Genomic DNA, 144,179 nt, shown 5'->3' with positions numbered 1-144,179 from the left:
GTTTCTTCAACCAGCGGTGGGGCGGGGAAGCCCGAAATTGCAGGGCCCCGTGTACCTTTTCGGGAAATGCCTCGGCCGATCAAACATAGAGGCAGTCTCGATCGGCCGCAATCGCCGTCTCTACATCACGGATCGAGGTACCGGCACCGTGTTCCTGGTCGATACGGGAGCGGTCGTTAGCATCGTGCCTCCCTACGGCTGCGAAGTTCGAGCAGGTAGGAAAGGTCCGCCCCTCATCGCGGTCAACGGCAGTCCCATCTGCACCTATGGCAAGAGGGCCATGTCCCTGTCCTTCGGGCCCGCGACCTACCATTGGGAGTTCATCGTTGCCGACGTGGGCCAGGCCATCCTGGGCGCGGATTTCCTCTGGGCTTTTTCGTTGGTCGCAGACGTCCGCGGGAAGGGCCTGCAACCCTCGGCTAACAGCATGGAGCCTGCTACTCCTCCACCTGCCACCCTACCCTGCCCGTCGATCCGGGCCGTCACCGCGGCCCCCGATCAGTTCGCTGCGGTCCTAGCCGATTTCCCGGAGCACCTCGTACAGCGGTTCGATGCCCTTCCGCCAAACGCAGGGTCGTCCATTTCATCCCTACCGAGGGGTCGCCTGTATTCGCCCGGGCTCGGCGTCTGCCCCCCGACAAGCTGGCCATGGCTCGGGAGGAGTTCCTGAATTTGGAACGGCTGGGGATTGTTCGGCCTTCAGACAGCCCGTGGTCCTCCCCCTTGCATATGGTCTCCAAAGCATCTGGGGGGTGGAGACCATGCGGGGACTACCGGCGTCTTAACGCTGCCACCCGGCCTGACCGCTATCCGGTCCCTCACATACAGGACTTCTCAGCCAGCCTCGAGGGCGCTACGGTGTTTTCGAAGATCGATTTGGTGCGGGGATATCATCAGATCCCCGTCCACCCACCGGACATTCCCAAGACGGCTACGATTACTCCGTTTGGTTTATTTGAGTGGTTGCGCATGCCGTTCGGTCTCAAAAACGCGGCTCAGGCATTCCAACGTCTCATGGATCATGTGGGTCGCGGGTTGTCTTTTGTGTTTATTTATCTCGACGACATCCTGGTCGCTAGTCGTTCGGTCCCAGAGCACCTGGTCCACCTTCGCACTGTGTTCCAAAGGCTGCAGGTCCACGGCCTGATCCTCCACCCGTCCAAATGCCAGTTCGGCCTGTCCTCGGTGGATTTCCTGGGCCACCGGGTCACACCGGCCGGTGCCACTCCATTGCCCGCCAAGGTGGACGCCGTCCGCGCTTTTCCCCGCCCTACCACCATCAAGGGCTTGCAGGAATTCGTGGGCATGGTGAATTTTTATCACCGGATCGTGCCTGCGGCAGCTCGGATCATGCACCCCCTTTTTCAATGCCTCGCGGGTAATCCCGCTGAGTTGGTCTGGACCACAGCTGCCGAGGCGGCCTTTGACGCGGTCAAGCTGGCCCTCGCCAACGCCTCCATGCTCGTGCACCCCCACTCCTCGGCCCCCACGGCCCTGACGGTGGACGCCTCGGCCGTGGCGGTGGGTGGGGTCTTAGAGCAGCAGGTCGATGGTCACTGGCAGCCTCTGGCATTTTTCAGCCGGCAGCTTACTCGGCCTGAGCTGAACTACAGTGCTTTCGAGAGGGAGCTCCTAGCCCTCTATTTAGCTGTCCGTCATTTTCGCTATTTTTTGGGGGGCCGAGTTTTTGTTGCCTATACGGATCACAAGCCCCTCACGTTTGCTTTTTCTAAGGTCTCGGATCCGTGGTCGGCCCGGCAGCAACGGCACCTCACCCTCATTTCGGAGTTCACCACGGATGTTCGCCACATCGCGGGTAGGCTTAACGCCGTTGCTGACGCCCTGTCCCGCCCGGCCATTTCCTCTGTTGCTGCGGTGGGAGCTGAGGTGGATTTTCGGGAGGTAGCGGAGGCTCAGCGCCTGGAAGACATTGCCTCAGCGTACGCCTCCACCACCTCAGGGTTGCGGTTGGCCCAGGTGGCATGCGGCCCCACAGGTACCACACTTTGGTGTGACGTTTCCCTTCCCCGCCCCCACCCGGTTGTGCTGACCACCCTACGGCGTAAGGGTTTTGAGGCCATTCACGACCTGGCACACCCGTCCATTCAGGCGACCTCGGCTATGGTGGCCGCCCGATTTCTCTGGCACGGCCTGCGGAAGCAGGTGGCCGCCTGGGCCCGCGCCTGTGTCCTGTGCCAGACCTCCAAGGTCCACCGCCACGTCCAGCCTCCGTGCCAGAATTTTGTGATTCCGCCCGTCCGTTTTTTCCACATTCATGTAGATTTGGTTGGTCCATTGCCTTACTCTAGGGGCTACACTCATCTCCTGACAGTGGTAGACCGTTTTACTCGTTGGCCGGAGGCTTTTCTGTTGTCGGACACCTCGGCGGCCTCCTGCGCACGAGCCCTGGCGTTACATTGGGTTGCCCGTTTCGGCGTCCCGGCCATCATCACTACCGACCGGGGCACCCAGTTCACCTCGTCCCTGTGGGTCGCGCTTGTGCAGCTGTATGGGTCCCGCTTGCAGCAGACTACCGCCTATCATCCCCAGGCTAACGGGATGGTAGAGCGCTTCCACCGACAGCTGAAGGCGTCCCTCTGTGCCCGCCTGACCGGCCCTGACTGGGCTGACCAGCTGCCTTGGGTCCTCCTCGGTATTCGCACGGCCCCTAAGTCCGATCTGGGTACTTCCTCGGCGGAACTCGTCTATGGTTCGCCCCTGCGGGTGCCGGGTGACATTTTTCCTCCATCCTCCGCCCTGCCGTCTTCCGTCCCGTCAGTTTTGGCTTCTCTCTGGGCACGGGTAGGTTCCCTGGCCCCGGTCCCGTCACGGCAGTACCGCAGCGCACGTACCTGCGGACTTGCACGACTGCGAGTTCGTTTTCCTCCGGCGGGATTCCCACCGGCCCCCTCTGCAGCCGGTCTACCAAGGCCCGTTCCAGGTGCTCAAAAGAGGGGCGGTCACCTTCACTCTGCAAGTGGGCACCCGACAGGAGCTTGTCTCTGTTTCCCGGCTTAAACCGGCCCACTTAGACCAGGACCGTCCCGTTCTGGTGGGTCAACCTCCTCGCCGGGGCCGCCCTCTGGCCGGCCCACCTGGTTTCCCAGCTGCGTCTTCTCTCCCGCCGCTCGGGCCTCCGCTGCCCCCGGTCGTGTTTCCTCTGCCCCCTCCAGCTACGCCGCCTCCACCTGAAGGGCCCTCCCTACCTCCCCCTCCAGCTTCGCTCCCATCGCCTCCACCTGCAGGGCCCTCCCCGCCTCCCTCGTCGCCGGGGGTACCGGCCTCCCCTCCCCGTACCCGTTCAGGTCGGGCGGTCCGGCTGCCCATTAGGTACTGTACCGAGGGTTCTGGGGGGGGTCATGTAGGGACATAGGGATTGGCTGGGAGTTCGAACCCTCGGATTGGCTAACGATGTCACGAGGTGTGCCAGCGCGGGAGAGACAAGTAGTCTAGTGTTGAACTCCGTCCGGTGAGGACGTATTCGTTGGTTGTCTATAGTTGTGAGTATTGCGTTTGTTACGGGGTTTTTGTCCATGCAAATAAACTCCGTCTTCAACACTCACCCGCTTCTGGACTCGCCACAAAACTCCACATAGACAGCACCCGAGATCAGAATTGAATCCGGGACTCTGGTGCTATGAGAAAGAATGGATCGACTGGGCTTATATACACTGGAATTTAGATGAGAGGGGATCTTATGGAAACATATAAAACTCTTAAGGGATTGGACAGGTTAGATGCAGGAGAAATGGTCCCCATGTTGGGGGAGTCCAGAACCAGGGGTGACAGTTTAAAAATATCGGGTAGGCCATTTAGGACTGAGATGAGGAAAAACGTTTTCACCCAGAGAGTGCCACAGAAGGCAGTGGTGGCCAATTCACAGGATGTTTTCAATTAGATTCCTTCAATAAAGGATATCCTGTTTTTAGCTCTGACTAGTCTGAATGGTAGCATTTACAGCAAAAGCAAAAAAAAACGCAAACAGTACTCAACCTGATCCCAGTTGTTAGTTTTTCCTCTGTATCCATGCACATTAAGATGTTTTGCTTCTACCACTTTAATATGTCTGCATTTAGCCCTGATTTGCAAAGGCAGATGCAAAACAGCCATTGTGAACTATCACCTCCAGAATGGTAGAAAATAACTGCAGATGCTGGTACAAATAGTCTGAAGAAGGGTGTCGACCCAAAACATCACCAATTCCTTCTCTCCTGAGATGCTGCCTGACCCGCTGAGTTACTCCAGCATTTTGTATATACCTCCAGAATGGGATTATGTCAGAGAGTTTAGAAAAAATTAACTAGTTATGCCTGCCCACTGCATATAAGTACAGTCGTGGAGTGCAAAGCCTGCAGTCCCAGTGGATTTTCTTGGTTTCCTTGATCCACAGCTCTGCTTCCTCGTGTGTGATAATGCAAATGCACCATTACAACTTGGGTAGCAGTTCCGATTACATATTCTCACCAATGGGATTTCTGATGGCAATGTTTTCTATTCCTCCTTTATAGCTGAAATCTTGTCAGGGGCATGCTGGCCTACTGAAATATGCCACCTGTCTGAAAATTGGTTGGGACTGGTTGGATACAGAGCAAGAAGCGTGGATGTACCACACTGCCAAAACAATAAATGGTTCAAATCATTGAAAGAAATTAGGTATTGTTGTTCCAGCGGTTCCCATATCAAAAAATAGAATAGTCTTTTGAAAATTCTTCTCATGAACTAAATGCCATTTCAGGCCTAAACATTTATTTTATTTCCTCTTGAAAAAGCTCTCAACCACATGTTTCTGATTAAACTTCTATTTGGCTCTTCCTAAATCTAATCTTAATGCACTATGGGTTTTCTCAAAGGAAATATTAAACACCCCCTCCCATGCAAGGTTCAGAAAGGGCAAGTTGGGAAAGAAATGAATTAGGAGGTCAGAGAAATAACCATTTTAACTGCTGTGCATTGGGTCATCTGAGAATTAGTCTTGGTAGAGATGAGTTCTTGATTATCATTTGTAAATATGGCTCTATTCCTGATATTTTGATAGACAGTTAAATTTAATACCGGGCTTGGAAAAGTATTAAGGGAAAGTATAGAAAGCAACAGGGTTCATGTGGTGCTAACAGATACCATGTAAAGTTATAGCATCCTTTTATATTACAGCATGTGGACCAGGATGCATAGGGGTGTTTCCCCCATCCCCTCAAACCATTTGCTGCAATGAAATTAGATGTCTTCAGCTTGTGCTCTTTCCTGCCTCCATATTACTACTGACACAGCCTCCTGTGGCTCACTGGCTGCCCCGCTCTCAATTAGACTGGGTGCTTACTGAGAAACAGAATCAAAGAATAATATTTTGTCATTAAGTTGGACATGGCCCCCATGACTAGCACATCTAGTTGTCTTCACTTCACTTTCCCATCCTTGAGCTTTAACTGCCATAATCACGAGGATGTTGCCAGGACCAGAGGGTCTCAACTATATGGAGAAATTGAGTAGGCTGGGACACCCTGGAATGCAGGAGGATGAGGGGTGATCAAGTCAAATCAAGTCAAGTTTATTTGTCACATACACATACAAGATGTGCAGTGAAATGAAAGTGGCAATGCCTGCAGATTGTGCAAAAAAAAATTACATTTACAGCATATAAATTAAAGTTAATACAGAAAAGACAAAATTTAGTCCCTGGAGTTATAATAGTTAACAGTCCTGGTGGCCTGTGGGAAGAAACTCCATCTCATCCTCTCCGTTTCCACAGCATAACAGCGGAGGCGTTTGCCTGACCGTAGCATCTGGAACAGTCCGTTGCTGGGGTGGCAGGGATCCCTCATAATCTTGCTTGCTCTTGATCTGCATCTCCTGATGTATAGGTCCTGCAGGGGGGCGAGTGTAGTTCCCATGGTGCGTTCTGCCGAACGCACTACTCTCTGCAGGGCCTTCCTGTCCTGGGCAGAGCTGTTCCCAAACCAGACTGTGATGTTGCCGGACAGGATGCTCTCTACAGCCCCAGAGTAGAAGCATTTAAGGATCGTCAGAGACACTCTGAATTTCCTCAGCTGTCTAAGGTGGTAAAGGCGCTGCTTTGCCTTACCCACCAGTGCGACAATGTGTGTTGTCCATGTCAGATCTTCTTTGATGTGGACTCCCAGGTATTTAAAACTGCTCACCCTATCCACAGTAGACCCATTTATTTCCAGTGGCGTGTACGTCCTTGGATGTTGAGCCCTTCTAAAGCCCACAATCAGCTCCTTAGTTTATTTGACATTCAAGAGGAGGCTATTGCCATGACACCAGAGTGCCAGATCAGCCACCTCCTCCCGGTAGGCCTTCTCATAGTTGTCGGAGATCCGGCCCCCCACCACAGTGTCATCAGCAAACTTGATGATGGAGTTTGAGCTGAACCTGGCCACACAGTCATGTGTGTACAGGGAGTACAGTAGGGGGCTAACAGTAGGGGATCTTATAGAGGTGTATAAAATCATGAGCGGAATAGATCAGATGGATGCACAGAATCTCTTGCCCAGAGTAGGTGAATCGGGGACAATTCAGAGGACATAGGTTTAAGGTGAAGGGGAAAGGATTTAATAGGAATCTGAGGGGTAACTTTTTCACACAAAGGGTGTTGGGTATATGGAACAAGCTACCAGGAGGTAGTTGAGGCTGGGACTATCACAATGTTTAAGAAACAGTTAGACAGGTACATGGATAGGACAGGTTTGGAAGGACATGGACCAAACGCAGGCAGGTGGGACTAGTGCAGCTGGGCCATGTTGGCCGGTGTGGGCAAGTTGGGCCGAAGGGCCTGTTTCCACACTGTATCACTCTATGACTCTATCACAAGTTCCTGTTCCCATAAACCTTGCACATTCTTATCTGGGTCAAAGAGTCAAAATGCGAATAACTCTGCTATACACTGCCACTGTTCACTCCTGCTGCATAAGTCTTATGTCCCTCCTCCACATCCTTGGAAATGTCTGTTGACTGTGAAGGTTCCAAGGTGTAAATAAGTGGACAATTCATTGTTGCCAAACCAGGATCATGTACTTAGAATGAATTTCTGGCTGTATAATCTCAGAGAACACAATAGCAAGTTTGGCAGGGAGTTTAATGCAGAAATTCCATCAAACAGCTCAGCTGATATCATTAGTCATGAGACCAAAGCTTAAGAGGTTTATCAACCTCAGCAGAACTGCACAATTAAATTATCGCCTTTAACCCTCTCCTAATGTTTGTTACTTTATGTAATATATAAAGTTTACAAAATACTTTATACGGTTGCGTGCCAGGTGTGCAAAATGCAGTTGTGGCAGGATCTTATTTTTTATATCACATTAGTATTACTTCTTTTGTTTTGGCAGCAGATTAGCAAGAAATCTGCTAAACAATGAGACATATATGCGTTCATTGGTACATTCTCATGTCAGCTGAGCAATGGCCATGCTCAATTGGAGCCAAATTCTACCAAGCAGTATTTGTGTACAATGCCCTTTGACTTCATTTATACTAAATCATCCCATATGGAGTCACTTCAGCTTTCTCTCATCTCTAAATCAGAATATAATCGCATCAGGTCTCTGCAGTATGAGCATGTAGGGGGCGATTTACATCTGCTAGTTACATGCTGCTCATCTCAGAAATGGACACTGGGCAGCTGAAAACTGGCAGAGGGGATCTTTGGACACCTCTGTAATGGGCGGGCATGGATGTGGCTTTGTCATGCTGCATGTTGCTTAAAGGCCCATCAGGCACAATACGAGCAAAGTATCTCACTTCGCATAGGGGTAAGTGTTCTTCACGAACACTCAGCCTGCTTTTACTGGGTGTTAAGTTGCCTCTTCGGCTGACTTAAAGGATGTAGAGAAGGACTTCTGCTCTCTCTGGCTCCACAAGAATACAGATCTTCAATTCCTTGTTGTGCTCAAAACAAACTTTTCTCCCCCCAGAAGTAGACTGCTGGCCATCACACTATAGATAACAGACAATATCTTATCCTCCTGCTGACAACTATTTCCAAAGCGGTGCCCAAAATAGATGCCAGTCACTTGGTTAGACTCCAAGACAGGTTCAGTTTTATCAGTGGTGTCAAATTGTCTCTGATCGCCTCATGGACTGGACTCTCCAAGTCCCAATGGGAAATGATCAAAGTCCCTCTTCTGTCCTTCTCCCTCTAACGTAGGTAGTTTTTAGGATGAAGTTCCAGCAGACCCTGCCGAAGCTGATGGCAAAGGCCAGCCATCAAGCATAAAGATATGCTGGACTAATTATCACTTTGAAGCCCACTGCTAGAATGCAGGGGAATGACATTGGATTATAGACCATAATTTCATCCACTCAAAGAGTTAAATTGAAGAAAGTTGCAGCTGTGCTCAGTTAGTGGTAGTCTTTCGACTAAATAAGTTGAATTTTGGGTTCAACACATGTGCTGTTCGATGAGATGTGGAACAACTAGTTTGCAGTGGGAGCAAAATATCCCATGAAAATACTTTGAAGAAAACCATGGGAGTTATCCCTGGTGATCTACCCAATAGTTATTCCACAACTAACATCATAACACAAAAAAAACCCCAGATTATTTCTATTTATGGGAGCCTACTGAGGAGAATCTGGCTTCCATGCTGCCTACATTGTAATGACAAGGTACTTCATTAACTTTGGGTGTGCTGAAGTGTGAAAGTTCAAGTGTATACTAAATTATGATTATTTTCCTGCTAACATATCACAAGATTTTGTTGATGATTGAAATAATTGTTCATTTTTTTGTAAAATCAATGCATTTAGTCTGTAGTCTCTTTTTCGCTCTGGTTTATTTTCACCCACATGTTTAGACCATAATGTTGTATCCTTATTGTTTTGATGTGGTTATGCTTTATTTTTAATTGTTAACTATGTTTGTGTTGTTATTTGTGAGCGGAGCACCAAGGCACATTCCTTGTATATGCATACTTGGCCGATAAACTTATTCATTCATTCATTTGATATTTTTAAATGAAAATTAAACCTGAAATTCTTCTTTACTGCTTCTGAAGAGGAGAAAAAAGATCTACTGAAAACAAAATGAAAAGCTATAAGCAGCAAGGGTTTGTTATTAATTTCCTGCACCACATTTCACATTGGGGTTAGGTATTCTTCAAGGTTTGGGGAGTTGGAGGTTACCCAAGTGAGTGGTTAAAAATATAAAAGCCAAAGTAATCTGGGAAAGATTAGAAATGACCCAAAATATCATTACAGTATTGAGAGAAAATGAAAGAAAATATGAAATAGTTTCCTCCAGATAATTTAGTAGTAATGAGAGAAAATCAAGGTCATGAACAAAGTAATGGGATGTTGGAGATACTAATTAAATTCTGATTTTGTTTTCATTGTAACGAAAGATACTGAAATCATTTAATCAACAGACTCTTATCGTCAAAAGTATGATATCTCAAAATAATTTAAAAGAGACCAACCACTAACAAATCAAGGCCAGGCTGCAGCTAATAAGGGCAAGCAGAGGAACAAATATTTTTTAGCTCAAAGGCAAGAGGTTCATTCGGAAATTCATTGTAAGAGCTGAGCGTCATCCCATTACCCAAAGTGGAAACCCACTGTCTTTGTGCCTGCAGAGATTGGGCATTGCAGAAACTACCAGACTGGCACTCGCATAGATATGGGGTGCTCAGAAGGATCCTGCATGAAGGAACTAAGGGCAGTGCAGGCTGACAGAGCACAAGCATTTTCTGTGAATCTCAAAAATATGTTCCTTCACCCTGTTCTGCAAAAAAGGATGTTCACTTAGTTAGTTCCTCACCGAGATAGGGCCTATAAAGAACATTTCTCTCAATAGACAATGGGACAATGTGAAAGAGCTAATAACCCATTTAGTATAAGGTAGCCAAAGGATGGCAAATGTTACATCATTCTTCAGAATAGGAGACCATAAACTAGGAAATTATAGACCAGTGAACCTAACTTTACTGGTCAACTAACAAAAGGGGAGCTTTTGCTGCTGTCCAATGAATCTTTCAGAATAAGAACCATTAAGTTATTTTCAGCAGTCTCCCTGTAGGATTCCTGCTTGTGATTAAGAGTTTGTCACTGGGATAATCACGGAATCGCCGTTGGTGAAGTGGTTTGATTCCTGAAACATTCTCAAATGCACAGAGCTTCTTTTTAACTTGAATGTCATAGTCAATCTAAAAAGTACCATCCATTATCTTGCCTTCCTTTATTGATCCTGTCATTAAGTTATGAACCCACTGACTCCCACAGCTATCTTGAGTACACTTCTTCACACCCTGACTCCTGCAAAAAGTCTATCCCCTACTCCCAATTCCTCCGTCTACACCGCATCTGCGCCGGGGATGAGGTGTTTCACACTAGGGTATCAGAGATGTCCTCATTCTTTAGGAAACGGGGCTTCCCCTCTTCCATTGTAGATGAGGCTCTCACTAGGGCCTCCTATATATCTCGCAGCTCCACTTTTGCTCCCCCTCCCCCCATTCATAACAAGGATAGAGTCCCCCTTGTCCTCACCTTCCACCCCATCAGCCAGCGTATACAACAAATTATCCTCCAACATTTCTGTCATCTCCAACGGGATCCCACTACTGGCCACATCTTCCCATCTCCTCCCCTTTCTGCTTTCCGCAGAGACCATTCCCTCCGTAACTCCCTGGTCCACTCGTTCCTTCCTACCCAAACCACCCCCACCCCAGGCACTTTCCCCAGCAACCGCAGGAGATGCAACACCTGTCCCTTTACCTCCCCCCTCGACTCCATCCAAGGACCCAAACAGTCTTTCCAGGTAAGGCAGAGGTTCACCTGCACCTCCTCCAATCTCATCTATTGTATCCGCTGTTCCAGATGTCAACTTCTCTACATCGGCGAGACCAAAAGCAGGCTCGGCGATCGTTTCTCTCAACACCTTCACTCAGTCCGCCTTAACCAACCTGATCTCCCGGTGGCTGAGCATTTCAACTCCCCCTCCCACTCCCAGTCTGACCTTTCTGTCATGGGCCTCCTCCAGTGTCATAGTGAGGCCCACAAATTGGAGGAACAGCACCTCATATTTTGCTTGGGCAGCTTACAGCCCAGCGGTATGAACATTGACTTCTCTAACTTTAGATGGCTCCTCTGTCCCTCTCTTCCCCTTCCCAGTTCTCCCACTGTCTTCCTGTCTCCACCTATATCCTTTCTTTGTTTCGCCCCCTCGACATCAGTCTGAAAAAGGGTCTCGACCCAAAACGTCACCCATTCCTTCTCTCCAGAGATGCTGCCTGAGTTACTCCAGCATTTTGTGATACTGTAGCGAGTCTGATAGCGGATGGGTGTTGCAGACGAAGTTTATTGCATGGCTCAAAAACTCCGTGACAATCGCAACACTCAAACTGTAGACAACTACCTAACGTCTTACCTAAACGGAGTTCAACGCTAGACTGACTATCTCTCCCACGCTGGCACACCTGGTGACCTCGCTAGCCAATCCGAGGGTTCGAACTCTCCCAGCCAATCCCTATGTCCCTACATGACCCCCCCCCAGAACCCTCTGTACCGTACCTCACGGGCGCCCGGACAGCCCGACCTGAACGCGTATGGAGAGGGAAAGCCGGTACCGCCAGCGACGAAGGAGGCGGGGAGGGCCACGCCGGTGGAGACGATGGGGGCGCCGCTGGAGGGGGAGGGAGGGGGGACCCTGCAGGTGTAGGCGATGGGGGCGCGGCTGGAGGGGGCAGAGTAAACACAGCCGTGGGCAGCGGAGGCCCGAGCGGTGGGGGAAGAGACGCAGCTGGGGAACCAGGTGGGCCGGCCAGAGGTCGGCCCCGGCGAGGAGGTTGGGCCACCAGCCGGTTTCAGCCTGGAGACAGAGACGAGCTCCTGTCGGGTGCCCACGTAAAGTGAAGGTGACCGTTCCCCTTTTCAGCACCAGAAACGGGCCCTGGTAGACTGGCTGCAGAGGGGGGCGGTGGGAATCCCGTCGGAGGAAAACGAACTCGCAGTCCTGCAAGTCCGCCTGTACGTGCACTGCGGTACTCCCGTGACTGGAGGCCGGGACTGGTGCCAGGGAACCTACCCGAGCCTGGAGAGAAGCCAAAACTGACGGGACGGACGACGGCAGGGGGGAAGATAAGGGAAGAATGTCACCCGGCACCCGCAGGGGGGAGCCGTAGACGAGTTCCGCCGAGGAAGTACCCAGATCAGACTTAGGGGCCGAGCGAATGCCGAGGAGGACCCAATGCAGCTGGTCGGCCCAGTCAGGGCCGGTCAGGTGGGCACAGAGGGACGCCTTCAGCTGTCGGTGGAAGCGCTCTACCATCCCGTTAGCTTGGGCATGATAGGCGGTGGTCTGCTGCAAGCGGGACCCATACAGCTGCGCAAGCGCGACCCACAGGGACGAGGTGAAATGGGCGCCCCGGTCGGTAGTGATGATGGCCGGGACGCGGAAACGGGCAACCCAATGTAACGCCAGGGCCCGTGCACAGGATGCCGCCGAGGTGTCTGACAACAGAAAAGCCTCCGGCCAATGAGTAAACCGGTCGAACACCGTCAGGAGATGAGTGTAGCCCCTAGAGTAGGGCAATGGACCAACCAAATCCACGTGAATGTGGAAAAAACGGACGGGCAGAACCACGAAATTCTGGTACGGGGGCCAGAGAAATCGGGCGGCCACCATAGCCGAGGTCGCCCGAATGGACGGGTGTGCCAGGTCGTGAATGGCCTCAAAAACCTTACGCCGTAGGGTGGTCGGCACAACCGGGCGGGGGCGGGGAAGGGAAACGTCACACCAAAGTGTGGTACCTGTGGGGCCGCATGCCACCTGGGCCAACCGCAACCCTGAGGCGGTGGAGGCGTACGCTGAGGCGATTCCTTCCAGGCGCTGAGCCTCCGCTAGCTCCTGGAAATCCACCTCGCCCCCCACCGCAGCAACAGAGGAATTGGCCGGCCGGGACAGGGTGTCAGCAACGGCGTTGAGCCTACCCGCGATGTGGCGAACATCTGTGGTGAACTCCGAAATGAGGGTGAGGTGCCGTTGCTGGCGGGCCGACCATGGATCAGAAACCTTAGAAAAAGCAAACGTGAGGGGTTTGTGATCCGTGTAGGCAACAAAAGAGCGGCCCTCCAAAAAATACCGGAAATGGCAAACAGCTAAATAGAGGGCCAGGAGCTTTCTGTCGAAGGCACTGTATTTCAGCTCAGGTTGAGTGAGCTGCCGGCTGAAAAATGCCAGAGGCTGCCAGTGGCCATTGACCTGTTGCTCTAAGACCCCACCCACCGCCACGTCTGAGGCATCCACCGTCAGGGCCGTGGGGGCGGAGGAGCGGGGGTGCACGAGCATGGTGGCGTTGGCGAGGGCCAGATTAACCGCGTCAAAAGCCGCCTCGGCAGCTGTGGACCAGACCAACTCAGCGGGGTTACCCGCGAGGCATTGAAAAAGGGGGCGCATGATCCGAGCTGCCGCAGGCACGAACCGGTGATAAAAATTCACCATGCCCATGAATTCCTGCAAGCCCTTGATGGTGGTAGGGCGGGGAAAAGAGCGGACGGTATCCACCTTAGCGGGCAAGGGAGTGGCACCGGCCGGTGTGACCCGGTGACCCAGGAAATCCACCGCGGACAGGCCGAACTGGCATTTGGACGGGTGGAGGATCAGGCCGTGGTCCTGCAGCCTCTGGAACACAGTGCGAAGGTGGACCAGGTGCACTGGGACCGAACGACTAGCAACCAGAAGGTCATCGAGATAAATAATCACAAAAGACAATCTGCGACCCACATGATCCATGAGACGCTGGAATGCCTGAGCCGCGTTTTTGAGACCGAACGGCATGCGCAACCACTCAAATAACCCGAATGGAGTAATCGTAGCCGTCTTGGGAATGTCCGGTGGGTGGACAGGGATCTGATGATATCCCCGCACCAAATCGATGTTTGAGAAAACCGTAGCACCCTCGAGGCTGGCTGAGAAGTCCTGTATGTGAGGGATCGGATAGCGGTCAGGCCGGGTGGCAGTGTTAAGACGCCGGTAATCCCCACATGGTCTCCACTCCCGCTTTAGAGACCATATGCAAGGGGGAGGCCCACGGACTGTCTGAAGGCCGAACAATCCCCAGTCGTTCCAAATTCAGGAACTCCTCCCGAGCCATGGCCAGCTTGTCGGGAGGTAGGCGCCGTGCCCGGGCGAATACAGGCGGCCCCTCGGTAGGGATGAAGTGGACGACACCGTGCTTAGCGGAAGGGGCATCGAACTGCTGTACGAGGAGCTGCGGGAAGTCGGCGAGGACCGCAGCGAACTGACCGGGAGCCGTGGTGATGGCCTGGATCGACGGGCAGGGTGGGGTGGCAGGTGGAGGAGCAGCAGGCTCCATACTGCTGGCCGAGGGTTGTAGGCCCTTCCCGCGGACGTCTGCGACCAACGAAAAAGCCCAGAGGAAATCCGCGCCCAGAATGGCCTGGCCCACATCGGCAACGATGGAATCCCAATGGTAGGTCTCAGACCCGAAGGACAGGGACATGGCCCTCTTGCCGTAGGTGCGGATGGGACTGCCGTTGACCGCAATGAGGGACGGACCCTTCCTACCTGCTCGAACTTTGCAGCCGTAGGGAGGCACGATGCTAACGACCGCTCCCGTATCGACCAGAAAAACGGTGTCGGCCGGCCGAGGCAATTCCCGTAAAGGAACACGGAGCCCTGCAATTTCGGGCTTCACTGCCCCACCGCTTGTGGAAGAAACACCAGCCGTGCCTGTGCGGCTCTGTTGCTTGGGCCCGCTGCAAAATGGCGGGCGCTGCAGCCCCGTCTTGGCGGGCTGTCTGTAAAATGGCGGCCGATGCGCCGCCATCTTGACCGCGCGGCCGGTTGCGGCTAGGCCTCGAAACCCGATTTACCGAGTCATCTCGTGTGGAGCCCTCCGTAACGAGCGCGTCGGCTTTCTCTGCGAACGCTACCGGGTCTTCGAAAGAGACGTCCGCCAACATTAACCTGACGTCCCGGGGCAATTTCTCCCGGAATGCCGCTTCAAACATCATGCATGGCTGGTGGTCGCCGATTAAGGTTAGCATTTCTGTCATCTGGACAGACGGTAGCCGATCCCCTAGCTCCGGTAAATGTAGGGGCTTCAGGGCCCGCTGGTTTTGGCTGAAGCCAAAAGTCCTCAGCAGGAGCTTCTTGAGCCCCTCGTATTTCTCGGTTTGGGGAGGGTTGGTCAGGTACCGTCCCACCCGGGCGGCCACCTCGGGCTGTAGACAGCTTACCAGATGGTGGAACTTCTCTTGGTCCTCCGCAACTTTCTTGAGGTGGTACTGGGACTCTGCCTGCACGAACCACAGGTGCGGTTGATGGGCCGAGAACGGGGGTAGGTGAACGCCGCCCGCGTTCGGCTGCCCACTGTTCGCCCCTACCTGCGACATGCTCTTGTGATGTTCGATCACGTCGGGGTCACCAATGTAGCGAGTCTGATAGCGGATGGGTGTTGCAGACGAAGTTTATTGCATGGCTCAAAAACTCCGTGACAATCGCAACACTCAAACTGTAGACAACTACCTAACGTCTTACCTAAACGGAGTTCAATGCTAGACTATCTCTCCCGCGCTGGCACACCTGGTGACCTCGCTAGCCAATCCGAGGGTTCGAATTCTCCCAGCCAATCCCTATGTCCCTACAATACCTTCGATTTGTACCAGCATCTGCAGTTATTTTCCTAATTAACTTATGATGGTAATTGATACTCATTGAAAGCTAGTATTGCTAGCGTAATGAGGGAAAATGTGCTGCGTAATATAAATCCATCATCACTATGTTATTCAGATCAACCAACCCATCTTTGCAAAGCTACATCTTAATTAACTGATCTTCTGCTGGAAAATTCATTCACCCTTAAAAGGATAGGAATCTGGCAGTGCTCCACTTTCAACCATTATACCACATGAATGCTTACACAAAACAGAAGAGAAAGACTGTGTTCGCAACCTACAATACAAGATGAAACACCCAATGACATGTAGAAACCTATGTTTATTAAGGCTAGTAGGTTGGATTTGCAAAAATTAGTTAATGCTTTACCAACCTTAAGGTAATAACAAAATTACAACTTAACGATAATGCAGTTAACACAAAGATAATTGAACTTACAGTACTGGCAATGTTGTTAAATTGATCATGAGGTTTTTTAATTCAGAGGTATGCTGTTAATTTATGGATAGATTAAATATGAAAACTTGTAGTTTTTAGAGGTATGAAAATGTTGTGGTTTGGAAGAATCCTGGAAATGTAAGTATTTTTAAATGTCAGGAAATGAATAACCAACTGAAATGATTGTGGAATACTTTGCAATTGGAAGAATTTTTCTTACGTGCATGATTCAGAAACATCAAGGCTCAGAACTAGTACTGTTACCAATTTTGGCATTTTTCAGTGGATTCAGTATTTTCATTCACATCTGTGTTACTCACAATCAGAATTTGCAGAAACTAGACTTCAGTGGATACTTAAATGCCAACTTGCCTTTAGATAGGTTTTGTTTCTGAATGTCAGGATCTCGCATTGCTTACCTCAGGAATCTATTAATGGTAATAGAGGTCACTTTGGTTGTCACCTGATTCCATCACGTTCAGAGGTTAATGATGATGATCATGCAGTCAATCGGGTCATGGTGTTTATGAATTATAGACTTCCCTACATTAATGCCTGCTTCAGTTCCAATTATCTCCATTTAATGTCATTTTTCAGTACCTCTTAATTTTCAAAAGTAAAAATTTCTCGGATGGTGGATACTCGGAGACCAAAGATCTATATGAAAATGAAATCCTTGGAAAATAACTGATGACAAAATTCATGTTTTGTTCAGATGCTCAAGTATACTGGTTTAATCCCCTTGGTGGATTAGTTTGTTGCTATGGGTGCAGTGAGTGGTATAGGGTGCTAGCTGGCTGTGTGGGAAACTGCCACTGGTTCTTGGGGGCCCCCTAAAGAAGCAGAATAGGAAGGTATGTCAGACTCCTAGCTCCAATACACTCCTTCGAGTGTATTAAAAACATCGCCAGATAAAATGTGCCTCATTGCTGTGCTCAACTATAGTGACAGACTGAGTGAGCAAGTGAGTGAGTGAGTGAAGAAGCAAAATCTTTTTCTCACTTTCTCTTATAAAACTAATTACTGAGACCACTGACCATGCTTGTCCTCTCCTTTCAAGTGTTGCCAGGTCCTCGAAGAGATGATGGAAGTTCCACAAGGACCTATGCTGGCATGTGTAGTAACTTATGCTGGCATGTGTGGGGCGGCACGGTGGCGCAGCACGGTGGCGCAGCGGTAGAGTTGCTGCCTTACAGCGAATGCAACGCCGGAGACTCAGGTTCGATCCTGACTACGGGCGCCGTCTGTACGGAGTTTGCACGTTCTCCCCGTGACCTGCGTGGGTTTTCTCCGAGATCTTCGGTTTCCTCCCACACTCCAAAGACGTACAGGTATGTAGGTTAATTGGCTGGGCAAATGTAAAAATTGTCCCTAGTGGGTGTAGGATAGTGTTAGTGTGCGGTGATCGCTGGGCAGCGCGGACCCGGTGGGCCGAAGGGACTGTTTCTGCGCTGTATCTCTAAATCTAAATCCAAATCTAAAATAAGCAGAATTTTGGAATAACATTGATGCCTTACAATCGAAGCACTGGTGTAGATTCAAACCATTAATATATATATGAGTTATTATCATCTGAGTATAAAATTAATTAACTGAGAAACTCGGCAAGGAATATGCATTTATTCAGCGGCAGATTAATCCGAAAATAACTCAACCAAATTCATTTGATTTTACTGGACTTTATCTTGCACTAAACGTTATACTTTTTATCCTCTATCTTTACACTGTGGACAGTTCGATTGTAATCATGTATAGTCTTTTCGCTGACTGGTTAGCATGCAACAAAAAAGCTTTTCACTGTACACGTGACAATAAACTAAACTAAACTAAAAGTAGACCATATGCTAAAACTTGCCGACTTGGATCTCGGTGGTCACAGCAAGAGGCTGGTGTACCGAGTGAGGCAGCATTGGTGGGTCAATGATTAGAGACTGGGTCCAGGCTAGGATTACCTGGATTTTTAAAGTTGTGAACTCTCTCCTTCAGAGGAGACCACGTGAAATATGCATGAAGTCTTAGAACGTAGGCCTGAGTGTGATATCTAGTGCTAGTCGACCAATGGTCACTGTACTCATAGGATGTATGCGTGGGTAGGTGTTAGAAATGTAGCCATAGTGCTGCCAGGAGCTGTGTTCTCCATGCTCATTAGTGCAGCCAGTACCAGAAGAAATGGACATTTGCAAACCTGGCATAATAAACTAATTTCTGTTTGTCTGCTGTCAGCTTGTAATCTCACTCTCCTGAACTTAAAAGCACATAACCATTCATTTTACATCTACATCTGAATTATGGAAAATAATTGCAGAATCCATGTCATTTAAATAGCATTACAATTCAAAGTGTTTCACAGTAGAATGACTCAACTACAAATGGTAGGGATCATTGGTAATGGCAGCAGTGCTGGATTATTCTGCAGGGCAGTGCAGGTAGAGCAGAGAGTCTGGCTAACTGAGAAAAGGGCAATGGAATCACAGCTTCCAAACCCCTGTACCAACAGAATGCAGAAACAAGAAACTGCAGATGCTTGTTAAACTAAAATGGAGTAACTCAGCAGGACAGCACCTCATATTCCACTGGGAGAAGCTTACAACCCAACAGTATGAACATTAAATTCTCCAATTTTAGGCAACCTCTAACAACACCTCCCTTCCCCTCCACTCCCTCCCCTTTCTCCACACCCCCTCCCCTCCCCTATGCCCCACCTGGACTCCCTCTGATTTTGCTCCTTCCCCTCCCCCATCCCCTACATTCCTTCCTCTGGCTTAACAATTCACAACTCTGCAATCCTGTCTCAAAACCTCCTGCTTTTATCTCCGGCCTTTGTTCCATTCGTCTGCCGATCAAAAGAAAACCCCCATTACTTGCCACACTTTGTCCTGCCTCTCCTCTCTTCCAGCGTTCTCTCTCCTCCCCCTACAATCAGTCTGAAGAAGGGTCCCAACCCAAAATCTCACCTCTTCTCCAGAGATGTTGCCTGACTCATTATGTTACTCCAACATGTGTGGGGTTTTTTGCAACAAAGGAACATGTTTTTAATAAATTTGCAATACTGTCTGAGATACTGAAAACTAATTTGTCAAGAACTTTGTAAGTAATTTGTAACATCTTGCATTATGAGCTTATCCATTCATAAGATATCCTTTCTGACTTATCTAGGGCATGGATACAGAGTGTTGCTATTAGTCACTTGCTATTTTAAGATATGGGCATTACAATACTCGTTTATGCTTTATTATTTTCACCAGCAAACTTTTTTATGTAAACATCTGTTGCTTTTGTAGGCAGTCTTATTCATGCCCATTACCATCACTGGCAGCTAGTGTGTTGGGCCAGGCTCTCCACACATGCTACTGGTGCACTTATCTCAGCATGTGAGCCCTGGAGCTGCAACCTAGGGAGAGGCAAAGGCTGCACTTTCAGCCACTGCAGCATCTTAAGAGGCCAGTCTGCATCAGGTGCCTCAGCTGGATAAGGAAACATTAACAATACACAAAATGAAATGGTGTGTTGCTCCATTCTTTCAAGTTCCCAACATGACCTTCAAACCTTTCCTCCTCAATTCCTATTGAGTCATGGAACTATGCACTACAGAAGGAAGTTCTTTAGACCATTGTTTCAAAAATAACTCCTCAACCTAATCCTGTTTTCTCTGAATCCTTATGACTTAGCTATCCACAAAAATACTTAGAATTGTAGCCACCTTGGCTCCAATTCTGGATACATTCCAAAAGGACTTTGGAAATCTTAATGCTCAGACTGTTGCTGGAATGAAATTCATTCATCAGCTCTTCATAATACTAATAAACTCAAAATTCCTTGCATCAAAACACCTTTGTATTATAATGTAGAAATAAAGAACTGCAGTTGCTGGTTTATACCAAAGATAGACACAAAATGCCAGAATAACAGCAGGTCAAGCAGCATCTCTGGAGGAAAATGATATGAGATGTTTCGCATTGGGACCCTTCTTCAGACTGAGAGTACGGAGGGGGGGGGCGTGAAGAGCGGGACCTAAAAATAGACTTTGGATGACATTAAGATGACACAGCTAGTTCATCCCCACTGGACTCTGTCGGCAATGTGCCAGGCTCATCCTTCGCAACACTGTGGCCATGTAGAACCTCGGGACATAATGACACTTGGTTAGAGTCATAGAGTGATACAGCGTGGAAACAGGCCCTTCGGCCCAACTCGCCCACACTGGTCAACATATCCCAGCTACACTAGTCCCACCTGCCTGTGTTTGGTGGTATTATCGTGTATGAAGGTAGACAAATTTCCAGGGCCTGATCAGATATATCCAAGGACATTGTAGGAAACTAGAGAGGAAATTGCCAGAGCCCTGGTTAAAATTTATGAGTCGACTTTAAATACATGAGAGGTGCCGGACTGAAGGGTGGCCAATGTGCCTCTATTCAAGAAGGGCTGCAGGGAAAATGCTTGGAGCTGTAGGTCAGTGAGCTTAACATCTGTCATTGGAAAGTTACTAGAGGGTATTCTGAGGGATAGTATATACAGGCAAATGGATGGACAAGGGCTGATTAGAGACAGTCAGCATGGTTTTGTACATGGGCGGTCATATCTCACAAATCTGAATAAGATTTCTTAAGACGTGACCAAGAAGGTTGATGAAGGCAGAGCTGTAGATGGATTTCAGTAAGGCATTCGACAAGGTTCCACATGGGTAGGCTGTTCTGGAAGGGATCCAAGGAGAGATAGCTGAGTGGATAGAAAATTGACTTCATGGAAAGAAGCATAGCGTGATGGTGGAAGTTTGCTTCTCAGACTGGAGGCCTGTGACTAGTGGAGTACCTCAGGGTTCAGTGCTGGGCCTGTTACTGTTTGACATCTATATCAATGATTTGAATGAGAACATACATGGCAAGATTAGCAAGTTTGCTGATGACACAAAAGTGGGTGGTTTTGCAGATAGTGAAGATGGTTCTGAAAAATTGCAGCAGGATCTTGATCGGTTGACCAGGTGGGCTGAGGAATGGTTGAAGGAATTTAATACAGAGAAATGTGAGGTGTTGCATTTTGGAAAGTATAACATGGGCAGGACCTATACAGTGAATGGTAGGGCTCTGGGGAGTGTTACAGAGCAGAGGGATCCAGGAGTGCAGGTGCATGGTTCCTTATAGATGAAGTCGCAGGTAGATAGGGTGGTCAAAAAGGCTTTTGGCACATTGGCCTTCATCAGTCAGAGTATTGGGTATAGAAGTTGGGAGGTCATGTTACAGTTGTTTAAGACATTTGTGAGGCCGCATTTAAAGTATTGTGCTCAGTTCTGGGCACCTTGTTATAGGAAAGATGTTGTCAAGCTGGAATGGGTACAGAGAAGATTTACGAGGATGTTGCCAGGACTAGAGGGTTTGATATATAGGGAGAGGTTGAGTAGGCTGGGACTCTATTTCTTGGAACGCAGGAGGATGAGGGGTGAACTTGTAGAGGTGTATGATGTCATGAGAGACATCGGGTAGATGCCCAGAGAAGGTGAATCGAGGACCAGAGGACACAGGTTTAAGGTGAAGAGGAAACGATATAATAGGAATCGGAGGGGTAACTTTTTCGCACAAAGTGTGGCGGCTGTATGGAATAAGCTGCAGGGACTTTCCCAACGTTTAAGAAATAGTTAGACAGGTACATGGATAGGACAGGTTTGGAGGGATATGTGCCAAACACAGGCAGGTGGAACAAGTGTAGCTGGGACATGTTGGCCGTTATGGGCAAGTTGGGCCGAAGGGCCTGTTTCCACACTGTATGTGAGCCCTGAAGACATTGAATAAAATCAACTCTAATGCTGCCTTTGACCACCTAGATGTAGAGACTTGTTTTGCATCATGCACATGTTCAGCAGAGTTACTCCCATCCTTTTTCCAAATAAATGCTATTGCAAGTTCTATTCCTTGGCTGTCTTCTATCCCTTGCTAACCAAGCTTGCATCAGTTTAGTTTTTGTAATCAAACAGTATAGGGTTTTTCTTGGATAGAACCATGAAACAAATATACTTATGGGTAACATCATTTTGTTCAACATTCATCTAATGTGACTCAATGGTGCAAAACCCCATGCTGACACACACTTCCTATGCCCAAATATTGATTCTGATCTTGATCCTACCTGTGTTTCATGGGTTTCTTCAGTATCCTTGAAAAATGCTGGTGTTAATGGTTACTGTGAATTTCTCCTAGCATACATGAATGCAGGAGAATTAGATGGGACACAGGGGGATGGGGATGATGGGCATATATAAAAGAGTAAGTTACAGGGAAATAAATAGGTGAATGGGACCGATGGAAATGAGCTTAGAGTCAGCAATGACTAGACAAGTCAAAAGGCCTCCTTCTATGTTGGAAGAAAATGTTAGGTGAACTATAGGGCATTGAGATGACTTTTAAGATGCCGGAGGGATTTTGGAGAGCTTCAGTTGTCCTCAGACTTCCCCCATCTTTGTCCTAGTTATTGTTAACATATCCTTCTAGTGCCTTCATGATAGCAAATAGAAACATTCCTTGTCTGACTTTTTCACCTGTTAAATGAGATTACTTTATCTTGGCAGCAATGTGGGTCTAAGGGTCTGTTCCTGTACTGTCCTGTTCAATGTTCTCGTAACAAATGCTTGAAGCATAACCCAAGTATAAACTCATATATTAAATGGATAGTACATGGTATGAACAAGAAATGTTAAAACATTGCATGGTAATGATATAAGGTAGACACAAAATGCTGGAGTAACTTAGCGGGACAGGCAGCATCTCTGGAGAGAAGGAATGGGTGACGTTTCGGGTCGAGACCCTTCTTCAGACTGATTTAATGATAAACATGTAATGATATTATGCATTCCTTTTTAAAATGATCTAACAGTCATTTCTTAGAAGCAAATAAATGAAGCAGATGTAATTTGATTTGAATCCTATAAATTGTTATACAAAGGATGGTAGATTCAAGGAAACCCCGGAAGTATATTCTTCCTCCACGGTTTGAGCAGTCTTCCATGCAATGTTATTGCACCTGATCAAAGGAAAACCAATCTGAGATTCAGGAATCAATGAGCCTAATTTTAGACTTGGCAATTTGAGTTCCACAATACAGTTTCCAGTTGTGGTATGCTATGTATGAGGTAAGAACAATAATCAAGGGGATGGAAACTAAACATAATGATGTACAGCCTGGAAAAGCAATATGATATCTCAGCAGTAACACTTACCATTGATTAAATTGTGAGTGAGAAGTGCCTGGCTTTAACTATATATTTATATTTTTATTGCCATGCAATAAAAAGTACTTAAATCACAACATGCAGATTAAGATTAATTTTGTAAGCAATTTTAAATTAGTTCCAAAATAATTAGCATTTCTGTATTCAATTACTAATTAAATGTAATCTATATACTAAAACTCTAGTTTGTTTGTTTATTTGTGATCGAACTACAGCCAAAAAGGTACATGATAGCATGACAATTTTAGGCCCACCTTACTCACCGTCATCGCTTTAATGGTAAAGCAAGTAGTTTTATTGAAATTGGTGTTATACTTTTAAAGTGATTCACATTTTAAAGTTGAAATCTATCTCCTATGGAGGGAGGGGGGGAGGGAGAGGGAGGTGGGGGGGAGGGAGAGGTGGGGGGGAGGGAGGGGGGGGGGGGGGCGGAGGAGGGTGGATAAGGGGGGTTGAGGGGGATGGAGAGGGGGAAGGGGAAGATGGGAGGGGGTAGGAGAGGGTGCTGCACCAATGCAGGAGAGGTTTGGGCACAACGGGTCCATTTGGTCTAGTAAGAAATATAAAACTGAGAACCATAATGTGCATGCTTTAATATCATACCTTTCAACTCCAGCATAACAATTTTCACAAGCAAGCGTTAAGCTAATTGACCAAATTCAATATTGGAATCACTTTTTACAAAGCCAATTTAAAACACTAACTCTATAATCTACTGAACTCTGACAAACTGAATCAAAGAGTTTGTTAACTTCTGGGTAAAACCTGGTGCAGTTTGCAAAAACTGTTAGAAACAGGAAAATGTATCAGGCCAAACACACCTGAATCAATGTGACCTTGTCATCCACAAAGAAAACAGATGGGCACTCGAATGTGACTGAAGGTCTCTCTGCAGAATGTCACGTACTCACTGATGGAAAACCTGAACATTTGAATGCAACGTTTATCAGGCAAGTCAAGGTAGGATAGATGTCTTTGAAGATTCTCTGGAAGGATTCTTCATTTATGGACACATCTTTGGCTGAAGTAGGGAAATGAGGATGAAATGAAATGGGGAAATGTAGCCAGCAAAGATAATCTGTGGTCACATTGAATAGTAAAGCAGTTTTGATGGGCCTGCTGTGAATGGTGATGTAGGAATCATATCATATCATCATATACATACAGCCGGAAACAGGCCTTTTCGGCCCACCAAGTCCGTGCCGCCCAGCGATCCTCGCACATTAACACTATCCTCCACCCACTAGGGACAATTTTTACATTTACCCAGCCAATTAACCTACATACCTGTACGTCTTTGGAGTGTGGGAGGAAACCGAAGATCTCGGAGAAAACCCACGCAGGTCACGGGGAGAACGTACAAACACCTTACAGTGCAGCACCCGTAGTCAGGATCGAACCTGAGTCTCCGGCGCTGCATTCGCTGTAAAGCAGCAACTCTACCGCTGCGCTACCGTGCCGCCATGTTTGGACATTATAAGAAAGTTGGGCAAGTTTGTATTATGATCAGCCGAGGACACTTACATGTTGGCAAATGATGATGGGGAGTTTAGCCAACATAGTGAAAGTAACTTTAAGGTCAGAAGAGGTAGTACTTAGAGTAGGGAAGTGTTTACATTGCAAGGCACAGTGAGCTAGAGCAAAGGTAAACAGGGGGTTTTGTCAATAGGCTGAGTGGAAGAAAATTGATATGAGACTTTTGCCCATTGACTAATCAAATGTGGAAGTGGCTTTTTAAGAACAAGAAGATAAGTCCCAGCTGTCAGACAGATAGAGCCAACTGCACCAGAGATAAGAAAAAAAGATACAAAAGGCTCCAAAGAAAAGTGGATTATTGAAAAATATAAAATCCGCATTGTAATGTGGATTTATAAAATGTTGCGAGTGTTTTGAATCAGGGACGTAGTCTGGGCCTTCCCAGACTATTTTGCAGTATATACTACCAAATCCTGAATAAATCAACTTGTTTGAGAAACTCCCCACCGCTACATTAATTTTTTTTGTGTGCTGTGATGACTAGAGGAATTAAAAGGTCTTTTGGGCCCTGGTGAAAGCCAGATTCAGGATGCTGGTCAAACTCACAAACTCCTCCAACAACTTACCATATAGGAAAAACTGCAGATGCTGGTTTAAATCAGCGGGTCAGGTAGCATCTTGGAAGAGAAGGAAAGGGTGACGTTTCGGGTCGAGACCTTTCTTCAGACTGAAGAGGGGTCTCGACCCGAAACGACACCCATTCCTTCTCTCCCGAGATACTGCCTGACCCGCTGAGTTGCTCCAGCATTTTGTGTCTTCCTTCAACTTAACATGTAGTACGTGCCTGATACTATGCAAATGTCAGATGCACAGAGAAATGCCTGATCCAATTTCACATCTGGCGCAATCACCCCTGGAAATTAACTCCTGAAAGATCTGTGCGGGGTAAAGTTGAAATTGGACCATATAGTGGCTAAAATACACGATCCAATTTCTTGGCTAAGACATTTAAACGGGTGACAACCATGGCAACTGACTTTTAATTATTTACTTAGGGGGTGGAAGGCTAATTTAACATTACTCCAGCAGCTATGAACATGCAAAGCTCATTGACGTCACAACATCACTTGCTCACTTTACCATAGTTCAGATCTTGATTAATGGGCCTCTTCTGCATTTTAGCACAGTTGCACATCATATTTCATACTACAGGTAACCACAGCAAGTTTTCCACTGGATCTCCCCCTTCCCCCTCTAGCCAGGCGACCCTAACTACTCCCCACATCGGTCCTCATGCCCCCCTCTGCCCTGTTAACCCACCACCCCCTCACCAAACATCCCCTCCACCTCCACCTGCCCCCCTGCCTTCATCCGACCTTAACCATCCCCCCTGACCTCCCCCTTTCAGACACCGAACGGTCTGTCCTCAGCAGAGGCCTCACTTTTGTTCCCCTCCACCCCCACATCAACGAGTTCCGGGTCCGCCATGACGTGGAGCTCTTCTTCCGTCGCCTCCGCGCCTTTTTCCATGGGAAGGAGTCCTCACCCCCCACTGATGACCCCTTCTCCCGTCTACAGCGGACCCCCTCCTCTTGGACCCCCCCGGTTGGCCAACTACCCTCACTAGAACTTTTCATCTCCAACTGCCGGCGTGACATTAACCGCCTCAAATTCTCCACTCCCCTGACTAACTCTAACCTCTCCCCTGCTGAACGTGCAGCCCTCCTCTCACTCTGCAACAACCCGGATTTAGTCATCAAACCCGCTGACAAGAGAGGTACTGTGGTAGTCTGGCGTGCGGACCTCTACCAGACGACACCTCTCAGATACCTCTTCCTACTTATCCCTGGACCATGACCCCACCGACAAACACCAGACCTTTATCATCAGCACCATCACGGACCTCACCATTTCCGGCGATCTACCCTCCAATGCCTCCAAACTTATAGTTCCCCAGCCCCGCACGGCCCGATTCTACCTCCTACCTAAAATCCATAAACACAACTGTCCCGGCAGACCCATTGTCTCTGCCTGCTCATGTCCCACCGAACTTATTCCCACCTATCTCGACTCCATCCTATCCCACCTGGTCAAATCCCTCCCCACCTACGTCCAAGACACCTCACACGCTCTCCATCTCCTTGATAACTTCCGGTTCCCAGGCCCCCACTCCCTCATCTTTACCATGGATATCCAGTCACTCTACACTTCCATCCCCCACAAGGATGGTCTCAAAGCCCTCCGTTTCTTCCTCGACCGTAGAACCAGCCAATCCCCATCTACTAACACTCTCCTCCGCCTAGCAGAGCTGGTTCTTACTCTTAACAACTCCTCCCACTTCCTCCAAAACAGAAGCGTAGCTATGGGCACTCGCATGGGCCCTAGCTATGCCTGCCTCTTTGTCGGGTACGTCAAACAATCCCTGTTCCGGGCGTACACCGGCCCCATCCCCGAACTCTACCTCTGCTTCATTGACGACTGCATTGGTGCTACCTCTTGTACCCATGCAAAACTCACTGACTTCATACACTTCACTTCCAATTTCCATCCTGCCCTTAAATATACCTGGACTATCTCCGACATCTCCCTCCTGTTTCTGGACCTCACCATCTCCATCACAGGAGACAGACTAGTGACTGACATCTACTATAAACCCACTGACTCGCACAGCTATCTGGACTACACTTCTTCCCACCCGATTTCCTGCAAAAAGTCTATCCCCTACTCCCACAATTCCTCCGTCTACGCCGCATCTGCGCCCGGGATGAGGTGTTTCACACTAGGGCATCAGAGATGTCCTCATTCTTCAGGAAACGGGGCTTCCCCTCTTCCATTATAGATGAGGCTCTCACTAGGGTCTCTTCTACATCCCACAGCTCCGCTCTTGCTCCCCCTCCCCCCACTCATAACAAGGACAGAATCCCCCTCACCTTCCACCCCACCAGCCAGCGGATCCAACAAATCATCCGCCAAAATTTCCGTCACCTACAACGGGACCCCACCACTGGCCATATCTTCCCATCCCCCCCCCACTTCTGCGTTCCGCAGAGACCGTTCCCTCCGTAACTCCCTGTTCCACTCGTCCCTTCCTACCCAAACCACCCCATCCCTGGGCACTTTCCCCTGCAACCGCACGAAATGCAACACCTGTCCCTTTACCTCCCCCCTCAACTCCATCCAAGGACCCAAACAGTCTTTCCAGGTGAGACAGAGGTCCACCTGCATCTCCTCCAACCGCATCTATTGCATCCGCTGCTCCAGATGTCAACTTATTTACATCAGCGGAACCAAACGCAGGCTCGGCGATCGCTTCGCTCAACACCTGCGTTTTTTGCAACTTCAGTTCAAAATTGTGTACAGTTTTCATGTCTTAATTGTTGCTTTAGTGCTTGTGATTTGCAAAGTGTTGAAAAGTCAAACCATCTTGCATTGTGGGATCTGCTGAAGAAGGTTATTTTGTGAGGAACCAGCATTGCCAAATCTTTATGAATGCCTTCGAGTCTTCAGGATTTGAAGAGTAATATCCAGAACACTGTTTCAAGCAATCCTCAAGAGATAAAATCATAAGCACTGTAGAACTATTTTTCTTTTCTATTTGCTTTGAATACTTTACAAAGACATCAGAAATAAAATAAAGGATATTGGGACAAAACAAAAGTGTCTTTAGTTTATATTGCACCCTTTACTACCCAAGGTAACCCTGGAACCTTACCACCGATTTTATACTTTTGGTCGGAGGAAAGGAACACAATGCTGGAGAAACTCAGCGGGTCAGGTATTATCCCTGGAGAACATGGGTTGGTGATGTTTCGGGTCAGGACCTTTTCGCTTCATTTTGGTCATTGTTTTACTATAGGAAATACAGTAACTAATTTGCACACAGCAAGTACCAATGTTATTAGGACCAGTGTAGTAATATATTTTATAATATTGATTGAGGATACATGTTGGACAAACACAAGGATAACTCCTTCACCATCTCCTTCAAAATTGTACCATTGAGGGAGAGGTGATAGAACCCTGGTTTAAATCTTCATTCTGAAAGACAACACTTATGACATTGTAGCTTTCCATGCGTTCTACATTAAAGCTTATGTGTATTTTGTGCTCAAATTAACGTTCTAGGATATAGGTACTACAAGTCAGATAGAGATGGGGATAAGGGGAGGGGGAGTTGCTTTATTGATTAAGGAGAAAATCATGCAGTAGTCCAAGATAACATTACAGAAGGATCTTCCAATGAGGCAATAAGGGTGGAGCTGAAAAAATAAAATGGAAATGATCAACTTGTTGGGAGTGTACTATGGGTATTAGAGGAACAAATATGCTCGGAGACCAATAGGGTTGTCACACTAGGGGATTTAAACTTTCCCAATATACACTGGGACTGCCGTAGTGCCAAGGACTTAGATAGGGTGGAATTTGTCATGTGTGTGGAGGAAAGTTCACTACAAGGGAGAGAATAAAGCGTGACCTACTATTAGGGCACTGGCAGGGCAAGTGATTGAAGTGTCAGTAGCCAAGACTTTTGGACTAGTAACCACAGTTCTATTAGTTTTTAAATGATTATGGAAAAGGACTGGGCTGGTCCATAAATTAAAATTCTAAATTATTAATTTGATGGTATCAAACAGGAACTTGTAAAAGTTGATTAGAGTAGGTTGTTTGTGGTCAAAAGGATATCCAGAAATTGGGATGTTTTTAAAAGTATGATCATGAGAGTTCAAGTTCATTTTCCTGTTGGAGTGAAGGGCAATGCAGGTGGGAGATGATGAGATAAATTGAGGCTCTGGTCAGGAAAAAGGAGACATAGTTCAGGTATTAGCAACTGGGATCAAATGTATCCCTGGAAAAGTAGAGGGGATTGAGGAGCAAACTTAAGTAAACAGGAGGGTAAAAAGGAGGATGAGTTAGCTGTGGTAGATACGATTATGGAGAATCCAAAGGGATTGTATAAGTATATTTAGGGAGACAGGACAACTAGAGCGAACACCTTCGCTCAGTCCGCCTGGGCCTTCGCGATCTCTATGCTGAACACTTTAACTCCCCCTCCCATACTGACCTTTCTGTCCTGAGCCTCCTCCACTGTCAGTGAGACCAAACGCAAATTGGAGGAACACCTCATATTTCGCTTGGGCAGCTTACAACCCAGCGGAATCTATATTGATTTCTCCACGTTCAAGTAACCCTTGCTTTCCTGCTCTCTCTGTTCCTCCCCCACCTTAGTTCTCCTATTAGTTTCACTGTCCTCCTGATTAAAAAAATGGTACTGTTTGTATGCCTTGTTGTCATCTTCCCCTCAGCTGACATTTCCTTGATCATCGTCTGCTTTGATCTGTCTATTTCACATCTTACATGCTCTTTTTACCCTTCCATATCTCTAGTTTCCATCTCCTCTGACTCTCAGTCTGAAGAAGGGTCTCGACTGGAACGTCAATCATTCCTCCTTTCCAGTGATGCTGCCTATCCCGCTGAGTTACTCCAGCATTTTGGTCTATCTTCGAGAGAATAAGGACCTTCAGAAATCAAAATAATCATCAATGGGTGGAGCCGGCTGCAGGTAATGGTCCAGAGTAATAGTGTGGAAACAGGCCTACACCCGCCAACATGTCCCAGTTACACTAGTGTCACCTGCCTGCGTTTGGTCCATATCCCTCCAAACCTATCCTATCCATTTACCTGTCTAACTGTTTCTTAAACGTTGGGATAGTCCCAGCCTCAACTACCTCCTCTGGCAGCTTGTTCCAAACGCCCACCATCCTATGTGCGAAAATGTTATACCGCAGATGCCTATTAAATCTTTTCCCGTTCATCTTGAACCTATGTCCTCTGGTCCTCGATTCCCCTACTCTGTGCAAGAGATTCTGTGCATCTACCCAATTTATTCCTCTCTTGATTTTATACGCCTCTATAAGATCACCCTTCATCCTCCTGTGCTCCAAGGAATAGAAACCCAGCCTACTCAACCTCTTCCTGTAGCTCAGACCCTCTAGTCCTGGCACCATCCTCGTAAATCTTCTCTGAACCTTTTCGAGCTTGACAATATCGTTCCTATAACATGATGCCCAGAACTGAACCCAATACTCTAAATGCGGTCTCACCAATGTCTTATACAACTGCAACATGACCTCCAATCTTCTATACTCAATACTCTGACTGATGAAGGCCAATGTGCCAAAAGCCTTCTTGACCACCTTATCTACCTGCGACTCGACCTTCAAGGAACCATGCACCTGCACTCCTAAATCCCTCTGCTCTACAACACTCCCCAGAGCCCCACCATTCACTGTGTAGGACCTGCCCTTGTTAGATGTCCCAAAAGCAACACCTCACATTTCTCTGTATTAAATTCCATCAACCATTCCTCAGCTCACCTGGCCAATCGATCAAGATCCTGCTGCAATCTTTCACAACCATCTTCACTATCTGCAAAACCACCCACTTTTGTATCATCAGCAAACTTGCTAATCTTGCCCTCTATGTTCTCATCCAAATCATTGATGTAGATGACAAACAGTAACGAGCCAACACCAAACCCTGAGGCACACCACTAGTCACAGGCCTTCAGTCCAAGAAGCAACCTTCCACTATCACCCTCTGCTTCCTTCCATGAAGCCAATTTGCTATCCATTCAGCTATCTCTCCTTGAATCTCATGTGATCTGACCTTCCAGAGCAACTTACCGTGCGGAATCTTGTCAAGTGAGGCGGAACCTTGTCAAAATGGCGGCGCTGCCATAGCAGCTGCGGCTTACCTGCGGTCCATTTGTCTTTGTGTTTTTGTTGTTTTTTTGTCTTAATTGTAGTTGTGATGTCGTGTTTTTGTGTTTGTGTACTATGTGTGTATGTGGGGGGGAGGGGGGGAATTGTAAAATTGTAAATAGGTGTCCCTTCCGAACGGAGACCCGACCTTTGTGTTCTGGGTCGGGTCTCCGTTCCTGCTGCGGCCCAACTATCGGCCCAACTCCTGGAGCTGGCGGCCCCCAGGGCTCTGGTTCGCAGAGCCCGTGGATCGGACTTACCATCACCGGAGCCGGCCGTCCTCGGAGGTTGCGGGAGCACCTGCGACTCGCCTTAGGCTCGGGCCGCGTGGATTCCGACATCGGGAGCTCCGGCAGCGGCAGCGTGTTCGCCCGCCCCGGATCGCGGGGCTTGGGTCGCGGACATTTCACCGTCCGGCGTGGCCTAAAATAGGCCGCGGGATTTTTCTCTGCTGGGCGGGGGCTTCAATGTCGGGAGCCACGACCGCCCCGACGTGCAGCAACAGCAGCAGCGTGTTCGCCCGCCCCGGATCGGACTTATCATCGGCGGAGCCGGCCGTCTTCGGAGGCTGCGGGAGCGGCTGCGACTCGCCTTAGGCTCGGGCCGCTGCGGACCGTCCGGCGCGGCCTGCAACCACAACAACCTGACCGCGGGAGAAGACGGCAGGAGAAGGGAAAGACATTGTGGCCTTCCATCACAGTGAGGAGAGGACTGGAGGAGACTCACTGTGATGGATGTTTCTTTGATGGATGTTTCTTTTTTTGTGTGTTTTTGGGGTTGTGTAATTTTAATGCCTATTTAATGCTTTTATTGTTGGACTGTGGGTGACTGAATTTAGTCCAATTTGGATGACAAATAAAGCTATCTTGAATCTCTTGAATCTTGAAGTGATGCGGAACCTTGTCGAATGGTACTCAGTTAATATTTCTCCTCTGATTTACAGTGGAGAAAGATATGAAGACTAGGGAACTTGGGAAAGTTAATGATGATGCTTTGAGGGCAGTCTGCATTATAGTCAAGGAGAAGCTGAATGGCTGAAGACATATGAAGGTAGAAAAATCTCCTAGGCCAGATCAGATATTTCCAAGGACACTAGAAGCTCGAGAAGAAATTGTAGGAGTCCCTGCAAAGATATATGAATCATTGATAGATACGGATGACATGCTGAAAGACTAGGCAATGTTGTGTCTCTATTTCAGAAGGGTTGAAAAGAAAAAAAAACTGAGAACTATAGACCAATCATCTGTATTAGGAAAGATATTGGAGATGATTCTGAGGAATAAGGTATACTTACATGTAGAAAGACAATGGATGATTAGGGATAGTCAACGTGGATTTGTGTGTGGGAGATCTTGGTTCACTAATTTGATTGAGTTCTACAGAAGTAACCAGGAATGATGATGAGGGCAGAGCTGTTGATGTTGATGGACTTCCGCAAGGTTCCGCATGTTAGACTGCTCTGAAAGGTTTGATCATAAGATCATTAGTGAGAGGAGCAGAATTAGGCCATTCTAATTCTGGCCTAGATGCCTACTCCACCATTCAATCGGCTGATCTATCTCTCCCTCCTAACCCCATTCTCCTGCCTTCTCCCCATAACCTCTAACCCCCATACTGATCAAGAAACTATCTCTGCCTTAAAAATATCCATTGACTTGGCCTCCACAGCCCACTGTGGCAAAGAATTCTACAGATTCACCACAGATTGCTTGCATGGAATCTAGGGAGAGCTAGCTAACTGGACACAAAATAGACATGATCACTTCATGATCAGCTGTTTTGTATTTCTAAGCCTATATAGGGGACTATCTCTTAAATTAGCTTGGGGTCTATCTATGGATCATTTAGCAAGTGACTGAACATTTAAGAAAAGATCTGTATATTCTGATAATAAGTGAACAATCAAAACATTAATATTTTTTGCAAACGTCATTTCCATCACCTGTGTACTTCCAGCATTTTATCATCATCATATCATCATATATATACAGCCGGAAACAGGCCTTTTCGGCCCACCAAGTCCGTGCCGCCCAGCGATCCCCGTACATTAACACTATCCTACACCCACTAGGGACAATTTTTACATATACCCAGCCAATTAACCTACATACCTGTACGTCTTTGGAGTGTGGGAGGAAACCGAAGATCTCGGAGAAAACCCACGCAGGTCACGGGGAGAACGTACAAACTCCTTACAGTGCAGCGCCCTGTAAGTTCTTTTAAGTAAGTTTTATGGGGAAACTATAGTCAACATTTTTGAATGTTTTTGTATCTCATCCATCAAAGTTTCAGTGGTCAAGCATGACATTCTTGGGCAAATATACCCCTATCAGGTCCAACCTACATATTGCTGATCCACTGCTCTCTGTATTTTCTCACTTACATGTTAAGACTACTTATCATCATGTTAAAACTGAGTCGGGTAGTGGCCACTTCATGCACTTGCTTTGTGGCTAGAGCACGTAATCATGACCACTGTGTACTTGGTATGAACTACTCTTGCAGGTGCCACCTTTTGCATACAATGCTGAAATGTGATGAATATGGGAATTCTTATGTCACTGTCTCCGGTATTTTTTCTCAATCTCAGATCATGATTTTTGTTTGCCTCTGTGCAAACCGGCTTTGTACACTGCCAATTTGCTTAATTACTGTAGAATCCACACTTCAAAATGTTTCACTGAATTATTTGTAGATATGAAGTGACTTATGAAATGCTAGGAAAAATATTATGTAAATGCAATGTCATTCCATCTTGAACTCTGTAACTTTGGTGATTGACCATTAGCTAAACCCCTTACTTAAAATAAACACGTTAGATGCTTTTTTAATTTACGCTGTGGTTGAATAACTAGATAATAACTTTTAAGGAGCATCTTAAAGGAAAAAAGTGATATCGAGTTTTGGGGTTCAAAGGCCAGTCATCTTATTTTCTTGAAAATAACAGATGCAACTTAATTAGAAGCACACTATCATCACAAGCTCAATCAATGCAGCTGCCAATGTGCTCTAGAGTGGCTTAATGATTAAACTGCTGGGACATATAATGAAGCACAAACAGATTCATTAAGGAGACGCAAAATTGCAAAAGCACTGTGAATTGAGTTCTATAGTATTGCATTTGGAAAAAACAAATCATGAGGTACTCAAAATTGTATTCATGCGTCAGTAATCAAAAGGCAAGTACTAATAAGTGTAAATAAAATCTACCACAATCGTGAAACTTAAACTTCCACTATGTTTGCCCGTTTTTGTTATTTTGCAGAGTGAATCTAGACTTAGACTTTAGTATAAGTATTGATTTTTAATAGTAAGTTAAATAAAATAAAATGCATTTAATTGTTTTAATAATTATATAACATTGTGCATAAACTTTCTCTAAGGGTGATAAATAACAGGCTCCAGAATACTTTTACTACAGTTGTATTAAAAATTGGTTCTAAAATTGAATATGCATGACATGCTGAAACTTAACTGTACTATAGCTCCTAGAGCACTACAACACTAAAAGGCTAATGGGGCATTGGTTTCCTGATTTATGCAGGATGCCTTCACAACTTTGAACTAGAAATCAATTTTTGTTCATATTATTTACTTTTCCCACAATACCAGTCTCATCTGCTGTCCCGGATATCCTGCTCTGAATGGGCATCAAGAAAGCAGCAAAATTGCTCAACTGATCTTCAAATACACTGCTGTGACAGTTTCCAGTTGGTGTCTGCAACCTCTTTACATCTCGAGATGGGATTAGCCTTGTTCCTTTTGGTCATTATGAAACCTATTTAAGGTCAAGTTATCCGCTAAAAATGGCACTGCTCCTAACCTTTGATCATACTCTGTTGTGCAGGTGTTATTATTGAGTTGTGCTGGTAAATTAGGCTTCAATAATAGGTGCACTGAAGCTCCACCAGCTGGTTGAGTGAACAGTTGTGTTGCAAGTCCAGTCACCTGTCGGTCTTTCTCTTCCAAAGTCTTTTCTAGAAGAAATATCTTTTCTTGCTGCTGTGATAATTGTGTAGACAGTTCAAGGACAAGACGCATTCGACTCTCCTCTGCAATGCTAAGTCTGTGTGTTTCAGTGTCATGACTTCTGAAATCCTCTTTGTAATGTTTATTGCTGGATGTTTGCTCTGTAAAGTTAGCAGAAATAAACAAGCTGATTGTAAATATTCTCAACATGAAAAATGTTAATATTATGAACCTCTGTTGCCAATAATGATCTTTTCCCACAAACAATATGAACATATAATTTAGCCTATACTTGTCCTCAATCACAATTATATGGTTAGGTTTCAGGCACAGAGATCCATAGGCATGAGACCCTGGCTTTTAGAGCAGTATGGCACGCAATGTGAAATTGACAACTCATTCCTCTTGAGCTGGAAGTATCTGGGACACTTGCCTCCGAGTGTAATTCTTTGATGAAGCAGCAGCAAGAGAGCCTTGCAATGCAGGTTGAGGGTAGTTGATGTAGGCGGAAGGGCAGGATTGCATTGTGGTGCACGCCTAAAATGTTCAGAGAGTGGTACATGTAGTCCAGTCCGTCTCACAGACAAGACTTCCCACCATTGACTCCATCTACACTTCACACTGCTCCAGGAAAGCAGCCAACATAACCAAGACTTGTTCCATCGTGGTCATTCATTCTTTTCCCTGCTCCTGTCCAGAAAAAGGTACATAAGCTTGAAAGCATGCACCATCAGACTCAGGAACAGCTTCTTCCTTTCCATTATCAGACTTCTGAATGGTCCTTCCATTCGCACGGGTACTGTTTGATTCATCTCTATCTCATTGAGGACATTGGACTTTGTCTAAGGAACTGATGTGCTATCATTCTGAGAACTATATTCTGTACTCCGTATATTCCTCTTTTCTCTAGCTAATGTACTTCAGCTTGAACTGATTGTATTTATGTATGGTACATCTGGTTTGGAGAGCATGCAAATCAAAGCTTTTCACTGTACATGTGACCCTGTACATGTGACAATAGTAAGGCCAAACCTTTCGTTCAAACTTTCCTCGTTGATGGTTCAGATCTTGACCTTAGATTGATTGACAAGTTGGCCCCGGCTCTCCCAGATGTCACGAGGTGCATCCAGTTGTACCAGATGTGGCTAATGATAATACTAAGGTAAGAAATGGGACTACTGCCAATTGGAGCACATTTCCATTCCTGTACAGCCAACCATGAAAAGGTAATGAAGCTAAGGTTGGAGTTTCTGAAGTTCTTTCTCCTACCTTTCCCCAAACCTTTGGAAGAAATTCAGCAGCATAACTGGGCTTTCCAGCTTTTTACTAGTTTCCCTGCCGCCACCACCACCCCCCCTCCTGACCCCGTCCATGTGTACAGTATCACAATTAGCCTTGCACAGTCGGTATCTTATGCCTTGATTGCCAGGGAAGACAATTATTTACTTTGATACTATTATGATAATATAGAATAAGTGGAAATTGGGTTCGTAGGTGTACTGATTGCCCCACCAATGTGCAATCATTACATACATGTGCTATTCAAGACAACTCCAGATAACTGAAGTCCATGATGTTCCCATCTTCCTACGGTCTAACATACCTCATCTTTTCTTATATCTTATGTCCTTGCAGAGATGTCCATGCAGGGTTCCCCAGAGAGATGAAAATCTCCTTAAAATCTGGCTGGTGACACTTGTGAAGCCCCCAGCTAATAAGATTTTGGGGGTATTTACATGGCATGCAGCAAAATATCCCACCAAATCGAGAGGCAGGCTTGTCATTTTCTGATGCTTGCATTCAGTAAGCAACAAATGTGAAGCTTGCAATGTGCCTACCAATAGTCAAACTGTGTTGTGCATGTTACCGCCAAGGCCATTCAGCCTAATTGGTAGGAAACATGGATGCTATGGCTAGGTTGAAATTGCTCTAACAAAGAAAATGTAATCCCTGCCCCCTGCTCCAAGTATGTGAAAAGTTAAAATTTAGCCGAGGGTATCAGCCGCTCTGTATCCGAGCAACACATTACATCAAATGTCCGCAGATCAATGTTAAACCACAGATTAAATGTGTGATGGCACACGGAGGGAAGCAAAATAACTAAATTTGTTTCCATTGCAGTAAAAAGGAACAGGTGTGACAATGTGAGGTAAAATCAGTTCATGGCAATGATTCAAGAATCTAATTGTAAGGAAGTGGCACAGATAATTCGAGCAATTATGGGTAAATGTTCAGTGATGCAGTGACATTCTTATTCTAGTCATACCCTATGAATAGACAATTGTCAGGGTTTTTTCATCCAAAAGAAGTTTCATTGATGGTTTACTTCTTGTTGGTATAACTGGGTTTATTTTCATTAACTGCTAGACACAACTTGCGTTTGGGTTCAAGGGTGCTTTGTAGAGGTTTTAAATTATAAAGCAGTTTTATTTAAATAGTTTCTCTCACATCTTGCCAAAATACTTCCAGAAAGTATTTATGCAATCGTTGTTACATCAGGAATTATGGCACCTAATTTGAACTCCGTGAGATCCCCCAGTTTCCAAAGAGGAAATTAACAGATGTTCTGTTTTGTGGTGTTGCTTCAAGGATAAATATTAGCTAAGACACCAGGGGAACTTCCTTGTTTTTCTTTTAATGATACCTAGGGACATTTTTACATTCAACTGAGAGAGCAGATGTGGCCTCACATCCTAAGATATTGCTCTGGAGCACTTACCTAAATTATTTAATTCCTGAACTTCTGAGCCAAGAGTGTTCCCACTAAACCAGGCAGACACTGCAACCTTGTCCATGTTGTAAAGCATATAACAAAACATTAAGAGTGATGCTTTTTTCAGTAAATAATGTGACTCAGTTTTATCAGCAGATTTCTACTTTCCAATTTGGATTCTCCGATTTAATGCATTGCATTAAGTCAAATTGATTCTCATCCAGTCTGTTAATATAAAAACAGAAACTGCAGGTCAGGCAGCATCAGCAGGAAGAGAAACAGAGTTATGCTTCAGGTTGAAGACTCTTCATTAGAACTGGGAAGGAGACAAGAGAAGCTGGCTAATCCAGTTCTGATGAACAGCTTTCAATAGACAATAGGTGCAGGAGTAGGCCATTCGGCCCACTGAGCCAGCACCGCCATTCAATGTGATCATGGCTGAGCATTCACAATCAGTACCCCGTTCCTGCCTTCTCCCCATGCCCTCTGACTCCGCTATCTTTAGCAGCTCTATCTAGCTCTCTCTTGAAAGCATCCAGAGAATTGGCCTCCACTGCCTTCCGAGGCAGAGAATTCCACAGATTTACAACTCTCTGACTGAAAACGTTTTTCCTCATCTCCGTTCTAAATGGCCTACCCCTTATTCTTAAACTGTGGCCCCTGGTTCTGGACTCCCCCAACATTGGGAACATGTTTCCTGCTTCTAACGTGTCCAATCCCTTAATAATCTTAAGTTTCAATAAGATCCCCTCTCATCCTTCTAAATTCCAGGGTATACAAGCCTAGTCGCTCCAGTCTTTTAACATACGACAGTCCCGCCATTCCGGGAATTAACCTAGTGAACCTACACTGTACGCCCTCAATAGCAAGAATATCCTTCCTCAAATTTGGAGACCAAAACTGCACACAGTACTCCAGGTGCGGTCTCACTAGGGCCCTGTACAACTGCAGAAGGACCTCTTAGCTCCTATACTCAACTCCTCTCGTCATAAAGGCCAACATGCATTAGCTTTCTTCACTGCCTGCATGCTAACTTTAAGTGACTGATGAACAAGGACACCAAGATCTCTTTGTACATCCCCATTTCTTAACTTGACACCACTCAGATAATAATCTGTTTTCCTGTTCTTACCACCAAAGTGGATAACCTCACATTTATCCACATTAAACTGCATCTGCCATGCATCTGCCCACTCACACAACCTGTCCAAGTCACCCTGCATCCTCATAGCATCCTCCTCACAGTTCACACTGCCACCCAGCTTTGTGTCATCCGCAAATTTGCTAATGTTACTTTTAATCCCTTCATCTGTCATTAACGTATATTGTAAATAGCTGCGGTCCCAGCACCAAGCCTTGCGGTACCCCACTAGTCACGCCTGCCATTCTGAAAGGGACCCGTTAATCCCTACTCTGTTTCCTGTCTGCCAACCAATTTTCTATCCATGTCAGTACCCTACCCCCAATACCATGTGCTCTAATCTTGCCCACTAATCTCCTATGTGGGACCTTATCAAAGGCTTTCTGAAAGTCCAGGTACACTACATCCATTGGCTCTCCCATGTCCATTTTCCTAGTTACATCCTCAAAAAATTCCAGAAGATTAGTCAAGCATGATTTCCCCTTTGTAAATCCATGCTGACTCGGAACAATCCTGTTACTGCTATCCAAATGTTCTGCAATTTTTTCTTTTATAATTGACTCCAGCATCTTCCCCACCACTGATGTCAGGCTAACTAGTCTATAATTTCCCGTTTTCTCTCTCCCTCCTTTCTTAAAAAATGGGATAACATTAGCTACCCTCCAATCCACAGGAACTGATCCTGAATCTATAGAACATTGGAAAATGATCATCAATGCGTCCACGATTTCTAGAGCCACTTCCTTAAGTACCCTGGGATGCAGACCATCAGGCCCTGGGGATTTATCAGCCTTCAGTCCCATCAATCTACCCAACACCATTTCCTGCCTAATGTGAATTTCCTTCAGTTCCTCCGTCACCCTATGACCTCTGTCCACTAGTACATCTGGGAGATTGTTGGTGTCTTCCTTAGTGAAGACAGATCCAATGTACCTGTTCAACTCGTCTGCCATTTCCTTGTTCCGTATAATAAATCTGAAACGTTAACTCTGAAACGTTTCAACCTGAAATGTTAACGCTGTTTCTATCCCACAGATGTTGCTTGACCTGATGAATGTTTTCCAGAATTCATTTTTTTCTTTACTTTAGAATTTCAGCATCAGCTGGTATATTTTTACTACCCAAAATTTGATCTTCTGAAATAGTGAGAGGTTTTGAGAGAAATGATAATGTACAATAATATCCAGGTCAAAGATCACAGTGTGATATGCGTTTTTACAACAGGGGACATAGCATCTCAACATGACACAAGAAAATGTGAAACTCAGTCAGTATTGAGGGCCAATGCAAAAGTAAAAGTGCAATTCATATATTTTTGACAACCACTTCACATTCCACCTACAGTATGAACAATGTCCTTCCCCACAACTGTACTCCATTGCTTCAATGCAGCCCATCACAAAAGTATATCACTAAATGTCAATGCATTCAACCATCTCTTGCAAAGCAAAATAAAAATCCAATCAACTGTGATGCAGGTGGCCAGGATGAGCAGTGAGCTGTAGTTGAAAGAGGTGGGCTATGGTTCACCCAGAATGGGTTTCAAGCTTCAGCATACTATTACTCTGAATCTGCAAGGTCAGTTGGATAAAGGCAATATTAGAATGACACTTGACAGAGGTACCGTGGAGTACTTTTATTCTTACTTATTCATTTTTCAGGATCTGTCTATTGTTGGACAGGCCAAGGTTTAATTCCCATCCCTTACACTCCTTGAAAAGCTAGTGATGAGCTGCCTGCTTCAACTGCCATGGTTCATCTGATTTAAGGTACCGCCACCGAAACTTACAGGTTTGGAAGGTGCAGTTGGAGTACCCTGGACAAGTAACCACTGGACATTTTGTATATGGTACACTCTGCAGCAATTCTGCATCAATAATGAAGGGAATTAATATTCATAGAGGATGAGGCATGAATCAAAAGAGTTGTTTGTCCTGTTTAGTGTTGAGTTTCTTGAGAGTTGTTGGAGCTACATTCATCATGCAAATGTTTCAATGTAGTACGACTGCTACATGTGAGCGGTTTGCTATGTCATTTCAAAGTCAACCATAGGAGTTGGGTCTGGAGTCACCTGAAGTGGAGATCTGAGAGGCTTGCAAACATTCCCCTCGGCGGCATTAGCGAGTCAGATTAGTTTTAATTCTCATTGTTGGTGCTTTTCAAATTTCCAGATTATTAACAGGTTAAATGGTGAGATTTGAACACAGGTCTCCAGATGGTCAGTCAAAGTTTCTAGATTACTTGAGCAGCAATTTAACTAATGCACCACTGTTTCCCAAGGTCGATATGGACAACTGCATGTCCACTGCAGAGCCTGGAGGAGGACTCCTCCAGTAAATAAAGCTAAGTGTAAAGGCAAGTCACTAGCCTATTATGGTAATAGCCTCTAGAGACCCCTTTAAGGAATGCTGGTTACAATCCATAAAATACAGCAAAACAGGCCATTATCAACTTTACCCAATGCCCATAAGTTTATTTGAAAGATCTCTTATTAACAAATTCAGAAGGAGTAAATATGTGTTTTAAGCAACTATCAAAAAATCAGCCACGATGAGGTATACCTGGGAGGTACAGACATCCACCAAGCATCCCTGGAGCACAGGAGGAATTTTCAGAAAATTAAATCCCTCCCCACCAGTTTGTGCCAAGAAAACAGATGCAATGAAGACTAATATCTGTTTCTGCAATTTGATGAGCTATGCCTGGAAATGTGCTTACAAGATATGGATCTGATACTTCTAAATATATATACAGATCTAACTATTCATTTGAATTATTATAAATCATTGTCTAATGGCTGCATAAAACATGGCATGGAATAAATCCACTGAGAAAGGATCCATAGGTAGTTTCCAACAAGGATGTTCCTTCCACTGTATAACCACCTTTACACTAGTAGTGAGGACATTCTGCAAAGAAAGTAGTATAATTTATCAGATTTTTTGAGGAGATGACGAAGGTGATTGATGAGGGTAGGGCGGTGGATGTTCTCTACATGGATTTGATTAAGTCCGATTGGTCGGCTGATCCAGAAGATTAAGATGCATGGGGTTAATAGTGAATTTGGTCATATGGGTTCAGAACTGGCTTATTGATAGAAGACAGAGGGTTCTGGTGGAAGGATAATTTTTAGCCAGGAAGTCTATGACCAGTGGAATTCCGTAGGAATCTGTGCTGGGGCCGCTGCTGTTTTTGATGTATATAAATGACTTGGACATAAACAGACAGGCTGGTTAGTAAATATTGCAGATGTCTCCAAGATTACTGAGGTCACTAACAGTGAGAAGGCTGTAGAAATATAGAAATCCAGAAATGGGCAGAGAAGTGGCAGTTAGAGTTTATTCTGAGCAAGTCTGAGGTGTTTGGGAGATCAAATGTAAGGGAAAAGTATGCAATTAATGGCATGACCCTTAACAGAATCGATGGACTGAAGGATCTTGGCATCCAAGTCTGCACAGTGGCGCAGCAATAGTGTTGCTGCTTCATAGCATCAGAGATCCAGGTTTGTTCCTGACTACAGGTGCTGTCTGTACAGAGTTTGTAGGTTATCTCTATGACATGGATTACTTTCTCTGGAATACTGGAGTATGTGGTGAGAACGCATAGAAGTATATAAAATTATGAGAGGATTAGTTATGGTAGATAGTCAAAATCTTTTTCCTGGGATGGAAAAATTAAATATTGAAGGTCATATCGTTAAGGTGATAGGGGCAAAGTTTAAAGAAGATGTGTGGGGGCAAGTTTTTTTTACAGAGTAAGCCTGGGGTTGCGGTTAAAGCTGATATATTAGCATTTTTAAGAGGCATAGTCAAAAAAGTTTGGATATGCAAGGAATGGAAGGATATTGATCACGTGCAAGTTTATTAAGTGATGATCTTGGTATCATGTTTAGCACAGACATTGTGGGCCGATGGTCCTTCATGTGCTGTTCTGTTACAAATTCCCAAATCACGGATGACATTGAATTCCACCTGCAATAGCCAGGCAGAAATGTGGATGAGATATTCTACTAGAATTCAGTAATAGTTCAAATCTGCAACCCGACTCGATGTCAATAAAATTAAACGTAAACCAAAGGCTTGAAAGAAAATCTAAAAAATTTAAAATTGTAGAATGTTGTGAACAAAGGGTGGGGTCAGGAGATTACTCAAGATAAGTCAAAATAAAGCCATAACAAAACATTGTTTTCATTTATCTTATGGTTTTTGTTACACTTAATTACTTTAATTTAGAATAAAATCTCTATGTCTTCATTTTGTGGAACATTTGTTGAAAAAAACAATGTGAAAAATACTGCTCTGTAATCACATCGGAGTTCGCTAACTGGCAGAATGCCATTTATAGTAGCGGTTTCCATGACCAATGCCAATGCTAGTCTTAAATTAGAAAAAAATAGAAAGAATCCACAGACCACAAAACATCATATGCAGACACAGACAATCACGGGATGCCTTTTGCTGCCCAGTCACACAAAAAAAGCTGTAGAACTGATTCTCGCACTGTTCATGAAATTGCATTCACTTTTGAACACTTTTGAATTCATTTTTGTAAGAATACAGCCAACTCTGGATACTGCAAATCAAACAGTAGCAACAAATTATCTTCGAAAGCACAGCGTCGCTGTCTGTTTGGGAATTTCTGATCACAGTGGGTAGCTTGTCATTTCTGGAAAATTTAATCAAAGGGAATTCAAATAAACATGGTTTACTTTTATATTCAAGGATGTGAGAAGACCATGCTCATCCAGAGATTGATTACATTCAGCACTGTTTAAAAGCAGCAGAACCAATGTAAAACACAGAGTGTAAAAAATGAGATGCAAATGCATCCCATGATTGTCTGTCTCTGCTGTTTTAATGTATCAATGAGCAATTTTGCTGTGCGGGTGTTTATAGTCGCTGTTGACACTGGTGAATCTTTTAGGATTCACCTCATGCTTTTTCTACTGTTTGGAATCTGCTTATTGTTTTATTTGATTCAGTCACTCATTATGTTTTGGTTTGTTTACTTTGTAATTTAGTCAGTCTTCCAGTTTTGGATTTCCAAAAGGTAGTCTGAGTCAAAGATTCCACAAATGGAGAAATCAACATGACCTCGTTAGGGCTTTTACTTCAAGACATGTTCAAGACATGCTAACTGCTGTGTTTTAGTGGAAGAATAGCATTCATTGCACTATTCCACCTGGATTCAACGGAAAAAATGTAGGCAATCCCACTCCATAAAAATAATGCATTCAGAAGAAAAATACTCTGCAAACAAAACCATAAAGAATACCAATGTTCTGTTAAACGTAACTCAACCGTCCGTTTTTCTGATAGATTATCAACCTAAAATGCAAACTGTTTGTGTCCACAGATGGTGCATGACCTGTTTTCAAGATCTCCATCATCTCCCCCTTTTAATTCAAGTTTCCATCATCTGCAGTTTTTGTTTTTTGATTACTTCAGCCATCTACAGGCACACTTTAAAAGAATCGTTCACTTGCCCGCCCAAAGAGAAAAAACATGACTCTTACCAGCACTCACTATTTGCTATAATTGGAAAGACAAGCAAAAATAAGTGGATGTTTATTTTCATCATGTTCTTAATTAATTTCTAGCACTTCAAAATGTTTACAAGTAAAATTACTTTTATTTTCTTCCATTTTTAAGGTTTTCGTCATTTAACCAAAGTGCACTTTTTTTAAATGACTCTGATCATCATAGTTTAAAGGCCTTTGACAGCAAAGACTTGTCAAAATACCATTAGAGCCGTCCCAGAGTGGAGTTTCAGGATACAGCACTTGAAACCTTCATTGGGTGACTGTGGTTCCCAGGGTTTGAGGCCCAGAGGAACCACTGAGGAATGGAACCCGTACAAAATGTGCTGGTGGCAACAGGAGGCCAGTGCAATTCATATCATGTGTGTGTGGGGATGGGTTTCCTGCATTAACATGGGAAATCAATGCTGCCTTTGCTTTTTTCTTAACGTGTCCATACATTCTAGGAAGTACTGCTTTCAACAAGAGCCCTTAATTGAAAGAATAATCACTTGCTCTAACGTTAAATGTTGCATTGGTTTTGGAGGTGATTTGCTCATGACATTAATTGCACAGTTGAATTTAAAATCATGAACTTTTATAAATTTAAGGGATATGGCAAAATTAGCAACTTCTTGACAATACCAGCAAGGAAAAGTAACATCAACTTTAGCAGGAAGAAGTAAAAAGGACATTAACATATGCTGGGAACCCAGATGGAAGGTAGTGTTCTTGTACGAATTCTTATTCAGAACTAACATATTTTTCCTCTGGATCAATGAACATATAGGACTTACAGTAAGCTAACCACCCAACATTTGAAATTTTGAAAAACACAGTGAACAATTCAGGTCAATGACTCTTCATCAAAAATCTTAAAATTCTTCAAAATGCTGACCAACCTGCTGAGTATTTCCAGTGTTTTCTGTTTTATTTCAGATTTCTAGCATCTGCAATATTTTGCTACTGAATCAAAGCAGGTATCAAAAACTAAAGCATTTTCATCTCCAACTGAAAAAAATGGATGGGACTTTTTCCCATCACTATATGACAAGGAAAAGACCAGTGAGACAAATGTAAGAAAATAACTGCAGATGCAGGTACAAATCGAAGGTATCTATTGCACAAAATGCTGGAGTAACTCAGCAGGTCAGGCAGCATCTCGGGAGAGGAGACAAATGTGGTCTCTTACAGAAAGAGATGGGAACATTTATATCGAGGAATAAGGAAATGGCAGCGTAATTAAACAACTACATTGTGTCTGTCTTCATAGAAGTAGTCAGCAAAAAATTGTGAATCTAATATTTAAGATAGGAGGAAGGTAGAAAATGGGGAATTACCGACCGATCTTTTAGTCGAACGTCAGTCATAGGGAAAATGTTGGAATCTATAATAAAGCATGCTATAACAAAACATGTTATAGCATGCTTTATTATAGATTCCAACATTGAAAAGGATAGGATTAAGTAGCATCAGCAAGGATTTATAAAAATATAACTAGTTTTGAATAATTTGTTGGAATTTTCGAGCATGAATTGAGTAGAATATATAAGGAGGTTGGTGTATTTTGACTTTTGAAAGGCCTTTGGTAAGTTTCCACAGAAGCATTGGTCACCAAGGTTAGATCACATAGCATTGAGAGTATAATACTGGCTCCGATTGCGAATTAGTTGTTCGACAAGATACATCGAATCAATAGAGTTTTCTGAGGTTTTCAGGTTGTGACTAGTGTGGTCCTGCAGAGATTGAAGCTCATGTTATTCAGAATCAATATCAAGGATTTGGCCAAGGAAACAAAATATTAGATGTCCAAGTTTGCTAATGAAATTAAACTAGGTGGAATTGTAAAGGAAGAGGAGGATGTAATGAAGCCTCATGGGAAAATAAACAAATGAGTGAGTGGGCCAGAAGATGGCAGGGGCAATATAACATGGAAAAATGTTATAGACAATATACAATAGGTGCAGGAGTAGGCCAGTAGGCCATTCGGCCCATGGAGTTATTACTTGAGTGCACTAAATAGAGAAGTGTAATCTTTTAAGTTATAAAATATTGGGTAATATTGAGATTCAAAGCAATCTAGGCATTCTTTTATATGTCACTGAAAGTGACATGCAAGTTCAATAAGTGATTAGAATGGTATATAGCATGTTGATCTTTATTATGAGATTATTTGAAAAAATGAGTAAAAATGTTTTTACTGTGTTTATATTAAGCCTTGGAAAGAAAGGTTTGAAAAATTATAAATAGTTATGGTTTACTTAATTTTAAAAAGGATATACTCCAAGACTGTATTCTCTAGAGTTTCGAAGAATGAGGAGAGATCTCACTGTAGTGAACAAAATTCTTAAAGAGTGCAACAGGATAGATGGACAAGGGTTGTTTCTTCTCCTCGAGGAGTCTGGAAAAAAGGGCACAGTTTGAGAATAAGGGATGGGCCATTTGGAATCGAGACAAAAATAAATCTCTTCACACAGATGTTGGTGGATCTTTGGAATTTGCCACCCCGGAGGTCTTTGGAAACTTAGTTAGTGAGTTCATTTAAACTTACTGGATATTAATGGAAGAAAGAAACATTGATATAATGCAGGAAAGTGGCATTGAGATAGGTCAGCCATCAGCTTAAAAAATAGTGGAGCAGGCTTGAAAGGTCAAATAGCTTACTCCTGCTCCTATACCTTATGTTTTACGTTGGATGTAGTTGACATTAGAAAATTGGCAAAGTCCCACCACATTTGCAGCAGTGCCTGAAGGAAGATAATATCCCAGCAATGAATTCCTATATCATGACTGATAATAAAAATAGCGTGAATAATCTTTTAATTGTGTATACAATAGATTTATCGATATTGTTGTTTACTACCTAATTTTGTTCCCACTAATTCCCCAATATAGTCTCTGAAGAAATACCGTCTCCTTATCAAAATCTAAGATCTCAAATATCAATACCCGAGTTGAAAGATGAATGAAGATTTTGAATTTCCAATTGCAGTTTACTATTGGGGGGAAAAAACTTACAGGGCAAGTAAAAGTGAGTTATACCTCTTTTTATTATAGTGATTTTTGAAATAGCATCAGCAGTCAGGAAAATGTATTTCTCAGACTAAGACAAAATGTTGAACAGAATTTGGCTTCCATTATGTGAGATATAATGTTTAGAGGACCTAATAGAGAGCAACTTTGACACATATTTATGTTCAGCCAGATTGCCACTGTTTGTAGTCTGTTTATTTAAGTTCTGACATATTATTGAAATGCCGATAATATAATTTCAATGTGAATAAAGTCTGCTTATTTTACTCTGAAGAATTTTCAAGTCCGCATCTTAAAAGCAATTGACATGCATAGGGTTAATAGATACTGAACTACAGATAGAATTAAGCTGAGATGTTTAATACAAACAATCCGTGGATAATCTTAGTACCATTTCTGATAGTTTTTTTTCATTTCTTTTGAATTTTCTTCTCTCTGTTCTTCGAAGATTCTCACAATCTTTTATGGGAATTGCTGAGAGTCATATTTGTTTCCCACGACAACCATCAGGGCTACTGGTGGGTTTCCATGCAGGAAACTCCCTTTACTGCCTTTGTGTGGTAACCCATGCTAAACCAGAAGTGAATTGTTTCCATTTGCTGCTGCCCTCACCCCTGACAGTGTTTATCTCTTAACTTTTTTAGACAGCTGATGGAGTCAAAGGTTTCTATTCCCATGACGTACTCGTAATCAGACTGCATCTGACTTGTCTCTGTATTACAAGACAAGCTTTCCTCAAACAATGCTGTATTTTCTGTGATTTTGTACAATATCATGTGTCCCAGTATGATTCAAGAGTAAGTATTCTCTGCCTGGCAAAGGTTACACTATGCATATCTGCAAACTTATGATAGAAACATAGGAAAAAAATAGGTGCAGGAGTAGGACATTCGGCCCTTTGAGCCGCCATTCAATATGATCATGGCTGATCATCTAAAATCAGTACCCGTTCCTGCTTTTTCCCCATATCCCTTGATTCCTTTGGCCCTCAGACCTAAATCTAACTCTCTCTTGAAAACATCCAGTGGATTTGCCTCCACTACCTTCTGTGGCAGAGAATTCCACAGATTCACAACTCTCTGAGTCAAATGTTTTTTCCTCATCTCAGTCCTAAATGGCCTACACCTTATTCTTAAACTGTGACCCCTGGTTCTGGACTCCCTCAACATTGGGAAATTTATTCCCGCATCTAGCCTGTCCAATCCTTTAAGAATTTTATGTTTCTGTAAGATCCCCTCTCATCTTTCTAAATTCCAGTGAATACAAGCCCAGTTGACCCATTCTTTCATCATGTCAGTCCCACCATCCTGGGAATTAACCGAGTGAACCTACGCTGCACTCCCTCAATAGCAATAATGTCCTTCCTCAAATTAGGAGACCAAAATTGCACACAATACTCCAGGTGTGGTCTCACCAGGGCCCTGTACAACTGCAGTAGGACCTCCTTGCTCAACTCAAATCCTCTCGCTATGAAGGCCAACATAACATTAGCTTTCTTCACTGCCTGCTGTGCTGCATGCTTACTTTCAGTGGCTGATGTACAAGTACACCCAGGTCTCGTTGCACCTCCCCTTTTCCTAATCCGACACCATTCAGATAATAATCTGCCTTCCTGTTCTTGCCACCAAAGTGGATAACCTCACATTTATCCACATTATACAGCATCTGCCCACTCACCCAACCTGTCCAAGTCACCCTGCAGCCTCATAGCATCCGCATTGCAGTTCACGCTGCCACCCAGCTTTGTGTCATCCGCAAACTTGGAGATGTCACATTTAATTCCCTTGTCTAAATCGTTAATGTATATTGTAAATAACTGGTGTCCCAGCACTGAGCCTTGCGTCACCCCACTAGTCACTGTATGATCTTGCATGGAGTGTTGTCACCCCTGGCCTCTATTTACTAAAAAGACATGGAGAGCAGCAACTAGGATATCTTGAGCTAACAAGCAGCACTACATGGTAACAAACTAACAATCACAATAACCACCATTAGCTCTACTCGGTCCAGTGCTGCCATCTTCTGGCTGTGCAAATATGGTTCAGTGAACAAGTCAACAGTGGCCTGGAGCTCGGCCTTTATGGGTTTGCGAGTGCAAGCTTCGTCTGCATAGTGTGACTCAACGACTGAGGTTCAGATAACCTTGGTTGCTGAAAGCCGAACAGATTCCATTAGGTCTGAAGATTAAATCCAGTCCTGCGGTATACACAAAATGCTGGAGTAACTCAGCGGGGCAAGCAGCACCTCTGGAGAGAAGAAGTGGGTGACATTTTGGGTCGAGACCCTTCTTCAGACAGCCTGAAGAAGGGTCGAGACCTAAAATGTCACCCATTTCTCTCCAGAGATGCTGCTTGTCCCGCTGAGTTACTCCAGCATTTTGTATCAACCTTCGATTTAAACCAGCATATCATATCATATATATACAGCCGGAAACAGGCCTTTTCGGCCCACCAAGTCCGTGCCGCCCAGCGATCCCCGCACATTAACACTATCCTACACCCACTAGGGACAATTTTTACCTTTACCCAGCCAATTAACCTGCATCTGGAGTTCTTTCCTACACATTATGTCCAGTCCTGCACTGGGTTGGTTGGTTGGAGCAATCTACAGCACTGCAGTGAGAAAGTTCGCGATGACATCACCTTGTTTGAACCATGCCTTCACTGAGATGGGTTTGGACTATGGATAATATGCCATCATAAAGCACAAGTAAAAGGCAGACAAATTTCTGTGAGGAGCCAAATTTGAGGAGAATGCTTAAAGTCTGTTCCTGTTAATGAACCCAATGGCTTAGTGAGGTTGAAAATGAGGTATGCTTTTATAGTAATTGGTAGTACCTCTTGCACTTCTCCTGGGATTCTACACAGTGAAGCTCATGTCTGCTATGCTTCTAGCTGGATTGAATCCACACAGAGATTGAGGGAGCAGACCTTCAGCCACTGGTAGGAGGTGGTTAAGGAGGACCCCAGTGACTAATTTTTCTGTGATAAACAGCAGAGAAGAAAGAGCGCTCTGTGGTTAACTGTATTCTGACCCGTCTCCCTTCCTGAAGATGACCGAGATCCCCTGGTACATTCTTGTCTTCACAGATTTTGATAGTCTGATTGTGAATTTGTTACTCTTCACAAGAGTAAGGAGCAGCTCTTCACTGCTGAGTTTTAGAGCTTCAGTGGGGTTACAGCCAGTTTCCCAGATTACCTTTTTGAAAAGATGTGGCTTTTGGGTGATTTGTCAGTTATTAGTGAGGAAGGGCTCCACTAAAAGGTTGCTGTGGAGTCAAGGACACAAACATTTACTTGTTCACTGAAGCAAATGCGAGGAAGGATCTGCCACTCAACGTCTTTTAGCCACTTTTCTCTACTGCATAGAACACTACCCTCTGGTAATAAAGGTTCACAAAGAGACCATGAGAAAGGAAGAGTCACTTCTCATAACTCGGCAGCAACTCTCAGCAGAGGCAGACATCGATGTTGGTAGATCTTTTGGTTGATTGAGAAAAGGATGTCTGAAGATCAAGGCTTTGATGTGGCACAAAACTCAGTAAGCTAGGCAGCAGTGATCCCTGTCCTACCATGTTTCTGAAACATAAATACTACTGACAGTTTCTGAAAAATTCACTGGTTAGGATAAATGAATGAATATCAGAAGATCGACCCGAAAAGTCACCCATTCCTTCTCTCCAGAGATGCTGCCTGGCCCGCTGAATTACTCCAGCTTTTTGTGGCTATCTTTGGTTTAAACCAGCATCTGCCGTTCCTTCCTGCACATAAATCAATATCAGCATCCTTGCTCGTGCCAAGTCTCAGCACAGCACAGAACCTTTAACTGCATTCAGTTGGTTCCATTGGACAAACCACACCACTCATATATCCAATATCAAACTTCCAAAACAGACACTCTATTCCAAAAACTGTCACACAAGGAGATAACCAGGCAGACAGAGAAAAGATTCATGGACATGCTCAAAGCATTGAAAAATGCACAATATAGGAGGATGATCTGTAGGAATATCAAGTCTCAAATGTCAGTAGCACATCGAGGCTCTGCCTAATTGGTGGAAGAAACGAACGACCTCACAAACTATATATAAGAAAATAACTGCAGATGCTGGTACAAATCGATTTATTCACAAAATGCTGACCTGCTGAGTTACTCCAGCATTTTGTGAATAAATCGACCTCACAAACTACCCACTTACCCACTCCATTATGTCCCATCTAAAGCCTGATGATGCCACATTGGCCTCATCTGTCACCACAGAACCCTCAAAATCAGAGTTTCCTTTGTAGGGCCAAGTATCTGAATTCTATTAGACAGATGATGGATGTAGAGCTCCATGTGTATCAATAAACAGTGATTTTATATTCATGCAATAAGGCTGTTTTTGGCACACTGACCCTTGATGATTTGAATGTCGTTCTCCAATGCTTGTATTCTCTCTTTTGCATCGATGACACTTATTGCGGAATCTTGCTTGACTTGAGCCATCTGAACATGCAACTTTTTTGTGGTTCTTTTGTGCTTCTGTTTCTTGAATAAAATTAATATACGAATCATTATATATAAATCACATAACAGGATGAACAAGTATTATAACATTAATCCCTCTAATTTACACTAAGCTTAATTATTTGAAGTGATGGATGTTATGTAGGCAAACATACCAACCATTCTATGTACAGTAAGGGCCCACAAATAGTCATAAGATAGATGAGCAATTAATGTGTTTTGGTGATGCTCATTGACAAATATTTCATATTTTATATATTCATATTTCAGATACAGCGCGGAAACAGGCCTTTTCGGCCCACCAAGTCCGCACCGCCCAGCGATCCCCGCACATTAACACTATCTTACACACACTAGGGACAATTTTTACATTTACCCAGTCAATTAACCAAAATACTGAAAGTACTCTCTATCATTTTTCAAAAGTTATCCTAAGATTTTTTTAAAATCCAACAAAACAGGCAGATTTTTTAGCAATAGGATGGCATCACCAACCGTATATTTCATTATCACTACTATTTCGAAGTTTATGTACTGATGCCAAAATGGATCATTTTAAACTCACCCATTGGTAATTATCTGATTGATTAGATCCATTGTTCATTTTATAGCATGTAGCATATTGTTCTGCTGGAGCAAAATTGGCCAGATTGGGTGTTGCCTAAAATAGGCAGTGATCATCACATCAGTTTCTCTCCAAGTACTTTTAGGATCTGCTACAGTGCATTTTGAATCCACATTTAAATATCACCAGGTAGACTCAAAATGCTGGAGTAACTCAGCGGGACAGCCAGCATCTCTGGGGAGAAGGAATGGGTCACCAACTCAGCTAAAAGAATGCTTAGTGCACTTTATTCTCATTCGCCGTTTAGTTTTCAAAATAGATATGGAAAAAATGTTAAGCTACTCAAATCCACCAGAAAGCCCAAAGAGAAATCATTGTTCATAGCTTAACACTGTTATGCCAAGGACGAATGGTCACTGGGAACCCCCCCCCCCCCCCCCCACCCCCATGCATTACATATGTATATTCTTAAATTTGTTAGGTCCCCAAACAAGATAAAATTTTGGCAACATAATGTCTCCTGGAGATTCAAGGAGTAATCCAAATTGTTTTGTGCAATATCTCAATGCCATTCAGCTAGTCCAAGGGATAGTAGATGGGAGTGTGTCAGGATAGATTGAAATACATGAGATCCATTGCAGGGAAACAAGCCACGCATCCTGTAGGTTATGTTCCATGCATGCTTCTTCCAACACTCATTCATCTAATCTTGGCCGTGCAACCTCCCATTCCTTTCCCCCATTGTGGTTATCTAGCTCTCCTTAAGTGTAATTATTCAATTGACCGCAGTCACTCCCTGTGCCAGGGATTTCCACGTTCTTACTGCTATTTAGATAAAAAAGTAACTCTTGGTTTCCAATTGGATTAATTAGAAATTATCTTAACTTTGCAGCACTAGTTTTGGTCTCCCTCATACATAAAACTATTCTCTTTTTTTTTTCCAAAGAACCCCAGGCAGCTTTGCCTATTCAATCATGATTGATAGCCCATCAGTTCCAGAATCATAAAGGGACATATGCCATTTATGAAAGGATGGACACTGTTTGGTTTGGCAATGCCCCAGTTCACCAAATATTCCTGCTATGTGTTCTCTGAGATTGCTGAATTATTCCTATGTGCAAATAGCACTCAGGTGAGTGCTACTGGCTCATGTGAAAGACCCAGCAGCAAGAAGCATCCCTTGCAGAAAATCCAGATTGAACATGACAAATCATAACTCACAGAACATCTTGAGAGTCTATTAATATCAGATTATTTGAGAGGATTGCTAATTTGTGAAATACAAGATTTAAATGCATTTTCAGTGGTGTATAAATTGCAGCTGATAACAATTTCTGATAATCTAATTGAATGATTGGAAATTAATATACTTACTAATTGTACCAATTGTACATTGGAACATTTATTTTCTGCTTCTAACCTCTTGATATACTACAAAACAAAAAAAGAAATGCAGGTTTATAATACATAGTCTCCTTAGAGTCATAAAGTGATACAGTGTGGAAACAGGCCCTTTGGCCCACACGGGCCAACAATGTCCCAGCTACACTAGTCCCACATGCCTGTGCTTGATCAAAATACCCATGGGAATGAAGGCAAGTTGGAAAATTGATGTTCGAGGGTTGTTATTGTGATTAGGTATCTATGACTAATGGTGTTCCAATGAGATCAGTGCTGGGAGTCTGTGTTTGTAATATACATGAATGATTTGAATTTGGATGTCGGTGGCATGATTAGTAAACCTGTGGATGCAACTAATATTGGTGGTATTATTGACAGTGTGGAGGGCAATCTTATGCCTCAGGGTGACATCCTGTGTTGGTGAAATGGGCTGAGAAATGGCTGATGGAGTTCAATCCTGATCATGTGAGGTGATGCATTTTGGGAACACTAATGAAGCAAGGATATACACAATGGGAGTATTAAAATATTGAGAGAATTTGGTGTGCGGGTTGGCACCCCAAGTGGATAACATGGTAATGAATGCATATAAGATGTTGGCCTTTATTAAGTAATAGAATTTAATACAAGAACTAGGACGTTATGCCCCAACGTTATGAAACATTGGTCTGACCTTAGCTAGAATACAGTGTGCAGTTCTGATCATAACATTACAGGAAGGGTGTGATAGCCCTGGAGAGGGTACAGAGGAGATTCCCTAGGATGTTGCCTGTGATGGAGCATTTTTGTAATGAAGAAAGACAGGCGAGGTTAGGATTTTTTTCCCCTAGTGTGAAGGTGGTTAAAAGGAGACATGAATGAACATATTATATATAAAATTCAGAGGGTTACAGATGGGGTAAACTGCGAGTTTTTTCCTCTTATCAAAAGTGAACAAAACTGGAGAGCATAGATTTTACATATAAAATTATAAAAGGACTGGACAAGCTAGATGCAGGAAAAATATTCCCAATGTTGGGTGAGTCCAGAACCAGGGGCCACAGTCTCAGAATAAAGGGGAGGCCATTTAAAACTGAGGTGAGAAAAAAATCACCCAGAGAGTTGTGAATTTGTGGAATTCTCTGCCACAGAGGGCAGTGGAGGCCAAATCACTGGATGGATTAAGAGAGAGTTAGATGGAGCTCTAGGGGCTAGTGGAATCAAGGGATATGGGGAGAAGGCAAGCACGGGTTATTGATTGGGGACGATCAGCCATGATCACAATGAATGCCGGTGCTGGCTCGAAGGGCCGAATGGCCTCCTCCTGCACCTATTTTCTATGTTTCTATGATTCAGGGGAAGAGACAAGAGAAAAAAAGGAGATCTGAGGGGGACTTTTTCATCTAAACAGTGGTATGTGGAATGCCATGTCAGAGACAGTGGTGGAAGCAGGGTCGCTGACAACATTGAAGAGGTGTCTGTATGAGCACATGAATTGCCCAGGCCTTGAATGCTACAAGTCACATGCTGGAAGATGTGATTTCAATGGATGGACGACACCCATTGGTCAGTGTGAACATGGTGGGTCGAATGATCTGTTTCTTGGCTGAGTAACTCTAACTCCATAAATATTGATTTCAGAGCAACCACAAGGTTAGAGGAAGAAAATATAGTAATAACTGTAAATGTAACATTAGTTTTTAAATTGCTCCTGTAAATAATACATATTAGACTAAAATGATCAAATTAATTATAAATTCCCAATAATAAAAAGGGGTGTTAAAGACAAAATTGTCTTAAACTGTCTATATTAAAGAACATTAAAAAAAAATCAGGCTACTATGGTCAACTGACATTTAACCAATGTTGATTAAAAATCTAAGACTAGAAATTCATTGGAATCACGCCAAAAATCTGATGCTGCAGTGTTGGCTTAACCTCGAGTTCAGCAATGAGTGCACATTTCTGCACATTTCAGCACATATCAGAAAGTTTGTCTCTTGAATTTTTTATCACAATTTTAACTTGCCTTACTTATTTTCCATTAAAATTCTCCCAAACTATATCAACAGTAGTGGCTATTCCCAAAATTTGTTTATAGTGAAATTTTCAAGGTCACTAAACAACCAGGTTTTTACTCACTGAAATTGTTCTTTTAAAATGCCCAACACTCAAGCTGTGCTACTTGGCCTCACTGAGATATGTGAGTTGCTGTGAACTCAAAGATAAACTCTTATGTGAGCTGGTTGCTTTGATCACTCTGTTTCATTGCCTCGGGTTCATTGCAGGCGGCTGCTGTTGATCTATGCCACATCTCACTTACTGCTGCATAAGGAGATCACTTAAGCTTACTGACGGAGGAAGAGCAAATTATCTACTTTTTCTTCAGACAATATTTGCTGGCTTGCATGCTTGCTCAGAGCAGTGTTCATGGACTGCACTGTTATCCTCACAAAGTCCTCTTTTCAGGCATACCCCTGCTATGGTTTCAATGGGCCTCGATGGTCCCCTTCCTTAAGTACGATACAATAAAACCTTATTCATCGCCAGAGGGAAATTGGTCTGTCAACAGTCACAACACACAAGGTACACAAAAACTTTAAATTAAAAGTGCAAAAAAAAAAGAAAAGGCCAAGCGACTGTTTGCTGGCTGCCGTGTGCACAGTGACTAAACTGTAACGAACAACAAACGAACACAGGCTTATCCTCTGGGCAGAGGATTCTAAAACTAGAGTGCCCACCCTCCCCACCGGGTCCCCCACTGTTCTTTAAAGCGTTCCCCCCACGACGGGTCCACCATTGTTCATCACGGCGGTCCCCCCACGCCGGGTCCCCATTGTCTTCCCCGCCCCACCCCCCACCCCCACCTCCACCGAGGTTCCCGCTGCCACCGAGGTTCCCTGCCGCCACAGAGGCTCCCCTTGCCGCTGAGATCCCATCACCGCCGAAGCTCCTGTTGCCATCGAGACATAAGGTGCCGCCGAGTCTGCCGCTGCCACCGCTGAGGCTCCTATCGCTGCCGCTGTCTTTGACCCAGGGAGGCCTCGCTGCCTGGCTTCTCCGCAGTCCCCTGGGAGGACTGTGGGGCGAGTTGGGCCTACCGGGGCGAGTTCCGGGTGTCACTCCGCTCGTCGGCGCCACGGTTGTTCAGCAGGTGGATCGGGCCCGCGCGGTTCCCCGGGACAATCCCGCCATGCTCGCGGCTCCCCCGGACACCCCGCCACCCACCAGGCTCCACATGTCCTACTGCAAGCACTATTCTTTAATACCCAGATTGCTTTAATGCCTGTGATTCGAGAGACCCCAGTGCTTGTTATAACTATGAAGGACAAAAGTAAGTACAGGAAAATTATAGAACTAGAGACACAAGACTGCAGATGCTAGAATCTTAAGAACCTTGACCCTTCTTCATTCAGATCAATCTAATATAGTCAGCAGCAATTTTCAGTTGGCCTCTTTAAATGTGCGGATCTACCAATGATGGGATATTAATCCAAGGCCACAGCCAGATGGCATCCATGCCAGGCAAAAGACACTGGGAGCACAAGCGAGTGCCAGAAGAGTAAGATGATCTTTATAAATTTACTAGACCAAGTGGACCCGTTGGGCCCAAACCTCTCCTGCATTCGTGCAGCACCCTCTCCCCCCCAACTCCCCCCGCCCCCCACTCCCTCGATCCCCCTTCCCCTCCCTCCCTCCCCCCTCCTTCCTACCCCCCTCCCTCCCCCTTTCTCCCCCCCTCCTTCCCACTCCACCCTCCTTCCCCCCTCCCTTCCCCCCTCCCTCCCACTCTTTCCTTCCCTCCCTCCCTTCCCTCCCACACCCGCTCCTTCCCTCCCCCCCCCTCCCCTTCCCCTAACGCCCAGCCCCACGGCCGCTGCTGCTGCCTTTCCTCTTGGCCCACTTCGGGCTCACGGTTACCCAGTTACGTCCAGGCCCAGGCTCTGGCTGCTTCCCCTGGCACCAGGCCTGGCTCTCCTGCCGCTACGGAGCCGGCAAACCCGCCCCCAAGAGACAGGCGGCCGAGCCCTGCTCGTTCCCGAGATCAACGGGCCCCAACTGCACAGGCGCGGACGCGTTTGTTCTGCGCGTCATGGTGCACCAGTCATTGAAAGCAAGCATGCAGGTGCAGCAGGCAGTGAAGAAAGCGAATGGTATGTTGGCATTCATAGCAAGAGGATTTGAGTTTAGGAGCAGGGAGGTTCTGCTGCAGTTGTACAGGGCCTTGGTGAGACCGCACCTGGAGTATTGTGTGCAGTTTTGGTCTCCTAACTTGAGGAAAGACGTTCTTGCCTTAGAGGGAGTACAGAGAAGGTTCACCAGATTGATCCCTGGGATGGCGGGACTTACATATGAGGAAAGACTAGATAGACTGGGCTTGTACTCGCTGGAATTTAGAAGACTGAGGGGGGATCTTATAGAAACATATAAAATTCTTAAGGGGTTGGAGAGGCTAGATGCGGGAAGATTGTTCCCGATGTTGGGGGAGTCCAGAACCAGGGGTCACAGCTTAAGGATAAGGGGGAAGTCTTTTAGGACCGAGATGAGAAAACATTTCTTCACACAGAGAGTGGTGAGTCTGTGGAATTCTCTGCCACAGAAGGTAGTTGAGGCCAGTTCATTGGCTATATTTAAGAGGGAGTTAGATGTGGCCCTTTTTGCTAAAGGGATCAGGGGGTATGGAGAGAAGGCAGGTACAGGCTACTGAGCTGAATGATCAGCCATGATCATATTGAATGGCGGTGCAGGCTCGAAGGGCCAAATGGCCTACTCCTGCACCTATTTTTTATGTTTCTATGTTTCTATGCGTCAGGCATTTTACATAAGTGCCAGATCAACGGGGCCCAAACTGCGCATTACGTTTTTAAAAACTTTAAAATGCGATTAACTTAAAAAATATAACACCTATTTGAATGAAACTTCATCCATAGCACCACATGACAATGGTGAGTACGGCGGGCCTAAAATTGTCACACTATAGTGTACCGTTTTGGATGTAGTTCAGGAACAAACAAACAAACCAGAGTTTTAGTACATAAATTATCGGCACCCTTATAAACCCAAGGAGCAGGAATTCAAATAAATCTTGTGCTGCTCCTTCCTCAGGCTTCACCTTGATGCCCTACTGGGACTCCCCTTCCAGGACCACATGGATCGCATTGGATATCACTTCATCTAGATAGTCTTCAATTTCTCATCAACCACCCAGTACTATAATTCGCAAATTAGTATTACATATTAATGCTTGCCTATTTAGATCAATGGGTCATTTTGCCACATTTCCATCCAGAAGGTAAATTTTCCATGACAACCCCAAACAGCAAGTTAGCTTCTAATGTTCTATGACAGTTCAAATGAGAAATTACTATTATTTGGCTTCTGGAAAAGATGATTCAGCCACACTAATATGGGTAAATTCTATTCAAGAAGTCATTTGGTCAATATTGTGAATCTTGATTATGAAAAGATGCCAGGGTAAGTGCTATTAAAAGAAATTGAATCCTGGGAGATTATTGGGCAGATTAAATAAGAAACTGTGATAGCTGAGAAGTATACGAAACTGGTGGGTGAAAATGATTTGCATGCTGAGAATGTTATCTGAAGAAGGACTCCTGGATTTCCTATATATTTCTACATCCGGTTAACAAACTTACATTGCCGTTTGTGGACATCAAGTAGTCATGATTGGTATTTATATGAATGTAAGTTTAATTTTTCTTCAATTGCTACCATGTCTGCCAAAACCAAGATTTTAACATTTAAGAGTAAGGACCAACTTAAATGTTGATGCTTGTAATTTGTAACATGCTCGTGTTTAAGAATAATTTCTCAATGAAGCTGGATTCAAGTTCTAAGAGAAATCTGTAAATTTATCTTTTGGGATGAAAATTAATAATAACAATCATTTTTGTACACTGTTGCCTAAAAAAATAGCTGTGATGGTGCATTATGCTCTGCCTCCATAAGTCATTCTATTGTATTCACTCTTGTCTACAGTTTGAATTTTTAAGCAGCTATATTTCCACAAAATCATTCTTTGAACATGTTCATACTGTCATTTTCAGAAGCCAGTGTTCAAGAGCGTACCCAATAAACATGTATGTTTAGATACAAACATACCATTGATCATCACTGGTGTTTTTCTTTCATTCAGTTTTCACTGGAAAATCAAGTAGATAAAAGTGACAAAGTTCATCTGGAACATTTCTCAGTGTGACTGGGGAAGGAAAATTCTTTGCTAGTTTAGATAACAAAATACAATCATTGCAAAAGCACACTGGGAGATCTGGCTCAGTAATTCATAATTCAATCCTAATGCCTCCATGATGCTGACAATATCATATGTTGTGAGTTGCAGCAAACCTCTCAGATTAAAATGCCGCAGATCAGAAACAAATTGAGAAATGTTGTGAAAATGAAGGTAAGTGCTCTCATTGGTCACCCATATGAGATCAGAATAGTTAAAGTTACAATATTCCAAGAATCATTTTCATTAAAAATGTTATGGAGGTGTGTAAATTCTTCCTTCAATCTATCCTTAAGTCAAATTTATTGCCATATGCACAAGTATGGTGAGGTGCAGGTACAATAAAAATCTTTCTTGCACAGTAACATCACTGGCACATAGATTCAGACAGCACAAAAAAACATAACGTGTAGGAAGGAACTGCAGATGCTGGTTTACATCAAAGATCCACACAAAATGCAAGTAACTCATAAGGTCATACGGAATAGGAGTAGAATTAGGCCATTCGGCCCATCAAGTCTACTCCGCCATTCAATCATGACTGCTCTATCTTTCCCTCTTAACCCCATTCTCCTGCCTTCTCCTTATAACCTCTGACTTCTGTACTAATCAAGAATCTATCTATCTCTGCCTCAAAAATATTCACTGACTTGGCCTCTACAGCCTTCTATTGCAAAGTATTCCACAGAATCCCTCTTGACTCAAGAAATTTCTCCTCATCTCCTTCCTAAAAGAAAGTCCTTTAATTCTGACCTCTAGTCCTAAACTCTCCCACTAGTGGAAATATCCTCTTCACATCCACTCTCTCGAAGCAGGTCAGGCAGCATCTCTGGACAAAAGGATAAGGTGACTGAGAGTCTAAAGAAGGGGCTCAACCTGAAGTGTCACCTTTCCTTTTCTCCAGAGATGCTGCCTGTCTTGCTAAGTTACTCCAGAATTTTGTGTCTATCGTCCACAGAAAAACATAAATTCTACAAGACAGTGAAAAGAAAAACACAGCAAAAAACAGAAGAACCTAAGTTCCAGACTTCGATAATCATCAACAATTTCTTCAAGCAAGGATTTGGAAATGCAAAGTTTCCATCCCCCTATATTATTTACTTTAAACAGTTCAATAAACTCTATAATACGAGAGGACATCCTGCTGCAAGTCCTCTAATGAATTCATAAACAAGCACACAAAATAAGTTTGCACTCAATATTTTTCATTTTAATCTCAAAATCCTTTCTTTGCCAACTCCTTTCAAAATTTGTTGCAGAAAAAAAGGTTTTGCATATAGTTAATATTTTGAACAGAAAAGTGAAAGTGCCAAATACAAATTGGAAGAACAGCACCTTTTGTTTGGGCAGCTTATGAATATTGATTTCTCGGTATGAATATTGATTTCTCTAACTTTGAGTAACCCTTGCGTTCCCTCTCACCCCATCTCTCCCTCCCCCCCCCCCCCCACCAACCCGTACAAGGTTCACTGTCGTCCTGAGGAGTTTCATTGTCTGTAACTTGTTTTCACCGAGCCCATAGCTAACAATGGCCTGTTTTCTTTATCATTGTTACTTTTTTGCTTATCTTTCATTAATTTGTTCTATATCTCTCCATATCACCATCTATATCTCTCATTTCCCTTTCTCCTGACTCTGTCTAAAGAAGGATCTTGACCCGAAACGTCACCTGTTCCTTTTCTCCAGAGATACTGGCTGACCCACTGAGCTACTCCAGCTTTATGTGCCTACCTCCTATCAGACCTCTGAACTATCTTTAAATGGACCTTATCGCTCACTAAATGTAATACGTCTAATCCCCTGTATCTGAACAATATGGACAGTTTGATCGTTTAGTCTTTTCTTTGACTGGTTAGCAATGCAACAAAATGTTTTTCACTGTACCTTGGTAGACATGACAAAAATAAATTAAACCAAACTAAAGCACTGATGAGTACCTTGATGGTGTCTGTGTAGACATGAAATGCTTTATTCTTAGTTTTCTGAATTTACAGAACAAAATGACTAAATGGGCAGGTCGATCAACACCTCTTTTCCATTACGAAGGTCATAAGTCATAAGTAATAGAAGAATTAGGCCATTCGGCCCATCAAGTCTACTCCATCATTCAATCATGGCTGATCTATCTCTCCCTCCTAACCCCATTCTCCTGCCTTCTCCCCATAACCTCTGACACCCGTACTAATCAAGAATCTATCTAACTCTGCTTTAAAAATATCCATTGACTTGGCCTCCACAGCCTTCTGTGGCAAAGAATTCCACAGATTCACCACCCTCTGAATAAAGAAATTCCTTCTCATCACCTTCCTAAATGAAATTCTGAGGCTATGACCTCTCATCCTAGACTCTCCAACTAGTGGACACATCCTCTCCACATCCACTCTATCCAACCCTTTCACTATTTGGTACATTTCAAAGAGGTCCCCCCATTCTTCCACACTCCAGCGAGTTCAAGCCCAGTGCTGTCAAATGCTCATCATAGATTAATCTACACATTCCCAGGATCATTCTTGTAAACCTCCTCTAGACCCTCTCCAGGGCCAGCACGTCCTTCCTCAGATATGGTGCCCAAAATTGCTCACAATACTCCAGATGCAGCCTGACCAATGCCTTAGAGCCTCAGCATTACATTCCTGGTTTTGTATTCTAGCCCTCTTGAAATAAATGTGTTTGCCTTCTTTACTACCTATTTGACTTGTAGATTAACTTTTTTGGAATCCTGTACCAGCACTCCCAAGTCCCTTTGCACCTCCGATTTCTGGAATCCCTCCCTATTTAGAAAATAGCCTACGCCTTTATTCCTACCACCAAAATGCATGACTCCACACTTTGCTACACTATATTCCATTGGCCACTTCTCTGCCCACTCTCCCAACCTGTCCAGGTCCTTCTGCAGAGTCCCTGTTTTCTCTGCACTACCTGACCTTCCACCTATTTTCGGATCATCCGTAAACTTGGCCACAAAGCCTTCAATCTCCTCATCCAAATCATTCATATACAACGTGAAGAGTCACGGCCCCAGCACCGACCCCTGCGGAACTTTGCTAGTCATTGGCAGCCAACCAGAGAAAGCCCCCTTTATACAAAGGATAATTTGACCTCGGTTGACCCATATTTGGCCAATTTATTCAGAAGTCGATTATTTAAAGTGTCGATTGGATCTTTTTTACAAAAAGCAAACAAAGGTAAATTATATTCATACAAGAGGAATGCTCACCACACCTTGTCCTTGGCACTTAGTGTTTCTTCATATAATCCTGTGGACTTTAATTTGTTTCTAATGCTCTCCAACTGCTCTTCCAACCACATGACTTTGTCGCTGAGCTCTATTTTACACATTTCCATTTCAGCCAGCTGTAATAGAAACAAAAATACAAAACAGTTCTTGGGTTTTCCTTTAGTAATAATAGCTACATTTCTCACAATAAACCACTTTCATTTATGTAAGCAAATATTACACCAACATGCTTCAGTTTTCACTTGAAGCACATCAGTTTATGGCTAGATATGTTCTAATGCAGAATTGTCAATGTCGTAGTGATGTTGCTCGTGAAGATGGCACCGGAGAGAGACAGTGTTTTTAGGTAGTTTGCAGAACAACTACAGGTATATAATAATGTTTTGACCTTCTAAGGCTGAAATCTGCAACCAGACATACAGCAGTAGGATACCGGCTTTTAAGCTTGTTAAATGCATTAATGATCTTACTATCACCCAACAGAACTGATAGATTTGGGCGAATCCAACTCCCTGGAACACAAGCACAGCAACTGGAAGTATCAGGAAGGTCTTCATTGTGCCAGAAGATAGTCCCAGAGAGACCACCAGGTAGGACTGAAGTGCTAGGGCATACGAACCTCTCCCTCTCCAGCATTCTTCTGGTGGTTGTGCAATCGCTCCAAATCACGAAATGGCATAACCCGACGCCTTCCTCGTCATCATTGGGAACTTAAACGAGGTTAGCTTAAAGCACTGCCGAATTACCATCATTATATCACTTTCAATACCAGAGGACGTAGCACATTCAACTACAACTGCCATCAGAGCATTTACCACTCCATCCCTCGTCCACACTTTGGAAAATCTGAATACCTGGCTGTGCTTCTTTCCTCGTATAGACAGGGACCGAAGAATGTTCCACTAGCGAAGAGGACTTGGCAGGAAAAGCAGTGGAGCGGTTATGGGTGTTTTGTGTCATTAGACTGGGCTATGTACACAGATTCATCAGCAGACTTGAATGAATATGCCACAACCGTCACCAACTTTGTAAAGAAACGCTTGGACAAGTATGTGCCTGCAAAAATATCCTGAGTCTTTCCCAAGCAGAAACCATAGATGAACTAGCAGATTTGCAATCCAATGAAGACTAGATATGTGTCAGTCCGGACTAGCGATCCAGAGTCATACAAGTAGTCCAGGTACGACCTCCTGAAGGCTATACTGAGCCTGGAGAGACAATTCCGGATGAAGCAGGAGTCACAGACGGACACTCGACAACTGCAGCAAGACTTAATTTCAGTTCCTACAAACCAAAACCAGGTAGCCTAAGTGCAACGACGTATCACTTTCAGGTGAGGTCAATGCCTTTATGCACCCTTGAAAGAGAGAACAATGACACACCAATACGAGCCCGGACAGCTCCTGATAACCCTGTGATCTCAGCCATAGTGAGGGCATCCTTCTAGAGGATGAATCCACACAAAGTGTCCAGTCCAAACAGTGTACCTTGTTGACTAAAGACCTGTGCAAACAAGCAGGCTGGAGATTTAAGAACAACTTCAATCTCTTGCTTCTGCAGTCTGAGCTTCTCGTCTGTTTTAAAAGGACATTTATTGTACCAGTACCCTAGAAGGCACAGTAACCTACCTCAATGATTACTGTCACTGAATAACTATCATTCATGAAAAAAGTATATTTCCTATTATTTTCACATTGAGGTCTGACCACACAATCCTTTAGAGCATGAGGTGAATGTAACTAAAGTAATGTTACCTTTACACTACTGAGGCACAGTGAAAAGCTATTGTGTTGCATGCTATCCAATCAAATTAAATACTAATTAGGTGGCGCAGAACAATGGTTGCCTGCCTCGCCTTGGTTCCATGCTGTATGTCCCTCATGTGTATCATCGGAGGAGGTACATACCTCCAAGCGTGTAGAATTCACCACCGTGATATTCCTCTGATAAAATTCACAGGTTCTAATATTTTTGATAAAAATAATGCAAAAAGAATTGGTATTTGTGTGTGTTTGCCAACCACAATATACATGAAATATTAAGCAGCAAAATACCTGTGGGTAAACAAAGCATTAAATATTTGCTAAATAGGTCAATACGTTCAGTATTTTTTCGGCAGTGGAATTGCCAAATAAATATTTGGAACATATACTGGTCCTGAAAGTCCAACTGTACAAGTAATATGTTTATTTGGTTGCTTATAGTGATAACATCTATCACAATAGAGTGTTGATGATATGGATAATCCTCCTGCCAGTCAAGCTTGGTGACCACAGTGCACTGAGTGAATGTAATTGATTTCATGTAAATACAGAATCTGTATCCATCTTCCATCCAATGATCTTGCTTTTATTGGGAGAAATTGCTGCTGTTTCTATTCCCATGCTTTATACAGTCTCCTTTATTTCTTAATTCACTATGCATTAAACAAAATGAATGTACTGTTTTCAGTGAGCCAAAAGCATAGTTTCATCAGTTAAATATTACTTTTATTCACGGCATTAGGATATTTCACAGTTTATTTTTGGATCAATGTCTGTATTTATTTGTTTAATCCAGGATTGACCACTCACAGCACAGATTTAAACCAAAGTCACTTTTTTATGTTTTACATCATTTGTTCAAGAGAATTTTCTCATACAGCATCATTGTGTTCAGTCAATAAAATAACCAAAGATTGAAAAATAATTTATTCACAGAGAAGCAAACTATTAATTTACAATTATTAAATTAATTACAACTAGCCTGGAATATACATATCTTAACCAATTAGGATTTTTTTCTGTTTGAAACACTGTGCGTAATCCACAATGGAATTATTTGTAAGAGATTGATCCAAAATATTAGGACCAATGAATTTGGTCAGATGAATGTCAAGGTAGTCAATTCTACACACTTGGAGGTATGTGAAAATTTAATCGGATGCATCTCCTCTGATGATACACTAACCAATATGTTGGCTGGGCAATATTTATTTGTAATTCAAGGTGTATCCTGTTTTCAAAATGATGAATTTCCTTCCTGCATTATGATTTTATGGTGCAGACACCACTACATATCCCTGAGATCCGATTTCTAACAGAATAACAAAACTGTTAAAAATAGGATTGAAAACATGTGGTTTCTACATTTTAAATACTTTTAAAATCACAGATGGGTTCACAGATTGAGGTAGTTATACAACATGGAAACAGGCCCTTTGGCCCAACTCATCCACACTGATCAAAATGCCTATTTAAGGTATATCCATTTGCCTCTGCTTGGTCCAATCCCTCTGAACCTTTCCTATTCACATATCTGTCCAAATGTTCCTTTAAACATTGTAATTATACCTGCCTCTATCTCTATTTTTGGCACCTCTATTTTCTGTGTGAAAAACAACCCCCTCAGATCCCCATGATTATTTTCCATTCCTACCAGAAACCTATGCCCTCTGGTGTTAGATCTCCCTATTACTCCCAACTGCTGTACAGAGTGCCATGGCCTATGAAGACAAGAATGCCATATACCTTCATCATCACCTTGACTCAATGCTGCCACTTTCAGGGATGTACATATCTTCCTTGTTCTTTCTGTTCAACAATATTCCCTGTCCCCCCTGCCATTCAAAATGTATGCCTTGGCCTGGCTTAACTTATTAAAATCCATCACTTTGCAATTCTCTGAACTAAATTTCAATTGCCATTTCTTTGCGCTCTTTCCCAGTTAAACAATATTCCGTTGTAACATGCTGTGAGCCTTGCATCAATGGTGAGAAAGTTACTAGAAGGAATTCTGAGAGATAGAATCTATTTTCAATTGAAAGGTAAGAACTGACGAAGGATAGCCATTAGACAATCTCCTTCACTGTCTACTATACCACTAATTTTAGAGGTAATTGCTGACACAAAGTCCCACGAGTTTGGTGATAAGCTTAGATAGTATAATGATATTAAAGGCAGAGCTGTAGTCCATGAATAGGAGTCTGACGTAGGTGTCTCTCTTATCCAGGTGTTCTAGGGATGCATGTAGGGCTAAGTCGATGGCATCATGTGTGGACCTGTTGTGTCGGTAGGCGATCAGCAGTGGATCAAGGGCGCTGAGTAGACTGGATTTAATGTGTTCCATAACTAGCCTCTCAAAACATTTCATGATGGTGGATGTCAAGGCCACTGGATGATAGTCATTTAGGCATGAAGTCTTGCTTTTTTTCGGCACTGGGATGATGGTGGTCTTCATGAAGCAAGTGGGTACCTCAGAAAGGAGTACGAAGAGATTAAAGATGTCCGCGAATACTCCTGCTAGCTGGTCCAAGCAGCTACTAAGGACATGGCCAGGAACTCCGTCTGGGCCAGTTGCTTTTCATGGTTTTGCCCTCAGGAAGGCCGATCTAACCTTTGCTAGTCACCCTGGGGAGAGGCACACTGGAGTCTGAAGGGCCAGGTGTCACCACCCAGTTGGCGTTCTGCTCGAAGCGAGAATAGAAAGCATTCAGTTCATCGGGTAGGATTGCACTATCACCAATGATATTGCCTGATCTTGCGTTGCAGCCAGTTATGTTATTCAGACCTTGCCACATTCTCCGTGTGTCCGAGTGATTATACTGGGACTCAAGTTTGTCACGGTCTTGTCTCTCGGCATCCAGCTGTTGGGTACCAAGGCAAAATCAAAACATCTGATAGATCGAGCAGGCATCCTGGCAGACATACTGCCACATATGTGAAGAACTGGCATTGTGGCAATGGATGTTGTTAGTTACTTTAAAGAAGCTGTCCAGAAATTTGACAAGTAAGCGACTGAGATGTCCAATAGAATAACATGTGATAATTTCCAGAACTTTATTTCCAGAACACAATGTTTTTGATCCTATACATTTCTATGTCTCAAAACAAAAGCTTCTCAAAAACATTTTTAAATGTGGGTGTGGAAAATCTATCAACCATCTGTGAAAAAGGTTTGAATGTAAATAAAGTTTGAGTGGTTCTGTAAAGTTCCTACATTTCTTATTAATGCGATTCAGGCATGTCATGTAGTTTGGAATAATGTGCAAACAATTTTCTTTCCTCTGTGAGCAAGAAGGAAAGGATGTAGAAGCTGTAATGTTTTTTCTTCAAAAAAAGTTTCTGACATGAACACAAATACTGTATGGTGTCTCCACATGTTGACAAATGACACACAACAAAGAATACCTTTCTCCAGAGAGGGGTGAGAATGTGTAACACCTATCCTGAAGCCCATTTAAGTCAAATAATTTAGGGAAAGGCATGAATGAGATAGGAATAATGGATTATACTATAGAGTTAAATAAGAAATGATGAAATGATGAAATGAAGCTGTATGGAAAGAGAAGAAAATTAATCAATGAAATGTTTCACCGATCTCTGAACAAGGTTTCCCACATGTTATCATAAATAGTTTGCTATCATTTATGCCATGAAATCTGTTTATTATGTGATGGACTGCCAAGTAATCTAAAGAAACCTGGTAAACCAAGCCTGAAATGGAATACATAAGGGAATAAACACCACTTTGCAGTGGGATGTACCTTTTGTTAAAATTTGTCATTACAGCACTAAAGAATAGGTATATCACTTATTTCTTAGGGACATATTGAGGATTAGACTCTCTCTGACTACCTCAGACATTCCACCAAAAACAACGAAAAAATTCATCCTCTAGCCAGACTGATTAGCTTTGAGTATCAAGGTTTAGCTCATCAGCATATCAATCAAACTTAGATTGAAAATCTGCTCTTTTCCTTGATGTGTTGGGCTTGGCTCTTCTGATAGATGTATTATTTAGGAACCATCCATCATCAAGTTGGGAATTGCTGATGATTATGCTCCACCACTGCTTAATGGTTAATCTTCCTCGCAATCCATCAGAATGGAGGATGTTTTGCTTCCATTCCCATATTATGTGCTATGAAGTGCATAATGTGACACCCAAGGCACTTCCTCAGTTGGCCCTCAGCTGGCTTCAGGGTTGGCAAGAGGGTAGTTTGTGAGATGCTGTTCTCCTTCTACTGCCTATGCAGGACTTTGGTGTGTACTCAGTGAATGGCCTCAAAGTTCTCAATGTCATCACAAACGCTCCTCCACTATGAGTCAGATTCCCACAAATCGGTGGGGATGAAAAGTTAAAAAGAATGGCAGATGCTAGAAATCTGAAGTAAAAACAGAAAATGCTAGCAAAACCCAACAGGTCAGGAAGCGTCTGTGCAAAGAGAAAGAGTCAATGTTTTAGGTCTGAGATCCATCAGGAGGGAATATTGCACTTTGTCGTAAACTTTGAGAACATGCTTGAAGCATAGCAATCTCCTCCCATGTTAGAACTTGGAGCAGTCCAGTGTTGGCTTCATTCACTTCATCAAGGTGTGAACGATATCCCCTTTGCAATTTAACTAGGATCTCAGTGCTGTTAATGTTAACCTGGGGGACGTTCTTTGGCTCATCGCTCCAGAGAATTGGAAGGATTTTATGGAGTCAATGTTAGTGGTATTTTTCCAATGCCTTTTGTTGTCTGCTGTTGGGCCGTCCAAGCCTCAGAAACAAATAGGACAGTACAGTCTGAAATTGTGAACTTCAATTCCCTTTCCTTAATTGGCCAAAGACTGTGATGACACACCAAAGGCAGTTGTAAATTTCAACAGTGTGGCTGCCGATGTGGGAAATGGTCCATATTTTCCAGTAAACACTATAATACCATTGAGTTTAGTTTATCTGAATAGCTTCTTGACTTAAATCAGCTTGTTGAGTTAAATCAATATTAAGTCAAAAGAAATCCTAAAATGTTAACAATTCAGAAGTCAAATTCAACTTCATATCAATTTTAGAAAATAAATTAATATATGAATCCTTGTAGACTGCATGATAAAAGTCCCACCTTGTTACAGAATTATTACATTGAAAACAGTGAGAAAATTATAATGAACAAATAACAAATTATGGCATTATTGAATATAATTGATTACCAAATGTTTCAATGTATTTTTGACTTTCCAAATCAATAAATTGATCCAATCTTTACAAGGTCCTTCAAATTAAATTTCCACTCTTAATGATAAATTTACTGACACTCAAATAAACCCAATCCTACCTTAACACAATGCAATGATGTAACTTCTGCCACTTACGTTAACTGCATTAGTATTAACATGACTCACTACTATAAGTGGAGTATTATCTCCACTTATAGTGGGGGGAACATATCAGAAAAAGTATGTGATTTTGTTGTAGGACAGAATATCAACATAAAGACAGCAACAGCAAGCCATTCAGCAAGGAAGATTTCAACCCAAATTTTAAATCACCTAAATTTAATTTGTTTAACTGTACTTCTGGCTTTGTTTCTACAAAGTATGGCATATTTGTAGCCTATCTGCATTCTTTGGGCCCAGATGTAAATGTGTTATTAAATAATAATACCCTAACAAATGGAATATTTTCAAATGTTGTAAGAATATTGACTCTGAAAAGAGAACACGACAAAGGCCAGATTATTAATATTTCATGACACAGCTATATCTTCTCTTTAGACTGGTAATCCAATAGTATAACAGTGACAACCACCATTAGATCTGCAATCGTCAGTTTGATTCACTTGCTATATATTGGTGCCTTTATTATTGAATTTAATGGTAATAGAAAAGGGTTAGTGCCACTGACTTCCCCCATAAGCAATGAGAGTTTAAGCATGAGATGCAGTTTTTGTTTTGCAGGCGAAAAGGTGCCAGTATTCATGCAACCATTAATGCAACGCCATTGGCTACCACTTTACTGACACGTACCGTGAGTAAAAAAGCATTGATGAGATGGCTGTACTTCACCTACAATCTAGATCTGCTAATTGACACAATGAATTGTAAAATGAAGAAGTGTTTTAATCACTGTGATGCTGAACAGCAGATGTTCAAATTGTAAATCTAACTTTAAAGGGATTTTGATCTCATTGTGGACAAATGTTTTAAAAGTAAGAACAATCACCTCAAAATTAATTAGCATTTAAATTTAATGTGTGTTTGGCATGACATCACTGCAGAACCTGATGTCTAAATGGCCAATTGATCCCTTTGTCTATATATTTTTTTAATTTTCCCCCTTTTAGATTGATTGCTGTAGATACAGTATATGTTCAGCTTATAAAAATGGCTTTGGTGCGCAGTAAAAGAAAAGATGGATTAACTTTACATTTCTAAAATACTGTTTAACAAACTATAACATTGTTTACCTCTTTTGCAAATGTTCTTGCTTTTTCCTCTGCCTCTTGAAGTCTGCTTTCAAGTTCTGATGTTTCTAGGACAGAACCAATCTGCGAGAAGTTCAAACCTTTTATCTGAAAAAGTAAATCAAAGATTAAAAAAGTAGACCAAAAAGTAAATTAGTTTACATCATGTGGCTTACTATCTCCACAAAGGTGATATTTTCATTTCAAATATCACAAAGGTTTGTTGCGGAATATTCATGTTATTTTTGAACAGCACATCCATCCGGCAAATCAAAAGACTCAACAGAGATGCATGATGAACAATCAGATCGCCTCATGCATAGAGAAAATAAGGGTCTGTAGAATAAGTTGAAGAACAAGGTTTATGCAGATCCATTGGGCTGGGTTAATTGATGGTGATTCCATCATCATCAATTGCTGGCTAGCTCCAGTATGTCTGCAAAGACTTTCCATCAGATGAAAGGTTATTCACCTCAAATGTTTGTTCTGTTTTTCTCCACAGATGTTGTCTGACCTGTTGATCTTTTCAAGCATTTTCTGTTTTTATTCCAATTTCAGCAATACAGTACTCCGTTACTTTTGATATGTCAAAAGATTAGATTACTGGCTAACATACTGTAACTGCCTAACTACTGTACCTGCTTGGTTAAATGATATGTTGAATAAACCCATACACAGATTCAACAATCATGGTTTTGTACCATTTCAAAAATATATATTTACAACCAAATTGTTCAAGCTCACATTTTTCAATGCTTCGAAATCATTCACCTAGCCCATTTATATTGCTTTGCAAAATTCTTTGAAATCCTCTTCACATTTCCACCTAGCTTCATATCATCAGCAGGTGTAGATATCGTATCTATTAATTTGACATTAATATAAATCGTGAATGATTGAGGGCCTAATGGTGATTCCTGCTTGTAACAAATAAACCCATCATCACGACTTAGACAAGAGCAATATACACGCAGTTATCCTCCTTTCCCATGTCCTGCATTCATGTCCAGTACACTGTTGAGGGAACACTGCTCAGTGCTGGAAAACAGACAGAAGAAGTAATGGAGTCCTTTCAGGAAAGGACTGGGCATTGATGCACGGCATGGGGAAGGAGGATATTGCTGTGAATACTCGCTCTTGTTTGAATTGCAAAGATAGGTTGATTATTTGATTAGGGAGTAGGCCTTGAATTTTGGGTGGGAAAGAAAGATTATAGTTGGGGATTAAGGTCAACAATTAGGTAAATGGTTGGGAGGGTAAGAGTTGGTAGTGAGGCATTCATCTCCAGGGACCTTAAATGGGGGGCCACCATCGACTCCACAGTCAAAAAGGCCCAACAGAGGATGTACTTCCTGCTGCAACTGAGGAGGCAATGACGGTCCAATTCTATACTGCTATCATTGAGTCCGCCCTCACCTTCTCCATCATGGTCTGGTTTGGCTCAGCCACCAAGCACAACATCCGGAGGCTGCAACGGATCGTTCAATCAGCTGAGAAGGTTGTTTGCTGCAATCTTCCCCCCGTTGACGAACTGTACACTGCAAGGGCCAGGAAGTGAGCGGGCAAGATCATCTCTGACCCTTCTCACCCCGGCTACAAAATCTTTGAAGCACTTCCCTCTGGAAGGCGACTCCGGACTGTCAAAGCAGCCACAGCCAGACATAAAAACAGCTTTTTTCCATGAGTAGTAGTTCTACTCAATAACCAAAGTCTGTAGTCTCTTTATTCACAAAATGCTGGAGTAACTCAGCAGGTCAGGCAGCATCTCGGGAGAGAAGGAATGGGTGACGTTTCGGGTCGAGACCCTTCTTCAGTAGTCTCTTTTTTGCTCTGGTTTATTTTCACCCACATGTTTAGACTGTACTGTGTATCCATATTGTTTTGATGTGGTTATGCTTTATTCGTAATTGTTAACTGTATGTTTGTGTTGTCATTTGTGAGCGGAGCACCAAGACACATTCCTTGTAGATGCACATACTTGGCCAATAAACGTATTCATTCATTCATTCATTCATTCATTCATTCATTCAATAGTGGTTTATTTGTCACACATGTAACTGAAATTATTTTTAGCATATATTACATATGCCGGCGCCGCCATTTTTGGCACCACTATTCAAAGTTCAAAGTCCTGTCGGCCGTTCTTACCAGTTTTGTGCCTGGGGGGGGGGGCACCTCCTGCAGCTAACCTTGAAGACGCTGGAGGCATTACTCCAGATCACCATCCTACTGGCCCACGCTCCACACATCTGATGTCTCCAGTCCTCAAAGTTATGCCTTTCGACAAGCCTTCAGGCGGGTTCCCAGACCTGCTGACAGACTAGCCTTATTCGGGCCCCGACGAGCCTTCGGGCGGGCTCCCGGTCTCGCCGACAGACGAGCCTTCGGCAGACTCCTGATTGTGCCATCCGACGAGCCTTCAGGTGGATTCCCGATCGGCCGACCGTTGAGCCTTCGGGTGAGGTCCTATTGACGGCCGAGCCTTCGGGCAAGGTCCTGTCAACCGCCGAGACTTTGGGCAAGGTCCTGCCGACCATCAAACTTTCTGAGTGGGCACCGCCCTAACCCACATTGCCGTTTTTATCTCCTTCCCAAAATCCATAAGCAGGACAGTTCTGGCAAACCCACTGTTTCTGCCTGCTCCTGCCCCACCAAACTCAAACCAAATACCTCAAATCTATCATCACCCCAGTTCAATCCCTTCCTACCTACATCCAAGACACCTCACACACTCAATGCTTCAACAACTTTCAATTCCTAGCCCCCATTACCTCATCTTTACCACGTAGTCTCTTTACACCTCCATTCCCCACCAAGACAGCCTTAGGGCCCTCTAGTTCTTTGTTGAACAGAGACCCAACCAGTTCCCTCAACTAACATTCTCCTCTGCCCACTCAGCAGTGGTGGCGATGGGAGACTTGGCGGCGGCAACGGGAGCCTCGCGGTCAATGAGGGGGGAGGGGAAGACAATGGGGACTCAGCATGGGGGAGACTGCCGTGAAGAACAATGGGGACCCAGCGTGGGGGGCACTCTGGTTTAGAATCCTCTGCCCAGGGGATAAGTCTATATTTGTTTGTTCATTTGTTCCAGTGAAGGCATTATGCACACGACAGCTAGCCAACAGTTGCTTGTCTTTTTCTTTTTGTTTTCACTTGTACCTTGTGTATTGTGACTGTCAGCAGACCACTTTCCCTCCGGGCATGAATAAAGTTTATCATATACGATATGTGTATAAACCTATCCTAGTGCTTGGGTCAGGCAGCATCTGTGGAGGAATTGGACAGATGACATTTCAGGCAGCTTTTGAATTTCTTCCGACTGCTTTGACTTTGAGGGCAGGGTTGAAGTTAGTAGTAAAGTTGATGAAGTCAATAAATTCTGCATGTGTGAACAAAACAGCACTGATGCAGTTGTCGATGTAGGGCAGAAAGAGTTGGGGAATAGTGCCGGGGTATGTTTGGAATAAGGAATATTTAATGTAGCCAATAAAAACAGACATAGCTGTGGACCATGTGAGGTTTATCAGAATGTAACCCCATCATAAGTTGAGGAGCAGGTGTATAAGAGAGTCAGAGACTTGTTCCTAATGCAATTAACCTCTGGAGGAATGTTGGGAGAAGTGGACGAATAAGTGAGTTCGGTATCTCAATAAACGCAAGGAATCATGGGATTTGTCAAAGGTCATTCGGGATAAAGGAAGGGCGTTGCTAGTGAACTTAATGGTTAATGCACACTGAAACAATGGTTGATAAATGATTAAATGAAATGAAAGAAATTAAGAGGTATGAACTTCTGTACATTTACTGATTGAGTTCTGGATTTCAGTTCATATCAAATCTGGTGGAACATAAAGTTGAACTTCCCATCAAAATGATCTAAAAGGGAAACAACATCTCATTTACACAGCAATGGAAGCAGTAAATTGCATAATGTTGCGCAGTGAAAATATCATCAATATGCGGAACTAAAGTGATGGGTAACGTGTTTTTCGGGATGTTAAACCACTTTAGACGACCTATGGCCTGTTCAACATGAATGCGGACAATGGCAACCTTCTTGATTTTGTGTACTTTTTCTCTGGTTATTTGCTGATAACCACCATTGGGAGGGGGAATCTCTAAATAGGCTTGGCGAAACATCAAATCTTCTTGAATGGAAAATCCTCAATCCGTCATTATACAATCCCCAGGATCAACTAAGTTCAAAAATCCACTCTTCCTAACAATGTATCAGATGATCGCCCACCCCAAACTTTTGATAAGAATGTGATCATGCCATTTGGGGCAATTCCAACCAATAGTTTCACAGTGTTGTGTTTCTTGTAGTCGGATCATGTCAAAGCCTGCAACTGTAGATGCCGTGGTCGTTCTATAAATATCTCTGTGCAGCCGAGAATGCATCTCAGTGCGGGGCATTTATTTATTATCTGTTTCGGCAGCATGGACCTTATCAAATCATAATCTGTAAGCATGTTCATTACATAGTGGTACGAGTTACCATGCAAAAGAAAAGGTGCAAGTATATTGAACTAACTTATACAATCACAAGATTATAACTGAAAATTACAATGTCAAATACGGATTTAAATTATCCAATGTAATGGGAATCAGAAGAGACATGATTAGTCAGGAGACTCGTGACTAAGTTTTGTACTACACAACTTCACTTACACATGCACATGCAGAACTCATTCAGAAGTCGACAAACGTGCATACAGCCCGTGGCCGTGGACTAGTATAGTAAGAGGTGAAAACCCCACAAATACTTTTCATATTATCCATTGATAGTTATAGAAATCATACATTTCATTTCATTCTCCCCCCCCCCCCCTCCCTCCACTCCAAACCAAAAACAATAAAAAATGGTTGTTGTTAATCGTCACGATCTTGTTCACTCAAGCGGGCCAGCAAGCGACCAAGGAAAAGCCAATTAAACCATCAAAATCATCGTAGTTTTATACAAATGAACCATAAATACACCATTAATAGTTTTGAAAGCAGTATTTTCTTATCTCGAAGAAGCAAAACTGGAAAATACGTATGAAACGCAAGTCTGTATACACACAGTAGCTCAGCTGGCGAGAATGTTTATCCCGAATGACCTATGACCTGGGCATGCGCAGTTGTAATACAGAACTCGCTTATTTGGACAATAAAAAGTAGAGAGCATGTTGAGTACAAATGGCCATTGAAGAGGTGCAACACACATTAAAGGTTAAATTAACAGGGATATTTTGTTGTGATTGGATGTTAACTAAAGAAGGTGTCACATCCATGTTGGTCAACTTAAATTGCTAAATATTTGCAGATTGATCAAGAAAATGCTCATGTAAGAAGTGCAACCTGAGTATTGGATGATGTAGATCAGATGTAATTTTGCTTAGGGCACAATATTCACTGTATGTGTTGTGGTTTGATATCATCCTGGAAAAGTTATCTCGATTGCTTCAACACATGCTTGAATAAACTGTTGAAGGAGAACAATATGACTGATAATGGAAGATTGCGGAGAAAATTAAACTCCCACAACACTAGTCCTGTTTCAAAGTATAATTGTCTCAACTTATCTCATACTGAAACTGTCAGCCAGGTTTTCTTTTATTTTAGTTTAGCTTAGTTTAGAGCTGCAGCATGGCAACATGCCCTTTGGCCCACCGAGTCCAAACAAACCATCAATCATCTCATTAGTTCTATGCTATCCCACTTTCTCATCCATTCCCGACATGTTAGGGGCAACTTTTTTACAGAGGTTAATTAACCTACAACCCCGCATGTCTTTGGGATCTATGCAATCCTTAAATTCAATTAATCAAGTATTTCTGAAGTCTCCCATTTCCCAGAAATCAATGTCATACAGTACAGAAACAGGCCCTTTGGCACAACTCATCTATGCTGACCATCCTGTCCAATCTTAGCAAGTCCCATTTTGCCGGCATTTGCCCCATTTTCCTTTCCTATCCTGTTGAAATGTCTTTTAAACACTGTTGTACCTGCCTCATCTACTTCCTTTCGCTGCTCATTGTATATACCCACCGTGCAATCAAAACCTCTAATGCCTACCAGTCATTTCCTGTCATGCGCCCACTACACTTATGTTTGGTGAATCACATCAACCCTCAACGCAGTAAAGATTCCATTTTTTAAATTAAGTAATTTGTTTTGTTCTCCTTCCATGATCCCAACTGTCTCTCTATCGCTCATATCTTTTAAATCTCTTCATCAGTTCTGCTAGTTTTAATCAATTATAGCCATACTCTCAGTTGTCTTACCCCTAGGTTCTGGAAATCTTTCATTGCCTCTGTATTTCCCCCACGCTCCTCTTATGAACTGTTCCTTAAAGCAAAATCATGGATACTTAGTCATACAGTACAGAAATAGGCTCATCAGCTCACCACATCCATGCTGACATTTGAGCATCTATCAATAATAATCCCAACCACCAGCACTTGATCTGTGGTGTTCTATAGCTCAGCAATTCATTTAGATATTTATTCAATTGTTATTTTTAGATATTTATTAAATATTTAGATATTTATTAAATATTGTGAGAGTCTATGCCTCCACCATCCCCGCCGGGTGAAACATTCTTCCTCAGATTTCCTCTAAACTTCCAACTTATCTTCTAAACCCTATCTTAATAAATCTGAACAGGAAAATCAAGAGGGCAAAAAATGGACATGAGATAGCTTTGGCAGATAAAGTAAAGGAGAATCCTAAAAGAATCCAAAAGATTAACCGGGGAGAGAATATGACCCCTGGGATCAATGTGGCGCCACAGGAGATGATTGAAAATCTCTCATAAATATTTACCGCAAAGAAGATAATGAAGGCTAAGAAATTAAGGGAATTAAATAGTGATATATTTGAACATTTCCACATTAGCTTAGTTTAGTCTATTGTCACGTGTACCAAGGTACAATGGAAAGCTTTGGTTGCGTGCTATCCAGTCAGCAGAAAGACAATACATGATTACAATCGAGCCATTTGCAGTGTATAGAAACATGATAAGGGAATAACGTTCAGTGAAAAGTAAAGCCAGCAAAATCTGAACAAGGATAGTCTGAGGGTCACCAATGAGGTAGATAGTAGTTCGGGACTGCACGGTAGCGCAGCGGTAGAGTTGCTGCTTTACAGCGAATGCAGCGCCGGAGACTCAGGTTCGATCCTGACTACGGGTGCTGCACTGTAAGGAGTTTGTACGTTCTCCCCGTGACCTGCGTGGGTTTTCTCCGAGATCTTCGGTTTCCTCCCATACTCCAAAGACGTACAGGTATGTAGGTTAATTGGCTGGGTAAATGTAAAAAAAATTGTCCCTAGTGGGTGTAGGATAGTGTTAATGTACGGGGATCACTGGGCGGCACGGACTTGGAGGGCCAAAAAAGCCTGTTTCCGGCTGTATATATATGATATGATATGATATGATATGATAACAACTGGGAAGAAACTGTCGCTGAATCCTGAGGTGTGCATTTTCACATTTCTATACCTTTTGCCTGATGGGAGAGAAGCGGGAGTGGCCAGGATCCGACTCGTCCTTGATTATGCTGCTGGCCTTACCGAGGCAGCGTGAGGTGTAAATGGAATCAATGGAAGGGAGGTTGGTTAATCTGATGGTTTGGGCTGAGTCTACAATTCGCTGCAATTTCTTGTGGTCTTGGATGCAACTGTTCCCAAACCAGGCAGTGATGCATCTTGATAAAATGATTCCTATTGTGCACCTGTAGAAGTTAGTGAGAGTTGTAGGGGACATGCCGAACTTCCTAAGCCTTCTAAGTAGAGGCTTTAGTGTGCTTTCTTGGCCTTTGCTTCAATATGGGTGATCCTGGGGAAGTTGTTGGGTCCTGGCAGTCTTAAGGCATATTATGGTGGACAAATCCCTGGGGCATGTTCAGGAAACTAGAAAAAAAATATTACTGGGGCCCTGGCAGAGGTAAGAGCATCATCTTCAGCCATGGGTGAGGTACCAGAAGACTGGACTTTGACTAATGTTGTATCTTAATTTAAGAAGGGCTGCAAGGATAAGTCAGGGAACTACAGGCCAGTGACTCTCACATCAGTCGTGAGAAGGTTTCTTGAGGAAATTCTGAGGGACAAGATGTACCATAATTTGAAAAAGCATGGAATTGTTAGGGCTAATTAGTAGGGGCTTTATGTGTGGGAAATCTTGTGTTAAATTATTTGAAGAGGTGGCCAAGACAATTGGTGAGGGCAGAATGGTGGACATCATTTACATAGACTTTAGCACACCCTTAAGGTCTGCATGATAGCCTAGTCTAGAAAGTGAGATCTCATTGGATCGGTTAAGCTAGACAATTGAATACAATTGGTGGAAGGTGTTAGTGCATGTTTGTTATTCGGATTGGAGGCCTGTAACCATTGGTGTGCGGCAGAGATGAATGCTAGGTTCATAGTTGTTTGTCATCTATATTAATGATTTATATGACAATGTTGTTAACATGGTTGATAAGTTTGCAGACGACACCAAAATTGGTGGTGCAGTGGACAGTGAGGCAGGTTATTCAGGATTACAACAGGACCTTGATGAACTGTGGAGGGAACCATGAAATGGCAGATGGAATTTAACTTGGACAAGTGTGAGACATTATATTTTAATAAGTTATACCAGTGCAGGGCTTACATGGTAAATGGTAGGGCCCTAGGAATTGTACCAAGTGATACAAGTACATAGTCCATTATTGTGATGACTCAAGTAGACAGGATGGTGAAAAAGTTGTCTTGCATCATCAGGGCATTGAATACAGGAGTTGTAATGCCACGTTTCCAATTGTATAATGTATTATACAATTGTACAATTCATTGGTAAGACCATACTTGAGTATTGCATGCAGTTCTGGATGCCCAGGAATAGGAAATATATAAGAAACAAGGTATAAGAAAACTGGAAGGGGTGCATAAAAGATTCACACTTATGTTGCAAAGAATGAGGGGCTTAAGTTATAAGGAGAAACTGGATAAGGCTGGAAAACATTTTCTCTGGGGTGTAGGAGGATGCAGGTTAACGAGGTATATAAAATCATGGGCCGTAGACAAGGTGGATGGTCAGTCTTTTTTCCAGTTCAGTGGAGTCTAAAACAGGAGTGCACAGATTTAAGATGAGAGGGGAAAGATTTAAAAGTGACCAGAGGCAATTTTTTTCCACACAAAGGTAATAAATAGGTTTATGAACTGGAAGAAGGTGCAGAGGCAGATTACATTTCAAAAACATCTAGACACGTATATGGTAAGGCTTACGGAGATATGGGGGCAATTCTAGGCAAATTGGACTAGTTCGGATAGATGTCTTAGTTGACATGGACTAGTTGGACTGAAGGTCCTGTTTCAATGCTGTGACTAAAAATGTGCCCTTGAGTTACATACATCTCTCTACTGTAGAGAAGAGTTTCTTATTATCTACTCCATTTATGCACCTCAAAATGTTGTATATCTCAATCAGTTCCCTCTCAGCCTCCTTGACCTTAAGTAAAAGAAATCCAGACAATCCAGATTCTCTTCACAAATGAAACACAAATGTTGGCAATATTTTGGTGAATCTTCTCAGCACCCTCTCCAGTGCAACCATGTTCTTCTCAGAGTGTGTCGACCAGAAATACTTACAGTACATCAGAATTGAATTTGTTAATTATCATAATAGTTTTATTATTAATATTTTATTATCAATAGCACCCGAATGCAATTAAATTCCTTGTTCACATGAAGTTCACAGAGTAAACGGTATGCATACAATAATGATAAATACAACAAAAATACAACCATCAAGTTCTTGAACCAACCTGCACAACCCTAATCCTTCCACAGCAACAAAATACTACACCTTGTTGCACCAAGGACTTGTTTCTAAGTGTGTTTTTGCACTAACATTTTGCTTTGTGCAGTCTTTTTATTTTCAATCTCTTGGATTATTTATATGTATATTTGTTCTGCATGTTGTCTGGGCCAATGTGCCTGTCTGACTGCTGCAAGCAAGTTTTCTATTGTACCTGTCCTTCACTGTATTTGTGCCTATGACAATAACACTTGAATTTGACATGAAGTACAAGTGCAAAACAGCAGTATGGTGCAAGATTGTCCTGCAGAATCCTACACAAGTAAATAACATAATTATATAGATTAAGAGTACTAGTATATGGCAGAACCTCTGGGAATAAGTTGTGAAACAGTTGATTGCTTCAGGAGTCTGGTAGTAGAGGGGAAGAAACATAGAAAATAGGTGCAGGAGTAGGCCATTTGGCCCTTCGAGCCAGCACCGCCATTCATTGTGATCATGGCTGATCATCCACAATCACCTGTGCCTGCCTTCTCCCCATATCCCTTGATTCCACTAGCCTCTGGAGCTCCATCTAACTCTCTCTTAAACTCGTCCAGTGAATTGGCCTCCACTGCCTCCTGTGGCAGAGAATTCAACAAATTCACAACTCTCTGGGTGAAAAAGTTTCTACTCACCTCAGTTTTAAATGGCCTCCCCATTATTCTTAGACTGTGGCCCCTGGTTCTGGACTCCCCCAACATTGAGAACATTTTTCCTACATTTAGCTTGTCCAGTCCTTTTATAATTTTATACGTCTCTATAAGAAGTTGTTCTTATTCTGGAAATCTAGGTTTTCAAGTCTTTCAACCTATATTTTCTGTAGAAGAGAGAAAAAGGAATGACTTGGGTGATAGCCATTCTTGGTTACACTTCCAGCCTGATGCACTTTTAATTATGTGCTCTGGTACCTCCTTCTTTGGCTCTTTTTAAATGCTTTTGTAAATTTGCTGCATTAAAAAAGTAACACATAAGTGCAAGCTGTTATCTTTTATCCCTGGCTCAATGTTTGTGAAACCATGACATATTATTTACGATTAGTCTGAAACTAAATGGAAATAGCTTTAAAAAGTGATACATTTGTTCTTACCATATCATTATTGTAATTGGGAGTTTCCTTCACAATGTTGTTAGTCTGTGCTATGCTGCAAATAAACAAGTAACATAAATTATCAATGATCTTTACTTACATGGGCATACCAATTTTATCAGGTCAATAAATGTTAAATCCAACCCTAGTACAATTATACATGAGAGATTCACACCTTGTTTTTTCATCTAAAACTAAGAACTGCAGATATTTGTTAATGCACAAATGCATTTATATGCATTAATGCATATAAAGTGCTGAAGTAACTCAACAGGTCAGGCAAGGTCTCTGAAGAACAGGGAGAGATGACATTTTGGGTCAAGATCCTTCTTCAATCTAAATATTGGTCTCCACCCAAGTTCTTGAACCCTGTTCTCCAAGGAAGCTGTCTGATCTGCTGAGTTACTCCAGCACTTTGTCTTTTATTTTTATTGCAAACCTGCACCTACAGTTCTTTGTTTAAAGTGTTGTGGTGCCCGGGCACTTGTTTTGTTTGTTTTTGCTGGAGGGTTTTTAAATACACAGCGTATCTTTATCCATCAAAATAATGTCCCTGCATAGGAAGCTTAGGTCTCAATGAAGAAACCGGCGGTGCTGAGATGGGAATGTATCTTGTATCCTGTGGTATTTATTCTGGAGTAACATTACGAAATACTGGAGTAACTCAGCAGGTCAGGCAGCATCTCAGGAGAGACGGAATGGGTGACGTTTCGGGTCGAGACCCTTCTTCAGAAGGTACCTTGTGGTCATCACTTCCGAAGAGTCCGCCAGGGACTTGGTGGCAATTTTTTAGCACTATCCTACACGGGATAATTTTTTTTAACATTTACCAATTAACCTATAAACCTGTACGTCTTTGGAGTGTGGGAGGAAACCGAAGATCTCGGAGAAAACCCACGCAGGTCAAGGGGAGAACGTACAAACTCCGTACAGACAGCACCCGTAGTCAGGATCGAACCCGGTCTCCAGCGCTGCATTCGCTGTTAGGCAGCAACTCTACCGTGACGCCACCGTGGCCGTGCGTACCTGTGTGGATGTCGCAGCATGGCGCGGTTCGCCACCCGCTGCTTGCCCTCGGGTTTGAGCGAAATGGCAGTAACGCGCCCGCTGGCGCCTGCGTTCCCCATCGCCGCACGACCGCGCTCAATCCGACCCGACCCCCAACTGCCGGCCGCGTCCAATCCGACCCGACCCCCAGCTACTGGCCGCGCCCGACCCGACTAGACCACCAACTGCCGGCTATCCCTGCCGCGCGTCTGCCAACTTCTGGCCACGGCGGCGCGCAGACTGCCGCGCGCCCCCAACTGCCGGCGCCCACGTGGCCGCGTGTCAGCACCGCCACTGTTTGTTGACGCGGCGGTGTTGCCCGGTAACGCCATCAAACGGTCGCGCACAACGGGACGCCAAGGGCGCGCCCTGATGGCCGAGGTGAGTATCGCTTCGTTCCACAGCATGAACCACTCCACTGGCTGGTCTTTTCTGTAACGAGAGTGTCCAAATAGACCCATTCCACCTGCTCTTCCCCCACTGGCTTTTAAAAAGATATTTTACAGAATTCAACCGATTTTCTTTCGAATGTTCTGTAGAAGAGAATCTACAGACTCTTGACAATCTGAACCTCCATCAATTACATGGGCAATGCACCCACATCAACAAATTGTTTCAAAAGAACTATAGAAACACAGGAAGTTAGACACAAAAAGTTGGAGTAACTCAGCAGGACAGGCAGCATCTCTAGAGAGAAGGAATGGGTGATGTTTCTGGGTCGGTTATAGAAACGCAGAAGCAGGAGTATGCCATCTGTTCATTCAAGCCTGCCTCGGCTTTATCTACTTCAATACAAAATTCATGCTCTTGAGCCATTGATCATAAGAGATAAGAGAACAATGAAGCTGTTTCGCCCATCGGGTCTGCTCTGCTATTCGATCATGTCTGATCAACTTCCCCGCTCAACCCCATTCTCCTGTTTTCTCCCTGTAACCATTGACACCCTTACTAATCAAAATCCTGTCAATCTCCGCTTTAGAATACCACAGATTCACCGCCCATTCCTCCTCCATTCTAAAAGTACATTATTTCATTCTGAGGCTGTGCCCTCTGATCCGAGACTCTCCCACTAGCATTTTAGATATATTCTGTGTATGATCTGTGCTTTTTGCCAAGCACCCGCAACAGACAGAAGAGTGGTGTAGTGTTAGGGTTGCTGCCTTACAGTGCCAGAGACCCGAGTTCGATCCAGACCACAGGTGCTGTCTTTTCTTTGGGTGCTCCAGTTTTCTCCCATATTCCAAAGAGTGCAGGTTAATTGGCTTTTGTAAAATTGTCCCTTGAGTGTAGGATAGAACGAGTGTACAGGGTAATTGTTGGTCGTGTGGACTCGGGGCCTGTTTCCAAGCAGTATCTCTAAAAACAAAAAGAAAACACCCCAAATCAATACAGGAATAACCAACTTTCTCACACAGAGGGTGGTGGTATATGGAACGAGCTGCAGAGATGGGTTCAGTTACAATGTTTAAAATACATTTGGATAGCTACATGGACAGAAAATGGTTGGAAAGATTTGGGCCAAGGCTTGAAACTAGGGCTTGCTTGGGTTGGCATGGATGAGTTGGACCGAAGGACCTGTTTCTGCGCTGCCTCACTCTATAACTACATAACTTAGATGATATATTGTTCCAAAGACTGAATAACTGTCCTAAATTATTATTTTCTGTATGCTTTCTCATTAACAGTGCTAAGCGACTGACCTATGGTTCCTGACTTTATTCTTCAAATGTTAAATAGCTAATGTATCGAAATTTTCCCTTAAAGAATGGATCCCAACCAGACAACTGATGTCAATTATTTTCTTACTTTGCCACTTTTTGTCCCTTTCTTCTCTATACTTTCTACATTGTGCATCAATGTCCAATATCTTATGAATCATAAGCATGGAGTTAGTTTCTTAACCATCATTTCTTGGGTCATCCAGGAAATTTTAGCTTTCAATGCATTCCTTTAAACGCGGCAAAATGTATCCCAATCATTTCAGAAGACCATTCAATCACTGTTTTCTCTATCATTTTTTGATGACAGATCACCTGGCTGATATCCGTTTTCAACCATTTTGAACTTTCTGAAGTTATTTACTCTTCATTCAAGTGTTCTTATACTAAATTGTTCCTTGTTCTTTCTCGCACACTCTAAATCTGAACATATAATCATTACCATGAAAATGTTCTCCTGAAAAATGCTTTATTCACACAAAGCAAGAACCAATGCAGTCCCCATCCTCATTGGCCTGTAAAATGACTGATTTCAAGTATTCCTCCTCCTTTTTGCCCTTTCCATAACAATTAGCCCAGTCTGCATCAGTGTGATTGAAATCTCCCATTATTATCACAGTCGGTTTTGCTTGCTTCTGTGGTTCTCCAGCTGATTTGTTCTTTAATCTCTCTAATACATTTTGGTGAAACAAGTCGTGTAAAAGTCCTCTGCTATTCTTTATTGTTAAATAAATAGATTCTACTGTTCAATTCTCAAATAAATTATCTTTTTTATTAGATTAGATTAACAATGTTATGTCGTTATTTAAAACTGTATTATCACTCCAAACCACCTTCATTGCTAACTTTAAACTTCCTGAATATATCTCTTTTTCCTTGTCACTTTTATCTTCCTCTTCCTTCATCCAATCCATTCACTCTCTTTGTTACTTGATTTGACTTGAATTACATTTTCTGACACTCCTCAGTTCCAAATCTGGAATATGCAACATGATTCTTCAGCCTGATTGGTTACATTGTGATTAGTGATGTTTTATGGTTACATGAAAATATACTGGCACTGTTTATTCACAACTGACCACAAAATATGTATCAAGAGTGTTTTGTTGTCAAATGTCTCAAAAAACAGCAAAATTCATACTTGCAGCAGCGCATAGTTATGGTACTCAGCAGGCACCATAATAAACAACAAAAAAATTCAATATACGACAACAAACAATATAGTGCAAAGACAAAAACAATGCCCCCCAAGTCTTTAGTACAATCAATGCAATTTGTAATTTGTGGTTTAGTTGGAGTTCATAGCATACATATAGCCTGATGTTTGTTGTGTCTATATGTATGTGATATGTAAAATTTACATTATTGTCTATCCCTGATCTTGTTTCTCTCTTATTTCCATGGTTATTTTCCTGACTTGCCATAGCTTTTGTTATTTTCTCTCCTTTGCTGGTAATTTTCCAAGTTTCTGTGCTTTATTCTTTATTTTTCTGGGTTTGGTCCTCTACTGTTTTTCATCTGCCAATTTTGTTTTCATTCTTTGTTATTTGTCTCCTCCCTTTGGCTTTTCCTTTCTCTGTTATTAATTTTGTCCTCTCTGCAGTCCATCGTTCTGATAGGATCCTAAAGATGGAACAACAAATTATTAGAGACTTCTGTCTAAGTGTGGGAGTTTTTTTTTGCAAATTTATCTCATGTTTATGGCTAGATAAACAACAACAACATATCTAGCATTGGAAAATATCCCAAGATGTTTCAAGGATGCAAAGGATGCATTTAACTAAGAAGCGGATACAATTTGTTTAAAGAAGAAATGTATAAAGGTGGAGTGTTGTAAAGGTTTAGGAAGGTAGTTCCTGAGCAGAAGAGTTATGTTGTAATTTTAGAGACAGAACAACACTGGCTTACTGGTTTGTTTTCTGAGGTGAGAGACCTGTTGCATAAAGCGATTGTGTCATTATCTAGGAGAGTGAATGGTGATCTAATTGAAATATATATTATGTTCAGAGGTTTAACAGGCGTGATGTTTTTGATGAAGCCGGGTTGACAATGACTACACCAGCACACTCACAGTAGGGTGAACTCACGTGATAACGTTTATTTACAGTGAAAGACAATAATGACGGGAAGGTCTGGGTCCACATGAGAGCGCAGTCCCGTGTGATCTGTGGGAAAGTGAGGAGATGCTCCTTGGATGCTCCTTGGATTCCCCCAATCACTCACTCTTAGTCTTGGAGAAGGCACTGGCCAGTATGTGGATGGTCGAACCTTAGAAGGACACATATTGGACCTTTTTTGGAAATTAGCCTGGCCAGGTGACTGGTGTTTCAGTAGAAGAGCATTTTGTATATAGTGATTAATGTTTCAAGATTTTTTTGAATGCGAATACGGCTGGACCTTGTGGGAAGATATCAAATTGGAACAAAACAAATTACAACATTTGCAGGAGCTTGGGAGAATACAGTGGGAGCAATTGTTATTGGGTATGTACACATCAGAGATGTCGGAGTCATTTAAAGGACAGTTGATCAAAGATCAGGACTGGCATATTCCAATAAGGCAGAGGGATAAGGATGACAAAGTAAGGGGACCTTGTATGACCAAAGAGTTGTGTAAGAAAATAACTGCAGATGCTGGTACAAATCAAAGGTATTTATTCACTAAATGCTGGAGTAACTCAGCAGGTCAGGCAGCATCTCAGGAGAGAAGGAATGGGTGACGTTTCGGGTCAGACCCTTCTTCCTCACCCATTCCTTCTCTCCTGAGATGCTGCCTGACCTGCTGAATAACCAAAGAGTTTGTAAATTTGGTCAAAACAAAAAGGAAGCTCCTGCGAGGTTTAAGAGGATGGAATCAGACAGACCTTTTAAGGAATATAAAGAAAGGACAAAATAACTCAAGCAGGCTATTAGAAGGGCCAAAAGTGGCCATTAAATGACTTTGGTAGGTCGCATCAAAGAAAATCCCAAGACTTTTTATATCTACATCAAATACAAGATGGTAACCAGAGAGAAGCTAGGACCACTAAAAGACAAAGGATATAATTTGTGCTTGGTGACTGGGGATGTATGTGAGGTACTTACATACATCAAGGGGAGGAATGTGGAGAACACTGAGATCAGAGAGACAGTGAGAAAATCTAATAAGCAATGGCAGTTTAAGATTAAGAAGGAGGAGGTGTAGGGGTCTTGAAGAACATTAAGGTGAAAGATTAGATAGATTCCCAGGGTCTGATGGGATCTATCCCATGTTATTGAGAGAGGCAAGAGAGGAGATAGCAGGAGCCTTGACAAAGATCTTTGTGGCTTCTCTCGCCATTAGCGAGGTCCCACTGGAGAGTAGCTAATGTTGTTCCTTTGGGAAGGCAAGTGTAGAGAACCTGGAAAATTAAGTGTAGAAAACCCAGTGAACTTCACCTCAGGGAAGGACAATATTCAGGCTGGAGATCTGTGACAAGTGAAATTCGACAGGGATCTGTGCTGTTGTTTGTGATATGTATAAATGACTTGGATGTAAATCAGTTGGTAAATTTGCAGATGACAACAAGATTGCTGGAGTCACAGACTGCGAGGAAGACTGTCAAAGTATACCGCTGGATATAGATCAGCTATAGAAATGTGCGGACAAATGGCAGATGCAGTTTACTCGGAGCAAGTGGGAGGTGTTTCACTTTGGGAGGTTGAATTGCAAGGGAAAATGTTGCACTTTTTGTATTTTTAAGCTCTACTCATATTGCCTCAGCATCTATCACATCTGAAACATCGTAAACTTGGAACACTGAGTTGCTGGTCATGTCCCTCACAACTACATTTTTGCAATGGCCACATCATAGTCCAAAGCATCAATCCAGGCTCTAAATCAATCTGCATTCCCCACAATAGTCTTTGCATTGAAATAAACACCAGCCCATCACCTTCACCATATTCCATTCCCTTCCCCTGTCTGGTCTTCCTTTGAGATTTACTGATCCTAACCTCTAACTTCCAACACTCCTTTCAATGTCTGAGCTATCGCTCTGGTTCCATGCCTCTCTAATTTAAATCTGAGTAGCACAAGTGAACCTTCCTCCAGTTCAGATGCAACCCGTACCTCTTATAGAGGTCATCTCTGCCCCAGAAGAGTTCCCAGTGGTCTAAAAATCTGAATACCTACCCCCTGCACCAACTCCTGAGCCATGTGTTCATCTGCCCTTTCTTCCTATTCCAACCGTCACCAGCACATGGCACCAGGAGTAGTTTGGAGATTACTACCCTCAGTGTCCTGCTTTTGAATCTTTTGTCTAACTCCCTTTATTCCCTCTGCAGGATCTCATCTCTTTTCCCACCTATGTCATTGTGCCAATGTGCACAACAACTTATGGCTGCTTGACCTCCCGCTTGAGAATGTTCTACAGTAGCTCCGAGTCATCCTGGACCAGCCACCAAGGAAACAACACACCATCCTGGAGTCTTGTCTGCTGTCACCGAATCCGTCTGTCCCCTATTACAGTGGCTCTGTCTGACTTTTCCCTTCGCTACTGTGCCTCAGAGCTACAGACCCAAACACTGCTGCTGCTCTCCCCTGACCAGTCATATATATAATGTGGAAAAATCCAAAATTATCTATATATAGGAAAGAACTGCACATGCTAATTTAAACCGAAGATAGACACAAAAAGCTGGAGTAACTCAGCAGGTCAGGCAGCATCTCTGGAGAAAGGGAATAGTAGACTTTTCGGATTGAAACCCTTCTTCAGACTGAGAGTCAGGGGAAAGGGAAATGATAGATGCAGACAGTTATCATCCCAATTGATGCCCCTTCACTGACTATGTCCAGGACAGCATCCAGTCCCTATTCTCCCACTCCTGCAATCTATTTTTCAGCCCACATTGCCCCCTGGTCTTGCTGACCCCAATCTGCACTGGAAGTTATTTCCTCCAGAGCTCCACTTTCCGCAGTGTTGGAATTTTGGGTGGAAATAACTTTTTGTCAATTTATTTGTGCTCAATCTTCTTGAGGAAACATATTGGCCCAGTGCACAGTAGTGCATTGGTGCCTCGGGTCTCATTCAAAACTAGAGAAAACCCTCACAGGGCCACTATGATGTATTTTTTCAGGTGCATTAAATTTGCAGGCAAGCAGTATGTGCAATGTGGATAACAATTAGAAATCTCTAAATAATGTCCATTGTACTCAAATTTCTGTTTTCTTTCAGTTGCAAGTAAACATGAATTGTGAAACATTTTCGAAAATAAAGAATTCATCATTGTGCAACAACTTTATTCTGTCTTTAATTAGCTTCACTACGTACAGACACAAAATAGGGCATAATTAAAAATGACGCCTAGCTATCATGGACGTACTTTTATCTAAAGCTACCAATTTCTGGATTAAATTCAATTTAGGACCATATACATAGAAGAGTAATCTTAGCACATTGTTTATTTTTGTGAAGTCGGGAACAGACACAGATTTAGTAATACATTGTACATTACATACTATTGTTCCAGTTGTTGACTGATAAGATCACATTTCAATGGTAATGTAATAGAAATGTTTGCTGCAGTAGTGCCATCAGTACCGCGCTGTTCCAGGTCATCTCAAAGATTGCATATGACCCAAGATAACCACAGGATATGTGACAGAAAGGACCTCTTGTCATTCTGAGCAGCATATTTACGTGAATGCTTGGAACAGCTTCATTGTTATTAGTTGTGGCAAAGCTTCCTGTTATATTTTTGGTCATCTTTAGGGTCTAGAGCTCCCTCTGCATTTTCTCCTATAATTTGGGTACAAACAGCATTTTTTTTAAAAGGCCTACAAAAAAAGGAAAGGGGTTTGGTGGGTTACAACATGTAGGTTTGTCTGTCTGACTTCTGTTAGTTTATTTTAAACTAACTTGTCCAGTGCAGGAGAGAAATATGTGTCAGGGAGGGTCATGTATGTATTTAGATGGTATGCCTGTCAAGGTTATAGAAACAAGGAACTGCAGATGCTGGTTTACAAAAAAAGACACAAAGCACAGCAGTAATTCAGCGGGTCAGGCAGCATCCCTGGAGAACATGGGTGGGTGATGTTTTGGGTTGAGATCCTTCTTCAAACTGAGGAAGCATCCCAACCTGAAACATAACATCCATGTTCTCCAGAGAACAGCCCTTGATTGATTGAGATCGTTGCTGGGTGGGTGATATTGATTTGATTAATTAATTACTATCTGAACCAAGTGTTGCTGATGGTAGGATGTAGTGGCTCAAGATCTGAAGTTTAAGGGAACTACATTAACAAACAAATTAAAAATTGAAAGGTTTGTATTTGTATAAACCTTCACGAACTTAGGATTCTGAATTTGACTACTCATGTGAAATCAATGGTCCGCTTGCCTGATCTAAATTCCATTCTTTGGAGCTTGATTCCAGGTATTAAATATATGTCTACCTGCTGCCACCACTTTTAGCCTTGTGTGTGAGCAATACCTTCCTGATCCTCCACCCATTTTGTTAAGGAAGGTCTTTCTTCCTTACTATCTCTGCAAGACCTCCAGGGCAAATACCGCTGTGTTGCACCATTCCTCACAGTTTCCCATTCAATTGATGAAGCTGAAGCTGAAGTCGATGAAGCTGTTTTTATGTCTGAATGTCCAGGCTTTCAAGCTCCTGTATTTTTTCCCAGAAGGCAGAAGAAAGAAAAGGGAATGAAAAGAGTGGTAGACATCCTTGAGGATACTTCTAGCCTTTCTGATGGATAGCTAGGAACTTGGAGCATTAGACATTCCCTATAGCAGTTTCATTCAGGAGGACAGGATTGTGTTCACTCTCTTGCTTCCTTAGGTCAACAACCAACACATTCTTATTGCTGAAATGAATCATCATTGAGTTTAACAATCAAATTTAGTTTAGTTCAGTTTGGAGATACAGTGCAGAAATAGGCCCTTTCGCCCGCCAATTCCACACTGTCCAGCGATTCCTGCATATTAACACTAACCTACACACACTAGGGACAATTTTACGTTTATACCAAAACAATTAACCTACAAACCTGTGTGCCTTTGGAGTGTGGGAGTTAACCGAAGATCTCAGAGAAAACTCACGCAGGTCACTGGGAGAACGTACAAACTCCAGACAGACAGCACCCATAGTCGGGATCGAACCCGGGTCTTTGGTGCTGCAAGGCAGTAACTCTACCTCTACGCCACCATGCCGCCCCAATGCCACATTGTACTTTTGGCCACAATCATGGGTGTGCAGAGAGTAGAACACCTCTCTGAAGGATACCAGTAAAAGAAATGTGATGACCAAATTTCACTAACTGAGGTCAGCCGGTCAAGAACTTCAAAACCAGTTGCAGATGGAGTCCCAAAGTCTTTGGTCCAGAAGTTTAAGGATGAGCTTTCTGAATATTATGGTGTTGAAGGCAGAGCTGAATAGCATCCTGACACCGATGTTCAAGATAATCTAGAGCTGAATGTAGTGTAAGAGAAATGGTGTCTTTCGTAAACCTATTTTCCCTGAATACAAATTCAAGGGATCTAGATTGTCCAGATGATAGCAAGCACAAAATTGAGCCATTATCAACATTGAGCCATTAAAGAAGTGCTTTCAAAGCACATCTTTATGGTTGATGTTACAACTACTGGGTTATAGTCTTCGACACGGGTTACTTTAGTTTTCTTAGGGACTAGAATGATGGAAGTTTCTCTAAAGCAGATGGAAACAGTAGTGTTGAAGTGTGAGGTTGAAGATGTTGGTGAAGACTGTGGCCAGTTGAAAGGCGCTTGATTTCAGAACTTGTCTGGGGACCCCATCCAGACAGTTTGCTTTCCGAGAGTTTACCCGTGTGAAAGCAGATTTGACTTCTGCCACTAACATATATGGTACAAAGTCAGCAGGGGCTGAGGGGACGTGACAAAGTGAAACTTTCTTTTGCCTTTTCTGACGTAAAAATCATTGAGATCACCCAAAAGAAATGCATCATTGCTGGAGATCTCCCTCAATTTAGACGTGGCCGTGATGGTATTCAGGCCCTGCCACAAATGCCTGGCATCAGCTTCACAATGCATTAAAAGCATCTTTAGCTATCTCAATCCAACTGAAGTATTATTAAACAATTTGGAAAAGAGCTCATTGACCCAGATACCAACCGATGAACCGATGGATCTCCATAATACCGTAATGAACATGTAAATGCAAGATTCGGTAATATGAGAAATCCTGAGCAAATGAATATAGAACACCCTTCATTTAGTATGTGAAAAAAGTAGGGCGCATGTTGAATGTTATCAATAATATGTGTACTCTCCAAAAATAAGCCACTACTGCCATCTATTGTCAACTTACTGCCTCAGAAAGTGTGTAATGAAAAGGAACTGCAGATGCTGGTTTATACCAAAGATAAACACCAAGTGCTGGAGTAGCTCAGCATGTCAGGCCTCATCTCTGGAGAAAATGGATTGATGACACTGAAGAAGTGACCCAACCTGAAACGTCACCAATCCATTTTATCCAGAGATGCTGCTTGACCTGTTGAATTACTACAACATTTTGTGTCTATCTTTGCCTCACACCATGTGCTTGGTTGAATTTTCTTGTCTCACATTGGCTCTGCTGCTTTGTCAGTGCTGCTTCATGACCTTCATGACCTTGTTTATCAAACTGGATACATGGTCTCAGACAATCGACCCATTATTGTGATCTGATTTAACAGTTATGTAATTAGGTGGACTGAGATGTCTTTTAATGCTAGTGCCATTCATTTAACGTCCTCCAGTCTCTCTGAAGTTTTTCCCTACACACTGGCATGCTGCTTGGAACTGATAACGATTCAGCTTCTGCAATTCTTCATTCAAAGTCTCCATGCTGAGTAAACTGATTTCTAATTTCATTTGAGATCCCCAGAAATTTAGTGTACAAAAACATGAGAGGAATAGATCGGGTAAATGCGCACAGTCTCTTGCCCAGAGTAGGGAAATCAAGAACCAGAGGACATAGGTTTAAGGTGAGGCGGAACAGATTTAATAGGAACCTGGTGAGTAACATTTTTACACAAAGGATGGTGGGTGTATGAAATGAGCTGCTGGAGGAGGTAGTTGAGGCAGGTTCTATTGCAAAATTTAAGAAACATTTGGACAGGTACATGGATAGAATAGATTTAGAAGGATATGGGCCAAACACAAGCAGGTGAGACTAGTGTAGATGGGACATATTGGTCAGTGTGGGCGTTGGGCCGAAGGGCTTGTTTCCATTCTGTATGACTCTACAACAAAAACATTTGCAGATGTGGACTCAACTGGTATTGAATTTGGTTTATTATTGTCATGTGTACGAGGTACAGTGAAAAACTTTGATTTGCAGCCTGTCCTGATAAATCATACATGATTAGAATCAAACAATAGACAATAGACAATAGGTGCAGGAGTAGGCCATTCAGCCCTTCGAGCCAGCACCGCCATTCAATGCGATCATGGCTGATCACGCTCAATCAGTATCCCGTTCCTACCTTCTCCCCATACCCCCTCACTCCGCTATCCTTAAGAGCTCTATCCAGCTCTCTCTTGAAAGCATCCAACGAACTGGCCTCCACTGCCTTCTGAGGCAGAGAATTCCACACCTTCACCACTCTCTGACTGAAACAATACAAGAGACTGCAGAAGTTGTAATCTGGAGCAAAAATCTAACTGTTGGAAAAGAAATCTGTGAGACAGGCAGCATCTATGGAGGTAAACGGATGGTCAATATTTTGGGCCAAGAACCTGCATCAGGACTTTCTGCAGATGTTAGAGTTATTCTGCAGAGTTATTCCAGGCCACTCTTTAATTAGATGTTGGAGGTTACAGAAGAGACCATGGCTATTCCATTCATCGACCAGACATCTTGGAATAAAACTGATTTTCCTTATAATCTTCTTCGGCCCCCCTCGGTCATGGCTGACTATGGGTGATGTATTCTAGTTGGCTGCTTGCTCCACTCCTCGTAGGTGTAGGTTTGCTGTGATGTGTGGTCGGATGCAAGCCTGGGCGATGTCATATGAAGGACAGGCTGTTGCCCTTGCAGCACGCTCTCCACGCTCCCCCTCGCCATGTCGCTGATCGATCCAAAGGAACAGCAGAGCCGTTACAGTTTGGCACCAGCACCATCGCAGGAGCTGCCAGAACAAGGTTGTAGACAACGATGAACTGCCTTAGGGACTCCGACTCCGGATTTTTCTCGAGGTTTACTCCTGGAGCCTTTTCCATGACTGGATATGGCTACAAGGCAGTGGAGGTTTTACATCTAGAGTTTTCCCTCTCCTAGATGGACTGCCTTCCCAGGCTGCCGAGCCTCATCTGCCCGAGACTCATATAATCTAAAGCTACACTTATTACACATGGGATGTAGCAAGCTGCAAGACAAATGCTATCTTTCACAATAAAACCTGCTATAGAGTGCATATAAATTTTCACTATATCTGCTTTAAATTCTGAAATAACTGAAAGATACTTTATATAAGGGCTAAAATATGTAATAGGATTCATGGGTGAGATATCAAACAATACAATATTCAATCTAAAGCTACTTATTTTTGCTTTTGTCTGCAATGGTCCCACCCCTGCTAATGCCTGTATTCTTCTCCAACCCTGCAATCCTTTGGAATATCAGTGGTCCTCCTTTTCTAAACTCTTGAACATTCCCAGATATAATCATAATAATTGGCAGACAAAACTTTGGCTGTCATGACCAGAAGCCAACTGTCATCACTTGCACTCTATTGCAGGTGTGAGGTCTTGAATGCCAATATTAATCAGGACTTGGTGGAAACAGTCTTCAATCCAGGTGAAGGATAGCTGCATGAAGAGCTGCCATTGTCTGCAGGGAGAGCCATCTCACAACACAGTGGTAAAATAAGGCTGTTTTCAGTATCTGGCTTTCCAACAAAGCTGTTTGAATATGCAGAGATGTTGTTGGCAGACTGATGAAGAGTTTCAGCCTGAAACGTCACCTTTTCCTTTTCTCCAGAGATGCTGCCTGACTCACTGAGTTACTCCAGCATTTTGTGTCTATCTTCGGTGTAAACCAGCACCTGCAGTTTCCTTTTTACACATTTGTTGTTAGTTAAGAAGTGCTCTTATTGTCAACATGTAATTTTATGGAACCACTTGCTTACATTTTTTTTAACTGGAGAAATAGCATCTTATATTTCGCTTGGGTAACATAACCCAATGGAACGAACATTTAATTTTTCCAGTTTTATGTAATACTCCCCCTACATTCTCTTTCCTCTGCTACACCCCTACCCCAGAGCACACTCATTTCTCCCATTATCCCACCCCTGCCCATTCCCTTCCACCAATATCTTTTCCTATGTCTTCACATTTTCTTGTCCTATCCTTATTTTCATTTAAAGCCTTTGTCACTTACTCCACCCATCTGCCAATCAAATCCCCTCACACATATCCACCTATTTGTTTTGGCCACCTCTCTCTTCCAGTTTTCACTCCCCTAGTACAATCAGTCTGAAGAAGGGTCCCAACCTGAAACATTGCCTATCCATTTTATCCAGAGATGTTGTCTGACCCACTGAGTTACTCCAGCACCATTCAGGAAATGTGACCTATCCACTGATTTATTTAAATTCTTGGCAGGGTGGAAATGGACCATTTGATATATACTGATAACATTGTCTTTTTGTTGGGAACACAAGGAACCCCAAGTGACAAATGGAGGACATCACTATCTAAACAGTCCTCCTACCCACTCTGCCATCAGCTCTGCCTTGTATGGCTACATCAGCCACATCAGAATTCATAAAGGGAGACAAGGTGCTGGAGTAACTCAGTGGCTCATGCAACATCTCTGGGAAACATGGATAGGTTTAAGTAAGTCATCCCTGATATTGGAGATTAACAATGAAAAAATGAACTAAATTAGCAAAATAAAATAGTTTTCAGTCTGTAATTGACGAAGAGCAGGCAAGCGGAGAATAAAGATGGCTAGACTGGAGAGAAAGATGAAGTTGGAGTTCATAGAAACATAGAAAATAGGTGCAGGAGGAGGCCATTCGACCCTTCGAGCCAGCACCGCCATTCATTGTGATCATGGCTGATCATCCACAATCAATAACCCGTGCCTGCCTTCTCCCCATATCCCTTGATTCCACTAGCCCCAAGAGCTCTATCTAACTCTCTCTTAAATCCATCCAGTGATTTGGCCTCCACTGCCCTCTGTGGCAGAGAATTCCACAAATTCACAACTCTCTGGGTGAAAAAGTTTCTTCTCACCTCAGTTTTAAATGGCCTCCCCTTTATTCTTAGACTGTGACCCCTGGTTCTGGACTCGCCCAACATTGGGAATATTTTTCCTGTATCTATCTTTTCCAGTCCTTTTATAATTTTATATGTCTCTCTAAGATCCCCTCTCATCCTTCTAAACTCCAGTGAATACAAGCCTGGTCTATTCAATCTTTCCTCATATGACAGTCCCGCCATCCCAGGGATCAATCTCGTGACCCTACGCTGCACTGCTCAATTACAAGGATGTCCTTCCTCAAATTAGGAGACCAAAACTGTACACAATACTCCAAATGTGGTCTTACCAGGGCCCTATACAACTGCAGAAGAACCTCTTTACTCCTCTACTGAAATCCTCTCGTTATGAAGGCCAACATGCCATTAGCTTTCTTCCCTGCCTGCTGTACCTGCATGCCAACTTTCAGTGACTGATGTACAAGGACACCCAGGTCTCGCTGCACTTCCCCCTTACCTAACCTGACACCATTGAGATAATAATCTGCCTCCTTGTTTTTGCCGCCAAAGTGGATAACCTCACATTTATCTACATTATACTGCATCTGCCATGCATCTGCCCACTCACTCAGTCTGTCCAGGTCACCCTGCAACCTCCTAACATCCTCTTTGTGTTTGACATTTGGATGTGCCTGGGTTTCATTACCCCTGTTCCCCTGCATCTTTGCCTTTTCTTGCATGATCCATGGCACGTGGATCACTCCCCGTCATGGCTCAAGATAACAGAAACTGTACCCCTCACTGTCTCTTAACACTAGCACTTTCTGTCCACCACCCTCCTTCCAAACCTCACTTGTTTCATGTCCCTTACACCATGCTGTAATGATCAGCATATCCATCCTCCTTTTGCTATGGATATTCATATTTAGGAAAGGCAAAAAGCTGCTAATATGAGCAGTAAGAGGAGAAAATGATAGAAAAGCCCTAGCGTTGCATCGCAAATTGCCATTAGAAAGGGAGTTGTTGGTGAAAATAGAAGAGCAAGCCAGGGATTCGCAATGAAAGCATTCTCCCTAGAATGGAGAGAGGTGAGGGAGGGAAAGATATGGCTGGTGGTGGCATCACGTTTTTATGTTGGGCGATCTGTTGAGTATATAAGCTGACGTTGAAGGTGAGAATGTGAGGAACCATATTTTTGCTCTGGGTGGCTGGAGAATGATTGAGAGTAGGTGTGGAAAATGAAGCGCATGTTATTGAGGGCCCTATTATCTATAGCAGAGGAGTGGAGGGGCAGCTATATTTATGGAAAAAGGAGCTGAAGATAAGTTTAAGGAATAGCATCTCATCTTCCACCTTGGCATGTTCCAGCCCTTGGGACACAGTAATGAATTTAACAACCTCAATTAACAAGACACAAATCATATCAGAACCGAGCAGTTCTCTCAGAACCGAGATGTAAAATTGTCAAGCATTTTCTCAGCTTTTCTCTTTACACAGATGCTCCAACCCACTGAGTGTCTCCAATGTTTTCTGATTTTATTTAATATGTAAAAGAGATTTTCAGTTGTAGAATATCACGCGAGAACATGACTTTTCTTATATATTTGGTCCTCTGTGCATTGTAAATGCTAAAGAAAATATGGAATAAAAGAAATGTAGTTTGCTTCATTAATCTAAGATTTAGATTTTTTTCTATTATAAACAATATCTAATTTAAATATATGGACAGAAAATTGGCTGCAATGCATACAAGTGGCTGACTAATTGTGCAGCACTAATCATTAGTGCGCTGATTGAGGAGTCATCCCTTGTAATTATAGGTAAATTATCCATAGTACTTTTTTATATCAGTTGGATAGATTATCCGCACTCCAACATTTATTATACAATACTCTTATCTTAGTCTTAAGCAATTAAACTAATATAACAGGAAGCTAAAACCATTTTGTTCAGTTCCCAGCACCATTGTAATCTTAATAGCTATAGTTCTAAGAGACACAGAAGAGTTAAAAGAACATAGCCTGGAGGAAAACCTGACACTTTTTGAACGTATAATCATTTCAGTCATCAGGTTATATTCATCTGTTAACATAAAAACACCAGCACATTCATTATGTAATAATTTGCAAGGGAAAAATGCAATTTGCCCAGTTGGAACTTCTTAATATTTTATCAACTAAGATAGATGCATGAAGTGACATTGGGATCATCACAAACAAAAATCTCCATTGCTTGTGTGAGAATTACTTGTGTGAGATATATCAATATCCATCAAATGATGGAAGCCGGTTCCACATATTATTTATAATAGTACTGTTCACAGTTATACATGTTCACACCTCATGCAACCTATTGTTTGTTGTGTCAATTTTCCTTTGTTAGTTAGCCATTGGCTTCTTGGGCTTGTAGGGTTGGATATCAGGTCGGCAGTGCTGGTGTGTTGCAAGCTCCCTCTGGGCTCAAAGTAATTCCAAGCGAATGGACTACAATGCAACATCAGTATAAATAGGTTTGTAATGGTAAATCTAGTAAACCAGTACTAAACCATATTATATTTTAGGGCATGGTTGATGGTTGTCCATACATCTAAAACATCGAAGGTTTAAACATGTCATCAAGGGTGTGATTCTTACTGTTTGACTATGAATAACCTGAGGGCTACGTGGCAGAATGATTTCAGTTGGATCAAGAATTATATTTTAAAAACCTCGCTGCCATGCTGGTAGATTGCAGAGTTTGGCTACTCTCTATCGTCTGTAAACGGGAAGGGCCCCAAATTGTGTAGGAAGGAACTGTAGATGTTGGTTTACACCGTACAGACAATATGCTGGAGTAACTCTGCGGGTCAGGCAACATCTCTGGAGAAAAGGAACAGGTGACTGAGAGTCTGAAGAAGAGTCTCAACCCGAAACTTCACCTTTCCTTTTCTCCAGAGATGCTGCCTGACCCGCGGAGTTACTCCAGTATCGTGTGTCTGTTTACGGCCCCCGAATTGATCCATGCTGGCTGGAAAAACTCAATGGGATGTATGTGATTCTCAGCTTGGATGGATGAGATGTATTTCTGTGCCTGAAGATCAGAAACAAGAGGCAATCTACATACTTTGAGCTATAGATGTTAGTTTTTTATGCATATTGATTCATGGAAAAAACAAGGTCCACCTACTGAAATAAAATCGCCCTTTCATTTCATAAAGTGATGCATAACTCCGAGATCAGATTGGAAGATTCGTCACAATTTACCGGTGTCAGGAAGATTAAAGAGGCTTCTGAAAGAATGACTGAATTACGTCAAATGTAATCATTATGATTTTATGTAAATAGTTCAAATCCGAAAAAAATGCTATCTGTAATACGCGCCAATCTTTCCGAAGTGCCTCGTATTTATTCTGCGGAGTTTAGTTGTGGATCCCTCGTCCCAGATATTTGCAAATGGCAATAAATTATCATTTACTCTTGCAGAATGCATGTTATTGACACCCAACAATGTTTTCAGATCCACAATTGTACCCGGCGCTAGAAAGGCAATAATGTGACTGCAGAGGAGAAACAAAGATTATGTCCAGGTTTTAAAACGTGAATGTTACTGTATGATGGTGCACCGCTCTTCTCGTCAAAGAGTCAAATAGTCAGTCATAATGGTGCCGTACCAATGAAGCGTTTCAAGTCTTATACCATTTTCCCAGTTTGAAGACATTTCGCAGCCCACATTTCGTGAAAGGTTCCATTGGCAAAGCTTGCTTGCGGTGGGAGAGTTGGACAGACAGCTGCCTGTCTGGGATCCATCAGTCATCTTCACCATAAGTTCCCTCTCAGGCCAATGCATAGTCGAACTGTCCTTTCTCCAATCCGTCCAGCCCGTCCGCCCAAGTAGACGTGGGCATGCTCCTGTACGGATCCAGGAGGATCCTGAAGCACCTCATGATGAGAATTCCCAAGAAGATGAAAAGGAAGATAACGAAAACGAAGGTGGTTTTCTGCTCCAGCGTAACACCGTGGTGGGCCGGCCCCAAAGCTGGCAGCAAAGTGGACGTGGTCTCACTTTCCATGCTCCAGGACAGTTGAAAGGAATATTCCCCAAATGTTCTCTTTCTCGTAATCAATTCCTTGAGCCCATGATGAGATCGTCCGCATCGAAACCCTCGATCTAAAAAGAGCAAACGTTCAGTGTTAAAAGGTTATACATACTTTAACCAGTTAACCTAACGCAAACTTGCCAGTGGAGTTCAACCACACAGTGACAACATGAAACGAATAAGTGACACGTAAAACTTCCCCAAACAACTGGAATAGTGCCTCGATGTTTTCAATTCATTTATCTGATCGACATAATCTAGCAAATGTGATTTGGTCAACCAATCAGCAACAGATTGTTAAACGTGCAATACCTTTAGACATAACCCCACGTGAGGAGACAAGCTAAAGCTTTCCAAACTCTGGCCAATCCGATCTACCTATCACAGTTTAAAGAAACATTACTACGCGTCCAAATAAAATGTTGCCAATACTTTGCCAAATCCAATTCCTATGTCACCGCAAGGGCGTTGCAGCCTGTTCTGTGTCTTTCCTACCAGTCTCTTGTATATCCCATCCCCCGAGAGTACTGTCTTTCACATTACAGGCTTTCTGGAAGACCAGGTGATGCAGTTGGTCCTTGATGCTCTATAGACCATGAGGTGCTGCAACCGGCATCCCATCAGGAGACGTCGCCAAACTATTCACCCTTCTGCACTGAACAGATTTGAGTACATGACGCTTCCGGACACGATTTTATTCCTTTGCAAAAGCAAATTAGTGAGCTCTGGCAAAGATATTTTAAAGATTTCTCTCTCATTTTGATAAACGTCTGAATCCTTCTTAGCTACACCCAAAGTGCACTATGTCATAATTTCTCGCTTGTTTTAACCGTCAGAAATTGCTATTTTGAAAATCCTTCCGTTTACTAACAAGGTCCGTGTCCATATTCTCTGGGTTATTCATTCTGAAAATGATGAGTCGTTTATTTTGTTTTGCATTGATTATGACACGGACCCCCGTTTCAAGCGACAGTGTTGGTTTGCATAGTACATTCACAACGATTGTGAAACGGCAGAAACCATTAGAGTTCTGCGCCCAGTAACAAAGCTGGGTTTACATGTCACGTTTCGTAATACACTGCGATAGTTTCTCCAACTATATCTAACATAACCGCGTGCCAAATACCCCGAGTGCTTCGTGAGATCCCCATGGAATCCACAAAAACTGTTAAAAGAGCCCATTGCAAAACCAGCTAAGGAAATAAAACGAGTGGCCCGGTGCTCCGCATCCGATGTGTGTTTAACAAAGCATTCTTACTAAAGCAAACACCACAACTATGATACATTCCTGACAGAAAATTATGTTTTATGGCTCGCTTAGTGCATGCACAAATCGTGAAGGATGGGAACATCTCATCCCGGTTTGCACAATGGCACTTTTTTTTCAAAAAAATAATGATACTTAGAGAAGGGCAGCAGTTCTGCTGCAACAGATTGCTGGTATGGTGTATGGACATGCGCGCAAACATTGGTAAATACCAGCGGTACCTCGGTCTGCTCGGAAGAAAAGGCGATCCATTCTCCCATCTGTGCACCTGCTGCCTTCCTCAATAAATCGCACTAAAAGAAACGGCAACCACTCCCTCTCGTGCACAAAATGACTGGCGATTTATCTTCGAAGGTCTATTCAACGCTGGCAATCCTTCCACTAAGCAGAAAACTCCCTTTGAAGCGGGAGGATCGACGAGGTACATGCTCAATCGTATTTACTCCAAGCGATTTCTAATTACATCTCAGTAACCGCAAAGGAACGTCTTTAAATTATTCTTCCAGAAATAGCTGTCGGAAACAAAACATGTTCAAAAGGCACCTCTGGTCTAAATCTAGTGCCATTCGTGTTCTTCACTGGCAGTTCGAGCAGACCCGAGTGTCGCTTGCTGCAGCCTTCCAAAACTATTGATTTAGGTGGCCAAGATTTCCAGCCACTACGCCGCACCGTGGCAATTTATTCTCATGTTGAAAGACCTTTTATTTAGGTCACGTTTTGTGAACTTCGAACAATTCGACATGCCGCTCTTAATTGTCAAAACAGATTTGCAAGCTCAAAATGTGGCGATCATTTAAAAGGTTTCAACAGCAATGACTTACATTAATATAGCACCTTTAACTTTATAAAATGTCGTAAAGTACTTCACGGGAGTATTGCCATTGCATACCTTTACCAAAGACACAGTAAGAAAAACACAAGGAACTGCAGATGCTGAAATCTTGTGCGAGAACACAAAATGGTGAAGTAACTTAGCGGGTCGAGCAGCATCCTGGAAGATATGGATATGAGTACATGAGTGTGAAGAAGAGTCCCGAGCCGAAACGTCGACAATCCATGTCGTTCAGAGATGCTGCCCGACTTGGATTGTGACTCCAGCACTTTGTATTCTACACAGTAGGAAAATCTCGTCTACGGTACGTTTAAAAGATGAAAGATGAAAGAGAAAAGAAATGTGGAGAGAAACAATTCCATCATAGTTGAAGACATAACGACTCATTCTCGGCCTTTGGGGCTCAGACACCAGCAGAAGAGCAGATTTGGATGAATGCAGATGATTGGAAATTGTTTTGGAGACAACAGGAAGGTGGAGCTACACAGTGATTGGGCAAACAAAAATGGAAATGTTAAAATTAAGGCTTTATAGGATTGGGGGATCAATGTGGAATAGTGAGTTCAAGGATGGTGGATCAATAGGACTTTGGTGTTGGTTAGTGCACAGTAAACAATGTTTTGGACGTTTGAGCTTATGGTGGATAGAAGGCAGGAAGATAGCCAGTAGAGTTTTGGAATAGTTAAATCTAGAGATTATAAAGTTTTAGATGAAGACTACAACAGACAATTAAATGGTGCAGGAATAAATGCAGACTAGATTCCGGTTGTGGATATAGTTGATCTTAGCAGTAGGGGAAAGCGGGTGAAGAGGGCTGGAAACCTAATTTTCAACTAAAATGCCAGGACTCAAACAAAATGCTCAGCTTCAGAAATAGCCTGGGAGATGGGCAGATTGGTGGTTGAAAGACATTTGTGAAGGGAATTGTTCTAACAATCAAGAGTTGTTGCTGACTTTCCCTAAAAGGTCAGTGCTTTTCCAAATGCAAACAAGCCCTATCCCTCTCCATAATTTTCCTTCCATTGATTTAGGACTCACCGGCCAATAATTTCCTGGTTTGTCCATTTTGCCCGTAAACTAAGGGACAACCTTGGCAATTCTCCAGTCTTCTGGGATCTCACCTGTGGCTGTAGAAGCCCTGGGGATTCAACCAACAATGTTTTTCAAGTGATCCAAAAGCTCCCCCTTCTTAATATTGACATGCCCTACAATATCAACATACCGACCCCACCCCCACCATCATCCATTTCCTCTGAGAATACCATTGCCCCCAGCCCAGTTCCTCTGGCTCCAGGCATAGATCTCTCCTTCCTTTGTCCTTGAGTGGACTACCATTATCCTCATGCTTTTAATATATTTGTGAAATGCTTTGGAATTCTCCCTAATCCTATTTGCCAGGGACATTACACAACATCCTCGATCTCAATGCTGGGCCTGCTGGTAGGTACAAATCACGTGGCCTTACCTTGCACTGACCTTATAAACAATGTCCACGACCCTGACCTCAGCCAACCGGTTGGTACAAATGATGGAACATGTTATTTGTAATTTTGATAAAGACTGATTGAAATCTAAAAGAGATGTAAAAGTCTGACGAGAAGAGGCACAGACATGAAAGTTGATGGACCGGACAGCACCTTTCATGATCTTAGAACTTGCTAAAACACCGAATGGCTAAGTATATTTAAAGTAGAATCTGTCACTTTCACATTGAACAGTTTGGCAAAAGAACAGGCCCTTCGGACCACAATGTACGTGCCAAACATGATGCCAGGAAAAGCTAATCTCATCTGTCTGCGCATGATCAGCGTCCCTCAATTCTTTGCATATCTTTGTGCCTATTTAAAAGTCTCTCAAACACCACCATCATATCTGCCTCCATCACCACCCTAGCAGCGTTCCAGGCACTTACTCTGTGTAAACTCTGTGTAAAAAAACTTGGCTTGCACTATTCCTTTAAACTTTGACCCTCTTATCATAAAGCTATGTCCTCTAGTCTTTGACAGTTCCACCCCGGGAAAAGACAGGTTCCAACTGTCTGCTCTCTGCCCTATCAATGCCGCTCATAACTCTTATTTATTTCTATCAGGTCTCCCTGAACCTTCAACACTCCAGAGAAAACAATCTAAGCTTGCCCAAGCTCTCTTTGTATCTAATACCCCATAATCTGGGGCAGCACTGTGGCACAGAGGTAGAGTTGCTGCCTTTCAGCTAATGCAGCGCCGGAGACATGGGTTTGATCCCGACTATGGGAGCTGTCTGTACAGAGTTTGTACGTTCTCCCCGTGACCTGCGTGGGTTTTCTCTGACACCTTTAGTTTCCTCCCACACTCCAAAGACGTACAGGTTTGTTGGTTAATTGGCTTGGTAAATGTAAAAATTGTCCCTAGTGGGTATAGGATAGTGTTAATGTGTGGGAATTGCTGGTCGGCATGGACCCGGTGGGCCAAAAGGGCCTGTTTCTGTGCTGTATCTCTAAAGTAAACCAAACTAAAAACGAAAAAATCTGGGCAGCATTCTGATAAACGCTTGTGCACCCTCTTCTGCCTCCACATCCTTCCTGCCATGAAGCATCCAGAACTGCGATACTCCAAATGCAGCCTAACCAAAGTCTCATGACTTCCTGGCTGTTATTCTCATTCCACGATCAGTGAATGCAAAAGATATGGAACCAATTTGTACACAGGGACTAAAGTAGGTATTTTGGGTGGTGGAAATGTTGGCTGAGGGGTCAGTAATGGCCAGGAGGCAATGGACAATTTCTACTCTTCTTCATATCATATCATATCATCATATCATATATCTACAGCCGGAAACAGGCCTTTTCGGCCCTCCAAGTCCGTGCCGCCCAGTGATCCCCATACATTAACACTATCCTACACCCACTAGGGACAATTTTTACATTTACCCAGCCAATTAACCTACATACCTGTACGTCTTTGGAGTGTGGGAGAAAACCGAAGATCTCGGAGAAAACCCACGCAGGTCACGGGGAGAACGTACAAACTCCTTACAGTGCAGCACCCGTAGTCAGGATCGAACCTGTGTCTCCGGCGCAGCATTCGCTGTAAAGCAGCAACTCTACCGCTGCGCTACCGTGCCGCCCCTGATTAGTACCTCCTGAGAAAGCCGCTTAATGTCTCATTGGGCACCAATTGCAGTGCAGCAGACCCTCAATATGCACTGAAAGGCTTAACCATAATTTAGTCCTTGCAGTTATACTTGACACAAAACCAAAGACTCATCTGATATTAAATTAGAAGACAAATAATTATCATTTGGGGAGACAGCAGTAGCTCAAGAAATAAGAGGAAGGTTGGAGATAATTGAGAATGATTGAGAATGATCAGCCATGATCACATTGAATGGTGGTGCTGGCTCGAAGGGCCGAATGGCCTACTCCAAAACCTAGTGTCTATTGTCTAAACATGGCGATACAGAGGGAGCGACGATTTATTTGAATCGTCTATGCATCAAATCACATTCTACGGCCAATTCTGCGGCTCAGAAATTCATGCATGGCTTCCACCATACTGAATCCCCCAACCCCCAAAATAGGGACATACAATTGTAAGTCAGAAACCAATCGCATACTTCACTCTACAAACCGTAGCCCTATTACCCATTCCCCTGCCTTCTCTGCTCCATTCCTGTGGCAACATCTGTAGTCATAACTACAGAATATGGCATTCTCAATGGCTTCATCTCTCTTCATCTTCAAAAGCATCAATTCACAATAGATAATAGACAATAGACAATAGGTGCAGGAGTAGGCTATTCGGCTCTTCGGGCCAGCACCACCATTCAATGTGATCATGGCTGATCATTCTCAATCAGTACCCCGATCCTGCCTTCTCCCCATACCCCCTGACTCCGCTATCCTTAAGAGCTCTATCTAGCTCTCTCTTGAATGCATTCAGAGAATTGGCCTCCACTGCCTTCTGAGGCAGAGAATTCCACAGATCTACAAGTCTCTGACTGAAAATGTTTTTCCTCATCTCCGTTCTAAATGGCCTACCCCTTATTCTTAAACTGTGGCCCCTGGTTCTGGACTCCCAACATTGGGAACATATTTCATGTCTCCAATGTGTCCAACCCCTTAATAATCTTATATGTTTCGATAAGATCCCCTCTCATCCTTCTAAATTCCAGTGTATACAAGCCTAGTCGCTCCAGTCTTTCAACATATGACAGTCCTGCCATTCCGGGAATTAACCTAGTAAACCTATGCTGCACGCCCTCAATAGAAAGAATATCCTTCCTCAAATTTGGAGACCAAAACTGCACACAGCACTCCAGGTGTGGTCTCACTAGGGCCCTGTACAACTGCAGAAGGACCTCTTTGCTACTGTGGTTTTGCATGATTGTCTGGTTACCTAGCATCATCGATCATTAATTTGGCATATAATTATTGTATGTTAATGTGTCTTATTGTGTTAATGGGCCTATTAAGCTGCAGCATTGTTCATTGTTCCATTGCCGGTGCATATGACAATTAAACACTCTTAACTTTTCACTCTTGACTCAATGTCAACTGCATTAAAATGCAATCCTTGGGAAAGTATTTTTGCAGATGTGTTTGTGAGGTTCCTCAGGATATGTCCCCAAAATATATGTTCAAAAGAAAATAGTATAAAGATCTTAATACATTCTTAGCTTCAGTCTATGCATTCAGTGTTGTTGGGTTTTTACACAGTTTGTGCATCATCTGTTTTTTACATAGCACCACTGCCACTCTCACCCTGGGCTGATAACCCTTTTCTTAGGGATTTCCCTACCAGCCTCAACCCCTCAATGTCGAGCAGCGGAAGAACTCTAGACTGTGGTTTTTCTCTGCAGAAACTTTGCATTGACTGCACTGTGCTTCAGTGCATCCTTCAGCGCATACTCCTGCAGCCTGGAATGTACCAGTCAGTAAGATTGCCTTAGGGACATCACGCTGTGCTGAGAGAACAATTTTGGGCAGACCGAGAGCATCTTTCACCGTTGATTATCTTCTCTGATTGTTTTTATACTGCAATAGTCTACTATCCTTGATTTATTCTAACTACGAGTCTATTTTACCAGCCTGTTGCTCAGAAGCGATGGGTACCCTCTTAATATAGCATTATGATATATTAAGCAATTTTGGGCACCATATCTGAGGAAGAATGTGCTGGCTCTCGAGAGGGTCCAGAGGAGGTTTACAAGAATGATCCCAGGAATGAGTAGGTTAACCTATGATAAGCGTTTGTCGGCACTGGGCCTGTACTTGCTGGAGTTTAGAAGAATGAGGGGGGACCTCATTGAAACAAACAGAATGGTGAAAGGCTTGGATAGAGTGGATATAGAGAAGATGTTTACACTAGTGGAAGAGTCTAGGACTAGAGGACATAGCCTCAGAATTAAAGGACATTCTTTTAGGAAGGAGATGAGGAGAAATTTCTTCAGTCGGAGGGTGGTGAATCTGTGAAATTCTTTGCCTCAGAAGGCTGTGGAGGCCATCAGTGGATATTTTTAAGGCAGAGATAGATAGATTCTTGATTATTACAGGTGTCAAAGGTTATGGGGAGGCAGGAGAATGGGGTTAGGAGGGAGAGATAGATCAGCCATGATTAAATGACAGTAGACTTGATGGGCCGAATTGCCTAATTCTACTCCTATCACTTATGACCTTATGACCTTATTAAGGACACCAGTGAGATGTACAACAAACATGGCCTAAGAACTGATAGCGAGACGAGTCAAAGTCTATCCATTAGCATGCTGATGAGGTGTAGATGGTGTCCTAAGTGATCTAAGGCCATCCATCAGTATGCACTAAATACAATCTCCAGCATGGTAATCTTGTGCTGCAATCTCTATCTTTTCACACAATAATAAAATTTGGATCTCCAGGAAATATAATCTTGATAGCACCAAAACTCTTCAAGGAATGAGGAGGAGAGGGAGGAAATTTACAAAGGTATTTCAGAAGGAGTGGTGCAGTTGCTGGCCTGGGTGCTCCACATGTTCTCAGTGATACTGGCTTATCTAAGCCCCATCAATCCACCAACCAGTCACCCAGTTGTCAATCTGCTACCTCATTGTCTCCACAGAAAACCATCATGCAAACTGCCATGCAGTCCCTGTGCACACACCAAATGCTTAGCGTCAGTCCACACATCATCATTTTGTAAAATAGAGGGACCCATGCCAGGCAGTAACCAAAATTTTGAAATGTATAGTAGCAACAAATAATATTTGGAGAGAAGCCGCAGGTTATGCCAGGGTTCCGTTCCTGAGAACTGTTTCTGGCCTGAAATGTTCGCAGGTCAGGAAATGAAGAAAACCAGTGTGCGGGAGAGGATCATAGAAACATTAACAGGAGAGCGAGCGGGTATGGGGAGAATGGCCGCAATCTTCCCTCACTGATTCAGTGAGTGAATGAGTGAGTCTACTCGCGCTCCCAGCACTGGTCAGCTTGACCCAGCCATCATTAGTCGTTGTGGCTCGAGGTGGGGGTTGGTTGTTGGGGAGAGAAGGCATGTGGAAATGCATCGTTCCCACTCAGCACAGGATGCCTGTAACCCCTCAACAGCCAACAGATCCATCTCCATCCATCCTGCCAATCTCCCAAACACTCGCTCGTATATGTACAGGGTATCCACAGATTGGGTGTTCGTAAACCGGGCGTGACTTTATCGTAACAGAAGGTGCATGCCTTAATGTGACTATATATATTTGCTCTTTTCTTGTATAGGATAAAGGTCCTGTGGCTTCTGCAAAGGTAGGGAAAAGTATTCAGTCCCTGCTCTGCTAGTGGAGTAGCTGTTATATGAAAATGTTCTGGTTTCTGTCGGAGCTGCATGCAACAAGGATGGAAAAGAAGTATGATGTTGTGGGAATCACTGAGACATGGCTACAAGAGGACCAGGGCTGGGAACTGAATATTCAGGGGTACACAACATATAGAAAAGACAGACAGGTGGGCAGAGGGGGTGGGGTCGCTCTGTTGGTGAGGAATGATATTCACTCCCTTGCAAGGGGTGACATAGAATCAGGAGATGTAGAATCAGTATGGGTAGAAATGAGGAATTGTAAGGGTAAAAAGACCCTAATGGGAGTTATCTACAGGCCCCCAAACAGTAGCCTCGACATAGGGTGCAAGTTGAATGAGGAGCTAAAATTGGCATGTCGCAAATGTAATGTTACAGTGGTTATGGGAGATTTCAACATGCAGGTAGACTGGGAAAATCAGGTTGGTAATGGACCCCAGGAAAGAGAGTTTGTGGAGTGCCTCCGAGATGGATTCTTAGAACAGCTTGTACTGGAGCCGACCAGGGAGAAGGCAATTCTGGGTTTAACGTTGTGTAATGAACCTGATCTGATAAGGGGACTCGAGGTAAAAGAGCCATTAGGATGCAGTGATCACAATATGATAAGTTTTACTCTACAAATTGAGAGGGAGAAGGAAAAATTGGAAGTGTCAGTATTACAGTATAGCAAAGGGGATTACAGAGGCATGAGGCAGGAGCTGGCCAGAATTGACTGGAAGGAGGCCCTCGCAGGGAAGACGGTGGAACAGCAATGGCAGGTATTCCTGGGAATAATGCAGAAGTTGCAGGATCAATTTATCCCAAAGAGGAGGAAAGATTCCAAGGGGAGTAAGAGACACCTGTGGCTGACAAGAGAAGTCAAGGACAGCATAAAAATAAAAGAGAATAAGTATAACATAGCAAAGAAGAGTGGGAAGCCAGAGGATTGGGACTCTTTTAAAGAGCAACAGAAGATGACTAAGAAGGCAATACGGGGAGAAAAGATGAGGTACGAGGGTAAACTAGCCAATAATATAAAGGAGGATAGTAAAAGCTTTTTTAGGTATTGTGATGTCTTGAGAGGTCGGGAGCTTTTCTCTTGAAGGTTGGGAGGTGTGGGTGCCGGAAATGAAGAAAGAAAAGTTCTTGTTTTCAAACTTAAATTCCATATATTTAGTCTTTTCCAAAAACAGGTAAACTTAATTGTTTGCAGACAGGTACACAAAACCAAAACAGGTAGTTAAATCAAAACTGTAGCTTGCTGCTTTCTTACAAAATATAACTCAAACACTGCTTCTCTCCCTCTCTGCTCCAGTCGTTGTCCCTCTCTGCTCCAGTCATTGTCCCTCTCTGCTCCAGTCGTTGTCCCCGTCTGCTCCAGTCGTTGTCCCCGTCTGCTCCAGTCGTTGTCCCCGTCTGCTCCAGTCGTTGTCCCCGTCTGCTCCAGTCGTTGTCCCCGTCTGCTCCAGTCGTTGTCCCCGTCTGCTCCAGTCGTTGTCCCCGTCTGCTCCAGTCGTTGTCCCCGTCTGCTCCAGTCGTTGTCCCCGTCTGCTCCAGTCGTTGTCCCCGTCTGCTCCAGTCGTTGTCCCCGTCTGCTCCAGTCGTTGTCCCCGTCTGCTCCAGTCGTTGTCCCCGTCTGCTCCAGTCGTTGTCCCCGTCTGCTCCAGTCGTTGTCCCCGTCTGCTCCAGTCGTTGTCCCCGTCTGCTCCAGTCGTTGTCCCCGTCTGCTCCAGTCGTTGTCCCCGTCTGCTCCAGTCGTTGTCTCTCTCTTTAAATATACTGCTTCCCTTCCCTTTTAGCTCTCACTGAGGCAATCAGCTCATCTGGTTCAGCTGGGCAGCAATCAGTGTCAGCAGCAATCAGCAGCAATCAGTGTCAGCAGCAATCAGTGTCAGCAGGGCAGGCAGCCCTGCTGACTATGGGTTTTGTAGTCTTTTACTGACAGCCATTATGGTTTGTAGTCCTTGTTGCATCCACCGGGAGGAAATGTATCTCCCCTCTATGACTCTACCTCTCATGATATCACATTTCCCCCTCCCCTGACTTGAGGCCTCTGGACTGGGGAAGGAGGCCCACAGGACGTCTCTTCGGGAAAGGGCATCTGCATTCCCATGTTTCCGACCTGCCCTGTGGACAACCAAGAAGTTAAAAGCCTGGAGGCTGAGAAACCATCTTGTTACTCGACTGTTCGTTTCCCTATTTCTTGACATCCACTGCAAAGGAGCATGGTCTGTGAGTAGGGTGAATTTGCACCCAATAAGGTAATAGCGAAGGGTTTCAAGGGCCCACTTAATTGCCAGACATTCTTTCTCCGGTGTAGAGTATCTTTTCTCATGGGCCAAAAGCTTTCTGCTACTGTAGAGGATTGGGTGCTCCTCACCCTTCTGTATCTGAGAGAAGACCGCCCCAAGACCCACCTCTGAGGCATCTACCTGCACAACAAACTCCTTGTTGAAGTCTGGGACGGCCAGAACTGGGTGGGAACACAAGGCCTTCTTCAGGCTGGTGAAAGCCTCCTCTGCTTCCTGTGACCATTTCACCATTCGGGACTGTCTTTTAGTTGTCAGATCTGTTAGGGGGGCAATTAGATCAGAGAAGTTGGGAACAAAGCATCTATAGTAGTTTGCAAGGCCTATAAAGGATTATACTTGTCTCTTTGATACAGGTCGTGGCCAATCTTGGATGGCCCTTAGTTTAGCATCTTGAGGTTTAACAAGGCCACGCCGTATTGTGTAACCAAGGTACTCTGTATCACTATAGGCTAGCCTGCACTTGCGGGGATTGGCTGTGAGACCTGCTACACGAAGAGCATCCAGTACCTTCTGTACTCGGGGCAAATGGCTTTCCCAATCTGTGCTATGTATCACTATGTCATCTAAATAGGCTGCAGCATATTCTTTGTGGGGCCGCAGGACCCGGTCCATCAGCCGCTGGAAGGTGGCAGGCGCTCCGTGTAGACCAAATGGTAACTTGGTGTACTGGAAAAGCCCTTCACTTGTTGCAAAGACTGTTTTTTCTCGGGATTCTAGGGAAAGCGGAACTTGCCAGTACCCCTTTGTGAGGTCAAGGGTTGTGATGAAGCGAGCCATTCCCAGACAGTCTATTAGTTCATCTACCAGGGGCGTGGGGTAAGCGTCGAACTCGGACACTTCATTTAGTTTTCTAAAGTCATTGCAGAATCGAGTCGACGTATCAGGTTTGGGGACCAGTACAATTGGGCTTGCCCAGGCACTATGGGATTCTTCAATAACTCCTAGTTCAAGCATCTTTTTAACTTCCTCTCTAATTGTTTACTTATGGGCTTCTGGAACTCTATAGGGCCGCTGATGGACTACCTTTCCAGGCTGAGTGTGAATTTCATGTACCGCGAGATGTGTAGTGCCCGGCTTGGCCGAGAACACATCTTGGTTACGGTCAACCAGCTCCATGCACTCTTGACGTTGCTGGGGTGACAGCTCTGGGCCCACCTTTATGTCATCTCTGGGTGGTGCTCCTGACTCTTTTGGGGGTAAACAACTTAATAGAATCTCTGCCGGGTGCCATTTTTTCAACAGGTTCACGTGGCAAGTCTGTTCTGGTTTTCTCCTTCCCGGTTGCTTTACCTTGTAGTTTACCTCTCCCACCTTTTCGATGATTTCGTATGGCCCCTGCCAAGTGGCTAAAATTTAACACTCAACAGTGGGCACCAGAACCAGAACCCGATCGCCTGGCTGGAACTCTCGGGGCTGTGCAGGGCGGTTGTAGGATGCTTGCTGTTCCCTTTGAGCTTTTTCCATATGTTCTCTGACAATAGGATAGATAGTAGTCACCCTGTCTTTCATGGCCTCCACATGCTCAATAACAGTGCAGTGAGGACAAGGCTGTTTCTCCTATGCTTCTTTAGCTAGGCCAAGAAGCCCCCTGGGTTTGTGACATTATAGGAGCTCAAAGGGTGAGAAGCCTGTAGAAGCTTGGGGCACCTCCCTAACTGCAAACATCAGGTACGGAAGGAGCTGGTCCCAGTTGCGCCCATCTCTTTCAATTGACTTCCTTAGCATGGCTTTAAGGGTCTTGTTGAACCTCTCTACCAGACTGTCAGTTTGCGGGTGGTATACTGATGTTCTGAGGTGCTTGATCCTTAGGCGGGAGCACAGGCCCTTGGTGACACGAGACATGAAAGGGGTCTCCTGGTCTGTTAATATTTCTTTTGGAATCCCTACTCTACTGCACAGGAGGAACAGTTCCTTTGAGATATGCTGGGCTGTAGCCTTTCTGAGGGGTACAGCCTCGGGATAACGGGTAGCATAGTCTACCAGGACCAGAATATACTGATGCCCCCGAGCACTTTTGGGTAGGGGGCCCACAATATCTAACCCAATCCTTTCAAAGGGGACTTCAGTGATTGGTAGTGGGATAAGGGGATTCCTAAATGAGGGCCGGGGGTCAGTGAGCTGGCATTCTGGACAACTACAGCAATAATTTTCAACTTCTTTGTGGATGCCTGGCCATAAGAAACTCTGCAGAATTCTGTCTTTTGTTTTTTCCACTCCTAGATGTGCCCCGAGCAAGTGTGTATGGGCCAGTTGTAACACTGCGAGACGAAAAGCTTTTGGCACTAACAACTGCTCTGTTACCTCATCTTGCCCTTTTTTCATCTGGTACAGAAGCCCATTCTTTATAGCAAAATGAGGGTAAGTTAAACCACTTCCCGGCCCCTGGTCCACACCCTCTAGTACTCTAACATTTTTTAAAGCATTTATCAATGTAGGATCTTTGAGCTGAGCAGTACCATACTGGCCTGAAAGCGGGGGTGGTCTGTCTGCTACCCGGTTGGAATCCTTACTTGATGATGGCCCATTGTTTCCTTGCGACCCCTCCCCTCCCCTTCAGAAGCCGGGAGGGGCCACATTGGACGACCTCCCTAGATCGTCTCTCTTGTATTTCCCTCCAGAGTCTGTGGAACAGGGGGCAGTCTCGTCCTATTAAGAGTGGGACTGGCAGGGCATCCAAAACCCCGGCGTTGACTTCACATATGCCTTGGGTTGTGACTAGCTTCAAACTACTAGTAGGATACTCACGCGTGTCACCATGGACGCAGGAGACGGGTCGGGTCTTTTCCTGCAGCAAGTCTGTTTCATCTATTAAAGATTTGTGAACTAGTGTGAAATTACTCCCCGAGTCCAGCAAAGCTTCCACATCTTGGTTATTTAGCTTCACAGAGCACATAAAAGCTGGGTGTTCAGCACCCTCCATCAAGGCAGCATAAAGGTTTGTGGGTTGGCTGCCAGAGGAGTCTGCAGTGGGCATCGATTCATCCACTTTGTCACATTGCCATGACATATGACCCATTTCCCCACATCTGTAGCATCTTCTGGTGTCCCTGTCCAGGATTTTTCTCCTTCGTTCAGCCTGATATAATCCCTGTACATTAACCTGTCTGGTTGGGTTGCCCTGTATGGGTTTTTGGGGCTGTGGCCGAGGATTTGCTTGACGTCCTTGAACGATAAGTTGCTCTTTTTTCCCCATACGGAGCATTTCATTAGTAGCCTGAAACTGTTCGACTGCATCCAATAAAGCACTAGCTGCAACAGGAGCACTGTGGCCGATAACCCTTTTTGCCTCATAGGGCAGAGCACGTAAATATCGATCCACAACAATGGCTTCCAAAATGGCTACTGCAGAGTTTTTATCCGGATCAAGCCACTTCTTTGTAATACGAATAAGTTCATGCATCTGAGTCCGGGGGGGTTGGTCATTCCTAAAACCCCAATTATGGAAACGCTGAGCCATTCCAAACTTTGTAAGTCCTATTCTGCTCAATATTTCCTGCTTCAAGATGTCATAGTTATTCACTATTGTACTGTCCAAGTCTTGAAAAGCTTTCTGCGATTCCCTGGCTAGGAACGGGGCTAGGATACCAACCCACTGGTCTTTAGGCCACTTTTCTCTGGTTGCAGAAGTCTCGAATGCATGGAGATAGGCCTCTGGATCATCGGTGGGTCCCATTTCAGGAATAAAATCACTGGCACGGACCCTCGGGTTGGTGGTTGATGACTGGATCCTCTGTAACTTGAGTTCCTCGTCTTTCAACATATTGGCTTTTCTTTGTTCCTCCAAAAGAACCCGGCTCGTCTCTATTTGGATCTGGTTACTCTGAGCCAACATCTTCAACATTTTCTCCATGTTGTTCTCACTGGTTCTCAATTGTGCCAAGCGGATAGTCAAATCACTGATGGACATTCGTACTCACCCACCCCACCTTATCTGGCATTCTCCACCATTGTGATGTCTTGAGAGGTCGGGAGCTTTTCTCTTGAAGGTTGGGAGGTGTGGGTGCCGGAAATAAAGACAGAAAAGTTCTTGTTTTCAAACTTAAATTCCATATATTTAGTCTTTTCCAAAAACAGGTAAACTTAATTATTTGCAGACAGGTACACAAAATCAAAACAGGTAGTTAAATCAAAACTGTAGCTTGCTGCCTTCTTACAAAATATAACTCAAACACTGCCCCTCTCCCTCTCCCTCTCCCTCTCCCTCTCCCTCTCCCTCTCCCTCTCCCTCTCCCTCTCCCTCTCCCTCTCCCTCTCCCTCTCCCTCTCCCTCTCCCTCTCCCTCTCCCTCTCCCTCTCCCTCTCCCTCTCCCTCTCCCTCTCCCTCTCCCTCTCCCTCTCCCTCTCCCTCTCCCTCTCCCTCTCCCTCTCCCTCTCCCTCTCCCTCTCCCTCTCCCTCTCCCTCTCTGCTCCAGTCATTGTCTCTCTCTTTAAATATACTGCTTCCCTTCCCTTTTAGCTCTCTCACTGAGGCAATCAGCTCATCTGGTTCAGCTGGGCTGCAATCAGTGTCAGCTGCAATCAGTGTCAGCAGCAATCAGCAGCAATCAGCAGCAATCAGCAGCAATCAGCAGCAATCAGCAGCAATCAGCAGCAATCAGCAGCAATCAGCAGCAATCAGTGTCAGCAGGGCAGGCTTTTGCTGGCAGCCATGATGGTTCATAGTCCTTGTTGCATCCACCGGGAGGAAATGTATCTCCCCTCTAGGACTCTACCTCTCATGATATCACAGTATGTAAAGAGGAAAAAAATAGTCAAGGCAAATGTGGGTCCCTTGAAGACAGAAGCGGGGGAATTTATTATGGGAAACAAGGAAATGGCAGACGAGTTGAACCGGTACTTTGGATCTGTCTTCACTAAGGAAGATACAAGCAATCTCCCAGATGTTCTAGTGGCCAGAGATCCTAGGGTGACGGAGGAACTGAAGGAAATCCACATTAGGCAGGAAATGGTGTTGGGTAGACTGATGGGACTGAAGGCTGATAAATCCCCAGGGCCTGATGGTCTGCATCCCAGAGTACTTAAGGAGGTGGCGCTAGAAATTGTGATCATTTTCCAATGTTCTATAGATTCAGGATCAGTTCCTGTGGATTGGAGGGTAACTAATGTTGTCCCACTTTTTAAGAAAGGAGGGAGAGAGAAAACGGGAAATTATAGACCAGTTAGTCTGACATCAGTGGTGGGGAAGATGCTGGAGTCAATTATAAAAGACGAAATTGCGGAGCATTTGGATAGTAGTAACAGGATTGTTCTGAGTCAGCATGGATTTACGAAGGGGAAATCATGCTTGACTAATCTTCTGGAATTCTTTGAGGATGTAACCAGGAAAATTGACAGCGGAGAGCCGGTGGATGTGGTGTACCTTGACTTTCAGAAAGCCTTTGACAAGGTTCCACATAGGAGATTAGTGGGCAAAATTAGAGCACATGGTATTGGAGGTAGGGTACTGACATGGATAGAAAATTGGTTGACTGACAGAAAGCAAAGAGTGGGGATAAATGGGTCCCTTTCAGAATGGCAGGCAGTAACTAGTGGGGTACCGCAAGGCTCGGTGCTGAGACCGCAGCTATTTACAATATACATTAATGACTTGGATGAATGGATTAAAAGTACCATTAGCAAATTTCCAGATGATACAAAGCTGGGTGGTAGTGTGAACTGTGAGGAAGATGCTATGAGGTTGCAGGGTGACTTGGACAGGTTGGGTGAGTGGGCGGATGCATGGCAGATGCAGTTTAATGTGGATAAGTGTGAGGTTATCCACTTTGGTGGTAAGAATAGGAAGGCAGAGTATTATCTGAATGGTGTCAAGTTAGGAACAGGGGACGTACAATGAGATCTGGGTGTCCTAGTGCATCAGTCACTGAAAGGAAGCATGCAGGTACAGCAGACAGTGAAGAAAGCCAATGGAATGTTGGCCTTCATAACAAGAGGAGTTGAGTATAGGAGCAAAGAGGTCCTTCTGCAGTTGTACAGGGCCCTAGTGAGACCGCACCTGGAGTACTGTGTGCAGTTTTGGTCTCCAAATTTGAGGAAGGATGAGAGGAGATCTTATCGAAACGTATAAGATTATTAAGGGGTTGGACACGTTAGAGGCAGGAAACATGTTCCCAATGTTGGGGGAGTCCAGAACAAGGGGCCACAGTTTAAGAATAAGGGGTAGGCCATTTAGAACTGAGATGAGGAAAAACTTTTTCAGTCAGAGAGTTGTGAATCTGTGGAATTCTCTGCCTCAGAAGGCAGTGGAGGCCAATTCTCTGAATACATTCAAGAAAGAGCTGGATAGAGCTCTTAAGGATAGCGGAGTCAGGGGGTATGGGGAGAAGGCAGGAACGGGGTACTGATTGAGAATGATCAGCCATGATCACATTGAATGGGGTGCTGGCTCGAAGGGCCGAATGGCCTCCTCCTGCACCTATTGTCTATTGTCTATAGAGACATTTTAATGAGATTCCCTAATTCCATGTCTACCTTCATCCCCATCGTCACAAGTAGCAGCATTGTGAAATACAATGCTAATCACAACTCCCCCTCCCATTCCTACTACCCCACACCAACCTCCAATATTCTGCTTTCCATATGTCTGAGCATTAAAGTTATCCTACATTGGCAGAGGAAGGAGTAATCCCAGTCAAAGTGATGGCAGAAAGGTGATTGTGAGTGGGTGTCAGGAAGAAACAGAATCAAGTTAATATGTGAGACATATTCACTGAGACAATTATGTTAAAGGTTCAGCCATTGCCTCATTACTTGCTTCTAACCATTTAAAGATATTAACAAAACAATTTGAAATAAATATATTACTCCCATAAATAAATGACTAAAATCATTTGCAGATATGTAAATGAACTGACAGAGGAAGTGGATATTTTATTTAGGATATTGAAATCCTTTTCTTATGCAAAATTACTATTAAATATAATCATCTTGCTTCTGAGTGGACTGTGCCATTTTATGTGGGTCCAATTGCATGACAAAATTACTTTTCATATCAAAGTGATATGAATGACAGAAATACTTTTCGTATCAAATTCTCCAAATTCAAAAGCTTTGCTCTCTCTGGAGCTTACCTGGACTGCATTTAAATTAATCTGCCAGTGAGATGTAGCTGGAGAATATTTAATTTTATGTTGCCTTACAAAGCATCAAACTATTCTTTTTTTTGGATTTAGGAGATGAAGCTTTTGGGTAGAAGACTTAAATCTTACCTATATTTGCTGCAGGCAGATAATCTTAACATTTGCTTATAATCCCATGCGTTTAGTAAAATCTTCTCTTGGAAATGTATATATGTTCACAGAATAGGCAGATAATCTTGATGAGTTGACAAGTAGGATTTCAAGGCACTTAGATCCATTATTTGGTGATTTATATGAGGATGAATTTTACATAATTGAAGTAACGAAAAACTGAAAGGAAAAGAGCCAAATATTACATTTACCTTGAGGATTGTAGATAATTCCCACTAACGTAGAAAATATTCTCCAGTTAATGATGAATAATTTTTTTAATCCATTGGATTCTGTGGGTAATCCACAGAAGGACAATGTTGTTTACATAATTTAGACAATAGTCCGTTTTTCTTAGAAGATTTTAATTCCTATGATAATCATAAAAAAATGTTAGGGTAGGGAAAATTGGACAAAAATCTAGGGAGGAAAATAAAGAACCAATTTCACTGTGAATATTTAGCAGGTGTGGTTGATTAGTTAAAAATTTAAAGTCTCATCAAACTAGCCTGCACAACACTTACGTAGTCAGATGCATTTAAATGAACTGTAGCATCATTTTCATTAATTCAATCTAAAAATGTGCTGGGGGCTAACTTATCTCATTTGTAATGAGTCTAAGAAAACCTCCATGAAAAATAACATTTTTTTAGCCTTTGCTTCTGGCTATGAATTGTACATTCATTGTGGCCTCCAGCTACAAATATATAAACAATAGAGTAATTTATTTTTCATTTAAAGGCATGTTGATGTAAAACACAAACAGCAATATATTTTCTGTTGATTTATATGGAAACTGACAAGATTTGGAGCATTCACAACACCTTAGCTGAACAGCATGATATTTATTCGGGAGACTGAAGTGATATCAGTTAAGATGCCACTTGTGATCAATTAAATGAAGATATCTTTCATTTGAAAACTTGTGATTCATCAAATTTAAAAACGTTGCTCTGTTCCAGTCTCACCTGACAATCAGTGTAGGAAGGAACTGCAGATGCTGGTTTAAACCGAAGATAGACACAAAAAGCTGGAGTAACTAAACGGGACAGGCAGCATCTCTGGAGAGAAGGAATGGGTGACGTTTCGGGTCGAGACCCTTCTTCAGACTGGTCAAGCCGAACAAGCTATTTGCTTCAAAATATTCCAACGTCCTCATGGCCTCGGTAATAAAATTTGAAAGAAGGCAGGAAAATCGGAAGATTCCAGTATGCTTGTACCCAAGACATGCTCAGCTGATAAAGGCCATGAGAAGGGATTTATTGGACTCTGGGGTAGCATAAAGACTTGTGCTGCCTGACTCAAAACCATTTCTAATAATTTTTTGCACAAAAAGCGTGCTGTTAATGACCCAAAAGACCATCTCCTACTTTAGCCTTTCCGCTTCTATCTTCATTCAGTCATGATGCATTGCCTTCACCTGGGAAGTGTGCCTTAGAATGGACAGAACCAGACAGCAGACAGTAAACGGCAACTCTCCCATTTTTTGCTTCCAAGACTACTGAAGACACAAGAAGACATACATTTCTTTTCACATTCAGATCCCATAACTGCACCTCATCTATCATCAGGCACTTGGAGGATTTAGTTCCTCACAAGGGCCAGGGAAGATTAATTTCATATGTTTAAAAATTCAAAATGGGAAACCTGCCCAGAATTTGAATTCAGATTTAATGACACCACCTACTCCCATCCCCCCCAAGCCCGCAATTCACTACACCCCCTTCCCCCACCATCTACCACCATGCAATATCCTCTCCAGTAAACACTTTTTCACTAACCCCCCCCATTCCCAACTCTTAATTTTTTACTGCCATTAATTTGCTTTATTCCAGTGCTGATGTGTTCATGCTATATGATGTTCTCTCTATAGGTGCATCCACCTCACGTCCTTCCTGGATACCTACAAAGCCGCAGGTCAGATTTATAATTTATTTGACATATTTTTATGACAACCAAGATGATTTTTAAGCCAGAGCTGAACATGATTTTCTCCCGGATGACAAAGTTACATCTTTGTGGTTTTCACAATCTATTCCATTACAAACTTTGATGACTGCTTACATTGGGAGTAGAAACGTCATCACCCAGAAAGTTGTGAATATTTGCAATTCACTAGCTAAGAAGGCTGTATAGTCTTAGACACCAAGCATATTCAAGAAAAAGATTGATAGATATTTCATTATTAAGTGGATGAAGATATATGAGGTTAATGCAGGATATTGGTATTGAAGTAAAAGATCAGCCATGATCTTATTGACTGGTGAAGTAGATGACCTGCAACCGCTTCTGTTTCTTGTGCCTGTATCTTATTATGTTCTTCTGTTCACTGAATTTAAGTTTTTCTTTGAAATCTTAGGATGAATGCCATTATGTTACAATTGGGAAATATAATAATTTGCTATGTTTTCAAAGGGAAAATAAGCATATCCAAGTGGCATTCAATACTCAACTCTGATAATACTAGCTTGGCAAAATTGAATATTTTTATTGCGAGCACAAAAACAGAAAATGCGGGAAATAGGCTGGTTAGGCCACATACGTGAGAGGAGAGACAATCAATGTGTTAGGTTGGAAACTCTTCGTCAGAATTTTGCCGCATTTTGCACACAGAACTGAAAAATGAATTAAGTTCCATGAACCATGATAAACATTGATAGTACCTTTAAAAAAAATTCATATGTGTATAAAGTTACTAGATATTTGTACTGAATAAAGCAATTATTGAACCCATAATGAAAAAAGAGTTATGCATTTTAAAATTAACTTTTTTTTACAAATTGTGACTAATGGTGTGCCTCAGGGTTCGGTGCTGGGCCCATTGCTGCTTGTCATCTGTATCAATGATTTGGATGCAAACGTACATGGCATGGTTATCAATTTTGCAGATGACACAAAAGTGGATGGTATTGTAGATAGTGAAGATGGTTGTCAAAAATTGCATCAGGATCTTGATCGGTTGGGCAGGTTGGCCAAATCCCAACTCTTTGAGGTGAACGACAAACTGAAGGAGGAGGAGGTTGTGAGAATGATAGAGGGAGTAGAGGCTGCCAACGATGGCAAGTGGTATAGCGAGGCATGGAGGGTCGTGAACAAGATCAGTAACAGGAGGAAGGCCAAGTCAGGTCAAGTCAACGGGAACTCTCCAGAGGACCGAATCAATACTGGGTGCGGCCCTGTCGAGTGAAGTGCCCTGTGAGAAAAGTGCGAGTCTTTGGCTGCGAGTCTTCGGCGAGGAGGCTGAGATGTGGAGGATACACTTGTTTTTGAGCCTGATTTTTTTTTTGACACTAAAGTAATGGCAGACAAACTGGTGTGGTGTGTTTCCTGCAGGATGTGGGAAGGTAAGGACACCGCTGGAGCTTCTGGGAGCTACACCTGAAAGAATTGTGTCCAGGTGTAGCTCCTGAATGGACGTATTGTGGAGTTGGAGAAGCAGCTGGATGATCTCAGAGCCATCGGGGAATACGAGAATTTCCTGGACAGGACCTACTGTGAGGCTGTCACGCCAATGGTCCAGGTCGAGCGAAGGTGGGAGACCGTTTCAAAGGGGAGTAAACGTGGACTACAGGAGGCTGTGGCTGTGCCTATTGCAAACAGGTACACCCTCTTGGGAGCTGTTAGGGAAGAAGACGCTTCCAGTCTGAGCGGCGGACAGGTCGGTGGCTCTAATCCAGGCAAGGAGACTCGACCGGGGAGACCGAAGTCGGGAAGAGCCATAGTAGTGGGTGACTCCATTGTCCGAGGTACGGACAGTAGATTCTGTGGCCGCAGGAGGGACTTGAGGATGGTCTGTTGCCTCCCTGGTGCCAGGGTTCAAGACATCACGGACCGGCTTCAGAACATCCTAGCGAGGGAAGGCGATCAACTGGAAGTAGTTGTGCAAGTGGGCACAAACGACGTCGGGAGGAAGAGGAAGGAGGTGCTGCAAAGTGAGTTTAGAGAGTTGGGAAGAAGACTGAGAAGTAGGACGTCGAGGGTGGTTATCTCTGGATTGCTTCCTGTACCTCGTGCTAGTGAGGGCAGGAACAGAGAGATCGGGGATATGAATCTATGGCTGTGGGATTCCTGTGCAGGGAGCAGGGATTTAGATTTCTAGACCACTGGGATCTCTTCTGGAGTAGGGGTGACCTGTACAAAAGGGACAGGTTACACCTTAACAGCTGGGGGACCAACATTCTGGCAGGCAGGTTTGCTAGTGTTACACGTGTGGCTTTAAACTAAGTAGTGGGGGGAGTAAAAGGGGAAGCGAATACAGGAGAAATTGCAAAGGACTCTAGAATAAATGGGAAGGGAAGCTCTCGATGGGTTAAGAGAGTAAGGTCAGGGCCAATGGTGACCGGTGTGAGAGGGGAGGTGAATACTGAAGTTAAAGTGTTGTATTTAAATGCGCAAAGTATAAAAAAATAAAGTGGATGAGCTTGAGGCTCAGTTAGACATTGGCAAGTATGATGTGGGAATTACAGAAACATGGCTACAAGAGGACCAGGGCTGGGAACTGAATATTCAGGGGTATACGACCTATCGAAAAGACAGACAGGTGGGCAGAGGGGGTGGGGTTGCTCTGTTGGTAAGGAATGATATTAACTGCCTTGAAAGGGGTGACATAGAATCAGGAAATGTAGAATCAGAATGGATAGAAATGAGAAATTGTAAGGGTAAAAAGACCCTAACGGGAGTTATCTACAGGCCCCCAAACAGTAGCCTCGACATAGGGTGCAAGTTGAATCAAGAGCTAAAATTGGCTTGTTGAAAATGTAATGCTACGGTGGTTATGGGAGATTTCAACATGCAGGTAGACTGGGAAAATCAGGTTGGTACTGGACCCCAGGAAAGGGAGTTTGTGGAGTGCCTCCGAGATGGATTCTTAGAACAGCTTGTACTGGAGCCTACCAGGGAGAAGGCAATTCTGGATTTAGGACAGCATAAAAATAAAAGAAAATAAGTATAACATAGCAAAGAAGAGCGGGATGCCAGAGGATTGGGACTCTTTTAAAGAGCAACAGAAGATAACTAAAAAGGCAATACGGGGAGAAAAGGTGAGGTACGAAGGTAAGCTGGCCAATAATATAAAGGAGGATAGTAAAAGCTTCTTTAGGTATGTGAAGAGGAAAAAAATAGTTAAGGCAAATGTGGGTCCCTTGAAGACAGAAGCAGGGGAATTTATTACAGGGAACAAGGAAATGGCAGACGAGTTGAACCGGTACTTTGGATCTGTCTTCACTAAGGAACTGAAGGAAATTCACACTAGGCAGCAAATGGTGTTGGGTAGGCTGATGGGACTGATGGCTGATAAATCCCTAGGGCCTGATGGTCTGCATCTCAGGGTACTTAAGGAGGTGGCTCTAGAAATCATGGACACATTGGTGATCATTTTCCAATGTTCTATAGATTCAGGATCAGTTCCTGTGGATTGGAGGGTAGCTAATGTTATCCCATTTTTTAAGAAAGGAGGGAGAGACAAAACAGGAAATTATAGACCAGTTAGTCTGACATCAGTGGTGGGGAAGATGCTGGAGTGAATTATAAAAACAGAAATTGCGGAGCATTTGGATAGCTGTACAGGATCGTTCCAAGTCAGCATGGATTTACGAAGGGGAAATCATGCTTGACTAATCTTCTGGAATTTTTTGAGGATGTGACTAGGAAAATGGACAGGGGAGAGCCGGTGGATGTAGTGTACCTTGACTTTCAGAAAGCCTTCGACAAGATCCCACATAGGAGATTAGTGTGCAAAATTAGAGCACATGGTATAGAAAATTGGTTGGCAGACAGAAAGCAAAGAGTGGGGATAAATGAGTCCCTTTCAGAATGGCAGGCAGTGACTAGTGGGGTACCGCAAGGCTTATATACATAAATGATTTGGATGAAGGGATTAAAAGTGACATTAGCAAATTTGCAGATGACACAAAGCTGGGTGGCAGTGTGAACTGTGAGGAAGATGCTATGAGGTTGCAGGGTGACTTGGACAGGCTGTGTGAGTGGGCGGATGCATGGCAGATGCAGTTTAATGTGGATAAGTGTGCATTTATCCACTTTGGTGGTAAGAATAGGAAGGCAGATTATTATCTGAATGGTGTCAAGTTAGGAAAAGGGGACGTACAACGAGATCTGGGTGTCCTAGTGCATCAGTCACTGAAAGGAAGCATGCAGGTACAGCAGGCAATGACAAAAGCCAATGAAATGTTGGCCTTCATAACAAGCGGAGTTGAGTATAGGAGCAAAGAGGTCCTTCTACAGTTGTACAGGGCCCTAGTGAGATCGCACCTGGAGTACTGTGTGCAGTTTTGGTCTCCAAATTTAAGGAAGGATATTCTTGCTATTGAGGGCATACAGCGTAGGTTTACTAGGTTAATTCCCGGGATGGCGGGACTGTCGTATGTTGAAAGACTGGAGCGACTAGGCTTGTATACACTGGAATTTAGAAGGATGAGAGGGGATCTTATTGAAACATATAAGATTATTAAGGGGTTGGACACGTTAGAGGCAAGAAACATGTTCCCAATGTTGGGGGAGTCCAGAACCAGGGGCCACAGTTTAAGAATAAGGGGTAGGCCATTTAGAACAGAGATGAGGAAAAACTTTTTCAGTCAGAGAGTTGTAAATCTGTGGAATTCCCTGCCTCAGAAGGCAGTGAAGGCCAATTCTCTGAATGCTTTCATGAGAGAGCTTGATAGAGCTCTTAAGGATAGCGGAGTATGTGGAGAAGACAGGAACGGGGTACTGATTGAGAATGATCAGCCATGATCACATTGAATGGTGCTGCTGGCTCGAAGGGCCGAATGGCCTACTCCTGCACCTATTGTCTATTGTCTCTAATACGTGGTTCACCCTCTTCAAGAACCTATTTGGATCACCTCCAACTGTCACTGAGCAAGATGAGGAGATTGAGACTATCCTCATAGATGTACAGATTCACGAGGACCCCTTTACCTTGGAGCAGCTGCGAAAAGTGAAGACCTCACTGAAGCAAGGGAAGAGTCCAGGCCCTGATAACATCCCTCCAGAGGTGTTGAAAAACTGTGAGCTCGACGACATCATGCTCATGTTCTGAACACAGCGCTAATGACGAATGACAAGCCAACACAATGGTCACATTCCAATATCATCCCCGTCCCCAAATCTGGGAGCCTGACCAAGACTGACAATTATAGTGGCATCAGCCTGACATGTGTCTTGGCCAAGGTCTACAACCGCCTGATTCTCAACCGGATTAGGGCTGCTGTCGACCTGAAGCTGCGTTGCAATCAGAATAGCTTCAGAGAGAAGAGGAACACGGTCACACAGATCCTGGCCCTCCAATGAATCATTGGGGAGGTGAAGAATAACAACCTGCCGGCCGTCCTAACCTTCATTGACTTCAAGAATGCGTTTGACTCGATTCATCGATGCAAAATGATGAGGATTTTGAGGCTTATGGTATTCCTCCTCGTTTCCTGAGAGTCATTGAGGATATGCACTTGGGCAGCACAGCCAAGGTTTACACCCTGGATGGCAAGAGCAAAGTGTTCAAAATTCTCGCGGGGGTCTTCCAGGGAGACAAGCTGGCACCCTTTCTCTTTGTCATTGGCCTTGATTATGCAATGAGGCAGGCACTCAAGGAACACGAGGACCTCGGCTTCACAATCACCCCAAGGCGTTCGACACGAATCGGGTCAGTCAACTTGTCAGACCTCGACTTCGCTGATGACATCGTCCTGCTGTCAGACCAACTTGGGGAGGCACAGGAGCTGCTCGGCAGGGTCGAGATGGAGTGTGAGAAAGTGGGCCTCCACCTCAATGCCAAGAAGACGGAGTACATGGCGTTCAACGGTGGTGACCATGAGCCTCTTAAGACCAGTGATGGTGCATCTCTCAAGAAAGTGGAGGACTTCAAGTACCTGGGAGCGAGGATGCAGAGCTCGGTAATGACATCAAGGTCTGTAAAATGCTCGCATGGAAAGCCCTCAATAACATGTGGAAATTCTGGACGTCTCGGATGTCTAAGGGTCTCAAACTGAGATTCTTCCATGCAACTGTAGAGATAATATTATTGTACGGGTGTGAGGCATGGACTCTCACTCGAGCACTGTCCAAGTCTCTCGATGGTGTCTACATCCGAATGATCAGAAAAGTTCAAAATGTCAGTTGGAGGGACCACACCACCAACGCCCAGCTCTATGGGGAGATTCCACCTCTGACTGAAAAGATCAGGTCGAGAAGGATGAGGCTCGCTGGTCATTGCCCCGCCATCCAGAAATACCAGCAAACAAGGTTGTGCTGTGGGAACCCACCCATGGAAGACGGAAACCAGGACGACCAAACAAGACAATGCTGAAGACATTGATGGAAGACACATATGTAGAGACAAAAGAGGAGCTTGCCAGGTGTATGGAGGACAGAGATGTGTGGTGCGTCCGTCACCGTGCCCGTCGGAAACCAGCACCACTGCATCGCTAATGTTTTCAACGATTTAAAAAAAAATTAAATGGGCAGGTGGGCTGAGGAATGATTGATGGAATTTAATATGGAGAAATGTTAGGTGTTGCATTTTGGGAGCACTAACATGGGCAGAACCTATACAGTGAATGGTAAGGTTCTGGGGAGTGTGGTAGAGCAGAGGGATCTAGGAGTACTGGTACACAGTTCATTGAAAGTGGCATCACAGGTAGGATGGTCAAAAAGGCTTTTGGCACATTAGCCTCTATTAGTCAGCAATAGGTATGGAAGATGGAAGGTCATGTGCAGTTGAAAAGACGTTTGGGATGCCACATTTAGAGTATTGTGTTCAGTTCTGGGCACCATGTTATAGGAAACATGTTGTCAAGATGGAAAGAGTGCAGAGAAGATTTGCGAGGATGTTGCCAGGACTCGAGGGCCGCGGTTATTGGGAGAGGTTGAGACGTTGAGTGCAGAAGGATGAGGGGTGATCTCATAGAGATGTACAAAATCATGAGAGGAATTGATCGGGTAGATGCACAGATTCTCTTGCCCAGAGTAGGGAAATCAAGAACCAGAAGACTTAGGTTTAAGGTGAGGGAGGAAAATGTTAATAGGAGCCTGAGGGATAACGGTTTCACACAAATGCTGGTGGGTTTATGAAACGAGCTGCCCGAGGAGGTAGTTGAGGTACGTACTATCGCAATGTTTAAAAAACATTTGGAAAGATACATGGATAGGACAGGTTTAGAGGGATATAGGCGAAACGCAGGTAGGTGAGACAAGTGTAGATGGGACATGTTGGCCGCTGTGGGTAAGTTGGGCCGAAGGGCCTGTTTTCACGCTGTAAGACTATGGCTCTATCACTCTAAAAGGAATGTAGGACAGCCATACAAATTTAATTATTAATTGAGTGCTTCCATTTTATAAAATATCACTTATTGTGGCTTTTAATTATCATTCACCTGAAACTACAATAATCACAAATATTTTGAAATGTTTACTTTATTAAAATAGTTCCTGTTGTTTTCAGTGAGGTAGTATCAAAGCATTTAGTTGGTCTTTTCCATATAAAAACAGCAGCCTTTAACTCACCATCTTATGTACAGTAAGAGAAACTAAAATGTTGCAATTTCTTAACTGTTACATGGACAATCTTGATCTTCTCTATCGTAGGCGTATACTCTGTTCTTGTCCCTGTAGCTAGGCTACATGAACAATCATGAAAATCAACAGAAAGTTAATCACACGTTACATCCCCTGGAACATTTTCTGGGACCATCTAATGTTTACAAAATATTGAATTCTGTTACACAATGAAACTAAGAAATGTGTCGGAAGGAACTGCAGATGTTGGTTTAAACTGAAGATAGACACAAAAAAGCTGGAGTAACTCATCGGGACAGACAGCATCTCCGGAGAAAAGGAATAGATGACATTTCGGGTTGAGACCCTTCTTCAGACTGAGAGTCAGGAAGAGATATAGACGATGGTATAGAGAGATACAGAACACACGAAAGAAAGATATGCAAAAAAGTAATGATAAAGGAAGCAGGCCTAGGTGTAAACGAGTTAAAGACATTGAAACTCACCAGGACGACAGTGAAACTAGTACCATGACTAGGGTGGGGAAGGGACCGAGGGAAAGGGGATGCAAGGGTTACTTGAAGTTCAAGAATTAATATTCTTACCTCTGAGTTGTAAGCTGTCCAAGCGAAATATGAGGTGCTGTTCCTCCAATTTGTGTTTTGCTTTGCTCTGACAATGATTGAGGCCCAGGACAGAAAGGTCAGTGTGGGAATGGGAAGGGGAATTAAAGTGTTTGGCAATCGAGAGATCAGGTAGGCCCAGGCCGCTCAGTTGGCTCGTATTTTGTCATTTTCCTCTGAGGTCACATCCACCAGAGAAACCTAAGTTCATGGACATTCCGGGAGGCATGAGCATATGTAAGAATGAAAGAAAACATTATTGTGCTAGATAGAGAAAGAGAGAGAAATAGAGAATGACACAAAATAGTCAAAGACAGAATTTGTTTGCTGAGACATAAGAAAGAGCAAAGAAAAAAAAACATAAGGGTGGTGTAAACAGTGAGTGGATGAGACATACAGAAGCAAATATGCAGGGAGATTGCTAGGTAATGCAAAAACTATAAGGTAGTTATAATGCACGGACTTTAGTATTGCAATGTCAATTTGAAGAGATATAATGCTAAGGCTGAGGTGTATACATTTCTAAAATGTGTCCATACTAATTATCTGGAGCATTATGTCTCTGGTCCCCCAAAGGAGGAGGCATTGCCAGGTCAGGTTTTGGGGAAGGAGGGGAGGGGGGGGGGGGGAGGGGAGGGGGGGGGGAGGGGAGGGGGGGGAGGGGAGGGGGGGGGTCAGAGCACCAAGATTCAGTTGGGGACCATCCAAAAGAAACTAAGCATAACATTACAAGATTTAAGTTAGTTTTGGTAAAGGTGTAGAGCCAAACTAAAGTAAGGATGGTTAATTGGAGGAAGATTGATTTCAATTGCATCTAGCCTATGTGAACTGGAATTAAAAGTTGACAAGCAAAGCTATATCAGAACAACAGACTACCTTTAAGGAAGTGATGGTTCAAATACGGATGAGATACATTCTGTGAAGGTCAAAGGAAGAACAATTAAATCCAGAGTTCCCTGAATAATGCAAGAGATACAGGCAACAATAAAGCAAAATAAGTCTGTTTATGGCTGATGTCAGTGACCCAACTGATCACAATAGAATCAGAGTGGAAATAAAAACTAAAATAAAGATGAGAAAAGATTACATTAATAGGAATACAAAATGTTCTATTTGGTAAAGGGTAGCTCAAGAAAGAATGTAGCCTTTCAAGGACAAAAATGGAAAGATGCACTTAGATAATCAGGGTACTGTTAATCTAGTTTTTTTAAAAAACTTTGCACATGTCTTCGCCAGGATAGAGGGTACTTCTAAGCAATAGTGAAGAAGCAGTTAGTTCAAAGACTGGATGCATTAAGGGGTTGGACACGTTAGAGGCAGGAAACATGTTCCCAATGTTGGGGGAGTCCAGAACAAGGGGCCACAGTTTAAGAATAAGGGGTAGGCCATTTAGAACTGAGATGAGGAAAAACTTTTTCAGTCAGAGAGTTGTGAATCTGTGGAATTCTCTGCCTCAGAAGGCAGTGGAGGCCAATTCTCTGAATGCATTCAAGAGAGAGCTGGTTAGAGCTCTTAAGGATAGCGGAGTCAGGGGGTATGGGGAGAAGGCAGGAACGGGGTACTGATTGAGAATGATCAGCCATGATCACATTGAATGGCGGTGCTGGCTCGAAGGGCCGAATGGCCTCGTCCTGCACCTATTGTCTATTGTCTATTATTGTCCATTGTCATTACAAAATTGACAGCACAGAGTTACTGGTACAGTTGGCTCCACTTAAAGTAGTTAAATCACCAGGACCAGGTGGGGGATACATCCGAGGATTTTAACGGAGGTACCAGAGGTAATCATAAGATCACTTACCATAATCTTCCAATGCTCTTCAACAGAGGGATGCTGCTAAAGGACTGGAGACAGCAAATATTACTCTATTTTTCTATAAAAGAAGTAAGGATAAGCCCAGTAACTACAGGCCAATCCGTTTAATCTCATTGGTAGAAAAACATGTAAAATTCATGACGTAATAGTCACCCAGAAGAAATGGAAGTTAGTTAAATTCACGTTCAAGTCAAGTTTATTGTCATATGCACAAATATGCTAAGGTAAAGTACAATTAAAATCTTGCTTGCAGTTGCAACATCGCAGACTGCGTTTGCCCATATTGGTAGATATTTTTGAAGTTGTGGATAGAGTTGATGACAATAATACAATCAATGTGAAATACATGGAGTTCCAGAATGCAGAAGGGGCCAGACACAGCTGAGGCCACAGCCTGAAGAGCAGTAGATGCATGCAATTAGCAGGGAAGATTGACACAAAAAGCTGGAGTAACTCAGCTGCTCAGGCAGTTTATCTCTGGAGAAAAAGAATAGGAGACGTTTCGGGTCGAGACCCTTCTTCAGACCTTTCCTTTTCTCCAGAGATGCTGCCTGACCAACTGAGTTACTCCAGCATGTTGTAACTATCTTCAGTGTAAACCAGCATCTGCAGTTCCTTCCTATACATCCAATTAGCAAGGATTGGATTGGCCCACCTGCACCTCATCAACTCCACTCCTTAAAATCCAAGGCAGTTGCAGCTAGGACAAAAGTGAGAGAGAGAAAGCAGGAGAGAAAGGAAGAAAGAAAGGAAAGAGAGAGAAAGAGAGAGAAAGAGAGAGAAAGAGAGAAAGAGAGAAAGAGAGAAAGAGAGAAAGAGAGAGAAAGTAGAACACCTCCCTACTAGCTGTGTTTTCCTTTTTTAGGCTTGGAGGAGGACTGAGCCACCAGGGCAAGTCTGAGAGTGCCAGCATCTCCTCACCTGCCCACAGACAATGAGGGTCTGAACCCCCACATGGAGTGCAATGAGTGAGCTGCTGAGCAAGTCCGACACTGCCAGAGCCTCCTTAAAGACCATGACTGAGCCGCCGGTATTAGCCTGAGACTACCAGTGCCTCCTTTTTGAGGCCAAGACTGAGCTGCTGTGGACCAGCCTGAAACAGCCAGAGTTATCTCTTTGAGGACAAGACTGAGTTGCCAGTTCAAGCCTGAGATCGACAGCATCCCCTATTGAGAGAAGATTGAGCTGCTGGGATAAGCCAGAGATTGCCAGTGCCCCTCACCTGTCCACGGAAAATGAAAAACTGTGCCCCATGCGGAACCGGATCTTCCCGACATTATTGTCCTTCACTACAAATAAATCTTATCATGCAAATTCACCTTACCATGAGTGTGTTGGTGTAGTCATTGTGACCCAGTGTCATTCCCAATGCCACAGACCATTGCATTTCTTGATCTATGTTAGTACCCTTACTTGAGAACCAAGCCAAAGTTTCTAAACTTGTCAGTTTTATGAACTGCAAAGAACAGTGATGGACTGCAGCAGAATATGGGTGGAAATAGAGTAAAGTAAGCTTACAACTGGATTTCTGCACAAAAGGTTCTATATTATTCCTATCTAATATGTGCACTGAATCTGGAAGGAAACTTAAACTAAATCTACTTTTAGGCTTATCTGGGTTTTCTTTACAAATACTTTATTCCAAAACAAAAACAAACATACAAAGTAGTAAGACGATCAAATCAAAAGCTGCCTATATTGGCAGTTTACAAACAAAACAGTAATCAAATTAAAATTCCGCCGACTTTGTCAATAATACATTCGACCTCCCGGGGCAACCAGCGTTCACGGAAGGCCTCCAGCGTCCCCGTGGACACCGCGTGTTCCCTCTCCAGGGACACGCGAGCACAGACGTAAGCCCGGAAAAGGGGCAGGCAGCCGACCTCTGTGCGGCCGTCGACCACCCACTAGGCTTATCTGGTTTGGCTTTGTCCCTTTGCCGAGTTTGAATGCATTCAGATTGTAATTGATTGAAAATTACTTTTCCACTAATGGATGACTTGCTCTCGACTCCATGGTATTAAAAAGGTAAATATAATTAAGAAACACTTACATTTACAAACACGGTAATTATCTAATTCACCTTTGTCATGGCACTTTATTAGAAGAAGAGACATTTCAATGATACCAAGTGGGTATTACCCACAATTTTATTTCAATCACCTTCCAGCAGATTTTTGCATTTCCATTATTATGCTTTTAAACACAGGGAAATGAATGAGAGTTTAATGGCTTCCCCACCATTGATCAAAAAAAAAGTTTGAAAAATCAGAAAAAAGGCTATTTTGAACCAACACATAGTTATAAAAATGGAAGCAAAATAAAAATTCATTAACCACTAGTCCCTTTTCCCAATGGAAACATTCAACAATGTTTTCTTTGTAAAAAACAGAAAATTGAGATATGACATTCTATGATATTTCTTGTCTTTTCATTGTTGAATGTGTTTGGTTAAACCAATTATTGTTTCGCTAAGGGCATTTGAACGTTGCAACTCATATTTTGATACAAATGTCCTATTTCATATCATATTTAATTCTTCTAATTATGATTTATAACTGAATGTCTCATACCTGTGAACTATCTCGCCAAAGAGTGATTCAGCTAATTGTCTTTACATAGGTTGGACTGGCAAGGGAAATTGTTGTGTAATTAATGACCCTAAATTCAAGCTTATATTATTTGCAGAATACAGGTTTTATGGAAATAACCTAGTAACCAAAGTTACTCGGGCAACTCAGAAACCAAGGCGGCCATCTTTGGAGTGGAACTGCAGGAAATGGGCAAGGTCCTCAAGAGTATTTCTCCTTTTTTTACTGAGGAGAAAGACATGAAAACTGGGGAGCTTGGGACTGTTAATGGAGGTGTCTTGAGGACAGGCCGCATTAGGTTTGAGGAGTTGCTGATTGTCCTAAGGTGTATGAAGGTAAATAAATCTCTCTGCCCTGATTAGATATATCCAAGTGGGAGCTAGTGAAGAAATTGCAGGTGTCCTAGCTGAGATATATGAATCATCATGAGACACGGATGAGGTACAGGAAGACTGAAGAATGGCTAACATTGTGCTTCTACTTAAGAAGGGCTACAAGGAAAAGCCTGGGAACTATAGAACCGTGAGCTACCATCTATGGCAGGTTAATGGAGAGGATTCTGAGGGCTAAGATATATATGCATTTGGATTTACAGAAGCTGATTAGGGATCGCCAGCATGGTTTTGTACGTGGGAGATTTTGTCTTACGAATTTTTGAAGGTGTAACCAAAATGTTTAATGAGGGCAAAGCTGTAGATTTACTCGATATAGACTTCAGCAAAGCATTGGATAAGATTCCACGTGTAGGCTACACGTAGGGAGGTTAGATTGCATAAGATCAAGGAAGAGCTAGCTAATGAGAAAGAGAATTGGCTCATGAAAAGAAGCAGAGGGCGATGATAGAAGAAAGTGATGTTTTTTGGGCTGGAGGTCTGTGACTAGTGATGTGCCTTAGGGACCATTACTGTTTGTGGTTTATATAAATGATTTGGATGAGAATGTAGACCGCATAATTAATAGGTTTGCAGATGATACTAAAGTGGGTAGTTATCAGAAATTATAGCAGGATCTTGATCAGTTGGGCAAGTGGGCTGAGGAATGGCCATTGGAGTTTAATGCAGATAAATGGGAGGTTTTGCATTTTGGAAGATCAAAGCGGAGCAGGACATACAGAGTGAATGGCAGGGCTCTGGGGAATGTTGCAGAGCAAAGGAATCTCAGAGTGTAGGGAGATAGTGCCATGAAAATTGTGTCACGGGTAGATACGGTGGTCAAGGAGGCTTTCAGCACATTGGCCTTCATCAGTCAGTGTATTAAGCATAGAAGTTAGAATGTTATGTTACATTTGTACAAAACATTGGTAAAGCTGCATTTGGAGTATTGTGTTCAATGTTTGTCACCCTGCTCTAGGAAGGATGTTATTAAGCTGGAAAGAGTGCAGCGAAGATTTGCAAGAATGTTGCCAGGACTTGAGGACCTGAGCTACACGGAGAGGTTGGACAGGCTCAGACTTTATTCCTTAAAGCACAGTAGGATGAGGGGTGATCTTGTAGAGGTGTATAAGATCATGAGGGGAATAGATATGGTGAATGTACATAATATTTCACCCAGAGTAGGGGAATCAAGAACTAGAGGACATTGGTTGAAGCTGAGAGGGGAAAGATCTAATAGAAACCTGAGGGGCGACATTTTCACACAGACAGTGGTGGGTACATGGAACGAGCAGCCATAGAAGATAGTTGAGGCAGATACTATAATAACATTTAAAATAAATTAGATGCACGAGGAGGAATGGTTTGGAGGGATATGGGCCAAATGCAGGCTGGTGGAACAAGTGTAGATGGGGCATGAGCAAGTTTGGCTGAAGGGCCTGCTTCTGTGCTGTATGACTCTATGATTCCATAACTCTATTACTCATAAGGGAATTGTGCTGGAATCCTGATAGTTCTAATAACCACTGAACTGACATTCATTTCTTGTAGGAAAATAACTGCAGATGCTGGTACAAATCGAAGGTATCACAAAATGCTGGAGTAACTCAGCAGGTTAGGCAGCATCTCTGGAGAGAAGGAATGGGTGACGTTTCGGGTTAAGCCCCTTCTTCAGACTGATGTGGAAGGGTCTCACCTGAAGAATCAGACTGATCAGTCTGCAGAGGGGTCTTGACCCGAAACGTCACCCATCCCTTCTCTCCAGAGATGCTGCCTGACCTGCTGAGTTACTCTAGCATTTTGAGATTCCCGTCACTCATTTCTTTATGTTTTGAAATGGTTCAAAAGATTTTTTTTAATCACGTAATTATATTTTTATGGATAAATAGCAGGTCTTGGAGAGAGAATCTCTTTGTATAACAAACTTTTTATTTACTCCTTTTTTAAGGAACTTGACATAATTGACAAGGTCAACCTTTAAGCCCATGCATAATTACCCTTGAGAAGCTGTTAGCATGTTGCCTTCTTGACTTGGTGCAGTCTTTTCTAGTGAGAGTATTCTCAGCATACTGTGGGGTTCCGAGCTTTATTCAGCAATGATTCTGTCTTTGACTTGAATAAAGAATGAAAACTTATTCCACAACCTCTTCTCCTCTAGGGTCCAGCTCCTCAGGGGAGAAAACAAATGTATTCTATTTTTTATTCCCTCTGCAATGCAGCCATTTCCATCGGTATTTATGTGTTCAAAGACTCCAATAAGCATGTTTCATGGGAAATCTGTCGAGTCCAAATACCATCCAATAAGGAAAGTAAAATGATATCCAAATCTGCCCTGCTTGTTAGCATGTAGGACAAAATAATTAAGTTATTCTCAAGCAAATAATATGGTGAATTAATTCAGGTAAAATCCTGACAAACTGTGCAAACTAAATTAATATTGGGAATTGCTCTTGATAACAGAGGCAAAAGTGAGAAGTTGAAATGAATTATTCAACAAGTAAGAAGTACATGCAATAATAAAATGGATGTAGTAGAATTCAGGCTAAAGTTGCTAAAGAGATAAGAATAAACATTCACTAAAGGTTTTAAGCCAGTTTAAGTACCCATTAAAAGTGATCTCCAGCAGTAGTCTTATCACTTATTTTAGTTCCAGTTTAGTTTATTGTCACATGTACCGAGGTACACAAGGTCATAAGGTCATAAGTGATAGGAGTAGAAATTCGACCCATCAAGTCTACTTCGCCATTCAATCATGGCTGATCTATCTCTCCTTCCTAACCCTATTCTCCTGCCTTTTCCCCATAACCTGACACCTGGACTAATAAAGCAGTGAAAAGCTTTGTGTTGCGTGCTAACCAGTCAGCAGAAAGACAATACATGATTACAATAGACAATAGACAATAGGTGCAGGAGTAGGCCATTCGGCCCTTCGAGCCAGCACCGCCATTCAATGTGACCATGGCTGATTATTCTCAATCAGTACCCCGTTCCTGCCTTCTCCCCATACCCCCTGACTCCGCTATCCTTAAGAGCTCTATCTAGCTCTCTCTTGAAAGCATTCAGAGAATTGGCCTCCACTGCCTTCTGAGGCAAGGAATTGCACAGAATTACAGCTCTCTGACTGAAAAAGTTTTTCCTCATCTCTGTTCTAAATGGCCTACCCCTTATTCTTAAACTGTGGCCCCTGGTTCTGGACTCCCCCAACATTGGGAACATGTTTCCTGCCTCTAATGTGTCCAACCCCTTAATAATCTTATATGTTTCAATAAGATCCCCTCTCATCCTTCTAAATTCCAGTGTATACAAGCCTAGTCACTCCAGTCTTTCAACATACGACAGTCCCGCCATTCCGGGAATTAACCTAGTAAACTTACACTGCACGCCCTCAATAGCAAGAATATCCTTCCTCAAATTTGGAGACCAAAACTGCACACAGTACTCCAGGTGCGTTCTCACCAGGGCCCTATACAACTGTAGAAGGATCTCTTTGCTCCTATACTCAACTCCTCTTGTTATGAAGGCCAACATTCCATTGGCTTTCTTCACTGCCTGCTGTACCTGCATGCTTCCTTTCAGTGACTGATGCACTAGGACACCCAGATCTCGTTGTACGTCCTCTTTTCCTAACTTGACACCATTCAGATAATAATTTGCCTTCCTATTCTTACCACCAAAGTGGATAACCTCACACTTATCCACATTAAACTGCATCTGCCATGCATCCGCCCACTCACACAGCCTGTCCAAGTCACCCTGCAACCTCATAGCATCTTCCTCACAGTTCACACTGCCACCGAGCTTTGTGTCATCTGCAAATTTGCTAATGTTACTTTTAATCCCTTCATCCAAGTCATTTATGCATATTGTAAATAGCTGCGGTCCCAGCACCGAGCCTTGCGGTACCCCACTAGTCACTGCCTGCCATTCTGAAAGGGACGCATTTATCCCCACTCTTTGCTTTCTGTCTGCCAACCAATTTTCTATCCATGTCAGTACCCTACCCCCAATACCATGTGCTCTTATTTTGCACACTAATCTCCTATGTGGGACCTTGTCGAAGGTTTTCTGAAAGTCAAGGTACACTACATCCACCGGCTCTCCCCTGTCAATTTTCCTAGTTACATCCTCAAAAAACTCCAGAAGATTAGTCAAGCATGATTTCCCCTTCGTAAATCCATGCTGACTCGGAACGATCCTGTTACTGCTATCCAAATGCTCTGCAATTTTGTCTTTTATAATTGACTCCAGCAACTTCCCCACCACTGATGTCAGGCTAACTGGTCTATAATTTCCTCTTTTCTCTCTCCCTCCTTTCTTAAAAAGTGGGATAACATTAACTACCCTCCAATCCACAGGAACTGATCCTGAATCTATAGAACATCCATAGAATATTACACATGATTTATTTTAGTTGAGGTGGGTTTTGTACCCAAATGGAGCATCATAAGTAAACTGACAGTTCCAAGAGGAGCAAAAATCAGAAGATTGTGCTCGGTGTAAGGGAGGAGATATGACAACTCCACATGGAACAATTATCTACATGTTTCTGCCAGAACCCCACAGACACCTTGAAAAACCAAGCCCAAATCCTGCACTGACCTCCAACGTGTTCCCCCCTATGCTGTGAAGTTGGCTGACTTCCTTGCTTTCAATCCAGTTTACTAGCCCATTTGTATCCTTCCAGGGCATTGACATGAGGATTCCTGCTGCAACATGACAAATCCAGTTTTTGGGTTAATTTGAAGTTCTTTCTTTAGGTTCTTATCAAAATTGAATCTGAATTTGTCCTAGAACAGCCAAAGATTTTCAGCCTCAAAACTGAAGAATAAACACAATAAGATTTGAAAGAATGAAAATATTGAAGAAAGATTTACTGCATGTAATCTTTAGCATGATATCAATAAGGTTATTTGGTAGATAGGATAGAGACTGTAACTGGAATGGGAGCAAACAATGATGAAATAAGAATATATCGATCAGCTAAAGGCCAATGTTACTGGAATCTGCACCAAAATGATAGCAAAAAATATCCCAACAAAAAAATATAGAAGAAAATAGTCAACATGGATTCTAAGAAGTTATAGACAGAGAGATTTTTTGAAAATAATCTAAAGGCAAATGCAATAAATGTTTCTAGTTGAAATTTGAGAAGGTCTTTAAAAAGGTTTATCGTCGTGGCTATCCCTCGAGGTCAAGGATGATGGTCTACATTCCAACGTCAGAACGATGACGCCTGTGCGTGTGTTTGTTTGACGTGCACTTGATGTTGCACTCCAAGAAGCACACGGTCCTTCACAAATCAATCAACCAATACCAATGGCAAGGGAACCAAGACGATTGGAGCTGATAGATTTGTTGCAGCCTTCATCCACCTTCACAGCCGTTGAGTTCAAAATAACTTTGTCCGCCGGATCCGCCGTTGAGGTCGTACTTTGGATCGTTCTTAGTTTGAACCCTCATCCTCGACCTTACCGCCATGGGTGGCCCTACCAGCAGCTAGTGCTTCCGACGGCATCGCTCTCGGAATTATGGGGGCATACAAGCCTCTTCACCACAACAAGGTGAACGATCCGAAGAGAAGAAAGGGTGTGTAGAATCAAAAAGCAAATAGCCGAATTGGCTGAAAAAAACACTGAAAGAAATAGATTAAGAGTCCAAGGTACATTATTCAGATCATAGAATGCAGAAAACAGCATTCAATATGAATGAGTGCTAGGACTATCTTGAGACAAAATTTATCATAATGAGCTGTATTTTAAAATATATAACACGATCAATTTTTAGCTAACACTGACAATCAAAATAACATAGCACAGGAATTGTTTCAGAAAGTACAGTTAAATGCCAAAGTAGCAAGAATAAATTTGAGATGATGCATTTTTTCAGGAAAACATCATCCACATTTTATACAGCACATAAAATATAACATTTCACAATTTATTGCTAATAATACAATACCACTGGTATTAAAGTGACTTTATTGTTTGTGTCACTGTCCACAGTGTGTAATTCATTAGCATAGGAATTCAATTATATATGAAATTGAGAATGTTGGTGATGAACAAAGCTGAACAGCTCAGATAAAGGCCCACTATGTCCATGTTGCCCTTTATATTTATCTACACTAATTCAATTTACACACAGTAGATCCATGGCTTGGTGATTCAATTGATTGTCTAAATGCTCCTTAAATGTTGAGGGATTGTTCACTTCCACAACCTTCAGTGCTCTTCAGTCTCCAAACATCTCTGTGTCAAAAAAATCCCGTCCAGTTCCCTCTAAACCTCCTACGTCTCACCCTAAAACCAAAGCCTCTTCTATTTGACAAAGATTTTTATAATCTACCCTATCTAACCCTCACATAGGTTCATGTAGTTCAGAATAGTAAAAGGCTTGAATAGAGTGGATGTGGAGAGAATGTTTCCACTAGTGGGAGAGTCTAGGACCAGAGGTCAGCCTCAGAATTAAAGGATGTTCTTTTAGGAAGGAGATGAGAGAATTCTATTTAGCCAGAGGGTGTTGAATCTGTGGAATTCTTTGCCACCGACGGCTGTGGAGGCAGTCAGTGGATATATTTAAGGCAGAGATAGATTCTTGGTTAGTATGGGTGTCAGAGGTTATGGGGAGAAGGCTGGAGAATGGGGTTAGGAGGGAGAGATAGATCAGCCATGATTGAATGGCGCAGTAGACTAGATGGGCTGAATAACCTAATTCTATTCCCATCACTTATGATCTTATGATATTATGATGTACCTTTATTAATGTGTCCCGAAGCCTCCTTCAGACCAGGAAAAACAAACCCACTCCAGCCAGTTTCTTCTGAATACCATAACTCTCCAATCCAGTTAACATCCTGCTAAATCTCCACTGCAAACTCTCCAAAGCTTACACTTTCATGTCAGGCAGTATCTGTGGATAGCATTACAAAGTAAACAATGAAGGTTAACAATATTTCATAAAAACTGGAAAAGCAAGAAAACAAAGAGGAGACACAGGGAATGTAAACAGAGGGGGAAATTGGAGCAGTGTGACTAAGGAGGTGGAAGATGGTGGGGGAAATGTAGGTGTTGTGGGGTAGGGTTGGAGAAAAGAGAGGGGACAAGGTGTTATTACTTAAAATTGGAGAATTTAATGTTCATGGCATTGAGTTGTAAGTTCCCAAGTGGAATATTCTGGCAATGGAGGTGGCCAAGGTCAGAAAGGTCAGTATGGGTGTCGATGTTAAGGGCCCCAGCCTGGAGGGGGCCGAGAGAGCAGAAGGGCCCAGAGCGAATTAGTTTTATGGTGCAGAGAGGGTTAGTGGTGTGGCCACGGAAGTGCAGGCAATAGAACGGATGCAGCTGAGAGCCCTGTCAACAACTGTAGATGGGGAAGCCACTTTTAAGGATAAATGATATCTCCAAAACTCTGGTATGGAAAATCTTGTCAATAGAACGGATACAATGTAGATGGAGAAACTGGGAGAATGGAATAGAATCTTCACAGGAAGCTGGTGAGAAGAAGTGTAGTAAAAGAGCTAATGAAAGATGTGGGCTTATGATGGAGAGTAATCACTAACCTGTTCCCCGAGAAGTCAGAAGAGCCAGCAATGGACTCTTTGAAAGGTAGTGCTGGATTGAAACTGATAGCAAAGGTAATTTGCTATTAGAATATTTTTGAGTTTTGTATGTGCATTAAGTATCAATGGTACATGTGTCAATTTATCAGGAAAAATGTCAGGGGAGGGATATAAATAGGTTGGAAAGAAGACCTGCTCCAAGTATCCCACATGGAGAGAGTCATAGCTTGGGCACATGTAAGTTCCCATAGCTACATATTTGAATTGGATAAGTGACTAGAGTAAAGAGTTCAGGCAGGCAACTGTGGTGGTGGATGTGAGGGATTGGCCATCTGTTCAAGGATCTGCATCTGTAGTTTGTTTTGCTTTTAAGTTATTTCTGGCCTTTAGGGTCCCTTCTGACACCACAGTAAAGTTGTTTGAGGTCACCTTAAGAAACAATATCACACTGATTTGATTTGATGCATGTGCTATATCTTCAGAACAAACTGCATTTAAAAAACATTTTGACAGTAACTTGCACTCCCCTGGTACATTAAAGGTTGAAGACAATTTTTGTGCATGTTTTGAGAGAATGTGAATGTTATGGCCCATGCTCTTAAACCATTTATATTTGCCATCTGGGACCTGAAGGCTGTGTGTGTGCATAAAACACACCTGCAAAGTACTCTCCTGACCTGAGGAGATCATGCCAGACACCAATCGATTCTGTCTGACATTCTACATGCAGCCTAATGGTTAAAGATAAATAGCAAACAGTGCAAATGGAATATATGACACACTGGCACAGAGACTGAAAGCTAAATTGGACAAGGCATCAATAATATGAGTACATAAGTACATAAGAGTACATTTAGGGAGCAATGAAAACGTAAGGAAATAAAACAAAACAATTCTGAAGTAAAATTAATATAGAAGGGAAAATAATTGAATATATTTCTGTTTTGCAAAAGAACAAGAGGATAATGAGATAAATTAACGGAACAGGATCAGATATGTACTGGGCAACTTTAGCTCAACTGTTTTTATTTAGTCTTCATAGTTTTTGTGTGGGTGGCCTGAAGAATTTTCGGTGCAGTCAGGAACACCTTGAAATGAAGACAATAGTGGAATGTATTAGGTCTTCTTCTTCTTGCGTTTGAGGCAGCAGAAGTTATGGAACGCCCTCCAGGCGCTGTAGCCAGTGCAATGTGCTGTTGTCGAGGGCCGTGAGGTCTACCCCTCCACCAGGGGGACGCTGGACAGTGCAGTCGAAAATTACGTGCTGCGCTGTTTGCTGGTCTGCTCCACACA

At 43.3% G+C, this 144,179-nt stretch overlaps 2 protein-coding genes across 4 annotated transcripts; both read right to left on the bottom strand.

Annotated features, from left to right (window-relative positions):
• Positions 1-34,920: 34,920 nt before the first annotated feature.
• LOC144592392 (coiled-coil domain-containing protein 192-like) lies at positions 34,921-84,349 on the bottom strand. 3 transcript variants are annotated; one of them, XM_078396956.1, is made up of 7 exons: positions 84,004-84,349; positions 82,978-83,032; positions 72,068-72,172; positions 63,844-63,975; positions 54,369-54,425; positions 52,318-52,450; positions 34,921-35,676 (listed from the first exon to the last, which is right to left on the bottom strand). In XM_078396956.1, exons 1-7 carry the CDS (start codon positions 84,102-84,104, stop codon positions 35,294-35,296), a joined length of 966 nt encoding a protein of 321 aa, XP_078253082.1. In that variant the 5' UTR covers positions 84,105-84,349; the 3' UTR covers positions 34,921-35,293. The 3 variants fall into 3 exon arrangements, with proteins under 3 accessions (XP_078253082.1, XP_078253083.1, XP_078253084.1); XM_078396957.1 differs by lacking the exon at positions 54,369-54,425; XM_078396958.1 differs by lacking the exon at positions 54,369-54,425 and having other exon boundaries at positions 52,318-52,444.
• Positions 84,350-100,910: 16,561 nt separating this feature from the next.
• ctxn3 (cortexin 3) lies at positions 100,911-103,632 on the bottom strand. Its single transcript, XM_078396954.1, has 2 exons — positions 103,499-103,632; positions 100,911-102,081 (listed from the first exon to the last, which is right to left on the bottom strand). The coding sequence occupies exons 1-2, from the start codon at positions 103,527-103,529 to the stop codon at positions 101,747-101,749; spliced, it is 366 nt and encodes a 121-aa protein (XP_078253080.1). The 5' UTR covers positions 103,530-103,632; the 3' UTR covers positions 100,911-101,746.
• Between the last annotated feature and the right edge of the window lie 40,547 nt (positions 103,633-144,179).

The sequence above is a fragment of the Rhinoraja longicauda genome, chromosome 3 (assembly GCF_053455715.1).
Source record: "Rhinoraja longicauda isolate Sanriku21f chromosome 3, sRhiLon1.1, whole genome shotgun sequence".
Taxonomy (NCBI): domain Eukaryota; kingdom Metazoa; phylum Chordata; class Chondrichthyes; order Rajiformes; family Arhynchobatidae; genus Rhinoraja; species Rhinoraja longicauda.
Note: the sequence above shows the minus strand (reverse complement) of the source record. Positions and strands in the feature narration are given on the sequence as shown.

Bases quoted from the DNA above. Each gene is read 5' to 3' on its own strand.
- LOC144592392 (XM_078396956.1), bottom strand. From the start codon at position 84,104: ATGGGGAACGCAGGCGCCAGCGGGCGCGTTACTGCCATTTCGCTCAAA. The intron at 83,033-84,003 runs GTACGCACGGCC...GTTTATTTGCAG, and splicing joins ATGCTGCGACATCCACACAG to CATAGCACAGACTAACAACA. The intron at 35,677-52,317 runs GTCAGTGTGCCA...CTAACTTTACAG, and splicing joins CGACATTCAAATCATCAAGG to AGCAAACATCCAGCAATAAA.
- ctxn3 (XM_078396954.1), bottom strand. From the start codon at position 103,529: ATGGATCGCCTTTTCTTCCGAGCAGACCGAG. The intron at 102,082-103,498 runs GTACCGCTGGTA...TGCTCTTTTTAG, and splicing joins TTTCTTCCGAGCAGACCGAG to ATCGAGGGTTTCGATGCGGA.